Below are 144,179 nucleotides of genomic sequence, written 5' to 3' on the forward strand. Positions count from 1 at the left end.
GGGTGTTTGTAACTTGGAGGAGACATCCTATTCTTAAACAAAAGACTTGTAATTGATCAAAAATTTGACAAAAGACTAGACGCTCTAAAAACATTAATGTCCTGGACAGTTAACTAACTCTCTGCACTCAGAATGAACTATTTTATGAAGCAGAATCCCATTCCAGAGTTTCAACAATTGGTAATTACACCCAATTCACAGCACCTGGAGTGATGCCGCTGCAGCCTCCCTGAGAGACGATGACATCATAGGTGCTCACCTAAAGTAAATTAAAAGGACTTGCCATGCTAAGTGATACTAACTTTGCTTTAACAAAATGCTTTTTTGTTGTAACTGTGCCAACCTGATCTATAGCTTTTGCTTTTTATTTTAAATAAATAAAACGGGGGAGATGTGGAATGTACTAAAAGGCATATGTACCTCACAGGGCCTGGTTTTCCAAAGCCTTGCATTTTCAAATATTGACCTTGCAAGGACAGGAAATTTTCCCCAGGCTAGTGAATCTTTGTTGCAACATAAGAACTGATTGTTATGTAAAGATACTGAGAAATTGCTGTAAGATCCCTTAATTGTCTAATGGACTGTCATCTGGCTTGTTCCACTGAAAGTTACCAGCCTATATTGTTAAACTATAACCCCACCTATATCTCTTCCTGTAACTTCCTGGTCTGGAAATTACATGCAGGAAGAGAACCCTAACTCGGGGTTAATTTCCCAAGGAAGGGATCCCTCTTGCTTGAGGGTTCCAGCAGGAGATTAACCATTTTGGGGCCTCTCACTGCTCGGAAGAGGTGGGCTTTGAGTAATCCTTTGTGTCTCCGTCACCCAGGGGATTTGGGGTGACAAATCCGTGGAGGGCAAAGCAACACAAAGCAACAATATTTTACCAGTTTTCTGCCAGAACTGAGATGTAACAAGGGGCCTTTCACTTCCTAAAGGTATTGTGACTTGTGGGATATGTGATATCCTTTGGGCATGCCTTTGGGTATATTAAAGTAAAAATGGGAAGTATTTTTCTGTGTGAAGCAGGTTCACTGTGCACTGGTTATAAGTACCAACGACTTTTCAGCTCTCAGTTTTATGTTATCTGACACAATCCTTCCTGTCCCAATCTACCATTGATAAAATGAATGAATTAAACTGTGTATTTTTGTGTAATATAATATAGGTTGTAAATATCTAGAAGCATAAACAAAATCACACAAAGAACATGATTCTCTGGTACAGGAAACAACAAGCTGGTTGATAATTTCAGAGGGCTTCTTTAAATAAAGATACATTTTTGAGACCGAATCCTGTGCTAAAGTTTATTTCTGGGGGTGCTTCTTTTGGGCAGGCTAAGAAGGGATGGTTAGAGCTTTTCCAGTATTGTCTAGCCACTAGGGACACTTTGAAGTAAAAAAAACATCTTCAGGGAACCCTAACTCGCACTCTGAAGTAGTAATTTTATTCCAGGACCATCTCTCTGCCAGCCATTTGCAATTGCTACCCAACAACCCAACTTCACCTCCAACCCTTCAAGATCCTTGGAAGTGGCCCAATTTCCAGAATTTTCTTTTTTGTCTGTAGTCTACAAATATCTATTAGGGACACGTTAGATGAAGCACCATGCTGACAAGTTAATGTATGTTAAGATGGGACAGATAACTATGGCCTAATGTGAAGTAGTCTCAGGATGCAAAGCAAATATGCAACTGAAATTAGCCATTTAGTGATGCTGTCAGCCTTATATATGAATATATAGAAGAACCCATCTACTTCATCCATGTTGACTGGAGTGAGCCCAGGCCTGCCGCTTTCTCTGCCTATACTCAGTTAAGTCACTTTACCTCCCACCATTTTGGCATTCCCATCTTTGAGATCATGGGTTCAAGCTTAACAACTTCTAAGGTTGTGTCTTGAACTGTCACTTTACCTCCCACCATTTTGGCATTCCCATCTTTGAGACCATGGGTTCAAGCTTAACAACTTCTAAGGTTGTGTCTTGAACTGACTGATATGTCTTCACAGCACTTCCTACAGTTGAATTTGATGAATTAATTTCATAGTGACACTTTTTCATGTACAGTACGTAGAGACTGCTGTAATCTCTATGAGTCAAGAGTCCATGTGTATTTTCTTCATTGCTATAACCACAGAATTTAGTGCCTGACACATAGTAGGCTTTTAATTAAAATCTGTTGATTGAATAAGTGTCCATATGCATGAAATAAGTGAAGGGAAGTGATTCTGAAGAGGGTGTCCACAAATGTGTCAGGAAAAAGTTGTCATCTCCTTCCTGTGAAATCTGTCAATCTTATTTTATTTTAAAACTTAGGCCTGGAGATGTCATTATAACAATTGACCCACTTTAGTAATTTTCTGTTTTGTTCTCCTTAATATAAGTAGAAATGTTGCCTTTAATATCTTAATTTTAATGCTATCTTACAATTAAAGTCCTAAATCACTTAAATCCATGCTCGGCACATGTAAAAAGACAGTGTTTTTATTCCCAAAAACATACTTCAAATCTGGTGACATGAAAACAGTACTGCCTGATTGGATTTTCCCCTAACGAATAGAGAGCATAAAAAGGACTTATGTTCAGTATCAATTATTCATGCTCCAACAACTTGTGAGTCCACAAGTTACAACTCACCTCTCCGCCAACAATAAACCACAGCTTTGCTCTGAATAGAATGCAGGTTGCAGTCAGGTAGAAATATACCCTGCCTTGCACAATGGATAGTTGCATCCGTCCCTGGGAAGCAGTGACAGGTGGCCGTTACTTTGGTGAAACATAGCTGTCAAAGCAAAACTGCAGTGAGAGAGGCCAAAGCACTATTTGAGGTATTCTTGCTATTTTACCACCAGTCTCTGAGGTTTGAAAACAAGAATTGAGGTGGAACATTTCTTAATACCTTCTTGTTCCTCAGATCAGCACAGTCAGCTGAGCATTCCACTGTTAATGGTATATATTAGGGTCATTAAATATACGGAACATTTCAAAAGTAATGAAACTCAGATAATTATAGATTTTTATCTTTTGCATTGACTCTGAGGTACCTGAGGAAGCAAAATCTTAGGGAAAATGCTGACCCCTGTGGCTTTTGGAGTATGGTGCTTTGTTCTACATGACTGGCTTTTGTGGTACACTATATACCAGTAGCATCTTCCTAGGCATTGTGTCAGCTGAAATGCTACCACCCAGTTCCAAAGATCCCCTGGCTTGGGGTGGTGTTGGTGGTACCATCTTCTATAGTCTGAATGTGTCCCCCAAAAGTTCATGTGTTGGAAAATTGATCCCCATTGTAACAATGTTAACAGGGTGGGAAATCCATATTTGAAAGATGATATTTGAAAGACGGGTCCTTTAAGAGGCAATTGGATCGTGATGACTATGTCCTCATGAATGGATTAATCCATTCATAGAGTAATGGGTCAATGGTTTAGTGGGTTATCATGGATGTAAACTTTTGGCTTTGAGTGCTTGTGAAAGTGCTCTTTTTATTCTGGTCATGTGATATCCTTTGTTGCCATGGGACATGTACAGATCCCCCATCAAAAAGGCCCTCACCAGATATGCCCCATGGACCTTGGACTTCCTAGCCTTGAAAACTATAAGAAATGCATTTCATTTCTTTATAAATTATCCAGTTTTATGTATTATGTTCTGATCAACAGAAAAAGAGCTAATACACCATCCCTCATTGTGACTCATGGCCATTAGGAAAGACAGCATAGAAAAGGAGTAGAAGGGAAGGGAGCTGGCTTCCTGTAATGATCACTTTGCATTAAGAACTTTGGGCTTAAATTCAACTTCGCTCTTATTAGAGCATTTGCACAACTACATTCTATACCCTAATTTGTGGTTCTGTATAACACATTCAATAATTAATTCAATGTAAACTTCTTACAATAGTTTCAGGTAAGTACTACTTTATGACCACTTATTCTTTACTAGGAGAAATGGGTTAGTCATTGAAATCATTGTATTCTATATGTAGTGCAGAAGGCAGGTAGGTGCCCATGCTCAACTTAAACGTTCACTCCCAGCATTCAGGCATGTTCAAAGGACTGAGCAAAGGAACAGGTCCACTAAGATTTTATTTGCATGAGAGAGTAAGAAGGCTCTTGGGTAAAGTTTATTCTAAGGGAGGAAAGAGCCAGAATTATATTTTCATAAAAACGTCTCAGTCTTCAGAGGGGAGTAGTTTCTTTTTCCTTTTATAATAAAAGCATAATATTTATCACTAAAATTTGCTGTAAAGCTGCTCTTTTGTTATAGATCCATGTCTAAATTTGAGGAAGAGGAGAGGATGCTAAGTCTAATCTAGAAGAACTATTTTCAAAAAATAGCACCTGAGATATTGGGCACATGAAGTATTGCTACTTTCAGCCTAATGTCTTCAGTAAAAGAAAAAGAAAAGAGGGATTTCCCTCTTTGCTGCAGAGCGCAACATCTTCTTTGTTTGTTGAGAGATGGAGAGAACACAGGAAACTCCAGCTTACTGGAGACTCAGACCTCCAGGTGTTTGTGTGTCTAATTCTAATGGTACCTGGGACCAATACTTCAACAACAGCCAGAAGCAAACACAGAATGCTGGTCATTCTTCATGACGTTGCTGCCACTGCAAGAGTGGACAGCGACATTGTAACATAGAAGCTCTTGCAGTCATAGCAATACTGGTGGCTGGACACAACAAACCAACTCAAAGATCTTAACAGTGTCCCAGCAGTATGGCAGTGCCAGGTGACCCTCAAGAAATCTAATGGTGGCAAATGTCTAGCCAATAACATCAGTGAAGGAGAATTGGAGAGAAAGAACATGGAAGATGTGCCCTGGCAATTGGAAGGCCCTAAGAAATAGCCTCTGGCAACTGCAAATGTAATTATAGCTGGTACTTTGCAGATGCCCAAGATGGAGAAATATCATTTATTAGATTGCTGTGACCTGGAGAAACACAGTCTTCATAAACACTTTAATTTTGACATTCCTGTGTATACAGCTTTGTGCTGGGCAAAACTATTTTATGTGCTGATTACTATAGAACTCTGCTGTTCATGCAGAATTGTCTGGAAGAATATCATTACCTTTTTCTCATTTGAAAATTCCCCCTAACTATTCTAACATAGTATTTTCTAGTTTAAAATTCTAATGCTTATGTATTATTCTCAAAATTCTACAATGATCTCAAGCTTCTAAAAAAATGTGTCATAGAAAGCCAACAACTAATTCCATAGAATATTTAGATGTGCAAATAGATACCAATTTTAATTGTTCTCAGTCATGCTTACTAACATTCATGAATGTCTCTGCAAAATTAATTAAAATTTCCCATCATTTTGCAGATGTCCCGTTGCCTTATCCTTTTTTCATAAATATTGACTTATCCCTTCATCCTCGTCAAAAGGAAATATAGAGTATCCATGGAAAATTCATGGTGATTTCTAAAGTATAGGTGGAAGTGACCTGGGAGAGCATCAGTGAAGGTATCTGTTGGGACCAGGTGGTGTCTCAGAGACAAAAAGAGTCCTTTCACTCTCTGTCTTGTCCACAGTGCACGTAAAATTGAACTTGCTGGACACTGAAGGATGCATTGCTACAGAAGGGCAAAGTGAAGGATATGAGTCATTAAGTCCATTCAAGCATGTGTAATTATAAACTTGGAACTCAAGCCACGGGAAGGCAGCTTCTGTGATCAACCCCAAGACTAAATATGGATGTATTTCTTTGCAGCTTTAAAAGTTTATTCACATTTACAGTTTCTAAAGCTACAAAATGGGGATAATAATAGTACCTAGATCACAGAGTTTGGGGGGATTAAATGTAATTAAATGTAACGTACTTATAACAGTGGTTGGGACACACACTACTATTATTGCTATTATTTAAGGTAACACATTTCTAGGGATGATTCCATTAAGAATCAATCTTCTTACAGTCGTGTGACTGCTTTTCAGAACTTGTATAAATGCACCATTGCTCTCTAGACATATTAAAGAATGATAGCACAAAAGCTGGTTGCCATTTTATTTACCCGTTTTCAGCTAGCTGTAGTGTTTCTTTTTTCTTTTCAGAATATTCAGCAGTTTTTCAACATACCCTGTAGAATTGGTGATATGAAAACTATGGCATCTTATTTTAGTAAAAATGTCTTTGGACATTGTTTCTGAAGTCTAAATTACATTAGAATTCATTCTATGGAAATATGATTCATGAGGCAATTCTTTTCTCATATTTGGTTGGTATTGCTTTTATGTAAAAACTGAGAAGCTCAATTTTAATTTGAAGAATTATAAAAGTGCCTCTTCCAAACTGGCATGTTGTCTTGTTGCCACTAAATGAGTCATTCAAGATGAGCATGTTCACCTACGTGAATGGACATGTGTTAATTCTGTGCTTAAAGACACAATCCAGTGGTATCTGGATTGACATTATCATCAATTAAAAACTATGAAACTACACCATTTTATACAATTCTCTGACCCACACTAATAATGAACCCCACTTAGAATATGCTTCTCACTATAAACTCACTTTCTCTCAATCTTGAATTCATTTTAACATTCTTTAATGTCAAATACTATTTGCTGACTTAAATTATTTAATCTTTTATTTCATGTTCAAAATATCATGTACTTACCCCCAGGGACTACAAATATCCAAAAAACAGTCCTTGCTCTCAGAGAGCTCATAGTCTCATGGAGAAGAAAGACATTTAAACAGATCTGTGACAAGACTACGAGAGGGGTAAACATGGGTATAAAAAGGGCAGAGGTGGGAAACAATTCTGACTGGAGAAATTACCAAAGTCCTCTCTTCAGAGTATAAGTCCTTCAGCTACATCTAGAAAGATAAGGAGGCTTTCCACAGAGTAAGTGAGAGGCCCATCTACCCCAGGCAAGGAGGTAAGGGAATTTGTGCTGTGTGGTCAGGTGGTATCAAGGGGCTCATGGGGTGGTCTCCAAATGCATGTTCACAGGCCAAGCAGAAGGAGTTGAACTATAAACACTAAATCCTTCTGAACTACTTTCAAGTTGCTTTTTAGTCATTAGGAAAGATACACAAGATGTGTAATAATCGAGACATTAACTGATAAAGATACAAACATAGGAAATCAGATCACCTGGTCCTCTTCGGATTTCAGTCAGAAAAAATTAAATTACCCATCTTTCAGGCTGTGGAAACAATGTGGGATCCCTTATTTATTTATCGCCCATGACCAATGCGATTCAGAAAATGACTTCCCTGCCTCCTTCTCACACTTAGAAATGGCAGGTGTCACACACTCAACAGCCACTCATGACTGGATCAGAAGAGGGGAAGCAGAGCAGAAGTAGAAATCCATGTGTCTGACTGTGAACAATTTTCTAAACCAATTGTTCCTTCATGCATCCAGAGAAAGCAATCATCCCTAACACGTTTCTGCAATTCCGAGAATCGCCTTGGATTTGTTGTTTCTCCATTTCTAGCCAAGGTGTTCAGGATTAGGTTAGGTAGCAACTTGATCCACTGAACACTCATCTGGAAACTTGTCTTGGAATTCTTTTCTTGACGAAGATTATATATCTTGGAACAAAGTTGACACAGAGGTTAGATGTGGGACTACGTTAAGACTTGTCCATAAAGGTATGTGGTATGTGGTGATCCTCATTCCCTGCCAACTGTGCTGTGCTTTAGTACAGCTTGTAAATGATGTTTATGAGAAACACAAACCTTGTGTGCCTCTATTTAATATTCCTGAGGAATATAGCACTTAACCATTTTGCACAGCCCTTGAATGTGGCTGGCTGCATTCGACTCTTGTCAGTTCAATAAAAGTGATTTGATCACAGCCAAGAACAGCCCTGGGATTCTTTCAGTTGCTGAGTTCATATGTTTTTATGAGAGGGAAGGTAAACTCCAAATAATTACCTAACCTCCAAATAATGGACTTAAGGAGAATGAGGCAAGATATCCCTGCTATGGTATGCTGACTACTAGGATGGCCTTGAAAGCTCTCCACCTCTTGCCTTCTGTGCCCCTGAGTCATCCCCTCCCTTTTTGTGTGACTGAACCTTTTGCTAGCCCTCTCTCTCATTCTGTGGCTCTTGCTTGCTCCCTTGCTCTGAGAAAGCAAGCTGACATATTTCACATTGCCCCAGGGAGAGGCCCATATGGCAAGGAATCGAGGGTGGCCTCTGGCCAATAGACAGCAATCAAATGAGGTTCTTAGTGCAAAAGCCTTCAGGAAACTGAATCCTGTCAACAACCACCCATGGGTGTGAATTTGGGAGCGGATCCTTCCTCAGCCGCACATTGAGATAACGTCAGCCCGTGATCCCTGAGCCTGAGGATCAGGGACCTGGCCAAGCCACTGCCAGACTCCTGATCTGTAGAAACTGAGATAATAAATGTTGTTTGAACTTGGTAAGTAAGACAAGTGAACAGATATGATGTAGTTGGGGCAGGGGGAAGGGAAGAGTCTGAGGGGGGGAAAGAAGAGCCGGTAAAGGGACACAAAAATCAACTACAATGTATATTGAGAAGTTAAAATAAAAAAATAAACAAATAAAGAGAAAAGATGCTGGGGGAAAATAAATAAATAAATAAATGTTTCCAGCCACTAAGTTTTGAGGTAATTTGTCACACAGCAATGGATAACTTATACACCTGATATTAGAGGTGGGAAGGCTTGGGAGTGGGGCAGGGGTTGGAAAGAGAATCGGTATATGTATTTGTATCTGTCTGAGTCATCCCCAGATAGGATCTTCGTGACAGATGTTTCAATGTACAGTGTTTATAATCATTCCAACAACATGGCAAGGGCTGTATTATGCACATATTCCAAATGAAACTGAAGTTATGAAAACTCTGTTCCTTGGTTCAGAACATACAGTTAGAAGATGACAGATTTGAGAGAAAAACCAAAGCCTCTCTTACGCTGAAGCCATGGTTCTTTCCTCTGCATCAGAGTGGCATAAGGCAAGGGTATGGTTGAGTAGGGTGGAAATCAGAATCACCTGTGGATCTTTTAAAAGTTAGTATGTTACTTTCCTTTTCTGGAGGTCCTGACATTGTTTGAATTAAACCACACTGTGGAGTTGCACCAGAAGATTATTGAACCTACCTTAGCTCAGCCATATCCCATGCAGAAAATAAAAATTGCACATTTCAAGCAGGTTCTGATTGAGGATTTGGCAGGTCTTAGAAACCTCTGTGGTGGTTAGCAAGGTGATCATGTGACTTTGGCATTCTTGTGCTAGGTTGTTTCAGTTAAGTTATAAATAAAACAATAGTACCCAGAGCTCCGCTGTTTGATGTGTTCAATATATAGTCTGATGTGTGTCAGACCCTACCTCACCTACAACCAAAGGATGGCAAAACGGGTTTGGCTAAAGAAGGACAGTCTGGGAATAGAGTGGATGGGTGGTAAGTGTCCTTTCATTTGGTGGTGGGACTAAGAGAATGAAAAAACAGAAGGGCCTACCACAGTGCTGCACCCTCGGCAGGTGGGGGTAGCCCTAGATGCGCTTGTAGTGGCTTCTAGAGCTGAGCAGGCAACTGCAGAACTGATGAGACTCTGAGAACAGGCTGTGGCTCTGTCTCACCAGCTCCAACACCAGGTCCAAGGTCTCTTTTCTATCATCAGCTCTTCAGCTCTTGCAACAGCTTCTCCACCCCTGGCTCTGGAGAGAGCCGAAGTGAGCCTCTCATGGCTCATGGGTTCTCAGGCTCACACAGCCTTGTGTCCATAGCAATGGCTTCTTCACACACATCAGTGAAGGACATCACAATCAACTGACAAAGTCTATAGTTTCTCATGGAGGAGGTGAGAGGAGTGGTTTCTTCTTCAATGCCTTCCTGATACCTCATTGCATTTTGAATAAAAGATATTTTTAGAATTGTGCATCACCCAGTACGGTAGCCACTAGCCACATGAAGCTATGCAGTGCTTGAAACGGGGTTAGTTAGACCAAAGAACTGAATTATTCATGTAACTTAATTTCAATTTAAATGACATACGTAGCTGGTAACTACTACTGTGTTGGACAGCACTGTTCTAGAGTCTGTTCTCATAGTTTGTTTGTTAATCTATTTTTGGATAATATTTATAGAACATTTTCTATGAGCCAGGCACTATACTTAGAATTTTGCATATATTTATCCAGTTTTTGCAAAACCTGATGAGGCTAATTATATTATTTCTAGAGCAGAAAGTTGAATCTCAGAGAGACGAGTGGCTTGCCTCAAATCACACAGGCAGGAGACAGGACTTAAAATTGTATGGCTTCAGTACTTTGTTTCCTGTACAGAAGAATGAGGCTAAATCAACAGAAATGGAGGGTAAAAAAAAAAAAAAAATGGACAGAAGACAATTAAAATATAACCCTTGTTATAATGGGTTGTTTCATTTTATTGCTTATTGTAAACATTTTGGCCACAGCAAAACATGTTAGTTTTTAAATCACCATAAATTCACAACTTTCACATTATACACTATTTCCCCCCCCAGAAACATCATCTATGAAAACCATCAGTGAACTCCAAAAGTCTATACTGACAATGTGCACATTTATGCTATCATTACACTGAATACAAATAGTAAAAATACTCATTTATTGTAGGTCTATGGGTTTGTGATATGCCTTAAGTGAGGTGATGAACAACTCAAAGAAGAGAGATGGTATGGACTAAAATGGCTCCTATGCGAGTAATATCTGCAGAACACAGGAGGAACGCAATAAATGTTTATTGACAGCAAAGATGATCAGAACTCAGTTTCAACTGGTCTCTCCTCTCCATTTTTCTTAAGGAATATATGGTATATTTGCAACCAACATTTGCAAAATCACAGAGACCCTGGCACTTCAAGCATCGTAGCTGTAGTATATTTGGGTCTGATCACACTTGCCGAAGAGAAATAAATTAAAGCACATGTACTATTAAAATTGTACAAAAACTTCACGTAAGTCAGGGAGCCCCCTCACTAGAATAGGCTGGGACTCTTGAATGCTTTGCATCTCCATAACAACAACAACAAAAAATCATCAGTGCCTAAAAATCAAGCAAGTCATTCAAAACAAATCTAGACTTTAGATGTCACTGGCAGTTAGACTGACTACATTTTAATGAGAAGAAAGTATGTCTAGTAGGTATTTGAAAGTAAAATATGCTACTTACATTAACTACTAAGTTTCCTAACTACAAATACAGATACTATAATTTATACCTTAAGACATTTCTTTTTTTTCCCAGCAAAGTGCTTAGCATAGTTTCGGAATTTCATTAAATTATGACGATGATATTGGATTAAACATTTTAGATTTAATTGTAGAGTAACACAAAAGTCCAATCATCTATTCTCAATGCTCAATATACAATTTTTAAATACACAAAATAATCCACATAAAAATATAAATGTTAAGGTCACTTGCAGCAAAATATGGCATATTAGAATTATTTATTAAATGCTTTTACATCTAAAGGTAGGCACTTCGTAAAGTTCACATTCTGGCAAAAGGCATCAATTTGATGTCAATATCTTAACCTCTTCCATTAACTGCATAATTTTTTCAAGAAAATAGATTATCAAAATTTCACAAAGGAGAAACAAAAATCTGTCTAGGCTACATTTGAATAGAATTCCACAGAAAGGAAACCAACCTAATTCTCCCCTCTTCCTTTTTTTTTTGTAAGCCTGCTGTATATCTTCATGGTAAAGTTCTGAGTTCTCAGACCTAAAATCCCATGGGAATATTTGATATTTCGTCTTTTACTCTCAAGTGAAGTATTTGTTGCTTGTGGAACCTGATATAATATTTATCCCCCACAGTGGAAATAACCTTTGTCCTGATCCACTAAATAAAGCCAGGTGATTTTTAGGTGGCAGTAGCTAGTGTTGAAGAGTTCTTGGCTTCAATCTGCTGTTAAGTCCCTTTGATCCTGTTTTAACTCTCTAATTAAATAAATAAGATTCAACTATTCCTGTTGCTTTCATCCTTGAAGACATAGAAATTCACTTCACACCTACCTAAAACATGAGCAGAATTTTTGGAGCCCAATGGACCTATCCACCCTTTGATTTAGATATCCCTTCTAAAGCATTTCTCTACCAGAGAAGACAGTCAGCCAGGTTCTGTTTGATGTCAGTAACAGGAAGCTTCACAAAGCAATCTAGCCAATAAGAAGGCTCCAATTGCTCTTATGCTAAAACCAAAGTTCCCCTCCTATAACTTCCATCCAGTGTCTCAAATATTGCCAGGCACATAGTCAGCTCTCAGGCACTCAATATAAACTTATTGATGAATGAAAGAATAAACAATCCTAATTCTGACTTTTAAAGCTACCATAAAGTTGTTTTCTTATGCGGGCCAGCCCATCTTTCTATCCTACTCAAATATTCTCTTTTCCAGGGTCAATACTGAAATTTCCTTCATCTAGTTCTTAAACAACATGTTTGCTAGATATTTGTCAATCTTATTACTCTTCTCTGGATGTGCTTAAGTGGATCAGTAGATCTCTTAATTGTGGCACCATAGAACAAAACATGATACTCTAGGTGGGGTCAACTCTGAGCAGGGTAGGAATAATGTATCTCTTAGCATAGACATTCTACCTGAAATATTATTTGACCCCAAAAAAGTATTTTTGAGAGTCATTCTTTCCTACCTGTTTCTGAATAAAGGCATTTTATTCCAGGCAAGATAACTAATTGGCACATGTTCTGTTCTGAGAGAAGGATTATTTCCTCGAATTTCCAGGATAAGGAGGGGGTGGAGAACGCTGTGCTGAAGACTGTGGGGTTGGGGAGTAGGGAGGAGGCAAGTCTGCACAGTACTCCATCTCGTGGTCATAACCGTAAGGGGGTGGTGACACTGGAAAAAAAGAAAAAGAGCATCAGGCATTTTGCAAATATTTGAGCATCTACTGTGTTGAAGCCATTGGGCTCGATAGTTTGGGAGGGGGCATAATTTTTGTCTACAAAAATCTTAGTTCTATCAAGCAAAAAGTACATGGAGAGAAGAAATGAGAGGAGACACTGGAATCTTGCATCATCATCATGGTGGGCTTTGAATGTCATGGAAGCAGTGTGTTACATGGAGTTGTCAAGTTTTTTTTGAATATGCTAGTGAATATGCTTTGAGAAGATGAGTCTCTCAGAAGTATGGATAGAGGTAGACAGAAGAAAAGGTGAAATAAATAGCATACATAAGGGACTATAAGGGACTCATGACAGTGAGGGAAAAAAAAAGAAGAGCCCTTAAACAGCCGAGTGCTTAGGCGATAACTGGGTAGTGGAAAAAGAGTTAAGAAGATGAAAGAAGGGGTGGAGGTACTGGATACCCAGTATGGAATTCCTGTAACTCGGAGGGTGCTGAAGCTGTTACAGAAATAATAAGAAGAAGAAAAGAAGGAGGACAAGGAGGTTTAAGGATGAAGGTAGAGAATTGAATTTTCTAAATTTTATTTGGAAATTTTTCTGAAATTACTTTTTCCTGTAATATATGTGTGTTTTAAAATGATATTTAATTCACTTTATAAGGACTATATATGGCTGTCTATTTTGTAGTGATCTCAATCCCATCTCCAGGGTTGGAAGAGAGGTACTTCTGAGCTGAAATTCACCCACATCTTCATGAACAGAATCATTCTGCAACATCTGAGCAACCCCTCAGCAACCAATCTGATTACTCTCTAGGAGTTGAATTATCATCAGCACCCTGATTCTACTTGGAAATTGACATGCCTTAATTGCTTACAGTAAATACAGCCGAAATCACAAGACCAGTGTCATAATTATGCTAATAAATGGCAAAGCTTTAAGCATTAGAACGGCAGAAAACAACAAGCAACATTTCAACAAACTTATTTCTAAAAATGTCTTCTGAATTGTGCTCTTCTCAATAAGAATTTGATAGTATTCTGATAAACAGGCATATACAAACATAGGGCCTCAACCAGCATGTAGACATGAACTATATTTTCTTCAGGATCTCTTTGCCTCAATATCAGGAGGTTTATGATTTGAACCATTTACTGATCTCCCTACATACTTGGAGGATGTGAGGAAGCAGAATTGAGTCACGCTGGAAACAAGAAAGATGGCGCCACAGAACTGGGTGGGATATTCGCTGAGCACTGCTCTGTTGAACAAAGGCTTTGCAAGTCTCTAGGGGTCTGAGCAGGCTGAGGGCACAGCTCTGTAAAGAAATCAGCAAGGATGCATACAGCTTCTCCCACACCCCGCAGATGCTCAGAAGCTGGATTACTCCAAGCTCTGTTTTCTACAATGAAATGGAATAACTCCTGTGGAGTCTAAACACACATTCTCTATGCATTACACCCACTCCTCGGCTTCATTAAATCTAGGACTGAGACAAAGATTTATGATAAACTTTATCTAAGCCAAGAAAGGAAACACTGCAGCTGCCGTGTAAAATAGGAAGTTCCAGTTAGAAACCTACTGAACTGTTTCTTGTAAGTATGTGGTTCTATGTTGTTTTAATGCTGAAGCTTTGCCCTGCCTCCCACTTGAGGAACACACACTGATTCCACAGATTGCCTCTACATCATTCTCTGTCATGAAGCCATGGTGTGTGGTTATCCATCCATTGCCACAAAGCGTTAATATTCCGCCATCTGCATAAAAACTGCTGGAGGACATTTCAGAGAGAATTCCTATGGTTTATGCAGCTGCATGCTGAACATGAAAACCTAAGATATGAAACAGTGTTCTTTCATTCGTATAACCTTTGAATTTTGATAGTGATAATATAGTGTAGAAGAGTGGTATTTTGAGGACTATCCATCATGAAATAAACACGAAATAATATCAGCCACTGGAAGACATTTTGAAATAATACTTGTATAATTTTGAACTGTGTTATCTTTCTTGCAGATAATAACGTTTCACTAGGAAGTAAACTTTATTTTTTTGGACTGGACTTTTTATTTTTTATTTATTTTTAAAAAATGTTTATTGAATCAAAATTGATTATACATATTTTTTGGGTTCAACATTGAGATACGTTGATCAAATCAATATTACTAGTATATATATTGTTACAAATCGTAATTATTACTTATGCCCTTTGTCCAATCCCTCCCCACACCCCTTTTCCCCCACCCCCCTCTAATCACCCTAGATTTCTTCTCTCCCTCTGAAAGAATAATGGTTACTCTGTTGATTTGCTTCCCAAATGATCTGTCCAATGCTGACAGGTGTGATTAGGTCCCCCCATACTATCATAGAGGAGATGCCTCTTCCGTCACTCTGAAATGGGCTCTGTGGAGACAGACATCCTCCTCCTTTCTTTACCTCTGCTGGTGACTCTCCTTGTGTTAATGCACTCCAGTAGCTGGCGGACCATCTGCATGGTGGTTGTGGTGCCCAGCTGCCTTCGTGGCAGCTATGGTTATCGTGGTGGCTGTGGTGGGCCACCCACATGGAGGAGATGTTTTTGGCATGCTCCTTGGTGCTGGTGGTGTGCCTGGTTATGGAGAGTATCCAATCACCAGCTCTATACCCCAGATCCCCAAGTGGGTCCTGAGGTGCTGGCATGGTGTGCCTGGTTGTGGGGGGTTCTGGTCTCTGGCTCCTTACCCTGGGTCCCTGGGCAGGCCCTGAGGCACTGGCGTGGGTTGCCTGGTTGTGGGAGGGGTGTCCGGTCCCCTTCTCCATGCCCTGGGTTCCCGGATGGACCCCAAGGCGCTGGCACAGGGTGCCTGGTTGTGGGAGAGGGGTCCGGTCCCTTCTCCATGCCCTGGGTCCCTAGATGGGCCCCAAGGTGTTGACGAGGTGTGCCTGGTTGTGGGAAGGGGGTCCGGTCCTCAGCTCCATACCCCAGGTCCCTGGGTGGGCCCTGAGGTGCTGGAAAGGTATGCCTGGTTGTAGGAGGGGGGGTCTGGTCCCCTTCTCCATGTCCCAGGTCCCTAGGAGGGCCCTGAGGCACTGGCACAGGGTGCTTGGTTTTGGGGGGGAGGCCCGGTCCCCTTCTCCATACCCCAGGTCCCTGGGTGGGCCCCAAGGCACTGGCATGGTGAGCCTGGTTGTGTGAGGGGGGTCTGGTCCACTTCTCTATGCCTTGGGCCCCTGGATGGTGCCCTGAGGTGCTGTCATGGTGAGCCTGGTTGTGGGAAGGGGGTTTGGTCCCTGGCTGCTAGCCCTGGGTCCCCAGGTGGGCTCCGAGGCATTGGTGGTGTGCCTGGATGTGGGCGTGGGGTTCAGTCCCCAGCTCCAATCCTCTGGTTCCTGGGTGGGGCCTCAAGGTGCTGGTGATGTGAGTGGGGGTCCAGTCCCTGTCTCCATGCCTCATGTACCCTGGTGGGCCCCAAGGCATTGGTGGTGTGTCTGGGCCAGAACTAATTTTTTGTCCTTTGCTTACTTCTTACATGGGGAACTTCCTGTGGGAACCAGTACTTGAGCTCTGTGGTTGACCTAAATGCTGCTTTGCTGCTGTTTCCCTAGGGAAGACTTTTTGAGCAGCTCAGGGTTTAATGGTTGACGTTATAGGTACTTCCTGCTCTGATACTCGGTGTACCTGGGTTGTGTAGAAACTCTGGGCCTGAGTTTTTTCATTAAACTGTACCCCATGCAATTCTGCATTCCTGACCAGTCTCCTCTGAGTGGTCCTGTGCTGATTGGGGGGCGGATCGGCTGTCCTTGCTGTGTCCCAGTGTTCTCCCAGTGGGCCTGTTTCCCCCACCACCTGTGCTCCAAACACTTCCCATGGGACAGCGCCTGTGCTGATCCCTTGCAATGACTCACCGGTCTCTGAGTGGCTCCCCTTTTTCAGCTGTTCTGGCTCTTTGCTCCTGCATGGGTCCACAGGAAACCTGTTAGTGGTCTTGCTGTCCTGGGGACAGCAAAGTCCTCTTCTCCCCTTCTACCTCCAAGTAACTCCATCTGAAGGGCACAGCTGCAGCTTCTGCTGGCTCCTACTCCATGTGCTTCAGCATTAAAGCAGCCGTGGGCCAAAACACTGAGAGCAGTTTTTTCTTTCTCTCATCATGGTTTCTCCTGCCTTCATGAGTTCCATAGGTCTCTCCTCCTCTTCACCTGAGCTCCAGTGGCCCCAGCTTGGCTGTTGTTACATTTTTATAGTTGTAAATTCATTGATTTGTTGGAGAGAGTGATGCTGGGGACCGTCTATTCTGCCATCTTGAATGGAACTCCTAAAATTTAATGTTTTAACCCACTCAGGCCAATATCTGTAGTAGATGTGGTGGGAAAGCTCATGGTGTTATTAAAACTATTCAACATTATTTTAGAAAATTTGGAAACAAGAAAATTTTCCATAATTTTGTCACTTCAATGTAACATATTATATCTTTATATTCTATTTTCTAGTCATTTGTATGTACTTTGATCTTTGCAGTCATGTAAAATAATATATACTTTTTCACTTTGTATTACAACATGTTTTAGTCTATTTTGTGTTGCTATAACAGAAATACCCAAGACTGGGTAATTTATAAGGGAAAGAGGATTATTTGGCTTATGAGTCTGGGACAGCTGCGTCTGGCATGGGCCTCAGGCTGCTTCTACTCATGGAGGAAAGTGGCAGGCAGCCGGTGGGTACAAACAGATCACATGGCGAGAGAGGAAGCAAGAGAGAGAGAGAGGAGGTGCCAGGGTCCTTTAAACAATCAGGTCTCATGGGAACTAATAGAGCGAGAACTCACTCACTACCTCTCCTCCCCCAGGGAGAGCATTAATCCATTCATGAGGGATCTGCCCCAATGACTCAATCAGTTTCCAACACTGTCACATTGGAGATCAAATTTCCACATGAGTTTTGGAGGGGACAACACATCCAAACTCCATCATTCCGCCCCTGGCCCCCCAAAACTCATGTCACTCTCACATACAAAATACAATCATTCTATCCCAACAGTCCCAAAAGTCTTAGCTTGCTCCAGCACCAACTTAAAAGTCCAAAGTCCAAAGTCTCCTCTGAGACCAAAAGCAAAAGTCCTTCCAGCTTTGAACCTGTAAAAGTCAAAATCAAATTTATCTACTGCTATGATACAATGGTGGAACAGGCATTGGGTACACATTCCCATTCCAAAATGGAGGAATAGGCCAGAAGAAAGGGAAAACAGGCCCCAAACAAGTCTGAAACCCAGCAGGGCAGACATTATGTCTTAAAGCTCCAAAATAATGTTCTTTGACTCCAAGTCCTGCATCCTGGGCACAATTGGGCATCTGGGCCCCCAAAGCATCAGGCAGCCTTCTTCCCACAGCTCTGCCAGGCACAGCCTGGTGGGCCTTGCTGGTGTCCATGGCTTTTCCTAGCCTGTGTTGCACATTACCAGTGGCCCTGAAGTTCTGGGATCCTGGTAGCAGCCCTGCTGCATTGGCTCTACTAGACATTTCCCTGGTGGGGGCTCTCTGTGGGGGCTCTGACCCCACTTTCCTGCTTGGCATTGCTCTAGAAGATAACCTCTTCTTTTTGTAGAGACCTTTCACTTCCGTGGTTAAATTGATTCATAAGGTTTTTTTTTTTTTTGGTGACTATTGGAAATGGGCTTACTTTCTTGATTTCTTTTTCTGCTAGTTCATTATTGGATAATAAAAATGCTATGGATTTTTGCATGTTGACTTTGTGTCCTGCAACATTGCTGAATGTGTAGAATACTGAGAAAGTAGTACTAAGCTTATTGCAATTAATGTTTACATCAAAAGAAAGAGAAAGATTTGAAATAAACAACCTAATGCTACACCTCAAAGAACTAGAAAAACAAGAACAATCCAATCCCAAAGTTAGTAGATGGAAAGAAATAATTAATATCAGAGCAAAATTAAATGAAATGGAGACCCAAAAAATGATACAAAAGATCAATGACACAAAAAGTTGATTTTTTGAGATAATAAGCAAAATAGACAGACCATTAGCTAGGTTAACAACAACAACAAAATAAAAAAAAGAGAGAGAGAGAGAGAGAGAGAACCCAAATAACAAAAATCAGAAATGAAAAGGAGACATGACAACTGATACCACAGAAATATAAAGAATCATTAGAGACTATTACAAACAGCTATATGCCTTCAAATTTGAAAATCTAGAGGAAATGGATAAATTTCTGGACACATACAAACTACTACGACTGAACCAAGAAGAAATATAAAACTTGAACAGACCAATAACAAACAATGAAATTGAAGCAGTAATCAGCAGTCTCCCAACAAAGAAAAGCCCAGGATTGGATGACTTTACTGCTTAATTCTACCAAACCTTTAAAGATGAATTAATACAATTCTCTTCAAATTATTTTAAAAAATTGAAAAAGAGGCCACTCTCCCAAACTCATTCTATGAAGAAGCTTTTGATACAAAAACCAGACAAAGATACAACAACAACAGAAAAAAAACTACAGGCCAATATCTCTGATGAACGTAGATGCAAAAATTCTCAAGAAAGTATTAGCAATCAGAATACAACAGCACATCAAAAAGATTATACACCATGATCAAGTGGAATTCATCACAGGGAGACAAGAATGATTCAACATATGCAAGTCAATAAATATGATACACCACATCAACAAAATCGAGGGCAAAAACCATATGATTATCTCAATAGATGCAGAAAAAGCATTTGATGAAACTCAACATTTCTTCATGATAAAGGCTCTCAGCAAATTTGATATAGAAGGAAAGTATCTCAACACAATAACATTTAAACCTCTTTACTTTCACCATTAGACTTGCCTCTTATTTAACTGAGAAAATAGGCACAAGCAGAAGAGAACATTCTCATACTCTGACCACCAAGTCTACAATTTATTTCATTTGTACTTATGTACTGCATTCCTTCTGCTGTAATTAATGAACTGTTTCTGCTCCCATCTAAGGCTAGCCCCTCTACTTGTCTATTGGATCCCATTCTCCCCATACTCAAGGACACTGATTTTCAGTAATGCCCCCTAGCTTCTGTATTCATCAGTTTCCCCCTTTATAATTCCCATCAGTATACTAGCAAAATACAAGATACTATGATCTGAATTTCTCAGTGGGAAACAAAGTCATCCTTGACTTCATGTCCATACTAGTTTTCTCTACCCATCTTACAGCAAAACTCTTAAAAATTTTGCACCTGCTAGCTCCACTTCACTATATGATAATTCATAAATTTTGTCTGCAGCATTAAATCTGTAAGTATAATTAATATGACATCAAAGAAGGCTTTCTCACTTTATGTTTGAATTCTCTGATTTATACTAAAAAAGATTGCCTGGGTGAAGACTTGACCATATTTGTTGCATCCATTTTGTTTTCCTCCCATATGAGTTGTGTCTTCAAGGTGAAGAGTCTTTCTTTCTTTCTCTTTCTTTCTTTCTTTCTCTCTCTCTATACACACATATATATATGTATGTACATATGTATATATATACACACACACATATATTTTTATTGATTATGAGGCACAGATCTGTCAGCATCTGTGCCCAAGATGTGATGATCAGATCAAGATGAAGACATTTTCATAGTCAGAACGTTATTACAAAGAATCTCTCTAGTATGAATTTTTTATGTGTAAAGAAGTTACACATCAGATGAAGTTTTTTTTCATATTCAGTGCATACATAGGAGTTTTCTTTAGTATAAATATGATTTTATGGTTTCTAAAAAGGTTTGGTGAGTACTCAAAAGTCTTCCCATGTTCAGTACATGTACTAATAAGTCTACTCTCATTTGTGAATTCAATGATGCAAATGCAATACTGACTTCTTAATGAAGTATTTCCAAGAGATTTTAAAGTCTACTGGCTAGTTATTTTATAGGATGTATAACTTGGATTTGTCAGATATTTTCTCATGCTAAGATTCAGGCTGTGAACTTCCAGACAGAACACTACATACATGAAGTTGTGTCATCCTTAGAGAAATACACCCCAAAATGCAAAATGTCTATCTGTCCCTCTTTGGTGCTATTAATTTTGATCACCTGGTCAAGATGTTGTCTGGTTTTTCCACTGTGTAGTTACTATTTTTTCCCTTATAACTGACAAGAAATCTGGTAGACACTTTAAGACCTGCAAACATCCTGCTCCTCAGCAACATTCTCCCCTAGATTTAGCATCTGTTGATGATTTTAATCTAAATCTTTTTCATATGATGTTTTTTAAATGATAATTTTTTCCAATTCCATGGCTCCTTTCCACATTTACCCTTTGACATGCTTCTGTTAGGAAGAGCCCTTAGGCCCAATCGCCATTTTTAATCTATTCTACCCATCTATCTATCTAACTGTCTATCATTTATCTAATCTCTCTGTCTTCGGGGGACTCAAATAATATACTTAGGGGGATTTGAATAATGTACTTCAAATCCTAACTTTTGTGATGGCATTGAAATCCTTTGCTTTCCTTTTGTTGGCATTTGATTTTTATATCTTTGCCAAGCCCTTTGTTACGGTTTTACTATATTATTTTCTTTCATATGTGTAAGTATTATCCAAACCTACTTTTTATAAAAGGGTTAACATGATCACTTTTTGTTTGTTTACACTGAAGTTCTGGAAAATAGTGGAAATGTTAAATCTGACAAATAAGTCTTCCCACTAATGATTTTAAAAATAATTGTAATTAAAGAAACACCTGTTCATTCTACCCCATATGGCAGGAATGAAAAACTTAATTTTGAAAGGTCACTGTCCAACAAAGGGTCAGGTGTGGCAGCTAAATGACATTTTCTTTTCCCAAGTGAAGAGTAACAAGGTTGACTGTAGGGCTCCCCACTGAGCACTTTCACCATGGGATAAGACAACTTTCACTAATTTATGTTTTCTTCATTTATCTGGCCTCTACACTGTAGGATGGGTGATATAATAAGTTGGGTTGTTATCTCAATTATCACAGGGTTAATTAATTGATGTGGGTAAAAACATTTTGTATTTCCACAGATGAAAGATTTTGAAAAGCATTCAATACTATTATGTTCTGTTTCCTGATACTTTAAGTAAAAACTTAATTAGTGACTTTGGGAAGGAAATGAGAAGTAATCAAGCACATTATGTTTTCGAAGACCTATAGTCTTTTTTGCAGTAAAAATGCTTTCAGCATAAGGTTCATTACGTTGCTTGCATTATTCTGTTCCCAGAACAATGCATTTACAGAAAATATGCAACACACCGCTGTGATCTGCCAGTATAAATGATGCCAGTATAAAGTTTTGAAGACATGTTTCCATGAACAAGATAGAAAACTCAAACCCAAGAAAATACATGAACTTACACTGAAATAATGACATTTTGTATATTCCAATTTTATTCAATGTTTGGACTTACAGAAGGGTAAAACAAAATATAAAATAGTTTATAAAAATCTTTTTAAATGTTTTAAAAATTAATTTTTATTACACTTGTTTTTGATCGAGAAATGTGTATCTAGAATGTTATCTATGGAGCACTTCTCTTTGCCTTCTTTCCAATTAATGTCTCTGCTTGACTTTCTTTTGTTCTTCTCTTGGGTTATGGGTTGGCCCAGGGAAAAATGGGGAGATGCGAAGAAAAAAAAAATTCCATTTATTTATTTCTTATGTCCTAGTGCCAACATCTTGACATGAATTCTAACAATACTCTTGGTAAGTTTGGACGATTTGAAATTGCAGATTGCTTTTGTCGTGAGTAAAAGCTACATATTCCAGAATGGAATGTAAGGTCAATTCCTTAGATATTGGTATATTAGAAATCAGGTCTTGACGTGAGTTGTGTTCTCCATTTAGCCATGTTTGCTGATTGCCAGGCCTGGTCTTATATACTTGGGATAGGTGGTGAATAAAATAAACAAAGATCCCTGCCTCATGGAGTTAGTATTCTAGAAGGAGATGGACAATAAACAATCAACATGATGATTAGGTAAACTATATGGTATCTTAGAAGATTAAAAACACCCTGAAAAAAAAGTAGAGTAGTATTAGGAGGGTTGGGCACTGTGAGAAGGGACACATTACAATTTTAAATAGGTGATCAAGGTAGGCTTCATTCAGGAGGTGATCTTTGATCAAAGACTTGAATGAAGTGAGGGAGTCAGTGGTTGAGGCAAAGCCCTAAGATGGAAGTGTGCCCTCTGTGTTTACAGAACCACAAGAAAAGAAATGTGACTGGAGCCAGAGTGGCAAGTGTGGAGAATAGAAGTAAATAAAGCCAGAGAAATAAAAAAAAAGGAGCCAATTCATGTAACATCTTGAAGGTCCCAATAAAGAATTTGCCTTTCACTTTGGATAAGATGAGGAACCACTTTCCCTGGGGGAAGTGGGGAACCATCAGGAGATTCTGAGCACAGGAATGATATGATTTGACATCTTTTTAAAAAGGTTGGCTCTAGCTACTGGGTTGAAAATAAACCCCAGAGGTCAAGAGTGGATGCCAGGAGACCAGGCAGGATGTCATCACAATAAGGGAGGTGAGAGCTGACAGTGTTAGATTAATGGTGTCTACTTCTCACTGTGAGAAGTACAGTCATGAACCCCATAACCACATTTTGGTCAGTGATGGACAACAGAAATTATAATGGAGCTGAAATTCCATAAGATTATAATGGAGCTGAAAAATTCCTATCACCTAGTAACACTGTAGCCATCCTAATGTAGCACAACACATTACTCGTGTAGGAGCAATAGGCTATACCATATAGTCTATGTATGCAGTAGGCTATACCATCTAGTTTGTGTGAGCACATTTTATGATGTTTGCATAATGAAATTGCTTGATGAGGCATTTCTCAGAATGTATCCCTGTCATTAAGAGACACATGACTGAAGTTAGATACTTCACATATTTTGAAGGAAGAGCTGAGAAGTTGTTCTGGAAGATTGCATGTAGGTTCGAGGGAAACAGAAAAATCAAGGATGACTCCAAGGTTTTTGGCCTTAGCAACTGGAAGGTGAGAGATGCTATCAGTTGAAATGGTGAAGGCTGTGGGTGGAGGAGGATTTTTGGGGAAGATGAGAAGTACAGCTTTAGATATTTTGAATTTGGAATATCTGTTAGATATCCAACCAGAAATGTCCAATAGGCACTAGGATAAAATATATCTGAAATTCTGAAAAGAGGTTTGGAACGAAGATACACAAGTATAACTTTGGGAGGAGAGAAAGTACATGAGTGTGCGTGGGAAATTATCTTCCTATGGATGTGTCAAACTTAGAACTTGCCTGCCTTTCATATGTCAAATTGTACATACACAGATTGAGTTAAAAAACACTACTAGAAACATCTAATGCAAAATGCAGTATATTGTTTATGGAATCACGTGTACCCAATATATTTCTATGTGGAACTTCTAGAATATTCTCAACAAATACTTGTCAAATTATTAATTATTACCTTTGCTCTTCGTTGAGAATTTTAATATTATGCTAAAGTTGTTCTCTTTGCATAATGAAGACAAATAAAAACTTTCTTTGATACTTTTTCAGAAGACATATATACCTGTTGAATCAGATGCCACTTTATTGAGACAAATAACTTATACTTTCTCTGTAATTACTTGTCAGAACTCACTGGCAGGAAGGCAGTGGGTGTGAATTGTCTATTTATCTTAATTTTGGCTGACTGGCAATTGTAGTCAATGAGACAACCATTGAAAATGTGAATATCTTCATAGAGTAGATGGATTTTATTACTTGGATCTAAATAATCTCTTTTCAAAGCTAGAACTTCCATCTATATTTACTTAGAAATACTTAACAAATTGGAGATGATTTCAGTGCGAGTCTTTAATGTTTCCTTCTCTCTCTAAGGAGTGCAGTATAACTAACAAACTTGACTCTTCCTTCAGAAGTTAACAGTTTTACTTACCAGGATAGGAGGAGATGGTGTTGATGTGGGTAGTCCTGATAACACCCACCCGGGTCCCACGGTTGTTCTTCATGCACATACAGATGCATATGGCAATCCCAGCAATGACCCCCATGATAAATACGATTCCAAACACAATGCCAGCAATTGCAGTGCCCCTAAAAAGGAAAAAAAGTACATTTATTAAAAAGGCTCATAAATATTCTTCAGTCTTTCAAACACAGCTGCATGCCTTGACAGGGGCTTCTTTATAAATGTTCTTAGGAGAGATAGCAGGAGCATGGGCACCTCAGGAGCTGAGGACAACCTCCACCAATAGACAGCAGGAGTATGGGTACCATTATGTGGGCAGCCCACCATTTTTGCAGACAACACTGCTGGGTGGGTGGTCCACCACAGCCACCACTGTTTCAAGGGTGGCCTATTGCCACAGCTGCAGCCACTGCCACTGTAGCAGTCACCACTGTGCAGGCAGCCTACCAACCACTTGACTGCATTGACACAAGGAGGGTCACCAGCAAAGCCTGGGGAAAGGTGAGTGAGGTGCAGACCCATGACCCAGTAGTCCAACCCACAGGGGGAATTATGCTGCTCCCCTCAGTAGTGCACCTAGGGGTGGGAGTTATGTGCACAGCCAAACAGAGTAAGGAAGAAAATTCCCAACCACCAACAACTCATCCCCCAACTGGGAGAAACAGGACCCAGGAGGAGCCTCTGCCTGCAGGAAAGAAGAAAAGGAAATTATACCCAGAGTTACCCATTCAAACTGAGGAGCTCCAGTATACCCTAGTGCACCCATCAGGGTAACAGGATGATAGCAGGGGTGCCAACAAGCCCAGCCAGGGTCACCCACCCCAGCCAAAGAATGACAGGGCAATGAGGCACTTCTCCCAAGAAATTGTAAGCTTGCTCACATCTTCAAAGACACAAGGTACATTCACTATCCTTAGCAAGAAATCACTAAGTGCCCCAGTGCCTAGGCCATGGAGGCACTCACATACAACTCTGACATTGAATACGGCTGATGTACCCACATGGAAACTACACTGCTGCATCTACCTGGGACCAATACTGAAAACCCACTCAATGGTCAATAAAAAACATATCTATTGAAAGAAGTCTCTTCAAAGCCCACTCCAGAGTAAAAGAAGAAGCAACTGCTCTGCCAGATGACCAGACATAGAGGTAGAGATATTAGAAATATGAAAAAACAAGAAAATAGGACACCACCAAAGGAATACAATAATTCTCAAGTACCAGACCCATAGAGCAGGAAACCCTTGGAATAACTAAAAAAGAATTCTGAGAAACAATCTTAAGGAAACTCAATGAAATACAGGAAGACTCAGTTAGACCACACAATGAAATGGAAAAAAAAAAAAAAAAAACAAAACTATACAGGATATGAAGGAAGTTATTTACAAAGAGATTAATATGCTAAAAAGGAATGAAGCAGAACTCTTAGAACTAAAGATTCATTCAATGAAATAAAAAACAAAACAAAACAAAAAACCACAACCTGTATAAGCAGCAGGTTAGGGCAAGCAGAAGAAAGAATTTCTTATTTTAAAGACAGTCTTTTAGAAATAACCCAGGCAGACCAAAAAAAAAAAAAAAAAAAAAAAAAAAAAAGAATCAATAAAAGTGAAGAAAATCTAAGAGAGTTAGCAGACAACCTTAGCACATGAACATCCAAATCATGAGTGTTCAGGAAGGGGAGGAGAAAGGAAAAGGCATAAAAAACATGTTCAATGAAATAACAGTGGAAAAATACCCAAGTATAGACATGAACTTTCAGATTCACAAGGCTCAAGTATACCCAAACAGATTCAACTCACAAACATCCTCTTTAAGACATATTAATCAAACTGGCAAAACTCAAAGACAAAGAGAGAATCCTAAAAACAGCAACAGAAAAGTGTCCAGTCACCTATGAGGGAGTTCCAATCAGACTAACAATAGACTTCTCAACAGAAACTCCACAGACCAGAAGAAAATGGGATGATATATTCAAAATAATAAAAGAAAAAAACTGCCAGCCAAGAATGCTATACCAAGAAAGACCATCCTTTAGAAATGAGATAAAAATAATAAAACTGGTAGAATAATAACAACAACAACAACAAAATGGTAGAAAAAATAGTAAAATTGCTAGAATAAAAATGCAAATGAGAAAGAGAAAGAAACTATATCTTACCAACTCAAAAAACAAACACCAAAGACAAACAGTGAAAGGGGAAGAAAGGAACAAAAGATATTTAAAACATCAAAACAAAAATTGGTAAATGCCAGGAGTAAGACAATACTTTTCAATAGCAATCCTAAATGTAAATGGATTAAATTCCCCACTCAAAAGACACAAACTAACTGACTGGATTGTAAGCTAGACCCAACTATATGCTGTCTTCAAGAGACTCCCCTCACCTGTAAAGACACACACAGACTAATAGTGAAGGCATGGAAAAAGATATACCATGCAAATGGAAACAAAAATGAGTAGCTATTCTTATAACAGAAAAAATAAACTTTAAGCCAAAAACCATACAAAGAAACAAAGGTGGCCATTATTTAGTGATAAAGGGATTTATCCAGCAAGAAGATCTAACAATCATAAATACATATGCACCCAGCAGTGGAGCACCCAGATACATAAAGCAAACACAAGTAGGCCTAAAGAAAGAGAAGAGATAGACCCCAATATATTAATAGTAGGGTACCTGAACATCCCTCTCTCAACATTGGACAGATCAACTAGGCAACAAATCAAAAGAGAAACAAAGGATTTAAACTACACATTAGATGAATTGGACCTGACAGATTTCTACAGAACATTTCATCCAACTACTATAGAATATACATTCTTCTCATCAGCACAAGGAACACTCTCTAGGATAGACAACATAGTAGGTCACAAATCATCTCAAAGAATTAAAAAAAAATTGAAATCATTCAAAGTATCTTTTCAGACCACAGTGGACTAAAACCAGAAATCAATAACAAGTGAAACTCTGGAAACTATCCAAATACATGGAAATTAAACAACATGCTCCTGAGTGACCTATGGATCCAAGAAGAAATTAAACAGGAAATCAAAAATTTTCTTGAAACTAATGAAAGTAAAGACACATAATATCCGAAACTGTGGTATACTACAAAAGCAGTACTAAGAAGGAAGTTTATTACAATAGACACATACATCAAAAGGACAGAAAGATTCTGAATAAACAACCTAATGGTACACCTCAAAGAACCAGAAAAACAAGAACAATAAAATCCCATAATTAGTATATGAAAAGAAATAATTAAGATCAGAGCAGAACTAAATGAAATAGAGACCCAAAAGTGATACAAAAGACCAATGAAACAGAAAGCTGTTTTTTTTAGAAGATAAACAAAATAGACCATTAGTTTGGCTAACTAAAAAAGAGGAGAGAAGACCCATATAAGAAAAATCAGAAATGTAAAAAGAGACATTACAACTGATATTACAGAAATACAAAGAATCATTAGAGACTATTATAAACAACTAAACAACAACAAATTTAAAAACCTGGAGAAAATAGATAAATTTCTGTACACATACAAACTACCAAGACTGAATCAAAAAGAAATAACACCAAAACAGATCAATAACAAACAAGACTGAAGCAGTAATCAGCAGTCTTCCAGCAAAGAAAAGACCAAGGCCAATTGCTTTACTACTTAATTCTACCAAACCTTTAAAGATGAATTAATACCAATTCTCTTCAAACTATTACAAAAAAGTTGCAACAGAGGCCACTCTCCCAAATTCATTCTATGAGGCCAGCATCACCCTGATACTAAAACCAGAAAAAGATACAACAAAAAAAACTACAGGCTAATAATCTCTGATGAACATATATGCAAAATCCTCAGCAAAATATTAGCTAACATAATACAGCAATACATCAAAAATATTTTACACCATTATCAAGTGGGTCATCCCAGGGATGCAAAGATGGCCCAACATATGCAAGTCAATAAATGTGATAACACATCAACAAAATCAAGGACAAAAACTATATGATTATCTCAATAAACACAGAAAAAGCATTTGACAAAATTCAATATCCCTTCATGGTAAAGACTCTCAGCAGATTAGGTATATAAGGAAAGTATCTCAACCCAATAAAAGTCATATATGACAAATCCACTGCCAATATCATCCTGAATGGGGAAAAGTTGAAAGCTTTTTTTTAAGAACAGGAAAACAAGGATGCCCACTCTCCCACTCCTATTTAACACAGTGTTGTAATTACTAGCCAGACCAATCAGACAAGAGAAGGACAAAAAGGTCATCCAGATTGTAAAAGACAAGGCAAATTGTTCCTGTTTGCAGATCCTATATATAGATAAACCTGAAGACTCTACAAAAAGAAATCTTAGAGCTGATAAATGATTTCAGTAAAGTTGCAGGATACAAAGTCAACCCACAAAAATTAGTAGTGTTTTTACACTCCAATCATTAACTAGCAGAAAATGAAATAAAGAAAGCATGCTTGTTTACAACAGCTATCAAAAAAAAAAAAAAAAAACACCTAGGAATGAATTTAACCAAGGAAGTGTGATGGAGTTTGGATGTGTTGTCCCCTCCAAAACTCATGGGGAAATTTGATCCCCAATGTGGCAGTGTTGGAAACTGATTGAGTCATGGGGACGGATGCCTCATGAATGGATTAATGCTCTCCCTGGGGGTGAGGGGAGTAATGAGTGAGTTCTCACTTTATTAATACTCATGAGAGCTGGTTGTTTAAAAAGACCCTGGCACCTCCTCTCTCTCTCTCGCTTCCTCTCACCATGTGATCTGCTTGTACCTACTGGCTGCCTGTCAGTTTCTGCCATGAGAAGAAGCAGCCTGAGGCCCAAGCCAGATGAAGATGTCCCAGAATCATAAGCCAAATAAACCTCTTTTCCTTATGAATTACCCGGTCTCAGGTAGTTCTGTTATAGCAACAAAAAACAGACTAATACAAGGTGAAGGATCTTTGCAATGAGAACTAAAAATCACTAATGAAAGAAATTAAGGAGACACAAAAAGATGGAAAGACACTCCACAATCTTGGATTGGAAGAATTGACATTATGAAAACTTCCATACTTCCCTAAGCAATCTATAGATTCAATGCAATCGCTGTCAAAATTCCAATGGCATTCTTCACTGAAATAGAAAAAACAACCCTAATGTTCATAGGGAACAGTAGACCCTGAATAGCCAAAGCAATCTTGAACAACAACAACAAAAAAAGCTTGAAGCATTATACTACCTGAAATCAAATTATACTACATAGCTATAGTAACCAAAACAGTCAAAGTGGTCATTGAAAGGAATTTGTGGCAGCTAAGGGAGCTTAGAGACCTTGTCTCAAAGATAGCTTAAAATCACAAGCATTTATAGAGCAAAACCATAAGTGGGGGTCCACAGAACCATGTGGGAAGCTGTTTGGTTCGAGATGAAGTCAGCACAAGTATTGCTGGCATCTTGACTGAAATTTTCCATTGTGCCTTAGGGTCTGGGGTGTACCTGCTTCAAAGCAGTCTTGTAGTTACAGGTGGTCTGCAAAAACAACTTGAGATTGGCAATACAGTATTACCTTAAGCCATAAGGAATTTAAGGAATAAACATCCTGACCTTTAAATCAAGGGTTAGCTTAGGAAGTATGTTTAATCAACTCTACTCTTATCTCTTTATTGACTGAATTTTATCATTACTCTTAGGAATCCCGTCTGTCCCGCTTGGTCAAGCAGATTTTCTTTTGCTACTTCCTCTTCCCCTAGCCAAGGCCTGTTCTGGCTGGGGTTAGGGGAATAGTTTGGGTAAATTCGGGTCTGTCCTTTGGTTTCAGTTCCTCTAAATCTGGAACTGCTCCCCTGTAGACCTGCTTGGTGGTCCTCAGATTTAATTTCTGTACCTTATTCTTGGTCTTTCTTGGTGAACTGCCCTGTTTGCTGAAGCACATTCCTGAATGGCTTCTTAAAGATGGAGTCAAAGGGAAGCAGATTTTTCAAGTTTTTGTATGCTTGAAAGGGAATTAATGCTATACTCTCACTTGATTGATAATTTGGCAACATATGAAATTCTAAGCTTAAAGACTATTTCTCAGAAATTTGAAGGCATTGTTCATTGTGTCCTAGAATCTGGTGTTGCTGTAGAGAAATCCCATGACATTCTCATCACTTTCCTTTGCATGATACTGCTTTTTTCCTTTTCTTTTCTTTCTTTCTGGATGTTCTCAGCATTTTCTTTTTAATCTTGGCATTCTGAAGTTTCATAATATGCCTGGATTTTTTAAAAAAATTATTTTGCCAGATCCTTAGGATTCTTCATGTCTGGAAACTCATGTTCTTCTGTTACTGAAACTGTTCCATAAATCAATAATTTCCTCTCTACCATTTTCTGTGTTTCTCTTCTGGAAAACTATTTTGAAATAAACTTATAAATGTCCTGAATTGCTTCTCTAAGTTTTAAAAATCTCTTTTGGTTTTGTTTTTTAACTTCTTTCTGGGGAATTTCATTGACTTTGTCTTTTGAAGTTTTATTAAACTTTTAAAATTTATTAAAATTTAAATTTTAAATATTATATTTTTAATTTCCACGTGCTCTATCTTACCCTCTGTCACACCCCCTCACCTTTTTAAATAGTGTCCTGTTTTACTTTCATGGATGCAGTCTCTTTCTTTTTTAACTTAAATTTATTTACTTATTTTTAATTGCCACACAATTATACATATGAGGGTACTTCAAAGAGTTCATGGAAGGATTCATATTATCTCTCGTTTTTATTTTTCCATGAATTTTTTTCCCAATATTCAATTGCTTTATTTTTATTTGTTTATTTATTTTAACCTCTCAATATACATTGCATTTGATTTTCGTGACCCTTTACCCTTTCCTCTTCCCATATCTGTTCACTTGTCTTAACAAGTTCAAGGAATTGTTCTATTTTTCCATGAACTTTTTGAAGTATCCTCATATTTATGGGATACAGTGTGGTATTTTGATGCATTGCAGTCTCTTAATTTCTGAAAGTACTAATGACATATTCTTCGAAACTTTCTCTATTCTTTGTATTTCCTGTCTCTTCCAGGTTCCTTTTTATTGATTTTTTTATTTTGATCTCTTTCATGTTTGATGTTTTCCTCCAATGTCTGGTGATCCTCGACTCATTTGCTACTTAAAAAGGGGGACTCTAAATAGATGTCCTTGTCCTGGCGTTGGACAAGTCAGGGTCCAAGGCCAGAAGAATCTGACAGGTGAACACCTTAGGAGAGGACCACCTGGGGTCAGTTCCCATGAATCTTTTCCTTGGGGCTTTTATTTTTCTCCATGAAAGAATTCTCCAGTTTCATACTTGGGGAGCGTAAGCCTGACTCCTGTACCTTGGAGCTTGGAGTTTTACTGGTAAAAATATGAACTTTCATAAAATCCTCATGTTTTCAGCTCAGAGACCCAGTCTCTCTGCTGTAACTGCTGTCTTTCAGGTTTACCCATGGGGTCTCATAGGCTTGAGTCTGCAGAAACAAATCTTTGTGGTCTAAAAGCATGATCTTCAAAGCCAGAGCACCTGTGTTCCAAGTGTGGCTGGAGAACCTTGCACAAGTTGCTCAACCTCTCTGTGCCTCGGTTTTAATTTATAAAATTAAGCTCAGCTTGGTTTTTATCTGTTTATCTGCTGGATAAATAAGTTCTTATTGTCAGGGCTATCTGAACATCTCTCGTATACTTTTCTAGGACAGGCCCATGGTCTCTCATCTCAAACCATTCTAGCCAGATGATTGAGTTTGGATGTGTTTTCCCCTCCAAAACTAATGTGGAAATTTGATGTCCAATGTGGCAGTGTTGGAAACTGAGTCATGGGGGCAGATCCCTCATGAATGGATTAATGCTCTCCCTGGGGGAGGAGAGGTAGTGAGTGAGTTCTCGCTCTATTAGTTCCCGCCAGAGCTGATTGTTTAAAGGACCCTGGCACCTCCTCTCTCTCTCTCTCTCTCTTGCTTCCTCTCGCCATGTGATCTGCTTGTACCTGCCGGCTGCCTGCCACTTTCCTCCATGAGTAGAAGCAGCCTGAGGCCCGTGCCAGACGCAGCTGTCCCAGAATCGTAAGCCAAATAAACCTTTTTCCATTATAAGTTACCCAGTCTCGGGTAATTCTGTTATAGCAACACAAAACGGACTAAAACACCAGACATATCTCATAAGTTCGGAATTTTCAGATTTTGGTAGGGAACTACAGTACATACACTGCATATTGTATGATACTCCCAGGGGCAACTGGAGCAGCATCCTGATAACATTTGTAAAATTGTGAAAATATATTTTGGTCTTCATCATTTCCTACCCCCGAAACCTCCACGCCTCATCCTGGCACACAGCTCCTAAAATTCTTAGCATCTTCAAAGTGCTGTCATTTTGTATGATAATAAGTAGACTGATGGCTGGCAGCTACTAGGTAGCTTCAGGAAGGGGACTAGTCACAGGAAAAACTTAGGCAGAAACTTTCAGTCCCACCCTCCAACCTCCAGGTAGAGAGAGGGGCTGAAGGTTAAGTTGATCAGCAGTGGCGAATGATTTAATCAATCATACCTATGTAATGAATCCTCCATAAAAACCCAGGAGGCCTGGCTTTGGAGAGCTTCCAGATAGCTGAACACGTGGAGGTTCCTGGAGAGTGGGTGCTCTAAAGGGACATGGAAGCTCCACACCCCTTCTCCTATACCTCACCTTATTCCTCTCTTCATCTGTGTCCTTTGTGATATCTCTTATAATAAATGGTAAATGTGTTTCCCTGAGTTCTGTGAGCAGCTCTGCAAATTAACTGAACCCAAGGAGGGTTGTGGGAGCCCCAGTTTATAGCCAATCAGTCAGAAGCACAGGCAAAACAGCGCATAGTTTGTGATTAGCAGCAGAAGTCTGTGGGGCAGAGCAGTCTTGTGACTAAGCCCTCAACCTGTGCCATCTAATGTTACCTCCAGGTAGACAGTGTTGGAATTGAATTGGAGGCCACCCAGCTGGTGCCTGCTACAGAATTAGTTGTTTGCTTGCTGGTGGGAAGAAATCGCCACACTTTTGGTCAGAGAAGTAAGAAGTCTGTCTTCTGTGTTGATTGTTGTGGAGTAAGAATACAGGAAAACCACTCGCTTTGTGTTTTTTGCACATATACTCAACATTGCTACAGTAAAGGTGGGAATATTAACATTTGTGGATTACAAAGAGACTTAAAAAAAAAAGACCCAGGTTCATTCAGGTGTAGTCTTGTCACCAATTGATACTTATTTGCAATTCTGAAATGCTTAAAAAATTCTGAAAAGTGAAAGTGCAGATAAGGGATTGTGAACCTGTATTTGTACTTTCCAGAAGATATTTTCTAAGACTTTTTCACATTCACAAAAATAGAATGCCATTAAGAATTCCAATAAATTTCTTTAAAATATTTCTACAATCATTTTCACTGTTATTAAATTTTGAAGGCAGAATGTAAGACATATTAGGATTTCTGTTATTAGTAATTAAAAAATGACAGAGTCCAGTAGTTTAATAAATACATTTGTTCAAGAAAAAAGATTAATCAAAGGAGATAATTTGAAGTAGGAAAATTAAAAGCAATCTGGAAACTTCTTTTTTTATTGTAATTTTCAGGTCTAAATAAGATTAAATTAGAGGGCTTAATTTATGTTTCAGAAATAATCAATAGCCCAATTACTCAGGCATACTCAGGCATACAGTTTCCAAAGTATGTGTTATAGAAATTGTTAAGATATCGAATTGGGGCATATTTATATTCATTAATTTCTTTTTAAAATAGAAGAAAGTAAAAAATCAGTCACATTTTGTTTCCTTGTTGACAACTCCAGCAAAAGTGCCTGCTCTTGAGGTCAATTATGAGGTTGTAACTAATGTGTTAAATGAGGTTTTTTTAATAAATCAAGATTGTGGTGTCCTTGATCCTTTGATACCCATTAGCAACTGTAAATTAGTTATTTAAGACATGGCAAGCATAAAATTTATAGCATTATTTACTCTGTTACTAATTAAAGGAAACAATACACAAACATTAACCTTCCTGTATATAAATAATTTCATTTAGTCAACTGTTGGAAGGAGAGAAGATATTTTTTGAGAAATTTGGCATTATTAAAACCTTGAAAAAATATTATGGTGGGAAAGTATTTTTTTGAAACAACGCTTTTTGCAGGGTTTGCATATTTTCCCCTTTTTATGCTTTTATTTTGACATAATTTTAAATTGACAAGAAGTTGTAGAAGTGCTACAGAGAGGCCCCATTGCATCCTTCTCCCAGTTTCCCCAATGGTTAGATCTTAGGTAACTAAAGTATAACATCAAAACCAGGAAACTGGCATTCGTATAAAGTATGTATGTCATTTTAACATATGCATAGATTCATAAAACCACTACAGCAAGCACGGTACAAAAATATTCCATCACCACAAAGTATTTCCCTTGTGCTATTACTTTACGGTTAAACCCAGCCCTCCTGCTCTCCACCATCAATAACCCTTGGCACCACTAATCTGTTTTCCATTTCTGTAATTTTGTCATTTCAAGAATGTTATACAAACGGAATCATACAATATGCAGCCTTTTGAGATGATCTTTTTTTCACCCAGCATAATGCCCTTGGAATCCATCCTCGTTTTTGTGTGTATCAACAGTTTATTCCTAGATGAGTAGTATTCCGTGATATGGATATAACACTGTTTAACTATTACTTATTATAGGACATTTTGGTTATTTCAAGTTTTGGCTTTTACAAAAGATGCTGTTATAAACAATCATGTACATGTTTTTATGTGCACATAAGAATTCATTTCTCTGGGATAAATGCCCAGGAGCATGACTGTTGGGATGTATGATGAATGTATGTTTTATTTTTAAAGAAAGTGCCAAACTATTTTCCAGAGTGCCTGTACCATCTTACGTTCCCACCAGTGATGTATGAGAGATCCAGTATCTCTGCACCCTTGCCAGTATTTGGTATTGTATTGTATTGTATTGTATTTATTTATTTAATTTTTTCTGTTTAAATAGATGTGCAGTAATATCTGATCATGGTCTTAATTTGCATTTCCTTAATGGCTAGTGAGATTGAACATCTTTTCATGAACTTATTTGCCATTCATATATCTTCTTCAGTGAAATATCTCTCCACGTCTTTTGCCCATGTTCTAATTGGATTATCAGGTTTTTTTTGTTTTTTTTTTTTGCTATTGAACTTTTGAGGATTCTTAATTAATTCTAGGTACGAATACTTTATTAGGTATGTAGTTTGCAAATATTTTCTCCCAGTCTCTTCCCTGTCTTTTCTTCCTCTCAAAAGGGATTTTCACAGAAAAAAGTCTTTAACAAAAGTCTAATATATCATTTTTTCCTTTTATGAATTATCATTTTGGTGTCATGTTCAAGAACTATTTGCTAAGCCCTAAGTCCTGAAGATTTTCTCTTATGTTTCCCTCTAAAAAATTTAGAGTTCTACATTTGATATTTAAAAGTACGATTTTTTTTTTTTTACCCATGAATACCCAATTACTTCAGTACCATTTATTAAAAACAGTATCCTTTCTCCATTGCATTGCTCTTGCACTTTGTCAAAGATCAGTTGGCCATGCTTGTGTGGGACTATTTCTAGGTTTCGTATATTTTGCTGTTGTTACATAAGGTGTTTATAAATGTTGCTTAGATTCTGTTGGTTGGTGAAGTTGTTCATTTTTTGCATATCCTTGCTGATTCTCTTTCTAGTCCTATCAATTGTTGAGGGAGGAAAGTTGAAGTCTTCAACTATAATTTTGAATTTCTCTATTTCTCCTTTCAGTTCTATCAGTTTTTGCTTCACACATTTTGCAGCTCTTATGTTGACATTTGCCAGTGGCCATTTGGGTGGGGCTGTATTTTTTTCCTGTGGTGTTTGACTGTAGTGAAATGCTTATTGTCTAAAAGTTTTCTGCTTTGCTAGGCTGCCTCCTTCTGGTTCCTTTTGCTAAAAAACAGGCATTTGCTGGGGCTTTTATTGTCTGAGCCCATTGGTGTTTCCAGGTTGCCAGCTTATTTTCTAACAAGTCTGGGATGATTGAGGCAAAAATAAAATCCAGGGAGCTCACAGTTTTGTCAGTCTTCAGGCCAGAAGGTTCCTTAGTTGTTCTGCCTTATTCTCTTCACCTTCAGAATCTTCATATATTTGATATATATATATATAATATATATCATTATAACATATAGGAGTTTTAAATTGTACTTAGAAGGAGGAGTAGGAAAAAGTACATCTACTCTAATAATGTACTTTTGAAAAACAAAATACCGTAAAAAGAAGTATTGTTTAAAAGTGTAAAGTGGTTTTTTAAAAGCAGAAAGAATATATAAACACCTTAATAGAGGAGATAAAAAAGGTGATGCTTTTAATACTGCTTAACTTTTTAGAGCAAAAACAATGTGTCATTGACCTACATATAAGCTATGATTCCACACCTTTTCCTATACTTATTGAAAGTCCCCCCAAAATCTTTAATAAATACCTGAATTAAACTACTTCAACCAAATTTATTAAACTACTATGGGACTATCACTTATGAAACTTTCTCTGTAATAAAAGAAGTGATACCCTTTCTTAATGTACCCATCAGTTCTCAACACAAATTAAACCTGAAATAGCATTTTTCCTGGGAGAAGAAAAAAATATAACTTCTTTCTGATGCTCTTGATTATTTTTATTTTAATTGCTGATTTTCTGTATTACAAAGTATAATTTGGGTGGGTAAATATATATGGGAAGAGAACATTCTGTTTTCACAATACTTTAACACCTTCCATGAATTCTACAAAATTTCAGATATAATTATCTTATAATACCTAATTTTGTGTGAGAACTAAGTACTAAACAAAAATACCTTGATTACATACAATAATCAACAGACAAAAATACCAAGCTGGCATATGCAAATTGTTCTTTTTAATTATTCATTATAATTATTCTTTTAAAATAATGTTTTTTAGGCAATTTAATCTAGGAGCAGGCAAACTAAGGCCATGGGCCAAATGGGGCCCACTAGTTATTTTTGTAAATAAAGTTTTATTAGAACAAAGTCCACCCATTCCCCAGACTGCTTTGGTACTGCAATGTTTAGTAGTTGTGACAGAGACCAGCTGGCAAAAAAAGCTTAAATATTTACTGTCTTTATAGAAAAAGTGTGTTGCCCCCTGACTTAATTTGCTATGAATAAATTAATGTCCCATTGCCTTAGATGACTTCTACAAAGTTATGCCACTGATGATACTGTAACAAAACAAGTGGTAGAATAGGCAGGGTAATTTGTACATTTGTGAGGCTACCTCATCAACACAAAAATCACTCATGCTTCGTGAATAAAAAATAAAGATTTGGTCTTTGTCCTCAGTTCCCACGCACACCTCCTAAAACTCTTGAAATCTCTGTAGTAATGAGTCTTCTGTATGCTAATGAGAGGATTGGGGGTTCGGGGCTGGTCGCTAGAAAGACCAAGACATGATTAGAAGGTTGGAATATTCAACCCCACCACCTGACCTCCAGGAAAGGGAGAGGGGCTGGGGGTTGTTTATCACCAACAACCAGTGATTTTATCAAACATGCCTACATAATGAAACCTCCATAAAAACCCCCTAAATAAGGGGTTTGAAGAATTTCTGGGTTGGTGAACACATCAAGATACTGGGATGGAGGTAAATCTGGAAAGGGCATGGAAGCTCTGGAAGCTTCATGTCTCCCCCCCAGCCCCCACCCCCGTACTTTTCCCTATGCATCTCTTTTATTTGGCTGTTTCTGAGTTGTATCCTTTATCATAAACCAGTAATAGTAAGTAATTTGTTTTCCTGAGTCCTGTGAGTCAGTTTTGCAAATGATCAAATCTAAAAGAAGGGGTTGTGGGAACCTCTGACTTTGTAACTAAGTCGATGGAAGTGTGAGTAACCCGGGAACCCAATAGTCGTGACTGATGTCTGAAGTGAGGCAGTCCTATGGGACTGGGTCCTTAAGCCTGTGGAGCCTGAAGCTAACTCTGGGTAGTTAGTGTCAGAATCAAATTGAATTATAGGACAGACACCCAGTGTCAGATTTGGTTGGTATTAGAAGGAAAAAAACCCCAAAACAAAAAATCTCACATGCTTCCTTCAATGCATATGAGTGTCTATTGTTTAGTTCCATGGGTGGATATTGACCACTTGCTGATTAAAAAAAAAACATTTATTATGGATTGAAAATTTGTAATAAAATGAGATTTTATAATCAAGATATTAAAAGTATTTGTCATGGCTCTAATGATAAACTATCTTTTATATATAATGAAACTATCTTTTATAAGAAGGCTCAGAGATAATATATTTCTTTCCATAAATAGCTTTTCATAAGTCATAAAGATTCTGACAATGTTGTAATCATTACAATAACATTTACAACACACTTTTAGGCTCAGTATTCCTATACAGCAACTTAATACAGATGCCTTGACATGGCTTTATTACTAAATTATATTTAAGAAAAATAGTATAGATATGAAAAGAATGCCAGTGTAACATTTCTCTTCTTCTCTGACATGAAACAATTTACAAGTGCATTTTATAAAACAGCATAAGACAAAAGACTTATGAATACTCTGTATAAAAATTTAATAACATCAGCTCCAATAAGATAGGAAAAATTTAAAAAGCCATAGTGATATTTGATGCCTATATAAGAGTGGGTAGAACTATAGAGTATTTCTGCTAGGAGAAACTTTTCATATGAACATAAGAGTTTTTAAGAAGCACATAAGCAAGAGGTAAAATTTTAGGAGAAAATTTTCTGGGAAAAATGACCATAATTTCAAAAGAATAAACTTAAAATGAGTTAATTACCTATTATAATATAAAAATAAATTATGTGAAACAAAAGCATTTTATCTTTTTATTAAAGAAGGAATTACTACATAGCCCTATTTATTTATGATAATACATATGCAATGAATTGAAACAATAAAATAATCCTATTTCAACTACAGGGCTGAAAATAAAATGCACACATGAGAAGAATAAAACTTGGCAAAATTATCCATCACACTATTCCATTTACTCAATAATTTATTCTTCTGGCCAATGCATTAAAATATTCTAATTCTATTCAAACCAATATTTAATTATAAACTTATTGGCAATTTATAAGGTACATATCTCAGTAAAACCTTTATTACTTAACTTAAAAATAATGCATTTTTATCCGTTGCTTTAATAAGTCATTACAGAATGGTAAGAGTGGAAAAACAAACTCAACGGAACATAGTTTTCAATATTGAGTGTTTATTTCTCTAACTATCACTAATAATTATAGGACCTCAGAACTATCTCAATCTTTATGTCTAGATACATATACATCTATGTATATCAAATAAGAAGACTATAAGTTCAAAAGGTAAAATCATTACTAAATATAGTATTCTATGTGCAAAGTGCTTATAGAGTGTAGGAACACTAATCCATATAATTTTCTCAATAAGTCTACATTATTTGCAAAAAACATCCTGTAAAACCCAAATATGTTTATTTTGCCTTTTTTCTCTCTAGTACCTCCCTTTAATAATGTCACCCATCATGCCCTTTTTCTTTAGGTTTTATTGGTAACTTCTTTCAGTTATCCTCAGAATAACACAAATAGAAACTAATGTCCCTCTGAATGAATAAATTTACCTGATTTACTGACTCATGTCCTGTAGTAGAGACAATTATCTATCTCAATACCCATTCTCCATGGATATTTTTTCCTTGACAAAATAACTCTTTATGGCTAACTGGGTACCTGAAATAAATACTACACCATCCAGATATGCTTAGAGCTAGTCTTTTTTTGTGTGATAAAGTCTTGGAAAATAAGTTGTAAGTAATATATTTTGTGTCATCTCTCAAGAAGCCTCCTTACAATATGGCTGAAATGGGCTTTTTTGTCCCATCTTCTTTATCTTACCCTCCATCCTGCTTTCTGAAACATGGGTGTAATGGCTGAGCTCTGGGCTCCATGTTGGACTATGAGGACCAGGGCCATATCCTAGGGACGGAGGAGGCATGAGTTTGAAGGACTGTGCATTCCTAATAGCTATACGGAGATGCTATATCAGCTCCCATTCCTGTACATTACAGAGAAACAAACTAGTTTTTTTTTTTTTTTAAATTCATTACCTCCTGTTATTTTTGTTTGAGTTATTGTGTGTGTGTGTGTGAGTGTGTGTGTGTTATACTGCCTGACCAGTATAACACACACGCACACACACAACTTCCATTAAATCAGAATCATTCATTTTAGGGTTAAATTTTATGACCTTCAAGAAATCTCTACATTGCTTAGGTGTCAAAGAAATATACAAAATGAGAATAAATAAAGGTCTTGAATGTGTGGTGAATTGTAGGGTGACTTACACATTAACACTTTATCACTGGAGTTCAATGGTAGATACTTTGATGAAGAAAGCAAGGATAATTCAAGCCAAAAAAATACCTTTTTAGAATGGGCTAGTTTGCACTTATCTCCACTGATCAAATATTCTGAAAAAGTGCCCAATACCTACCTGATTTTGTGCCAATATAGATTCAATGAAGATCAACTGCACACGATTAAAAAATAGTAACATGAAATATCAATTAAACATCATTTGCAGTTTTCTAGATAGTTATATAGACATATACGATTGGCCCTCCATATTTGTGGGTTCTGCACCTGAGGATTCAACCAACCACAGATGGAAAATATCTTTTAAAAATTGCATCTGTACTGAATGTGTACAGACTTTGTTTTCTTGTCATTATTCCCTAAACAATACAACAACTATTTACATAGCATTTACATCGTATCAGGTAGTATAAATAATCTAGAGATGACTTAAAGTATACAGGAGGATGTGCATAGGTTACATGCAAATACTACTGCATTTTATATCAGGGACTTGAGCATCCATGGATTTTTATTTTCACAGGTGGTCCTGGAGCCAAACCCCCATGGATTCCAAGGGATGACTGTGTGTCTATATACACATATACATATACGTGTAGAAAGAAAGGGAGGAAGAGAGAGAGAAAGATAGATAATACATAGTTCAGGAAATCTTCACTCAGATTCTTGTTTTCCTAAATAAAATACAAACATCAAATATGTTTCTCATACACACACACACACACACACACACACACACACACACACACACACACACACACGGAGACATATATACATATATAAACTTGATATGTTATTTACACTGTGGGGATACGGAATGTCATTATTTGATTAGCTGTCAGGATAGCTTTGAGATAGCACAACAAAACTGACTATGTCAAAACCTAAATGCAGTAATTCATAGTTACAGAAGTTTCTAGAACATTTTCATGCTGTATATATGAAAGTGATTCATTTAACTGTTTATTTAACAGCAATATTTGGAAAAGAAGTATTGACCCACATGTAAACAGGTTTAATTTTCCAGTTATGCCCTCAAGGTGTGTGATTTATTCCTCAGTCATAATTCTAAACGGTTGCTACTAGTTAGCAACATTCATTACTTCATTCATTAAATATGTATGGAGCATTTAACATGTGCTAGCACTATTCTGGGTACTCGGATACAAAGTTGAACGATACATGACACTTGCCCCTAAGGATTTTAGAGCCATGCACCAGACAGTAAACAAAAGAGAAAGATTTTGAAGGTCAATTATCTCCAGCCACAGAAGACTAAAACAAGAAAACAATGAAAAATTTGATCATATTCAGCAAAAGAGAACTGTTGTTTTTAAATGTAACAAGCTAAAGAGAGTAGTAATAATTTCTTAAGCTTCTTATTTACATATAACAGTTTTTTGACCCAGAGGGTGCTTTTTGTGAAATTGAATTAAACTTACATGTTTTGCAGGCAAGAACACCAAATCTGTGAGAGGCTAAAATAAAATAGTTGCCAAACATCTCCTAGCTAGTTTTGTGGCAGTTAAGAATAGAGTTGAGCAGTCCTAATTTCCACCACTGAACAGTTTAGATCACAATAGACTGCCTTGCTCTCCTTTTCTCATCCACCCAACAAATGTTTATGGAGTTTCTTCACTGTGCCACATAGTCTAGTAAACACTAGGCATGTAAAGATGCTTAGTAGTTGGTAAGCAGAGTAGGAGAGGAGAGAGGGCATTCCCAAAAGGCTTGGGAAATTGAAGCTCTGAGACCTGATGACTGAATGGGGGAGTGAGTGAGAAGCAGGAGTGGAGGATCCCTTCCAGGTGGGGGATTGGCCCCCACCATGCAAAACAGTCCATAAATATGTTTTGAAAAGAAAAATATGAGATATGCAATCATAGACTAGATTTAAGTAGATATAACCACGGCACGCAGGTTCCCCTGCTTTCTGCCTTCTAAACCTAAAAAATTCTCAGTTACTTCTAGATATGACACTCTCATGTATGTGTTGGCACAGTTCACCCTTTTGAGGTAAGCTCTGCTGAAACTTCCCACTCAGCTAACTACCTTAACTTGCTTATGATGATTACTTTAGACAGGACTTATTTTCTTTCTGTACCTTTTTTTTAAATTTTATTTTTTATCATGTTTGAAGTGGAAAAAAATTACAAACCAGTTTTTTAACAGTTGCTATAAGGATTTCTATTCAAAGTCCATTTGTTGAGATTTAAGTCCTGAGAGCATGTAAGGTTTAAGAGATTGAATCTGATTATTAATATACAGAGACCTCAGAGTAATCTGCTTTCTTTTTCATTGACTGCAGGATGGAGTCAAATAAATTTCAAATAAATATGGAGGCTCTCACAGTCATTGACCTGGCAGAATAGCAGCTGCCTTTTGGGCCTAGACATTTAAAGATTTAATAAGGTTCGCATAGAACAATGGTTGATGTTGGAGGTTGTATAAACCTTTTCAAATTACCTTCTGAAGCAGGTAATGGATCTTGATGGTATTATGGGCCCCTGGCAATAAGCCCACGTGTCTAACCAGTGTTTTCTCATGTGGCTCTTCTGACTGTGGAGGATACTAACATTAATAAAGCAAATGTATTTCACAGGGCCTAGCTTCCAAGGCCCTGTAGTTTCAGGTACAGCCTAACTTTTTAAAATTACACATAGAAATGTTAAGCTTGTGAAAAACAGACAACTTACCCCAGGCTAAAGTCTCTGTTGTAGATAAAGAATTGTAACATAGCAAAATTGCTGGCTCTAAGGGCAGATGTCCTTGGTGCAGCTGAACCTAATAGTTGTTGCCATGACTATTATCTTACTGTTCTTTTGTAACCACCTATGTTCCTTTTCTGTAACTTTCTGGCCTGCAGAATAAATACTGAGAGAAGACCCTAGTTCAGTGTTATTTTCCAAGGAGAAATGCCTCTCTCTTGAGGGTTCCTGGAAATTAACCCCTCTGGGGCTTCTCACTGCTCAGAAGAAATGGGCTTTGAGTAATCCTTTGCATCTCTGTCACTCTGGGAGAGGTGACAGCCGACAAACTGGCCGGTCCACCCAAACAACTGTCATTCTCTTCCTGGACTTTAGCAAGTCCCCATCCTCTGCAAGACAAGCTCGTGATTGATTACTGTCTGCTGGGGAGGTCCGTTGTAGCCTGCCAATGATTTACCTGGTTCTGACATTTATTATCTGCATACAACTCTCATGAGCCTGGGGCTGCCCAGACCCAACAACTGCTGCTTTGTCACACCTCTCCAAAGGTCTTGCTCACAACCTTACTTGTGCTAGCCTGATGTGATTGACTGGAGCTGTCACACTTTGGCTTCTTCTTCAGATCTAGCCTCATGCTCATTAAAGTCATTCACAAGCAATCTATTCTCATCATAGCATCAATATTATTCTTTCTAATATAGGTAGCTGCTGCTACACAGCTCCAAGTAGTTTCTGAGTTTCATGTCACACTGTTATCTACTAAAGAAAAACTGATTCCAATTTTGTCTCATCCCAGTAGATACAGTTCTTGAGAAGGCATGTGATTGGCCCAGCTGGGGCCGGGTACCCATCTCTAGATCAACACATGTGCCCAACGTCAGGAATACTGGGAGTACTTGAGGATGGATTCCTGAAGGAGGTAACCCTTTCTGCATCTTAAAGGAAGATTAGAAATTAATCAAAGGGATTGAGGGGATTCAAGTAGAAGCACATTTCAGATCGAAAGAACAACACGTAAATGTCATAAAGAATGAAATAAATGATGTGTTTAAAGGACCATGAAAAGTTGAGAGTTACTAGAATAGAAAAGAGGGAGTAAGGCTGGAGAATAGGCAGGTGTTTTGGGGACAGATTAGGAAGGTCTTCTTCAGTGACACTGTAAAGAACTGATTTTTTACTGGACTTCATGCGAAACAAGTGAAAAGCTCTAGTCATAGATTAGTCTAAGAGTAATGTGGAGAGTGCATTTGATGGGTACCAGACTGTACGCAGGCAGTCATATTAAAAGACTGTTGTAATTATCTGGGCAAAAGAAAGATTCAACTTGACAATGGCAGTGGGACAGGGGAGGTGGGAAGGGACAAGGTAGAGAGGAGAGAGTTCAAGAACAACATAGATGGAAAAGTTTGTGGTGTCTTAAAGTCACCAAGTTCAAACTCCTAAAGGATTACTATAACTCTATGCTATCCCCAGTCACCCAAAGCTTTTGGACACTCCCAGTGTTTAAAAGTCACTAGTCTGGAGGCAGCTTATTCCATTATAAAACATTATCCCATATGTGTGTGACATTTTAGAATGAATTTAGTCTACCAGATCTCTTATCACTTCCAAAGAAGGGACCTCTGCAGAGGGAAAGCTCTGACCCCTTTTAGGGAAGAAGGAAAGGATCAGGCCCCAGAAAGCTCTCATAGAAAGGGCAGGAAATAAACTTTGCTTACTGGTTGCCTACTGGTCTGACTTTGACCAAGGGTATTTTTCAAAGATGAGCATGTTTATAAAATGCGTATCTCCTCTTTAATATTGTATTACATAAACTTTTAGCAAAATGAGCATACATAGATAGGAGATTTTCTTTATTTGTAATAAACTCTGAATTATCCTTCTCTGAAACTAGAGTCCTTAAACCTCTATAAAACGTAAAATAAAAATAATACTCCTTGACCTATTCTTAGACCGCTTCATGCAGTCTGATCTTCCCATCCAGATCTTTGTACAGTTAGAAACTAATTGGATCAGATGATGCACAAGATTCCCCTCAGCTCCCCAGTACCACAACTAATTAGTAGAAATTTTACTTTAATAATACAGTTGCTGCAGGTCAAGAAAGGAAAGCAAAGCAGAGGTGAAAATCTCAGCCTAATGAACACTGGAAAAAGATTAGAAGTAAGTTAAATTTCAGTGTGATAATTACAGTCCAACAAGAACAAAATTCTATAAATATTGACTAGTTGTAATTTAAGCTATATTTATTGACACAATACTGTCCCCCAACATCACCTCCAATTCTGAGGGGGAAAGAGAGTATCGGTTTTCAGTAAATCTTATCTCATTTATTGTCAATATATGCAATAATTTCAAGTCTGTGGAGATAAAATAATCATCAAAGTCGTGTTAAATATTTTATACAACTAATTATAACTGCATATACTCACTCATCTAGCCAGTTCTTAATTATTTCTGTTTTGGAAAGGTATAGTTTTGTTGCAAAGATCTTGGCAAAAAATGGCTATACTATGACACAGTAGTTGGTGTGGAAGATATCTTACATGATTTCTTTTTCTTTAAGAGAATAAAAGATTCAGGATATTTTAGCTAGTCTGATTTGCTCATTCCACTATGTATACACATATTGAAATATCACATTGTACCATATGAATATATAATTATTAGTTGTCAGTTAAAAAAGAGAATAAACTATTAAAAAATCAGGTGAATTCTGTGCAGTTTTAGGAACAGCTGTTACAATGTGTTTGAATGTTTCACTGTATTCTTTGAAAACCTCATGGCCAGGTGATTACTGACTCTTACAGCCATGCAACTTACAGGAAAAGATTTAGGCCAGGTGTGAACCATCAGAGTGGTGGTTCTTACACCATACTTTTGTCTTTTTTTTTTTGTATGTCTCAGAAGTTGGGCAAACTTCATCCTGTTCTATGTATTAGGACAGACAAAAGGGAAAATGGATAGCCTGAGAAATGAATTTTTCTGTGGGAAAAAGAAAATTAGCCAATATGAGCTGTGTAGACTGGCAGAATAAGGCAGACTGTAGTTATTCAAGTAACTTATACTGCCTGTTTAAATAGGCACAATAAGGCAAATTACAGTCTCGGCTAGCACGTGTCAAGTTCTTCTTGTCAAATTAATGCAGATTGGACAGAGAAAGGCAGACCCAACAAGGAGAAACACAGCAATTGGGAATTAAGGGGGTAATATTTTGTAGTCCAGCAGCTCCTTATAAGTCAGGTGAGTGCGGCCGAGACAGTTAAGGCTTGCTAAATATCCACATGTGTCTCTACATTTCCCAGCTTCCCATGCCTCCTGGAAAAGCCCTGTAACTAATTACCCGCAACAGAATGTTAACGGAAGTGATGCGTCACTTCCTGCCAACATCAGACTCGGTGCCTATTTCTCAGCCCCTTGGACTGTCCCAGTCTTTTTGCATAACTGGAAGCAAAGGATTCTGGGATGGCGAGCCCACAGTACGGAAGGAGGCAGAGTCACAGAGTCTTGGCTTGAGGGAGAGCCACACAGGTGAGTTGTCTATGTGACAAGAGAAGAAAGTGTGTCGGGCTAGGCCACTGAGATTTCAGGGTTGGTTTGTTTCTGCAGCATCGGCTTGATGGTTAAGAAAACAAGATGTGGATTTGGCGTACCAGTGTTTAAATCCAATTTCCACTACTAATAAGCTCTGTAACTTGACCCCTCTAAACTTCAGTTTTGGGGGCAAGAATTTGGGGGCAAGTTATCAGAATGGGACATCCTAAGGGTTTCAACTCAGGAAATGAGATAGAAGTTCAGTGGTGAACCTGGAAATACGATATTTTCAAGACAGATGAAAATTCCAAGAACTCAGATGTGACTATTTAGGCTCCCCCAGTTATTTAGCTGAATGGGTCCCACAGCGCACCTGATCTAGTAAAGAATATGAGAGTCAATCCCAATTTGTCTCAGAGTGAAGGCTGTGATCCTCAACTCTGGCTTCGTGTTAAATTTAAACTAAATCACAAAAAATGCTGATGCCTGGGTCCTAACCCAGATCAATTTAATCAGAATCTTTAGGATATTGTTATATTTTTAAAGTTATCTTGGTAGTGCTAATATATAGCCAGAGTTGGAAATCAGTGAGTTGGAATTAACTGGAGGCAGAGATTTCCACACAGAGGTCTAAAGCTGATTAAGAGCTTTCTGTCTCAGTAGAAATTGGTTCAGAAGGTGAACGACAGAGCCCAAAAGAAAGAAACTTCAGGTGGACTGAGATGTGTGGAACTGGAAAAGGAAGTGATTTTAGCAGTAATTTCTCAAAAAAAGCAATAGTAATTTAGTCAAAATACTTCCATTGACAGAGATTACATGGAAGAAATAGTGTTATGAATATTACTATTATTTTCTTCTCAGCCTGCATTCTGTTTCATATTCTCAGTCTACTAGACGCACTTAAAGTAAGGGAGGAAATCATGGGTGTACAAAATGAACATTCAACGTAGAGAATACTTTTATGGTTGGTAAATATATAAAACTAGCAAAAACAACAAAATAGTACAGAAATAGAGATGCTAGACAATCGGTAGCAATCTTTTGTGTTCATATATAGCCATTAAAAGATATATTTCACTATATGAAAGTAGGCAGATCAGTGCCTCCCAAATGGGGAGAAAATTTAGTCCAGCAATCTAGAAATTTCCAGATTGGTTGAAACCCATTATTTATCCAATACCATATTCTATTGCCGACCTAACCCATATTCAGCAAAGTGGATGAATTTCCTATCAGACATCAGTTTATCTTAATGGAAAGGCATATGTTAACTTTTTTTTAGTCATTTATAAGTGTTATTCATATATTTCCACTGTTTTTGGACCACTAAGGTCTAGTGGGATGACAAACTTGAAAGTATCTGCTAGTAATGAAAGATATATATTAAACAGTAATGTATATTGAACAGTATATAATATATATTGAACAGTAATGATTTGGTTTTGATAATTTAGAAAGGTTACCAAAGAGCACATGCTGGTGCCAAAGCCTTTTATTTTTTCTTCACTTGAAATCAAAGGCAACATTCTTAATAATTTTGACTGGTCCTTACAATATTCTCACATTTGGTCATATTTAATTGGCAGAGAAGCCCTTCCCCACCACTGTACCCTCAGCAGGAAATCCAGATCATAAAAATTCCAGGGAACAACACCAATAACTTATTTTATAGAAACAGTTGTGGATTATGCCAATCAATTCATCAGTTCATGATTTAAAAGATTGGTTCATCAATCTTATGTCACTCAAGTCATAGAACATAAAATAAGTCCTTTAACAAGAATTTCGATTTGATTTTATAAGAAAGATAGATCATTTTTCAGAAACAAACCAGCTAGCAAGAGTGCTTTGAGAATCATGCCTGCAAAGAAAAATGGTCATAGAGGCTTCAGCTCTATTCCATAAATCTTGACCTTTATTTTCCCTTCTGATGCCAGCAGATAGTTTGTTTCTTATATGATTCCTTAAGGAAAGGTCTAGTAGTATATGGAGCTAAGAAATATAATTTGGTCTTTTACCATTTTAAATTCAAGCTATTAAAATGCCGTGGACTCAGTGAAGTGTAGCTCATGTCCATATGACCCACCTTAGAAGGAGTCATACACACTGCCTCCTACAGTGATGTCATAGTAATGTAAAACTAAGCATTGGTTTTGGGGGGATGAATCAATTTAGAATCAAGGCCCCTACGTATTATGTTGCCACATGCCTAAGCAATGCACATTCTTTTCTGCTTTGAAAAACAAGTGAATGTCTTCTTTCAGCAGATCCATGTATAAATACTGGTATTGATCTTATATCCTCCATTGAATTAAAAAGTTTGAACTGAGTCTCTAATTGAACCCACATATTTCATTTATATCACATATTCTTATTTGGTTGAAATTTCAAGGAGCTAAATTTGATGTCCACTTTCCAAGATTTCTACCTTTTTACATCTGATAAGTTCTTGAAAAAGAACGAGGAACACATCTCTTCATATTCACCCACTAGAGATGACCTATTCACCTATTCATGTGTATTTCTAGGAGAATTGGATACAATGGTGATTTAGAAAGTGTGCTCTACCAGAAAAGAAAGGATATTTGATCTTTACCAGGGCAGAAAAAAAGCATTTGACCTCTACCAGAGAAGAAAGACAGTTAGAAAACAAACATATTTGATGTTTAAGAAATTATGGTATTAAGGAAGTGGTAACTAAAATGAGATTTGAAAGTTGAGTTAGTCAAGGAAGAAAAGAAACAGTATTCAGGAAAAGGAAACAACCTGTAGGAAGGCAAAAGAGCACAGGCCTCTTTTAAGAGAGTAAAAGTCATTATAGCAAGTACGATATACAGTTTTGATAGTGGGAAGATGTTTAACTAATGGTTGAAGATGAGTTTGGAGAGTTAAATAAAGTCCAGCTCATGAAGGGCCTTGCAAGCCATGGTAAAGTGGAGACTGTAAAGTAAGTATGTCAGTGGTAGGGGGATGTGTTTTAGGAGGATGTCAGTAGGATGAAAAACAGATTACAAGAGGCAAGAATGGAGACGGACACCAATTGGGAGGCTGCTATAGTTACTGAGGTGACGAAAGGCATTGGCGAATCTAGTAGTTGAATTGTGCCCCCCCCCAAAATATATCCATGTCCTAATACCCAGAAACTATGAATGTTACTGTATTTGGAAAGGGTCTTTGCAGATGTGATTAAATTAAGAATCTTGAGGTGTAGAGTTACCCTGGATTATCTGGGTGGTCCCTAAAGCCAATGGCAAGTATCCTTATAAGGACACACAGGTGAGATGTGACAGACAGAAAAGTAGGCAATGTGACAGTGGAGACAGAGGTTTCAGCAGGAGTCAAGGACCAGAAACTGGAAGAGGAAAGGAATGTTTCTCTAGAGACTCCAGAGGGAGCATGTCCCTGCTTTCAGACTTTTGGTCCCCAGAACTTCAAGAGAACAAATTTCTGTTACTTTAAGCTAGAGTTTCAGATAATTTGTTAGAGCAGCCACAGGCAACTAATCCAGCAAGGCAAGAGAAAGACAGAGGAGGAAGGAGAGAAGATGGTACATTTGCGACTATGCACAAGTCTAGTAGAGCAAGTTCTAAGAGTATAAATGAGTGAGGAGCTGGAAACGGAGTTGGGCAGACAAGCAGGAGGTCATGTTCGTGTAAAACTTCTGGGTCTGAATACACATGGAATGCCAAAAGATCAGTAAGTGGATCAGACTGGCTACAGAAGGATCCTGTTTTAGAGCAGTGGAAAAGATAATTGGAAAGGGAGGAAAAAATGCAGAGAACACAATATATTTTTTGGCAGAGGAGGGGTCTACAGCAGTGCAGGGAGAGAGGGGGAAAGGGCTCTGATGGGGAAATTTACACACCACTCAAAATAAGGCAACGTTTAGTCAGCTTAGGTTATTATAATAAAAAGCATGGGCTGGGTGGCTTAAACAATAGACATTTGTTTCTCACAGTTCTGGGGGCTGGGAAGTCCAAAATTAAGGTACTGGCAGATTCAGTTCTTGGTGAGGGGCCTCTTCCTGGCTTGAAGACAGCCACCTTCTTGCTGTATCCTCACATGACACAGAGAGGAAGCTCTGGTGTCTCTTCGTCTTCTCATAAGGGCACTATTCCCATCATGGTGCTCCTCCCTCCTGACCTCATCTAAACCTATTCTTACTCTCAAAGGTCCCACCTTCAAATACCACCCTGATGCCATCACATTAGGTGGTTAGGGCTTCAGTGTATGAATTTTGTGGGGACACAAACATTCGGTCCATAACAGGCAAGGAATTTGACTATCCCTGCACCAGATGTAGGCCACGTGGGATATAATCAGCCTGGAGCTGTTCTAGGTCCTGAGAGAACCACCTGGAAGGGCAATGGAGCTGCAAGAAGAGAGTCTGAGTCTGTGTGGAGTGGATGAAGGAAGGCCTGGAAGTGGTGCAGGGAGGAAGGGACAGTGGCCACTTGTAGTAGATGCCAGCAAGGCCACCAGCAAAGGAGAGGCTCTGTCTGAGTCCTGACACTGCTGTCAGAAGGGCCCAGCAGCTTAGGACAGTACCTATCAGGAACTGAGCAAGAACTTTCTTCTGCCATCCTTTTCTTTCTTCTCTCCCCAGCTCTCACACTAGTGGGTCAGCTCTGGGAGGAGGGGAACTATTGGGTGGGGAAAGAAAGTAACTGGCCACACTCCTCTCCCCAAAGGCAGGTGACCCACTGACTGCTGGCCTCAGCTGGTAGATGGGGAGAAGCCTTGCAAGATGTCTGAAATGTTTGCTGATGTCTTAGATTAGACATTTAGTGTTTTGAGACTTTGAAGATTTAAGGACGAAGAGAGCAGAAAAGTCATAGATCTGCCAAATTTTCAGCTATCAGAGGGGAAAGCTTCCTGTAAAATGATAGTGGGACAGACTTGCATTTTGCACGCTTGTTTCACATACTGTTTAGACATTCAAAGAAAAGAACGGATGTTTCCTCTAAGAAATCCTTAGAATATTTCCTTAGAACAAAATCAATAAGATGGCAAAGGCCTGTTGTGAATAGATGCTTCCCCAGCGCCCTAGTACTATCTTAGGATGCACAAATCATGGTGTGCAATGTGTTTGGTTAATTTTATTACTTCTAATTCTGAAGAGAAAATTTTATACAGAACTTTCTAAAGCATCGCATACAGATTCCATTTGTATTCTCTAGCCAAGAGAGAGGTCTGTAACAAGGTAAATACAAGACCCAGGATTGAGAGCTGGAATTGAAAAGCTTTTTCCACTGTGTTCACATGGACTCTCTCTTTCCCCTTGGTTCACCACTTGATCTTTTGGTCTCATTTTCTTCATCTGTACAGTGCAGATAATGGGTCCCAATTTCATTTCATGTTATCTCGATGGAAGGATTCCCATAGTCAAACTGAATGAAAATCTGACCAGTACTAATACCCAATTATCTACTTCTCTGAAGTGTTGTAAGAATTAATGATAGCCTGCAAGTATACTGAAGATGAAGAGCACACCATGAGAGAGAGAGAGAGCTGATGAGTATTATTAAAAGTGTCAAATGATAAGTATAATTTAATGAATGTGGAAAAAAAAACCAAAACCATACAGCAAAGGGTCTCAGCTTGCTTGCCCTAATGCCTCAATGCCATAGGGTAGAAAGGAATATATATAATATGAGAATAGAAAAATAAAAGAATAACAAAATCTTATATTTGAATTCTAAATATTTCAACCTAAATTTTAAAAATAAGGCAGTGATTCATACACCCAGGATCTAATGAAATCAAGCAATATGTCTTAGACATTTAGAATAGACTATATAGGAAGGCAAAGAACTAAAGAAAGAGATGTTCAGAAATAGAATCAAGGCAAAGAGATCAAAGATACTGTCCTCCCCAATTCAAGATGCAGCATGGGAAGAATTCATTTGCTATGTTTAAACTTGATAATTGCTTTTTTTTTTTGGTCTTGCAAATGAAGATGAAATGGGGATAGGAATGTTGCTTGCTTAGGAGGATAGTCACGGAGTGGGTGAAAATGCATAGCAGATTTGAAAGGAAAGGGTAACTAATAATTACTTTGGTTACTTACATTTATAGAGCAATAAGAGAAGAATAAAGTTAAACCCACTCTCCTTCCTGTACGCTAATTATTTCAGGCTATAAACTCTCCAGCAAATAGAGAATAAATTATTATGACCCTTACAATTTCTCTTGATCTTTATACACATAGATGTCCATAAGTCTAGTCACAATATATTTAACTCCAAATATATTTTCTATTTCATGTTGTTTGTGTTGTAATACACCAGTGAGCTATAGCTGATGTTAAAGAAAAGATTTTACTTAAGTTCTCTTATCTCTAATATCATATGTGGAACAGGTGTTGCTAGTTTATTTTTGCCAAAATGTTGATATTCTTCCCTACACATATGGTTTGAGTATATTTGCTGTACTCAAAAGTATCTGTCTTATACTTGATTCTGGAGGACAAGGAAAATAAAACTGGTTAGAACTCACAGTGGGCTTACTGTTCTTTTTTCTTTTTTTTCATAGGCTCAATTTTACAGTTGCACTGGAGTCCACAAAAAGTCAGTCTCTATGACAATAATTTTAATTTCAGTACAGTAATCTTAACACCATTAAAAGCATTTGGAGATACTATAATAAAGAAGAGACAATGTGGGGACTTCTCTTATCTAGGATATTTGTAAGATAATTTGGAATCTGTTCTTGATTGGGGGACATACTTTCAAATATTTAAGTCCTGCTTTCTTTAACCACTTGTTTCATTCTTTAAAAAAGAAAATAGTAATTTGAGGTATATAATCAAAATTAAATTAAGGTTCTATTTTAAGAATTGAGTATGACATTTTATTACATTACATTTATTTATTACACATTACAGAGTATTACATTTTATTGGTAAATAAAATTATTACATTCTTATTACATGTTATTGAGTATTAAATTTTATTGGTAAAAGTTAAAAATAATATTAAATTCTAAATAAATAACTAAAAATTCCATATTTTAATTTAAGGAATTAATTATACATTGAAAAATTTCCTTTTTAACTCCTCTCTTCAAGACACTAGAACATTAATTCATATTATATATTATATATGTATAACTCTTTTTTTTTTCAAATTTACCATCTCATCTTATTTCTGTTCACTTTTGTGTCCTCAGCAGTATCTGCCTGGAAATGCTATTGCCTGGAGACCATTCTTGAGGATGCTCTTGAAGAGCGTCCACTGCTGTGGCCTCTTAGAGATTTAAGATGTCTAATGAAGACCTGATGAGTAATGGTTCGCTTCTATGTAATGTATTTTTTTAAAGTCACAATAAGGCACTTAACTGAATTTTTCCTATTCAGGAAATCCTAACAACTGAAGTATAGGATGCAAAGGAGAAAAAAAAAAAAAAAAAACCTTTGGAAAATCTAAATTGTACAAATCCATGCAAAGGGAAGATGGGACAAAAAAATAAAATCTGTACTTTCTCTGTGAGACCCTTTCAGGTCTTTTCACCTTACTTATTTATTCTGATTTTTAAAACTATTCTAAAAGTGTCTATTACCTGTATTTTAAACTTTATTATTTGTTTATCATTCTTTTTAGCTCAAAGGAATTTTCAAACAGCAAATCCAATGAAATGGCATAAGGACTACTGTGAAAAAACTTAATAAAGAAGACAAAATGCAGCTGTAAGAATTCCATGTCAACTTGGGGCATTCATAGTAGGGTCCAAGAACCTAGCACATCTTAACCATGTCCAAGTATCTCACTATATTATGGCAGAATATGAACATCAATGAGAGACACCAAGAACAGATTAATACATGGTGGAAGGTATGCTCTGTTTAAGAAGTTAGGGATATATTTGAGCTATATTTTGCATTTTTGAAAGATAGATAAAATATTTTTTAAACGTTTATGCTCAAAGGAAAAAAATATATAAACTAGAAAATTTATGTGAATTGAAACACAACTCAGAGATGAAATTTGTTGCTAAGCTTTTATAGTGTTGATGCTATTAATTACCCTTCATTTTTCATATGGTGCCCCATGGTCACCAAAGTATGGTAAATTATTTAGAATTAATGTTTTCTCCACAAATTTTTATCCACAGGCATGTAAAAAGCAATAAAAGCCTGAATTGTAAGTAAAGAGGATTTAGAGGCTGCTGGGAGGTAGTAATTCCAGAGAGCCTAGACCGAGTTTTAATAACAGACAGACCTAAATTTCTGCCACATTTCACAGTGTGAGCACTCGATGGCTGATCAACCTCACTAAGCTTCAATTTATTTATAAGAAAAATGCACCTATCTATTGTACCTAACTCATAAGGTTGTTAAGAGAATTAAGTAGAGTATGTGTGTAACCAGAGTGCCTGGAGCATTAAGTGCTTAATACACATTAGCTATTATCCTTATTGTTATTATCAAGTTAAATTAAGCCAATATGATCATAAAGTTCTGAGACAGAGTTTATGAGGGCAGTTGCAGAGCCACATAGCTAATCATGAGCTGCTGGTTAAGAAAATGAAAGGAAATTATTGTCTGCATAACATCATATAGAAATGACATTCTGGAGAAAGTAGGTCAATATGAAAAAACAAAAAAGGTTTTTAATGCTTTTCATAGGTATAAGGGAAGAAATTTAGATAAGGCTGCATTAAGGAATTAGTTATTCTTGGGAGATGTATAAAATCAAGGTGCTGTCCCAGTTTTACCCTATCTCTGCTTTCTTTATCCTTTACTGAGTTATAATTTATATTTAATGTATATAAACATTAAATGTGCTGCTTGATGAATTTTATGATTTTATGTATATGCCCATGGAGCCATCACAACACCAGCATGTAGAAAGTATCTATCATCTCAATAGGCCCATTTGTGCCCATTCACTTTCAGGCTACCACTCACTCCCCAAATGCCATCACTCTTCTGTTGATGATATGAGTCTTTATATTGCCTTTCTTTCTTTCTTTTTTTTTTTTTTTTTTTGTCCCTTTTGTGACCGGTAAGGGGATCGCAACCCTTGGCTTGGTGTCGTCCGCACTGTGCTCAGCCAGTGAGCACACCGGCCATCCCTATGTAGGATCCGAACCTGCGCAGTGGGTCGGCCCTTTATATTGCCTTTCTAATCTAGAAAAAGAACCCTTGAGAAATTTGAAGCCCTCATTCTCATCCCTAGCTAGACTTGAATCCTCACTCATTCATTTTACTTTACTTACATCTTAGGTCACCTTGCCTCTAGCCTACAGTCGTCCTATCATCAACATGCCCTCAATTCTAATTTATCTGCACTGTGACATTCTTCTGACATTTAGGGGGCTTTTCCTCAACTGTTATGTTAATGAGATTTCACTGCGTTCTTTGATTCACAAACCCTATAAATGTTGTTGTTATTATTACTTTTGGCCATCATTGTATTGTGTCTTCTAAAGTATCCTGGCCAAGGCTAAGTAAGGAGACAGAGAAAATGAGCTTTAGGAAGATGTGAAGGTGAACTGCAGGGGAAGTTACACTCTCAAATTCAACTTCCTTAAAGAAGGTTTTCTGGTTCCAGTTCCAGAGTTAAATCATAATGCAATAGTGAGCTCAGTATTCTTGGTATGAAGCAGCTCTCCATGTGTTTCCATCATCAGTGTGCCCTTAATTTTACCCAGGATACCTGAACCAGCTGCCTATGCTGTGAATGCTTCCACTGTAGGAAAGAGAAAAGGCTCAAAAAGTACATGGACCTCTCTTGGGTCCCTACTTGTATTGGTCCATTTCTGTTGCTTATAACAAAAACAAATACTTGGAACTGGGTGATTTATAAGGAAACAAAATTTATTGCTTACAGTTTCAGAGGCTAGGAAGTCCAAAGTCCAGGGAACACATCTGGTGAAGGCTTTCTTTGGTGGTGACTTCAGTGACAACAGGGTATCACATTTTAAAAATGGTGGAGCAGAGAGAGAGACAAACTCTCTCTTATTTTGAAGCCCTCAGAACCACACCCCTGACTACCGTTATTAATCCATTCACTACTGCATGGTCCTACAATCTAATCACCTCTTCAAGGCTCCACCTTTCAATTACCATAATAGGACTTCCCACCCTTTTTACACTGTCACAGTGGGGACTAAGTTTTGGGGTTGGGCACTCAGCCCAAGGCACTACCCAATCTTTGGTGCTTGCTAAAATGACCCTGGCCCCTCATTTGACCATTTGACCACTGGTAACTCTGCAAGCAAATGAAGTCCCTAGTGACCAGACGATCAAGGTTTGTGGCTGATCGCAGGAAAACTAGAATCATTCCTAATATCATCCTTTACATAGCAGTACTAATAAGCTTTGAGCTTGGATTTTTCCACTCACTGCATGAAAATACGAAGAGTATAATAATAAAACTTGGAAAAAAAAGCAAATAGCAGCTATGAAAACCCTCAGCCCACAGGTTGCTGTGATCTTCACTTGAGTATGCTCAAGGGTTCATTTTACTTTCGACTTTAAAATTCATGCTCAATTTTGACACATTAGACATATGTCTCAGTTCCTTACAGTACCAATCCTGTAAAAACAGATGACTCAGCCACCAGTTATAAGAACACATTATTGCAGTATTCAACCAAACATGCCTTATGCTGACTAGAGAGGGGTTTCAAGTTGATGAGGCAAATACAGCAATGTCCTATCTCAGAACATATGCTATCCTGCAATAAGAAAAAAGCCAAATATAAATACAAAACAATGTTGTATTGCTGAAATGTAATCTCTTTAAAAAAGTGAGAGTTGCCCATTATTTGATCATTAACTTTAGAATAGCTGCTCTCTTAAATAAAATCTATCCTTACACAAATTTCAGAATTTTCATGTGAACCAAGAAACCAGGAGCTGATTTTTCTCAATTGGTATCTCCTTTATAATCAAAGCATCTAGTGTGCAAGAAAATGAGATCAGCCCTAAGAATGATAATTATTTAATAACAATGGCTGCAAGCCAAAGAAGAATTAGATAAATCAATCTGGGGCAACAAAATACCAAAAAACAAACAAACAAAAAAAACCCCCAAAACCCCCCAAAGCCAAAAAACCAAAAAGACCACCCCAAGCAAGAACAAGTTTAATATTAAAATGCTGTTTATTTTCAAGTTATCCAACAAATTGCTCAAAGAAATTACTACATTTTCCCTCATGAAGGATATGACAATACAATTCTATTTTCTACCCACTGAGCATCACAGGATGGGTGTTGACATACAGATATGACATCCTCTTGAATATGTTAACACCAGACAATGGAGCCAGAATGGTAATTAGTTATTAATTAATTCAACATGGATTGAGCACCTACTATGTGTCTGCCTTTATTTTAGGGGTTTGGCATACAAAGAGTTGTCCTGTGGGGGTGACAGATATAAGCTCAAAGTCACCATTTAAATAAAGTTATCTATGAGGGTCCCTGAAGGTGAGATGAGGGAGGTCTTCACAAATGGTATGACATACGCAGAGACTGAAAGCAATAGGAACTTGCCAGTTAGACAAAGTGAGAAAATATTCCAGCAGAGGTCATGGCATTTGCAAAGTCATAGATGTGTGAAATTGTTTATAATGATTGAAAAACAACAAGCAGCTTTGTGTGGGTGCAGCAAGTGTTGCGATCTAGAAATGGTAAGAGACATGGCTAAAAATGCAGGCAGGAACTTGATAATGAGGAGTCTTTACCACCAATGAGTTTAGCTCATTCATTGCAGGGAGGGGAGTGACACAGCCAGGTTTGTATTTTAGAAAGGTGTTTTCTATAGCAGTATGCTGTGAGAGGATGGGGCCAGAGAGACCCATTAGGGGCTGTTCCAGCAATTTACATGAGGGGAATGAGGGCTTGATATGAGGTGTTGGGTTTTAGGAAAGGCGGATTTGAGAGGTGTGTAGGAGAAAGAACTTTTAGAAATGATTACCAATCTCTAGGGTTCTGACTTGAACTTCTGTAATTATGGGGATTTTCTGAACTGAGAAAAGGAATGTAATAGGCATAAGTTCTGGAGTAGGTCAGATAGGGGTAGAGAATGATTTTATTTTTTGGAGATGCTGAGACAAAGTTGTCTTTTGGCTATTCAGGTGGAAATGACAAAGTAAACAGTTTGTAAGATCAATGCATTCACCCTGTCATTACCTAGGACAATCCAAGTTATGGTTTCATATACTATGAAGTCATATCCAACTATTTTTGATAATTTACAGTGGAGGTTCTAGAGAATAAAGATTCTTGCAAGGATCTCTTTGATAACTTTTTGGCAAATGTTTCAAAGTAGGGGATTGCAGGCCGAGGTATTAGGAAACTTAGATAGAAGACTGATTATCATCAATATAATGTACACTGTGAACTAACACCACCAGCATTGGTTTGGTGGGAATTACTCAAGGATCAAAACAACACATGATCAAAGCCAGCATTATATAGCAACAACACTATCCATTGCAAATAACTGTTCAGTATCATAAATATGCTTTTAGAAAACAATCTTTTAAAATATAAATCAAACCATGTCACTCTACTGCACCACACTTCCCAATGGCTTCCAGTTTCACTCAGAGTAAGAGCCAAAGTCCTTACAATAGCCCACAAGGCCTCCATGATGTGCCTTATTCTCCTTCTCTCTGACCTCGTTGCTCTCTCTTTTTTTTTAATGTCCCCCAAAGGGAGTGCATCGATCCTAGAGGTATTGCAATACCAGGTCGATGCGTGGAGTGTACAGAGAAAGCTCCTATTCCATTTCCTGCTTCCAAAAATCCATTTAATATAGTGTCCTCAGATAGAAGATGTATCAGATACTGAACTGATAAGAACAGATACTACACTTGATTTTAGCCAAAAGGCCAAGAAGCGATCCTCATTGCTCTTTAGTCTCCTCCCTCTCAGTCACTGTATTCCAGCTACACTGGCCTCAAACAGATGCTTGACAATTCACTTTTGCCTAGAATGCATTTCTTGCAGATATCTGCATGGCTTTAAGTTATTGGTCAAATATTACATTTTAAGTGAGTTTTTTCTTGACCACTGATTTCAAATAGTGGCACCTAAACCTTAATCACACCCTGTCACCTTTTTCTGCTTTATTTTCTCCATAGCACCAAAAAAAGCAGTTTTTGTACTTTCTTTAAACATCTTAGCTGGAGATAACAGTGTATTGGGAGATGATAATGGTATAGTGTTGATAGCAGCTGTAGAAAGATCTGGATGAATTATATTAGGCTGAGCTTATGCTGCTATGACAAACCACACCAAATCTCAGTGGCTTAACTGAAAAAGGTTTATTTCTTCCTCAGTCAAAGTCTGTTTAAGTCAGGTGACTCTCCAGGATAGTTCTCCTCCATGTAGTGACTGAGTGATTCAGGATCTTTGCATCTTATGGCTCCATCATCTCAACATATGGCTTCTGTGCTTGCCACCAAAGGGGAAGAAAGAGTATTGAAAGATCTCATAGAGGCTTTTACCAAACTCAGGCCAGAAGTGACACACATCATTCTTGCCCATGGTCTAATGGTCAGAACTAGTTCCATGGTCCCACCTAACTGGAAGAGGGCTTAACAGGAAGTGTAGTCTTCTAGATACCCTGGAGGAGACCTGGCTTTTGTTGAGCACTCCTTAGGTCTACCACAGCAGCCAACTTTGAAATGATTGTCTTAAGATGTAGCATAATGCAATGCAGAGAGCATAGGAGTTGGATTTGGCAGGACTAGGCATTAAGAACTGGTTGAACCAATCACTACCCATATGGCTTTAAGTAAGTCAGGTACCTTCTCTGGGACTCTTTTTCAAACTAACAAAATGAGGCAAAGAATATACATCTTGCTTATATGAGAGGGGTTTGTGAATCTCAAATACATAAGTTTGTAAACAGAATTTACAAGTATAGGCCACCATTCAAATGCCAGTACATGAATAATGCAGTATAAAACATAGAAAACCTGCCCAGATAAGATAAAATAAATTATACTCCTGTTTTACACCAATATTGATGAAAGTTATCCTATTATTAGAGTCATAGAGAATTGTACCATTTCCAGACCTGCTAGCTTAACAGCTGTGGCACCTACACAGTGAAGTGGGGGGCTGTTTATATATCAGCATTGGTTTATTTCTATGTATGGAGCATGAAGAAAATGCCAAGCAAATTCAGATATATATCAAACATTAAGGATTACCCAAAGCAAAATTCATTCAAGAGTGAATGAACCCAATGTTAGCAGCTTGTGCGGTGTCTTATGCTATATTGCTGGAGGGCATCGGCTGTTGTGTGACGATTGTTCTAAGAATTCATGTGTACTCAGCACAAGGTGTGATACTGACTAAATATGACCTATTTGAAAATTCTCATTGGAATGTATTTAAGATATATTAAAATCTTTTAATAACATTCGTTTTTATAAATTTGGATAATTAATGAGTACATTTGTTTTCAGACTTCAAAAAGATACTGAATTTATACCCAATGACTTTGTTAGTCACCTTGAGGTAACTGATGATAAAAAAGTTAATGTTAATAATGATAATAATGATATTTGTCAGTTTTCTTTATTCAAAAAGTCTTTTAAATAGCAAATCTAATCTTTTAAATACATTTAAAGTGAAATAGTCAAATATGTGAGTTCCACTATTAAAATATGCTTTGGGTCCTCTAGAAAACTCAGTGGAATCCTGCAACATTACGGTAGAGGGAATTCAAGTTAACTGTTCCATTTCCATGCCAAATTAGCAAATCATCCCTAACGGGAATTTCTCATTGACTTATGGTAGCATGCCATTTTTTTTTTTTTAAATCTATGAGAAAGTTCATTCCATTTGTTTATATCTATATCTGATACACTCATTATTCTGGATCAGAGGATGCTTCTTGCTGCTAGTGATTGTATTGTACACATGCATACTAAACATTAAGAATATCTTTACAGTCATTTAAAGGTCACAGATTGAGAGCCTAAAGTATTAGAGACCATAAACCAGTCAGTACTAGGGTAACTGTGAAGGTTAGTTCTAGGTGTCAACTTGATTTGATTAAGGAATACTGAGAAACTTGGTAAAGCTATCTTTTTAGGTGTGTTCATGAAGGTGTTTCCAGAAGAGATTACCACGAGATCCTCAGTGGACTGGATGGGAAAGATACACCCTCAATATGGGCAGGAACTCACCAATCCGCTTGGGACCCAACGAGAACAAAAAAATTGAGAAAAAGGCAAATGTTTCTCTCTGTCTGCTGGAGTTAGAACACACTCTTCTGTCCATGGACATCAGAGCTCGAGACTCTTCAGCTTTTGGGTTCTGGAGCTTATGCCAAGGACACCGCTGGCCTCCCTGGTTCTGAGGCTTTGGACTTGGACTGAACCATGCTACCGGCATCCAGTTTGCAGATGGCCTATCGTGGGACTTCTCTTCAAAATTACGTGAGCTAATTCCCCACATAAATCCCCTCTTATGTATTTATAACATATCCTGTTGATTCTGTCTCTCTGGAGAACCCTGCCTAATACCGTAACCAACACACAACAATCCAGATGAGAATCTTCTAATTGAATCTTGCAAAGGCATTTCCTGCCTAGTCATTGAGCCACATAGTTCTACTGAGATGAACAAAAGAAGACACAAACAGATGCCCACAGCCACATGCTGGAATGCAGACAGCATATCAGCAATGACATAAAGCTTTCTGCATCAGTTCACTGGACCAACATTTTGAAATATACCCAGGTGCTGGCTTTTAAAATGGAGGGTAACAGAAAGCACATGAATTTTATAAGATGTTTTATGTGATGTTGTGATAAAATGGACCAAGTTATTACAAAATGAACGCTCCTTTGTTTTCTTTTGCTAACAACTTATACTACAGCCTCCAATCAAAGGTTTAGGTTTCTTTCCTCTGCCCCCACTTCCCTCCAAAGATTATAACCTTGAAAATGATTGCTTTTCTCCTTTTTTTCTCTTAGACACTTCTGCTATTCTCGTTCATGAAAGACACTCAGAGAGCTGGTAACAGTGCCAAGCTGATGATACATTGTGTAGACAATTTGGAGTAAAAAGTATACGACAGCCGTAAAATAGAAAGCTGAGCTCAAATGTCACTTTCTACATGGTAGTTAAGAAATGTGTCAAAAATATTGTACACACACACACACACACACACACACACACACACACATAGTTTGAACATGGCAGTAGTCTCAGAACTGGATTCCTTTCCCACATCTCTTTTCCTAGTAGTTTAGTTCTTATCCAGATTAGTCGGCCTCATGCTTGTCTTTAATAAACACCACCAATGGCTTTTCACCGTGGCCCCTGCATCTTACAACTCCAGGGGTACCATTCACTTGGAGTTTACATCAGGAGTCAGCAAACTATGGCCTGAGGGCCAGATGTGGCCTGCTGCCTGTTTTTGTACATCCTGGTAGCTAAGAACACTTTTGTTTTTTACATTTTTAGGTGGTTGAAAAAAGTCAAAAGAATAATATTTTGGGAAATTTAAATTTCAGTGTCCATAAATAAAATTTTATTGGGACACATCCACACATTTGTTTACAAATTGTCTGTGACTTCTTTTGAGCTACAAAGGCAGAGTCGAGTAGTTGCAACATAGGCCACATGGCCCGTAAAGCCTAAAATATTTATTATTTGGCCAGGTGAACAGAAGGTTTGCCAACCCCTATTGTATAGGAATGAGAACCTTTGGAGTTGGCAGTGTATAACCTATGTGGCTGAATACCACAAACCCGCTCTTGAATACCCATCATATTAAGTGCTTTTTCCTTAGCCAGGCATTTAAGATTTTCCATAATCTGGACTCAGCAGAATTTCTGTGGTGTTCTCACCCACTACTTACTTTCCTCTTGGTACCATTTACCCACTTCTGTGGCTTTGTTCATGTTGTTTCCCTGTTCTAGCTGTGTCTTCTTTATCTGTCCATTGATATCTAACATTGAAAGCTCAGCTCAAATGTCACTTTCAACAGGGCAGTTCAGAAGTGTGTCAGGCTCATGTGATTTCTTGCTCCTATGTGCTTTGTACTTCTCTGACACACTTACCGTACCCTGCTGTGCACCATCCTTGGTCACGCATTTGTCTCGTATCTCCTACTATATCATCCCGTCCTTAAGTAGTAGTTTCTTTCTGACTGATCTTTGTCATCTTTGTACCTTTAAGAATGCTGCAGACGTGGGCAGGCCTGGTACAGATCCCTGCAGACTGAGCAGGAGCAGGACCAGGACCAGGAGCCACGCCAACCCTTAATATATGCACAATCACATATTTCTTAGTTGCAGAGTCCAGGGGAAATTCCAGTGGCATGGCAAAAGATCCAGTTAGTGCTCTAATAAAGCTGCTGTGGGGAGGGGTGGCCCAGTTCCATAAAAAACAAGAGTTTTGAAAGGCACAACCCAGGACCCAATCCAGAAGTAAGCAATACACTGAAGACTAGTCAGGCCCTGAATATCAGTGAGGTCCATTAGTAGTGAGATCCCATTAATCAGATCAGGGTCCAGGGCACCTGGGCCAATAGGAAAGGGGATAAACTGGGAGCTGTGGAGTTTGGAAAGGAGAAGATAGAGGCTTGGTCTTAGAAACACTGAGACTCTAAGGAGGTGACTGGGCAAATGTCCAAAAACAAGAAGCCATGCCCAATCTACTGTGGAGAGGGTGACCTGAGCTGAGTTCCAAATATTGGGTGGGAGCTCCTTAAATTACTCTCGTTTAGGTTTGAATGTAATCCTAGGATCTGCAGAGTAGAGAAATCTATAAAGAAGGGAAAGTGGCCCTTGCTGTGGGTGAAAACAAGACAAGAAGGGACAGAGCAGAGTGTGGAAAGAGCCAGAATGAGAAGGAACTAACTTATCTTGAGCACTAACCACTTGCTAGCTCTGTGAAAAAGCTTTTACTCACAATATCTTATTTAATATGCATAGTAGCTCGCAAGGAAGCCACATTATCCCCCTCTTACAGATCAGGAAATTGAGGCTTACAGAGACTAAGTAATTGGAGGGGCTGAGATCTGAAGTCAGGCCTAAGTGAACCCAAACCAATCCTCCTACAGGTCTCCCACCACTGTATCACACTTCTTCAATAACTATTAAGTGAATATTCAAGGTAGAAAAATTATAAAAGGACAGTTCTTTTACAATTCAGCCTGATATATGTGATAGTACTAATCCTTTCCCCCGTGTTTTCTCTAGTTTTCCTTTGTAAGGTAGATAGCTTGTGTTTCTTCTATGGCTGGCCTGCTGAAGTCATAACTCATGCGTACTCTGTGTCCCTTGTGCCAGTAAGCACGTGAAGTAATCTGAGAACATACTGGTTGTTCTAGGGAATTGCTTTGGACCTCTGGCCTTCAAAGCCTTCCACAAACTAGTCCAAATTTCCTTTCCAGGCTTACTTTTTGTTTAGTTCTCTTGTACTGCTTACTGTTTTCCAATCAACCCTTGTACACCTTGCCCCATCCATTTTAAATGCTACCTCCTCCATAAAACCCACTCTGAACTCTTTATTCAGAAATGATCTCTCTCCCCCACTCTTACAGCATTTTTTTCTATACCATTTGTATGGTTCCATACTTGATCTGAAATAAGACTTGTGTATATACTATAAAATCTAGGAATTATACTATAAATGTCCAAAAGAATTTGTACCCATGTTTTTATCTCCCATAGTGACTTATAATGTCATTCACACAAAAGAGGTGTTTTAAAATACATTATGAGTACTAAAGAATAATGTATACATGGAATTTCACTTTCTCAGTCTCCTCTATACGGGCAATTTTTCCCTCAGAAGTTTGTTTCTGCACACACCCCCTTTTTCTCACTTGGTTCTTTCTAGTTAACACAATTCTTTCTGGTCATTGGAATTCTTTAGAATAAAGCAGTTGTATGAAATAGAAGAAGTTGGCATATTTAAGTAGACTATAGCTCTCTGTTTTATACCACTTGCAAAGCCAATGTGAGGATCTGAGTCTAAAAATACTTTTCACTGCCAATAGTATGTATAGGCTTATTGGCATACAATCTGATTTTCAGTCTTTAATAAAATACACTGTTTTGCATCCTAGGATCATTCATCCTTCCAAGAAGTTCTATTTAAATCACTGCATAATTTCTTTTACTACATAATTTACATCGTTGTGACAGTCTGATAGTTCATAAGGGCTCTTTGAAAGCTAATTTGAACTGGAGGGCAAAACATATTTAGGACATTATTAAAGCATATTAAAAGAGACTTTTCTTCTCATTTGATAAATATTACTGGATTTATTAATGAAATACCAGTGAACACTAAATTATGAAAAAAAATTTGAGTTTTCAGTAATTACAAGAAAATTTATGCTATTAAAACTAAGTATCTGAAATACATTCTTCTGAAAATTGCTTCTTCAAAATATTGATGACAGAATATCAAACTGAAGGATTCTGCTAGATGATAAGTTCTATAATTTTGAAAGGTATATAGAGGCCTCCAAAAATATAATCAATTTTTAATTATCTGTTTATTAGGCAGTAGTAGCTGTATATATTATTTATGATTACGGTCAACTCAAAGTCACCTATATTGGCCTGCAGAACATATTATGTATTTTAAGAGATATTTTCTTCTAAATTCTTTGCTTATCTTGATATTAGAATTTGTCTACAAGGTAGCAAGCAATGAAAGGATCCTAGGGAATAATAAAAACAATGTTTAGCCAGGATTTAGGAATTCACTAGGATAACCTATCAATTATCATTTTAACTGCAATTAATTTTTTAAAAAATGTACCTATCAGTATAGTGAATTACTGTGGAAGAAACAGAATGGCCCTGTACTGGGATTATTTGAGCCTGTTCCTTCTAGGATCCATTTTTCACTTTTTATCTTATAATACAGAGTTTTAATATGGTATTACTTCTAATCTTTCAATTATCCTGTCAGACAAACCTAATTATTTCCCAGAAGTGGCTTGCAACTGAAAGAAAAATACAGCAGAAAACTTATTCATCCATCTAGATTTATTTAGTTTAGTTTGTATAAAAATATTTTCTTCCTTATCCTTTTGTCTAAAAGGAGAAAACTCAGATGGGAAATCACACATGTTAAACCTTCTTGGCAGGGGGAGGGGAATTACAAATTCGAGACAGCCCAGACAATTCTTCATTAACCTGTAAGAGACCCCAGAAGATTTCCACACAGGCACATGCATGTATTTCTTGGGGACCCCAGCACTTGTCTGTGACCTGAAAGCATATTTGTGTTCCTCTCACATGACCCTGAGGTCTTGGCTGACAACATCAATGTACGTTTGTGTCTCAGCACTTACACTGATTAGCTGGCCACAGCCTTGTTAAAGATGTTGGATATTTAATGAGAAAGGATTGATGTCAAACGTTGGTGAGGCTACTCCCTGAGCATTTGGGAAGGCAATGCTCAAACAGTGTCTGGGTTATGAAGTCAGTAGCTATTATCTGCCACTCCCTGAGATTCCAAACTTAGATCCTTGAACCTACTGCCTTAGTCTTATTTGTGAAATGCAGAAAATTTTGCTACTTTGTTCCCGGGAGCTCCATACTTTATGTTGCTCCCAGATGGCTATCCTCCGAAGCTTAGCCTCCTGACACACCAACAAACGGTTCAATTAATTTTGGTCCTAGATAGATCCTCACCAACTGACTACCTTAAGAAAGGGACTGGGCCTAGGATCCAGGTGTCACTTTGAATTCAAAAATTAGGCAGCGATTTACATTTCTGGAGTATCACTGAAGTTCTTACAACAGACGTCTTTTTTTCCCAAAGTACAGTGGCTTTGGCAAACCATCCCTGCTCTTTTACTCGGGCCTGTTTGTAGCCAGTTGCAAACATTATAATATAGTTCCTAAGGTTAGAGGCAAAGTCAGTTTTTCAAAGACAGGACCAAGTCTTATTCAGTTTTGTATCCCCAGAATGAATTGATAAGAAAATTTTAAGCTATACAGCCAATCCATTCATTCAGTTCAACAAATACATATTGAGAGTCTGCTATGTGCCAAGTACTATTTCAGATGTTTGGAATATATTGTTAAGTAAGATGTCTGTAGCTGAAGAAATTACACCCTAGAGGGGGTGAGGGAACAGGCAATAAACATAATACAATAAAGTATAAATACTTGCATTGTCAGAAGTTATCAAATTCAGCTTCCGGTCAAGATGGTGGAGTAGATGGTTCCTAGTGTTGCTCTGTCCCACAGATCAACCAATTTGCAGCTATTATAAAGCAACAACAAGAGGCCAGAGAGCCACACCGGAACAGGAAGGAGCTGCATGCTGTGGGACCCCTAGCCCAGGCCAGTCCCTGTTGCCCAGAGATGACTGAGAGCTGCTGGGCTCACATGCCATGAATCAGCCATGCAAGAACAGGCAGGAACTGCGGGACCCCCAGCCCAGGTCAGTCCCTGCCACCCAAAGAGGCCTGAGAGACACCAGGCCCACACACCCTGAGACAGCTGCACCAGAACAGGCAGGCACTGTGGGATCCCCAGTCCATGCCAGTCCCCACCATCCAGAGAGGCCCAAGAGCCACCGGGGCCACATGCCCTGAATGAGCCATGCCAGAACAGGCAGGCAGTGTGGGAGCCCCAGCCGAAGCCAGTTACTGCCTCCCAGAGAAGCCCAAGAGCCGACAGGCCCATATGCCCTGAGCCAGCCATACCAGAACAGGCAGGTGCTGCAGGACCCCCCAGCCCAGGCTAGTCCCTGCTGCCCAGAATAGGCAGTCCCTTCAGGATCCAGGCCAGACATCAGGGTGGAATGAGCAGACCGTGATACCCCCTGCCACAATGACTAAACACCAAAGGAAAGATACCAGAAATATGAAAAATGAAGAAAGTACATCACCACCAAAAGAAAATAATAACTCTCAAGCTCTAGATCCTATAGAACAGGAAGTCCTTGAAATGACTGACAAGGAATTTTGAGCAATAATTCTAAAGAAACTAAATGAGATACAAGAAAACTCAGTTAGACATAACAATGAAATGAGAAAAAAAAATACAGGACCTGAAAGAAGAAATGTACAAAGAAATCAATGCCCTGAAAAAGAATATAGCAGAACTTGTGGAGCTGAAGGATTCATTCAGCGAAATAAAAAACACAACAGAGAGTCTAACCAGCAGGTTAGAATAAGCAGAAGAGAGAATTTCTGACCTTGAAGATAGGCCGTTTGAATTAACACAGGCAAACCAAAAAAAAAGAAAAAAGAATTTTTAAAAAATTGAAGAAAACCTAAGAGAGATAACAGACAACCTTAAGTGCTCAAATATCCAAATCATGGGTATTCCAGAAGGGGAGGAAAAAGGAAATGTCATTGAAAACATATTCAACTAAATAATAGCAGAAAACTTCCCGGGCATAGGTAAAGTCACAGATCTTCAGATTCAGGAGGCCCAAAGATCCCCAAACATATTCAACCCGAAAAGGTCCTCCCCAAGACATGTTATAGTCAAACTGGAAAAACTCAAAGACAAAGAGATAATCTTAAAAGCTGCAAGAGAGAAATATCAAGTCACCTATAAAGGAGCCCCAATCAGACTAACATCAGACTTTTCATCAGAAACCTTAAAAGCCGGAAAAGAATGGGATGATATATTCAAAATACTAAGGGACAAAAATTGACAGCCAACAATACTTTACCCAGCAATGCTATCCTTCCGAAATGAAGGACAAATAGTATATTTCTCAGACAAACAAAAACTGTGGGAGTACTCTCCCACATGAGCAGCCTTACAAGAAATTCTCAAGGGAGTATTGGGTTTGGTACATGAAAAACAACCATCACTGCCATGAATACTCAAGAAAGATCAAAACCCACCAGTAAAACAGTGCTAACAATAAAGAGAAAAAATAGTTTATCTACCACCCCAAGAAACCAACAAACACAGAAGACAAACAGAAAATCAGAAAGAAAGGAACAAAAGATACTTAAGATATCTAAACAGAAATTGAATATCTAAAGAGAGATTGAAGCTGTTATCAGAAGTCTCCCAACAACAAAAAAAAAAGCCCTGGACTGGGTGGGTTCACTACAGAGTTTTACCAAACCTTCAAAGAGGAATTGATACCAGTTCTCTACAAACTATTTGAAAAGATTGAAACCGAGGCCATTCTCCCAAACTCATTCTGAGACAAATATCACCCTGATACCAAAACCAGACAAAGATACAACAAAAAAAGAAAACTACAGGCCAATATCCTTGATGAATATAGATGCAAAAATCCTCAAAAAAATACTACCTAATAGAATACAGCAACACAGAAACAAAATTATACACCATGATCAAGTGGGATTCATCCCAGAGATGCAAGGTTGGTTCAACATACACAAATCAATAAATGTGATATACCACATCAATAAAATCAAAGACAAAAACCATGATCATCTTTATAGATACTGAAAAAGCATTTGACAAAATTCAACATTTGTTCATGATAAAGACTCTCTAAAAGTTAGGTACAGGTGGAAAGTATCTCAACACAATTAAAGCCATATATGATAAGCCCACTGCCAATATCATCCTAAATGGGATGTTCCTTAAGAACAGGAACTAGGCAAGGATGCTCACTCTCACCACTCCTACTCAACATAGTATTGGAAGTACTAGCCAGAGCAATCAGAGAAGAGAAGGAAATAAAGGCATCCAGATTGGAAAAAATGAAGTCAAACTGTCCTGTTTGCAGATGAGATTATCCTATATATTGAACAGCCTAAAGCCACTACAAAAAACTCTTAGAGTTGACAAATGATTTCAGCAAAGTTGCAGGATACAAAATCAACACACAAAAATCAGTAGCATTTCTATACTCCAACAGTGAACATGCAAAAAAGAAATCAAGAACGCTAGCCCATTTACAATAGCCACCCCAAAATTGAAATACTTAGGAATAAAGTTAAGCAAGGATGTGAAAAATCTTAATGAAGAGAACTACAAACCACTGTTGAGAGAAATTAAAGAGGACTCAAAAGATGGAAAGATATTCCATGCTCTTGGATTGGAAGAATTAACATTGTGAAAATGTCCATATTACCCAAAGTGATCTACAGATTCAATGCAATCCCCATCAAAATTCCAATGACATTTTTCTCAGAAATAGAAAAAACTATCCAGACATTTATATGGAATAACAAAAGACCATGCATAGACAAAGCAATTCTGAGCAAAAAAAAATAAAGCTGGAGGCATAACACTATCTGCCTTTAAACTATACTACAAAACTATAATAACCAAAACAGCATGGTACTGGCATAGAAACAGACACATAGATCACTGGAATAGAATAGAGAACCCACTAATCAACTTATACTCCTACAGCCATCTGATCTTTGACAAAGGCACCAAGTCTACACACTGGGGAAGAGTCTGCCTCTTCTGCAAATGGCACTGGGAAAATTGGATATTCATATATAGGAGAATAAAACTAAACCCGTACCTCTCACCATATACCAAAATCAACTCAAAATGGATTAAAGAATTAAATATACATCCTGAAACATTAAAACTCTTTAAAGAAAACATAAGGGAAACACTCCAGGAAGTAGGAGTGGGTACAGACTTCATGAATATGACCCCAAAAGCATAGGCAACTAAAGGAAAAATAGACAAATGGGATTATATCAAACTAAAAAGCTTTTGCACAGCAAAAGAAACAATCATCAGAGTGAAAAGACAACCAACAGAGTGGCAGAAAATATTTACAAAATATACATCTGACAAAGGATTAATATCCAGAATACACAAGGAACTCAAACAACTTTACAGCAAAAAAACAAATAACCCAGTTAAAAAATGGGCAAAGGAGCTGAATAGGTATTCCTCAAAGGAAGATATATGAATGGCCAACAGACACATGAAAAAATGCTCAACATCACTCAGCATTCTGGAAATGCAAATCAAAACCGCTTTGAGATACCACTTCACTCCAGTTAGGATGGCTAATATCCAAAAAACTGAGAATGATAAATGCTGGTGAGGTTGCAGAGAAAAAGGAACTCTCATACACTGTTTGTGGGACTGCAAAATGGTGCAGGCTTTATGGAAGTTCCTGAAGCAATTACCGGTAGATCTACCATACGACCCAGCTATTTTACTGCTGAGAATACACCCAGAAGAATGGAAATCATCATGCTGAAGGGATACCTATACTCACATGTTTATTGCAGCACTATTTACAATAGCCAAGAGTTGGAATCAGCCCAAATGTCAATCATCAGATGAGTGGATAAGGAAACTGTGGTATATCTACACAAAGGAATACTACTCTGCTATAAAAAAGAATGAAATACTACCATTTGCAACAATATGGACTTAGTGAAAATTATATTAAGTGAAATAACGTGGACTTAGAGAAAATTATATTAAGTGAAACAAGTCAGGCAAAGAAAGAGAAATACCACATTTTCTCACTTATTTGTGGGAGCTAAAAATAAATAAAGAAATATACAAACAAATAAATGGTGGGGGGGGGAAGAAGACACAACAATCACAATTCCTTGAACTTATTAAGACAAGTGAACAGATATGATGTAGTGAGGGGAGAGGGGAGAAAGGGAGGGAGGGAAAGAGGAACGGGTAAAGGGACACAAAAATCAACTACAATGTATATTGAGAAGTTAAAATTTAAAAAAAGAGAAGTTATCAAATTCAACAGGTAATAAAAGAATAGGTCAGCAGGATAAAGAGGATCCGGGGAAAGGGTACAGATGAGCTGAGAAACAGACTTGAAGGTGGTGAAAGAATTGGCCAAGCAGACATCTGGGCAAGAGCATTCCAGGCAGTTGGCACAGTTCGAGCAGGGGCCTGGCGGGTATCCAGCATATTCAAGCAATGAAGTCAATGTGGCTGAAGCAATGTGTATGTGGGAAAAACAGCAGGAGATGAGGTCAGAGGTCAAGGGACCTGGTCATGGAGGAACTTGTAGGACATTTAAGACTCTAGCTCTTCCTCTGTATGGAAATGGTGCGCTACTGAAGGGTTTTGAGCAGCGGAGTGACATGATCAAACCTCAGGTTTTTGAAAGGAATCATTCTGGTTGCTGGGCTGAGAATAGACGCTGGGAGCAAGGGTGAAGTAGGGAGATAAATTAGGAGGCAATTGCAGTAATCTAGGTGAGACATATTTTTAAGAGATTAAATCAGCAATCTTGGTTCTTCCCTCAATTTACCTATCATGCTAACTAGCCAGACAGAAATTGCCTTATCTGTATACTAAAAAAATCTGGTTAAATAGATATAGCACTTCCAATCAGTTTTCACCTGGAGGTATGCTCAGGTATTTTCTTAGTTCTTAAATTTTTAAACAGTGGTACACTACGTGGACACTGAATTCAATTACAAATTCCAACAAAAATCATCACAATTAACTTATGTTAAATGTTCTAAAAAGAACATTCAAATTAACATCAATCAGTAATAGTAAAAAATGCAATCCTTTTACCTTGTTCTGATTTTGACTAAGAAATGGTATTTCCTTCAATTTCTTTTCAAGAATTCCTGACGGACTCTTTCTATTGAACTCTTCAGTATATCTCATTCCAAAGAGAACGATCAACAAAATACTGTTGCACTGCGTCCTGGTGACATGCTATACATTACAATCTACTTACCCATTCCTTATCCATGACACAGCCTCTAGGTAAAGGCAGGATGGCACATTTCAAAAAAGAAAACATTTCAGATAAAATATTTGTTCATGGTTTAGAAAGAAAATCTAATCAAATTCTTTATCATGGAAAGGTAGTATTTATAAGGTTTTTCCTCTTTGATTTGGAGCTACTGTCTCCTTGTTAGTTGTTTTATTCTTCAGGAAAGGCCCTGTGGTGGTATGGATTGAAAAGGTTACACTGTCATCATCGTACAAATGAATTCTACCTAAAGTGAAAATTCACCAACAGTTTTACATTGATGTTGTATTGTTCCATGTGGTATTCTGTCAAAACCATATGCCTTCTAGAACAAAAATTTCTCCTTTATTTTTTTAGTTCATTTAAACAAATCACAGTATTAGACACCTACACCAGGAGGTTAATAACAATTGGCAATATGGGCAATATTCACACTATAAGATTTACCATATATTATTTTTTTAAAAGCTTGCAGAAAATAACTTGGCCTAGTCTTGATCTATTCCATGAGTGGGTTTTAGTGGGCTTGGAAGCCCCTAAAATTATTTGCAAAGTTGTGAATCTCTTAACGGCCTTTGGGCTTCTGGTTTCTGTGATTAGAGTTCCTGAGAAAGACTGTCAGGACAAACCTGCAAATTCACCAAGGGATCTTGAGTTCTGGACTCCTGGCTGGAGCACAGTTCCATCAGTATCCTTATACCCACACCGCTGATGTCCTCCCTCTGCCCCACATACTCCAGTGCCCTAGACTGAGAAAGTGTAACATTGTGCTCACTTTGTAAGAGAAATGCTTAAAGGAATTCCATCTGTTCTCACAGAACATGTATTGAAGGGTAAATCTGGAGCTGAGAGGCAATAAATTGATAACTGGCATGGAAATTTTAGAACATTCCCTCTGTTATCCCCTTTTTGATGCCATGTATGAATTCCCTAAGTACGATCTTCCAACTTACTACAGCTCTCTATAGCTCTTATTTTATGAATTTAAAAAAACCCCAAACAACTCAATGCCACTGTTTTCACTTTCAGGATTTCTAGTTTCTCCTTCTCCTCCTCCTTAACCTTTTTTTTTTTTTTTTTTTTTTTCATTTCTGTCCGTTTTTTTTTTGTTGTGGCTGTTTTGCTTTTTCAAATCTTTTTAATGGACTTCTTTATATCTTTGAGAATATTAAAAACATTTATTTTGAACTAATTTTCAATGGTTCTACCATATTATTTCATTGCAGTCATTTCAGCCTCTTTGACAGGTGGGTGAGCTGTCCTCAGCCCCGTAACAGCCCGCACGTTCAAGCAGTGAGCCAGGTCCCAGGCCCCAGCCTTAAGTACAGGCTTTGGAATCAAACTGCCTGCTTGCTTCCCTCTCCAGAGGCTTCAGCACTGACTGGCACCTGTGTATTTCTATTCTTTTTTTTGGTCCATGGAGATTTTTATGTTATTTTGGGGCCCTACAACTTTTTAATTATGTGTATATGGGATATTTAATGAGTGAATGGAAGTTTTATCTGTTTTCTGAAGGGATCCACTGGTTAATTAAAGGTGTACTAGGCTATCTACCCTCCCCCCACCTTGAACCTTTATAATCATTGCCTACGTACAAATCATTTCACTCTGGTGGTTCCCCTTGATTGAAGAGTTTTTTGCTTGTTTTTGTTTTCTTCAGCTTGCTGAAAGTTAGCTACAGGCCGTCCCTAATTTACTAACGAACTGTTTTACAAAAGTTACATTTTTAAACCTCTTACTTGCAAGGCAGAAGTTACTTCCATGTCAAGATCATGACAGACATTTGAATTATTTGATGAACATGACAATTCCAACTGTCCTGAAGTGTTTCAAATGAAAAAATGAATTCTAATGTCAACTAAAGGATTCCAGAAACACATCTTTCCACCTTGGTATCCTAGTGTAAGACTCAGAAAACCTAAGTTCCAATCTCAGATCAACCATTTACTACCTAAGGGAACATGTAAACTCTGTGTAAGCTGATTCGCTCTTTAAGTCTTGGTCAAAAAAATGTTCTTTCGTTTTTAAAGTTGTATAATAATTTCTGTCCTTCAGGGTTCTGTGTATCAAAGGAAATAAGGAAGGTGAAAGCATTTTAAAATTCAGGAACCCCTCATGCTATGTGTCCTCCAAATACTCTGGCCTTGTTAATTCTCAGTATCTATCTCAGAAGAGGCATTCCTTCCCCTGCATAAAAGAAGCCAAATGCTTAATGTCAATCACTGGTAATGAGTTATAAAATAAAGGAAGTTGACTCCAAAGGTGAAGAGGCTCTGGACTCATATTTCTTTTCTCCAGATATACAAGTGTGTTCACAACATGAGTGATCAGAGTCAGGGAATGGCTGCCCTCACGTCGCTTTCTGCACAGGAAACATATAAAAGGGCATTTGGACATTTGGAGCAAAATAGAGCCAGAGCGAAGGCCAAGAGCACTGCTAGTTTCCCTTCTTTTTTTCCTCCACAAGCCAAAATATTACTGAAATTAAGTAGTCTTGTCGATAAACTAGGGCTTGGAACTTACCATTAAACAAACATCATTTCTAAAGTATTATAGCCTCTTTTTGAGGGGTGGAGGAAGGCATGAAGTTGTATACAGTTGATATATTTTAATTATGTAAAATAACCAATTTACAGAACTGAATAAAATTAAGTCACTTATGTTTTCTCTCAATGAATTTTGTATAAACCTCAAAGGTGAGGAGGCCAACCAAACAAGAATGTCTAATAGGTAGCTTTTTATATTCTCTCTGAATTTAGAAATCTTTTATTATATGAACAATTACTGACTGTTGAATAGATCTGTTTTCATCATCAAGTAAAAATGGCCTATACTGGCATGAATATACTCCATTTCAATGCTGCTTTTGTACATTTCTCTTGTACAAATATGGCCAGATGAATCATATATAAAGAAAGCTCAGCTGCTCCAGAACACTGCTATTTTATAAAGAGTACTGCTGCCAAATTCAAAGCTCAATTCAGGTTTGAGGTATCAGAATCTTTTATAGACCCTAGGAGAATATTTTGTTCAAATAATATAACAGCTCAGTGATCAGAGGCTCTGTTCACCTGTTGTGTCTCTAGAAATATAATATTGTACAATGTCAGAAAGAATGAAGGTTAAGGCATCATTATTTGGACCTTTTTTTTTAAAGTTCAGACAAAGGAGTGAACTGTTTTATAAAAATGTCATATAGAAATTTCAAGAAATAAACTAGCAATTTTGTTAATATAGAGTAAAAGAAAAAAATTCAGCACCACTTAAAATGAGTAAAAATCCAGAGAGATTCTGGTAGAAATCTGGTCCCTGTCATCAAAAAGAAGCAAATCCACTACAGAAAAACTATTTTGACAGGAGTTTTGTTGGTTTAGTATCTATTTCACACAAACATAGTCCATTATGAGCAGCAAATAAAGGATCATAGGTGATGAAAATAATTATTGAGACCTTCCTCTCAATGGCATTTACGTTGATACTTTACATAGAGCACTTATTTCTCACAACAATCCTGTAGATGTGTATTGTCATTGCTAGCTAACATATAAAGAAAATGAGGCTCAAAGAGTTTTATTTTTTTATTTTATTTTTTAAATTTATTTATTTTATTTTTTTAAAGTTTATTTATTTACTTTTTTAAAATTTTATTTTGTCGATATACATTGTGGTTGATTATTGTTGCCCATCACCAAAACCTCCCTCCCTCCTCCCTCTCCTCCCTCCCCCCCCCCACAATGTCCCCTCTGTTTGCTTGTCTTATCAACTTCAAGTAATTGTAGTTGTTATCTCTTCTCCCCGGCCCTGGTTTTTTTTTTGTGTGTGTGTGTGTGTGCGTGTGTGTGTGTGAATTTATATATTAATTTTTAGCTCCAACCAATAAGTGAGAACATGTGGTATTTCTCTTTCTGTGCCTGACTCGTTTCACTTAATATAATTCTCTCAAGGTCCATCCATGTTGTTGCAAATGGCAGTATTTCATTCGTTTTTATATCAAAGAGTTTTAGTAACTTGCCTAGAGTCACTTAGAAAGTGGCAAAGGTGGCAATTTGAAGTATGTCTACTTCAAAGTCCATTCTATGTCTATCACATCAGATAATCTTACATATGTTTTCCTTGTATTTTTAAAGAAAGATATATAGAGTTTTATAAAATAATTGAGTTTCTGATAAACTGAATATAAATTACCTTTTATAAATTGACTACATATTAGCATATATTGGAGGCACTTGCTTATTCAGTGAATGCCATGCATTATATTTAGTGTACAATTCATGAAGAAAATAGGTAATCAAAATTTTTACTTAAATTTTAAATACAAATGATCACCCTTGGCTTTGCCTAAAATGAATTAAATCTGCCCAAAGCATGGTTTTACAGGATCCAGCAGCAGCCATTAGCATAGTTTGGGAATAAGTGCCCTGTTGTAGTTTTGGGGGCCGGCTGGACCAGTAGCATGACACATACAAATGTACATCTTAAAGGCAGAGGCGAGCATGGTTTGCAGCAGCAGGGACAATATCATCAGTCTCTGTTTCATTTAATTTAAAATTTTCAGCTGTGGGTAGTGTTGTTTTTGACAGAGGTCACTGTGGTTCGATGCTATTGGATTTTATCCTATTAAGCACTTGGTTGTTTTCTAGAATGATTGAGGGAGAGGTGTATTTGGAGAGGTTAAAGAGTTGTACCTTAGACCTTTGGTAACAATGAACAGTTGATCTTCAAAAGCCCCTTTCTGGACAATTTTATGTTATTGACACCCATCCTAGCTTTTGTAGTGATAATGATCAACTTTATTGGAACACTAATATATGTCAGCAGGAATATTTACATATGTTGACATATGTAAGTGTTGGTAAGAACTCCACAGCTATGGTAAATAAATGAACCATTCTTCCACCAGAGAATAGAGCAAACCCGGGCTATATGACTTGAGGTGCACTGAAAAGACTAGGTTCGTCAGCCAATTTGCTTGTATTTGTATATTATAAAAGCCATCAGAGTTGAGAAACTGCTTATGCAATTCAGTCTGCTCAAAAGCAGACTAAATGATTGTTTTGCCCATAATAAATTATTTTTTAATGGAGAAATTTTGCTGGCATCTGGAAGTTGACTATCCTGTTATTTTGGCAATATTAACAGGCAGCACATTCAAAAACTGTTTATGAGAAAACAACTAGTGTATTAGTCAGGGTTCTCCGGAGAAACAGAACCAATAAAAGGGTTACTTCAAAAAGTTTGTGAAAAATGGAATTGAAATGTAATGTGAATCTTTCCATGAACTTTCTGAAGTACCCTCATATATATGAGTATATACTTATGGGAACTGGCTCACAGGATTATGGAGGCTGAGACGTCCAACAATATGCCATCTGCAAGCTGGAGAACCATGAATGCTGGTGGTATAATTTGGTCTGAATCCAAAGATCTAAGAACCAGGGGGGCCAGTGTTATAAATTCTGGAGTCCAAAGGCCTGAGAACCAGGAGCACTGAAGTCCAAGGGGAGGAGAGGATGAATGTCCCAGCTTAAGAAGAGAGAAAATAAATTTGCCTTTCCTCTGCCTTTTTGTTCTAGTTGGGCCCTCAGTGGATTGGATGATGCCCACCCACATTGGTAAGGGTGATCTTCTTTACTTAGATTAGATGCAAATGCTAATCTCTTTTGGAAACATCATCACTGACACACCCAGAAATAAAGTTTTACTATCTATCTGGGCATCCCTTTGACCAGTCAAGTTGGCACATAAAATTACCATTACAACTACTGTTGCTATTGATGTTGTTGGTGGTGTTGTTTCTGGTGGTGATGGTGATGTGTGTGTGTATGCATCTTGTGTTTAATACTTGGTATTGGTCTAAGAGTGAAAAGACTATAAAAGTGCATGTTAGCAAACACTAATGTACATAAAAACCAACCAAACCCACTTATTCTTTCATGGCAAAAGGCCTATAATTGTTAAGAATTTAGTACTTGGACATATTTAAGATTGATTCAGATGATATAAAGTTCAATATCAAAGTCTAATTGCACCACAGATATGGAGCTCCAAGCACACGTGGCATGTCCCTCCCCACTATGTCTGGAACTATGTCAGAATTTATTTCAAAACAGTTCAAGGAATTTATCAACCAGAATCTCAAAATATTGACCTTGCAAAAATACTTTGTCAATATTTCACGAATATCTCTATGATGTATTCTCATTTGCCTGTTCACCTGTCTAATTTTTCCATGATAGCACCGAGGACAGAAATGATGTCTTATTTCTTTGTGTCCTCGGGAACTAACAGAGTTTTTTTTATATAATAAGGGCTTAATAAAGAGTTAATGTTAAATGAGTGAATTAATGAATAAGTTGCTGCTTTCTTATTCACTATATTCAGCTTCAGAGGCAGTGGCCACATATTGCATCTCTATTATATGTTCATGTGCTGGATATTTTCCTCTTGCCCCTCCTGATCCATGCTGTACCTTTCTCCACCTTGCTCATTAATTAGGGAGGCTGACCTATAACGAACTGTATCAAGAGACCAACTTGCTCTCTGACTTCTGTTTGGCTATGGCCAATGGAAGCCTGCTGCAGGAGATTGGAGGTTGAGAGAAGAGTGAAAATGAGACCTCTTCTCCCCGCTGGTTAGTTTCTGCCAGTTGGCTGCCTTGCTGAATAGACAACCATAGCTTACATGGACAGCCCTTTTCATACAACTACTTTCTCTGGATTTGGTAACTGCTCCCTTTCCTGGACCCTCTCAGGCTTACGGATAAAAGTTCTCTGCTGTTGATAGCCCAAAATACTGCACCATCTTTTGTTGGTTTTTCTAATCCCTGCCGACACCTTTATAAAAAGTCCTTTTATTAAACTCTCTTCTATTTCCAGTCTGAGTGTGCTATTTGTTTCCTGCCAGGACTAACAGATGTAGCTAGATACCATAATAGTTACTTGCATGGAGCTTATATAATTAATTTTACTTCTTGCACTTGACAGGCAAATATAACTATTCCCATTTTATAGAATGGCTGTGATAACAATATATCCTCTGTGAAACTCTTTTAGAGCATCTCCACTGAACAGAAGAATAAGCCAGTTTAAGATGGCTCTTGGTTGAATGAGGGCAAAAAGGGGGAGGAGGGAAGTTCTAAAAGGAGGAATGGAAAAAGCTCATCTCAGAACATTAGAAAGAACTGTACTACGGAAGTTTTGCTCGTTCTATTCATTTGGATGAAGGGAGGAAGGCTTATGAGATTTTTACTAGTACCTAGCCCAAAGGATAGAGCTAAGTCAATGATTTCTAAACCAGGTTTCATCAACCAGCACCTTCTAAAAACTGGGGATTCTCTAATTTCATTTATTTTATATACAATGTCTGTATTCTGAGAGTTTTTTTCCCTGCCTGTGCTGCCACAGTGAGCCAGTGGCTGCTCTGAGATCCCCATCCTCCAAGGGCTGCCACAGTTCTCCATTAGGCTCAAGAGTGGAGTGAATTCTGAGGCACATCCACTAGAGGATGTTGGTAAACATCCTGTCTAATAGTGATCAGTGAGTTTGTATGTCTCCTTTGCTACTTAACCTCTAAGTTGCCAGAGAAACATGAAAAAGAGTGGATGTAACGTATTGTTGGAAGTCACACAGGTATTAGGTCCTGCTTTTCCATGAGATGCTTTATTACACGTTTAACAAATGAGTATATGCATAGTCTGCATGAATTAAGAAATAGTCTTATTAACAAAGGAAGGCAATGTCAAATTATAACATTTCAAAATTAGGTACAGCAGGAATTAAGACTTTTTTGGAAAGCGTAAGTCACCTTAGTACATTTTAAACACCATTTCCTCAATACTATAGAGATTTTCGTTTTAGAAAATCATGGAAGGAGTCACTCTAATGTGATTATAAAGGGCCTGAAGCTTCGCTTTTAAAGTTCAATACTTAGAAATAAAATGATAACTTTTTCCATTTGATTTTTATTCACTATTTTTATAACACTAGCAGCCCTGAGAAACTGGAATAGAAATAACTATGCTTCTTGATGTTACCTGGGCACTACACCACAGTCCTTTCACTGGCTCAGTTTTCATCTGTGCCTTGATCTTTATTTCTGCATACCCCCTAAACTACATCATTTCTATATTCTCTAGACTTATCCTCAGCTTTCTTGATGCCACATTCACTTGTTCATTCATTCAGTAAATATTTATTGAGCACCTACTGTGTGGCAGGCCCAGAGAGAGATCCTGTGCTCCTGGAGATTCCAGTCAAGCAAAAGAGCCAAGAATGTGCCATTACAAATACTGGCAAGTTCTGGGAAGCAAAAACTCATGTAGGGGCATCAAGGAAGAAACCTTACCTGGTGTATGGGTTCAGGGAAGTTTCCTAGAGAAACAATGTTGGGGGCAAGTTGTGATTGATGAACATACATTAATCAACATAAGTTAATTGAAGGTATAGGAGAAAGTCTGGGGAAGAGTTTAACAGAAATAAAGAATGGCATAGGCAGGGACTCAGAGACTGAGGGGTGCTGAAATCAGGTATGGATATATGCAGTACTTAACCCCTATGCTCCAAGTGACTCATGCATAAGGTCAAGGCTCAGATATTAAGGGGTCCAAGACGGATTTCTTTATCCTTTACTTTTATGTAGTAGTCGTATCTGGTTCACAACTCAGAGCACTTAAAGAGCAGATGCACATAGGTAGATGGTAGGTAGAGATTCTGGTTTTATTGTAACACAAACAACTTCAAACTCTCAGTATCTGGTTCAAGCAAGGTTTACCTATTGCTCAAGCTTTATGTCCAACTTGGGTTGGCAGAAAGGGGGCTTCTGTCCTTTATTGGCACTCAGTGATTCAGGCTGGCAGAGGCTTCATTGTGACAAAGAAGAGAATGTACAAAGTAGTGAACCAGCTCTGAAAGCTTCTTTCCAGAAGTGTTGCATGTTTTGCTGGCTAAAGCAAGTCATAGGCAATGCTTTACTTCAAACTACAGCAGCGTGGAGCAATCCTACCATGAGGCTGCTAAGTAAAAGCTAGAAACATTTGGTGAGTGCTACAGTCTGAATGTTTGTGTCTCCCCCAAAATTCATATGTTGAAACCTAATCACCAATGTGATGGTCTTAGGAGATGAGAGCTTTGGGAGGTGATTGAGTCATGAGGGCAGAGCCCTGAAGAATGGGATTAGTGCCCTTATAAAAGAGGCCCCAGAGAGCTGCCTTGCCTCTTCCACCCTGTGAGGGCACAGTGAGAAGATGCCATCTGTGAGAAAGGGAGACCCTTCTCAGACACCAAATCTGCCAGAGCTTTGATCTTGGGCTTCCCAGCTTCCAGAACTGTGAGAAATAAACTTCTGCTATTTTATAAGCTACTCAGTCTATGGTATTTTGTTATAGCAGCCCAAACAGATTAAGATAGTGAGCAACAGTAGAGATGACCACGGAGATGGACCTTCCTTCATCAGATATTGCAGTCTATGGAAAGAGCAAATTACTGGTGCCCTGCCTGCAGCCAACCTGTTTTCTAAACTTCCCTTATTTCCAGCCATCTGCCACTGGATGGGTGAATGGGCATGGGCAAGGGCATTCTAGTGGAGTGGTAGCAGTGTGCAGAAGTGGAAGTCAAAGTGTTTACTAAGAGGCACAATGTTTTGTAAGTGGAGAATAGCTTTAGCAGATAAAATACCATTTTTACCTCCCTGATTTTTTCCTCTACTAATTTTGTCCTTAATATTATTTTTACCAGTTGTCTGTTGAATTTTTTATTGGAGCTATCTTAATTTAATTTACCGAAAGCTCTTCTTTGTTCTTTGTAACTAGTGTACTGGTCTTGTTTTATGGATGAAATACAGTCTTTTATTTCTCTTACAATGTTAATTATGATGCTTTTTTTGGTGTGTTTATTTTTCTACCACTTTGTTTCTTTCCTCTCTTTGTTCCTTATTTGATTCTGTTTTGTTTTGGTCTGTCTCTACCTTTCATGGTAGAGGATTTCCTCAAATGTCAGGTCTTCCTTAACTGTCAAATTAAAAGTGAGGCTCAAAAGAACTCGATCTGGAAGCATGAATGTGGCTTAGCAATTTGTGAATCTCGCTGTAGGTTTGCTTCAGTGCGATCATTTTTTTTTTTTTGGGTTGGGGAAATCTTCAAATGCCTGTGTCCATCAGTTAAAGGTTCTTAAACTGTTTTGGTGCCATGGCAGTCTGGTGAAGGCTATGGACTCTGTTTCAGAATTACATCTTTAAATGCATGAAACCAATTATACCACAATCTGTTTATGAAAATATTAAAAAAATAAATTTGTGGTAGAGAAATATGTTCTTTTTATTAATGCATCATATAAGCTTTAGAGTTTTGTCAAATAACTGCTGCAATTTTGAAATAATGAGTGTAAATGCTATTTTGAGATATATGCAAAGAATAACATGATAAGAACATAACTATGATTCCCATGACGAAGTCACAGGTATTGATTCCCCTACAATGGTTTGTTGCCTATTTTCAGAAATAACAGAAATACTATCAGAGGTTAGTGAAAATAGAAATGAATTGTTATTTAAGTTCGCAGGTTCTCTGGTTAAAAATTCTTACTGTAGGTCTTTACTTCTTGGTGGATTGATTTCTCTAGAAAGTGGTTCACCAGTCTTCAGCCTTAAGTATGTAAGCCTGGCTGCCAGCCTTTTATGAGCCTTTCAGGGAACAAATCTCTATTCAGTGGAAAGATTTTCCCATAATCCCTCTGATTTCAGCACAGAAACTCATTCTCCAACCTCAAATGTACTTGCTGTCTCCAAATTCAGAGATACAAATGTGTATCTGTACTCCCTCCTGAATCTTCACAAGGTGATGATGGTAAAGGTGATGTCTGATAAAACCTCTTTAAAAATAGACCCTAGGTTTTGTCTTGATACAGTAGGGTTGGAGGAAAAGTATGGGAAGTCTAACTTCTCTTTTAGAGGTGTGCAATCCGTACTCCAGTTCTCAGATCCATTTTCTGCAACATGAGGACTTCTGTAGTTTTGTGTAAAAATGACTTGCTTTTTGGCTTCCTGCTTCAGCATACTCAGATCTCTGCATTCTCTAGTTTAAAAGCAGTTATCAGTGGTTAAACTGTTTTCCAGATTTCAAAATGTTTCTTCTGCTGTCTGCTTTCCTCTTTCTGTCCTTATGAGTCTTTTAAAATTCCTTTACCATCATTACCTTGTGAAGATTCAGGAGGAAGTACAGATACACATTTGTATTCAATCCATGTTATTTAAGCAGAAGCTTTGATGCATTCATAAGTAGCATTTTATTATGTCTGGGCTTCACATTTTTTCTCATCATAATAGCATATCTCCCTCTCTCTGGTTTAATGTAAAAGTAAGTGGAAAAACAAGGTTGATATGCAATGCCACTTTAAGGAAGACATCTATTTTGTGTTTTAAAAGGACTTTTATTAGACTGTTTCTAGATGCTTTCAGCATCTCTGTTTAGGACATTAGACTATGAGTTCTTCAGAGGCAATGACCAGGGATGTGGGTAGTCTCTTCTTCTGCTAGACCAGTAGATGTTGAGTAGCTCCTATTTCCATAACCCTATTACAGATAACAACTATAAACTATTAACAAACTATAAAAACAACTCCATGAAATCACCGGAGAGAAATCAAAAGCAGGAATAAACTATAAGTGAGTCAAAATTGGGAAGAAGGAAATGGAATTGAGTGAGTTTCCCATTGATAAGGCTTTTTGCCTAAGAGCATGCCCCAGTCAGAACATCAAGTTAGCTAAATCTTGGACAGAAAATTCTGTAGTGTATTAGTTTTACAAACCAGAGGACAGAGTTCAGAACCACCAAAGCAGATGAAAAGTGAGAGGGGAAATCAGGGAAAGGAGAAAGTACAGAGGGTGGGGCATCAAATTTTGCACATAAATTCTGTGAAAAATCTCAGGAGGACCTCTAAATCATGCATGCATGGGAAGACTCCCAGCAGCCCATCTCAGGTTAAAAGAACTGAACAGAGATTTTAGGAGCTATCCAGTGCAGGAGTAACAAAAACTGGATTTGAGTCCTGTGAAGTTAACTACTACCTGCTAAATCAAGCTAACAAAAAAAGAAAAAAAAAAAAAATCAACACTTGGAGAAATAACGGAATCCAGTCTCTACTGTGTATTTTTTTACAATGTCCAGGGTGTAATCTCAAACTTCTAAATACATAATCAAGGAGAAAGGCAATTGAGAAAACCGATCCTGAGATGACTCAGCTATTAGAAGTAGCTAACAAGTATTTTAATGTAGTATTATAACTATGATAAAGGATAGAAAGGAAAATATGTTTATGATGAATGGATGAGCAAGAAATCTCACCAGAGAGATGGTAATTACTGAAAGAGAACCAAATAGAAATTACTGAAATGAGAAATAAACTACCTGAAACAAAAAAGCTCACTGGATGGGCTTAACAGCATGCTGGAAATGAAAGAAGAATCGGTGGCATGAAGCTATCTCAATCAAAATTCTATAATTTGATTCTCTCTGGAGGACAGAGAGAATAAAAAGATTTAAAAAATGAGTCTTAGAGATTTGTGGGACTATATCAAAAGGTAAAATACATGTGGAGTTTTAGAAGGAGGTGAGAAACAGAATCAGGTAGAACCCAACATTTGGAGAAAAAATAGATAAAAATTTCCAAACTTTACAAACTCAAAAAAACTCAGGTATCCTACGTAGTATAAATACAGAAAAAAACACACTTTGAAAGTGTTACAATCAAATTGATGAAAACAAAAGACAGAATCTTGAAAGCATCCAGAAGAAAGAGAATACGTATTCAGGAGCAAAAATATGATTTACCACTGGCTTCCCAGCGGAAACAGTGGAGGCCAGAATACAGTAGAATAACATCTTTAATGTGTCTGATGAAAATGGCAAACTGCCAACCAAGAACTCTACATGGACCAAAAATAACTTTCAGGAATAAAGGCATTTTCAGATGAACAAAACAGTGATTATTCTTTTTCAGTAAAACTTCCCTATTTAAGAAAAGCTAATAGAAGTTCTTTAAGCAAGAGAGAAATGATGTCAGATAAAAATGCAGATCTTAATTTCTTTAAAACACTTACAACTGTTTAAAAGAAAAATAACAGCATTGTATTAGTCTGGTTTTTTTGTTGCTTATAACAGAATACCTGAAAATGGATAATTTATGAAGAAAACAAACATTTCTTACAGTTTGGAGGCTGGAAAGTCCAAAGGCAAGGTTGGGTGGGAGGAGCATGTGGCAAGGGCCTTCTTTTTGGCGGTGAGTATGGAGTGTCATGGCAATGCAGGCAATCACATTGCAAGGATGGCAAGAGCACTTTTACATACACACTTGTTCTTCTTATAAAGCCGTTATTGCCACTCCTGTGATAACCATTCACCCATCAACCCATTACTCCATGAATGGATTAATCATTCATGAAAGCATAGTCCTCACAATCCAATCACCTCTTACAGGCCTTACCTTTCATCTCTGCCACACTGGGAATTAAGCTCAGACATGAGCTTTGGAGGGGACAAACATTCAGACCATAGCATGTATAGCATATTATGTAAATAAACATAAAAGATATAGCATAAATTACCGGGGATAAAAGACCTATGAGATTGCACAGTTAGTACATTTTATGAGAAGTGGTACAATGTTAACTTTCAATAGACTGAAAAATTAAGGGCACATATTGTAATCTGTAGAGCCCCACTGAAATAATGATACAAAGAGGTAAGCTAAAAAGCCAATAGATAAATTAAAAGCAATTCAATTAACTCAAAGTGGTAGAAGAGGAGGAACAAGGGAACACAGAATAAACAGGACAAATAGAAAAGAAATAGTAAGCCTACAGTCCTAAATCCAACTACATCAATAATTACATTAACTGGAAATTAAGTACCCTAACTAAAAGGCAGAGATTGTCAGAATAACTTAAAAAGCATGAACTATTTGCCATGAACTTGACAGGTACTTTGAATATAAAAATCCAGTTAGGTGAACTCTGAATGCAAAGACTCACTTAAGGCTGGGAAGACATATTATACCATGCAGCTTATGCAGCATAGGAAGATGGGAGTGAGTGAGTGAGTGAGTGAGTGTGTGTGTGCGCGTGTGTGTGTGCGTGCGATATTAGGAAGGCAAGTGTGGTTTAAAATTTGAAAATCAATCAATATAGTTCATCTCACAAGAGGACTAAATGTGATCATTTCTATAGATACAAAAAATATTCGATGAAACTCAACCTTCATTCATTATGAAACTCTCAGCAAATCAGAAACAGAAAGGAATTTCCTCAATCTGATAAAGAGTATCAATGAAGAAAATTACAGTTAGCATCATACGTAATGGAGCATTTTCCCCTAAGTGCAAAGATGTCTTCCCTAATAACTTCAATTCAATATTTTCAGGAAAATAAGGTTTAAAAAAATAAAAATTAAAAGATCAGAAAGAAGTAAAACTCTACTTGCAGAAAACTTTTTTTTAACATAGACAATCCTAACCAATGTATAAAATAATTACTAGAAGTACTAAGTGAACAAACACCAATTATATTTTTATACTTTAGCAGCAAGCAATTAGAAAACAAAATTAAAAACAATTCTATGTATTAGTGCATTAAGAAATTATTACTTAGGAATAAATTTAACAAAGGCAAAGAATGAATCACATTTACTTTTACTTCCACAATGATTAGCAGAGTGACTGGAAAATAATATATTTAATACATTTTGTTGAAAAACTAAAGAGATGTAAATCATGTATTAAAAAGTACAAAAATTGTTTTCTCCCTCATCTATTTGTCTGTGCACAAGTGCACCAGGATGGCAGTCTCAGGTCAGGGGACTATCCTTCGACCTGAGCTACTTCTGCAGTCCAGCCAGAGAATGTACTGAGGCTGTACAGAACCAGCTCTGCTCACATACCCTCAGTTGAAAGTTAGTCAAACGGTCACCCATAGCTGCAAGGAAGGCTGGGAAATGTAATCTTCATCTTGGAAAGTCACTGCACTCTCTTAAAATCACATTACTATTGAATAGGGGACATTGGATATTAAAAGACATCTAGTCATCTCTGACACACCATTCCTAACTGTCAGACAGATACAGTCAGGAAGAATTTTCGTTGCAATATTTTACTGTTCTTAAACCTAAAACCCTTTGAAATCATCAGAGTTTAGAGATCACTTTTACTGATTCACTGGAATAAAGTTCTCTTCAGCTGCTTTTTAAAATTTAACTGGATTAGGTGCAAATAATCACTTTTAGTCATCAAAATTCTAAACTGTGGACGTATGAGACTCACTGCTAAATGCAGGTTTTTAGAAAACTAAAAACCTACACTGACCATGATTTATGAATCACATGTTAAAACAGAAATCACAGAATAAGAATTATGCCAGATCAAATTATAGATTTTAGAATATTGACACATAAATCAGTCACTTGAATCCCAAGGGCAATAAAAGGATTTATAAATCAAAACTTATTTAGGATTTATTAGTTGAATGTCTATCATAAAAAGGCTATGTTTATAAATCTGTTTTCTGACTTTCAAAAGTAAATTTTGTTTGACCTGTTGGCTCAGTTGGTTAGAGTATAGTCTTGTAACACCAAATAAAAGGATTCAGATCCCTATACTGGCCAGCTGCCAAAAAAAACAAACCCCAAACCCACTAAATTTTATAAACTGCAATCAAAGTCCATTTTTGATGACACTTTTGATTAGTATACATTGTAATGCATGCTGGTGATACTTAGTATACACCGAAAATGAGAATGTCAGAAAGAAAGATAATTTTATTAAAATTATTTAATACAATTTAAATAAATTGTAAAGGGTAACTTTATAATTAAAAACATGTATCTATATATTTTTTATATTATGGAGATAAGAGCTTAAATATTTAAAGAATAAGATAAATTTTTATTTGAGTATAAAATGACATGTAAAGAATAAACACCAAAATCACTTCAGAGCAGGTTAAATGTTTCAGAACACATTAAATGACAAAATTTCTCTGCTATGTATATATTTCTCTCTCTGTCTATCTCTCTCTATATATGCTATATACGCTTTGTGTTTAAATCCTAATTTGGCAAATATATTTACTTTTATATTAAAATGATATATTTTATTACAAATATTAAATATTTATGCTACTTTGAGCTATTTTAGTCTTTGCTTTCTCACTTATCACATCCTGTTTAGAGTCTGCCTTTGCCTTCCACCTGGTTGAATGGTATTCTTCATAATAATCACATGTCTGTCTTTGTCATTCTGTCTCATTCTCTGCTCAAATGTCACTTCCTGGGCCTCTTATGTGCTCATCCTCGACCATACAGCGTGAGGCAGCAACTCCATCACTTTCTGTCCTTTAGGCTGCTTTATTTTCTTTATAGAAAGATACTAATAAGCAGCTTGAAAGATTAATTTCGAGATAGCAAAATTGATGAGCGATAGCATAGGGCAACAGTTACATTACATAATGGGTTCTACTTCTGGTGAATATCTTTATTCCTAAAACATTTAAAGATGGCTTACATTACTCACATCTCAATAATGAAAGAGTAAACAGAGTAAATCTAGTTTAAGCACATAAATTCAATGTTTTCTTAGGTAGCACATAAATAAGCACATAAATTCAATGTTTTCTTAGGTAGCATAGGGGACCTTGCTGTCCAGGCTAGATATCAAGAGATTTCTAAAACAAAATAAACCAGAAAGAAATGGTTTATAACTTTTAAAATAAAATGCAGTTTAGTAAGTTTATCAGGAAAACTATAATATGCTTAGTTTTTAATTTTCAGAAAAAATTGGGGTAATATTTCTGTGAACTTTAATTCTCTTGATATTTTCCTAAAATGCAGTTTTAAAAAAACAAAACGGAATATGTGATCATATTTTTAAAAATCTTTCTATTATTCAATGGTTTGGTTATATATATATATATCCCTTTCTCCTCATCTCAAAGTCCAGTGGTTGTAGTAACGATAATAATAACAGATGATTCTGCTCTAACATGATGTATGTACTCATTCCTGAAACAAAAAAAACCCCCAAACCCCAAGTTCTACAATATCACAAATTAAAAATAACAGGACTTACGGGAGAAACAGGGAGGAGGCAGACCAGTTATCTGTGCGACTTGCTAATCAAAGCCAGCAGTGGATCTGTGTTGCCTCAAGTCAGAACCTTGTAAAATTTTGGGGACCCTTTTTAAGGAAAATAATACACTCGATTAACTGCCTGTCATAACTCAGCAGGGTAAATTCCTACATATTTTACTACATTTTTTGGCTGCAAATTTTTTGAGCTCCTCTTTATGTGTCAACTTTACAGTATCTTTTTCTAAACCAGGGAGAGAACGATAGTATTCCTTTTGCCATAATTGTCATTTGCTTTTGGCTATCCCTGGTTTAAAAATTTTCTTTTAGTCTCACAGCCTGGTAGTGGTAATGTGTAAACATTTAGGATTGTTATCAGATTTGAGAAAACTTTTATTAGGTTTCTTTCATATACAAGTGGTAATACTGTATTTGGAAGAATTTTCCAGATTCTGTTCTGGCTCTTGTATGTCAAACTTTGTTTCTCCAACACTGTGCAGATACTTCTATTCTGCATAGCTGTAGGACACACTCCCACTACACATTCATGTGGCCATATGACCTTTGGCCTTGCCCCTTCCTATCAGAAGGCTGGGTGAGTTGGTGCAGTGGGCTGTTTGATCTTGCTTGGGAGCTATTCCTGGACTGGCATGGCTAGCAACAGCTTAACTACACATGGAAGTGACTATGGCCCATGTGAATATATGCTAAACTCAGGCTCACTGTATCCACAATTCTGCTTCCCCTAACGGTGCAGATATTCCAAAGCCCCTGAGAGAAAGGAAATGCAAGAGGAGTCAGTGGTCTTGTCAGAAATAGTTAAATTTCTTACTTTTGCAGGTGCTACAGAAATACAGACCATGTAAATGCACCCTCTCTGGATGCAAGGAAGGGGCACAGGTAAGATAGGAGCTCTGAAAAGAAAGCCTCATTAACGTCACAATAGGAAATAACTTGCCCAGCTGGGGGGAGTGGGAGGCAGGGAAAGCCCATCGTGGCCTGAGGCTGCATCAGAGGACATTAAAGAGGCATAAAAAACCATTTAATGGAAACGCCAGCTTCCCAGCATGTAGACGATGAAGATGGAACTGGCCTTTGAGCACAGGAGGAAGTGCAACCTGCAGACATCAGGAGCTGAGCGAGGCCGAGGGTACACTTTTCTGGTTAGGGTGCCCAGATGCAAGCATTCATTTCTCTGTTTCTTTAAATAGAGCCAAAATGGGTCCAGTCTGTGCAGCATTCAGGCTACTGTTTTTGTCCTTTACTGCTGAAGGTTGTAGTTCTATTCCCACTTATTTTTTGGCTCCCCTTGCCAAGGAAACATCATGTTTGAACCAAAACAACTTCCCTATTATATACTAAGACCATTCCCTCATTCATCCACCATGTATGAGTTAATTGATTTAATAAAAGCATACAATGGAGAGGAATTGATGATAGGTAATAATTACTGAGTACCAGACACTATTCTAAGTGGTTCCTAAGTCTTAACTCATTTAATTCTTGCAGCAACCTATGGGGCAGATTCTAATGCTCTCACTATTTTACAACCCCACATTCGGTAGAGGCAAAAGGTTTGTAAACTTGACTGTTTGGGGGCTTCCTGAGAATCATTGGTTTCTCCTCTCTATTCTATTACTTAATCAAAGATAAATGAATCTTTATAGTGTTTTATTTTAAGTACTCCTGAATATATTTACCATAGTAATTTGAAATAACCCTTTATGAGGTATAGACCTCATAAAGTGTGAAGAAGTTATACTATAATTATTATATATAACAATTACATGTTATATATAATAACTATATATAATCATTATATATAATTATATATACATAATTATAAGCTATGAAATGGTTTAATTTTATCTCTTAATTTGATAACTAAATAGGACAATAGAAGTCCAAAATAAGTTTTTTTTTGGTATGGTTTATTTAGACCAGTATGGTCCAAGGACCATTTTATTCCAGAATCTGCTAGTAGGGGGTAGTTAGAAATATAAGTTTCCTGCCTCCATTTTGCACTTACTGAATCTGAATTTCTAGATTAGGTCCTGGGAAAATGTATTTTTAGCAAGCACTCAGGTGATTTTCATGCATACTAAACTTTGGGAACCTCTAATTTAAACTAATTTAAATGCTGTGAAATCTCTACTTTCTGCTGAATAGACATAATTAAGGTCTGGTGTTTACAACTGCAAGACATTTCAAAGCTTTAATTTAAGAAATGAATAAATATGATAAATATGTTTTTGTTTCTTGTGTGCAAATAAGGCTTAATAGTGTTATTTGAAACAAATGATGCAGTACAGAAAAAAAAAAAACCCTACAAGGTTTTGCAGATCTTTTAAATCTCACCATCGATTAATTGAAACACCTGGGGGTTATTTTTCCTAATAGCATAATCTGAAAAGTAGAACAGATTTTACTGACTACGGATAAATCACTTCAGGATAAGGTCTCTTCCCTTAGGAACTACTTTCTTCCTGCACCCAGAAAAGGAATGAATTTTTGAGTCTTGCAGTTCTGTGTGAGTGCTCCCTTCTCATAAATATTTAGATTAGAAGAAAAAATCCAGGATCATTCTTTGAAAAAGTTTAATGAATTTTTAAAAATGTATGAACATAGTTGAGAAAGCCTGGCAGTGATTTGAGTCTCGGTTTTAATATTACGTTCATTTCCCTTCCAAAATTCTCTTCCAAATTTCATAGAACAGTATATTTCTCTTAATAAATCTAGGTTGAAATTAATTATTTTTGTCATTTTCATCATAAAATTTAATTATCAACATTCTTAATTTTGTTTCTCATGTCTTTGTCTTTATTTCGTGTCACCTACAGGGCATACTGTCTGTACAGTATGTTAAATTAATATTTCTACCATTGCTGTATTGGGGCCCAGAAAGTGATACCCCAAAGTGAAGGCCTCAGAAGCAGCTCAAAGGCACAGTTTTCCTCTGACCTTCTCCTGCCCTCCTGTTTCTCGGCCTCATTCTCCCCTGAGGAAAGCCACAGAAACTAGAATCCCTCTACCCCAATGTGGGCCATAGATACACTCAAATCTTATTCCTTGCCTCTCTGTCTTGGAGCTGGCCATAAAGAAATTCTCTGACCTACCTTGTCTGAGTGTAGGCCATAAGACCCCCATTCCAGAAAGGGTCCAGCTTCACACCCTGGAGGAATGAATGCTACACAGAGAGGCCAAGAAGAATCTAGACAGACAGGCTTTGCTGGGTTTCCCCACTCAGTCTAGATCATAATCACATTTCTACACGGTTGTGCCTGCTTCTTAGAAACTAAGCATAAATAGTGAAAAATTTTCCTATATCTTTGGGTCTTCATAATTTGTTTTGCCTTTTCTTCATATTAATCTGTGTTTATCAGGTGATTTTTTGGAGAATCTCTAGGGTGTGGAAGGGGATGTCTTCCCTTGGCCCCTACAGCTGCAATGGGTTTTTGGTGCACTACAGAAAAATGTATGGTGTGGGACATCTCCTCAAAGAACTCAATTCCTAATTGAAGTGTTTACACACATACAAAATACCAGGGATTGTCAAGTTTTAGACTTGTCTATAATTATAATACAGTAAATCTAAGCTTCCATGCAATCCACTGATATGACTCAATTAAAATTAAAGAATAAAAAGAGAAAATGCAAATAATTTCATTTAACCCTGCATGTGAGTTAATATGCACATATTGTCCTTTTTCCCTCATAAGATGAGTTTCAACAAATTAGTTTATTTAATGTTTATAAAATCAAATATAAAAATTTTGAATTTCTCCTTTGGATTTGTTCTTTGACTAAACATGTTAGTCATAATTTTATTATTAAGCATTCTTTTCCTAATAACGCACAGATAGAGATTCAGTGTTTATTACTACATTTTGATAGTTTAATACTTCTTTGGCAGTCAGACATTGCTACAGGCTAGACTGTAGTATTTCCTAACCTGTATTTCTGTTCTGCTCTTCAATGAATAGTGGTTATCTGGGCCTTCCATTCTATCTCTTTGGAAAGGTTTAAGATGTTGTAACACGTGTGCCAATGAAATGGATGCACATACTTTCTCTTTTTCTTTCCCTGCCAATTGTTATAGTGCCATCTATTTGTCCCCGTAGTTGTACCAATACAGAATATGTACCTTATGTTTTAAGAGACCATCAGGCACTTCAGTGTAGTCTGAGTGACATTTTGGTCAAGTCCAAGTTAGATATTCTTCATAAATAGATTAAAATTTCTATAAAAGAATTTATAGGATTTGCCCAAATGCCTCCAATAGCAGAGCTAGTTTGAACTTGGAACACTTCCTATTCTACATCAGGATTTCTCAACCCTGGCACTATTGACATTTTGAGCCAGATAATTCTGTATTGTGGAGGACTGTCCTGTGCATCCTAGAATGTTCAGCAGCAACCTTAGCCTCTACCACTAGATGCCAGTAGCAGCCCCCACCCTTAGACATAAAAAAAAGTTAAGACATTGCCAGAAATGCACTGTGGAGAAAGTCACCTCTGGTTGAGAACCACTGTCCTAGATATTTAGACTGTTTGATTCTCTTCAGTCCATGGTGACCTGATAGGATATTTTATTGCTTAAATTTAAAAGACAATTTAAATGGCAGATACATCGTGGTATGTCTTATCCAAAGTGTACTGAATGGACAATTTTCTCCCTTTCTTTTATAATCATTCATCGTATTTTAAAAAACATTTTTGTAGACAACTTCAAAATATGTATATTTATAAATTACACTCATATATTTCTGCATTACTATATTATGTATGTGTATTATAACACACAGAGGTAGTAAATTTTAAATGGTAAGATAAAAACAAATAAAATTCTATTATTTCCTGCCAACACCCCAGTGAATCATTTTTTTTATATTCCCTGGCTGAACACAATTTGGATATCACTCTTCTAAGATGTAGTTCGGTGCTTTTCCACAATGTAAAAATGGCATGGGTAAAGGTGTCTAACAATTACTAAGCATCTGCTCTAAGATAAGCATGGAGTAGGTGCTGTTTTCATTTGGTCTTTGCAAAAATTTTATGAAGTTGATACTATGATCTTCTCTTAAGAAAGCTGAGGATCAGAAGGGTCAATGAATTTGCCCAAATTCACCAGCTAATATGGAGCCAGGATGCAAACCAGTTTTATTGGTCTCCAAAGCTCTTTTTCTTTGGATTATACAACTCACAGTTTATTTCACTTTTTGCTAATATCTACAATATGGATGATCCTTTTTAAGACTTTGAACTTTCATGGGCTTGGTTATAATATAAGGAAAGAGAGATAAAAAAATGAATACAACATACAGTTTTCCCTCAGGAATTTTCAGTCAAGGGAAATGACATATATACAAACATAAAAAAGAAAGGGGTAAGTACTGCAAGAATTGTGAGAATAAATTGCTATAGGAATTCAGAAAAAGGAACTAAGTGATCATTTATTGGCTAGGTGGGCAAAAAATTGATGTGAAGAGGGATTTACATATGCATTCCTAAATTTAAAAATTGATATGCAACTTTATATTTCTCTGTATTTTATGGCTATTGATATCTATCTACCACACTGTAGTGATTGCGTTTTTATGACAGACACTTAACATATTTTAGTCATTCCTAACACTGGTAATTTATGTCTTCTCTCTCTTATTTATCGTTGCCAGTCTTGCTAGAGGTTTGTCAATTTTATTGATATTTTCAAAGAATAAGCTTTTGGCCTCATTATTTTTCTCTATTGTTTTTGTTTCCAGTTTCACTGATTTTTGCTTTAGGTTTATTTTGTCCTTTTTTTAGTTTCTGAAGATGAAAAATTAGATTATTGATTTGAAACCTTTTTTTTAATGTAAGCATTACATGCTATAAATTTCTCTCTAAACACTGCTTTAGTTGCATTCCATATATCTTGTATTTTCGTTTTTGTTCAGTTTAAAGTGTTTCTGAATTTGCCTTGAGACTTCCTGTTGACCCATGGATTATTTTCATGTACTGTTTAATTTTCAAGTGTTTGGAAATTTTTCTCTTAACTTTCTGTTGTTGATTTCTAGTATAATTCCATTATTGTCAAATAACATACTTTGTTAATTTCAATTTTTATTTTGTGACCCAGAATATGGTCTATCTTAAGGAATGGTTCATCAAGGCACTCAGAAAAAAATACCTTCCTTCTAGTTTTGTTGGGTGGAATCTTCTGTATGTTTCAATTAGATCCATTTGATTGATGACACTGTTAGATTCATTTGATGGATGATATTGATGTTGATCTCCTTAGCACTGGTTCCCTGGGGCAACACTTTTTGGTTTTCTGGCCAAGACACAATGGGCTTTGTTTACTCTACTCTTTGCATATCTCCACAAATGGGCTTATCGCCTAGGTTGAACAGTGGGAGGATAAAGAGAAAAAAAGCAATGGGGATTACCTTCCTGGTACTACATCATTCTGATCAGAAAGGAACGTTCCTTGTTTGCAGTTTTAGGTTCCTGTTGGGTCCTATTCCTATCATTATTATTGCTGCTGCTGCAACAACCAAAAGCTCACTTGGGAACTGGAACACAAAAGAACAAAGAAAATATACTGGGTTATTTCCCCCACTGTCTTTGAGCATGGAGACCTTGCTCACTTAGTCAGAGCAAGAAGGCTCCTTCTGCAGCTCTGTCTGTTCATGTCCTGAGGCCCACTTATATGTTTTGGGCTATATTTAGTCCAGAGTGGGGTAAACAGAGAGAAAAAACTGGTAAATTCATGGCTAGTTAGGCAGTACTTCAAATTTTGATCTTGTTCTTCCATCCGCCTTCTCTAATTTACTTTCCATAGTCCTGAAATAGCTACTTCAGGCATTCCGTCTAGATTCTATGGCTGCATTCAGTGGGTGGCGTGTGCTTTCTCCATCTTATCTAGAACTGGAACCAACTCTTACAACTAAAGATAATGAGACCAAAGCTATTTTACCACCAACACTAAGAAAAATGTATAACATAGATAATAAGCTGGCTGTGTAAAGCAAACAGGCTGAATAAAAATCTCATTTTAGAATTGATAGACCTCAGCTGATCCTTGCTATGAACAATGACTTTTTATTTGGCATGCCATCTGGCATTTCATTTGCTACTGCTGAAAATACTTTCAATCTGACAATTCTTGCAAATGTAGGTTATGTACAATATCATCAGAGGCAAGTCGTTGCCCTTTTTATTTTTGTAAGTCTTATAAGGACTGACTTACATTGAGAGAACTGCTGATTAACACAGTTTTTAAAAAAGCCTAATCAGGGCAATTTGAAACTGTTACATGCAGAGGCAACTCAAATCTATAGAGTACTGTGATCACTCTGCTGATATGGTCAGCAGTTACAACACTGGTGTGTGCATTCATTCCTGACATATTATCCATAGAGATGAACTGGACATATGCATAATATATATTTCTGAAAAGTGGTGAAAAAAAATTTTCGAAAAGGGAATTAATTGGAACTCTATATAATGAATCCTTTTGTAAAGCAAATCATCACTGCCTGATTTTTGATATTTGTGTAATTTTTTTTCATAAATCAGGCTTATATATTTTTATTTAGATTTGTTTTCCCTGTTTCAGAGTTGGTTTGTCCCTCTAACTCCCAGGTCAGCCTGGGGCAACATGGCAGATTTGTAAACCTGATGCACATCAAGTTTGGGGCTATACTATGCTTTTAACAACTACTGGGCAGCAGGACACAGTACTTAATTAGCTGCCTTTGCAGTCATCAGACTAAAGTCACATTTGATTAAGAGGGCCATTTATTTCACTCAAGGCTGAGAGTGAGCTCCTAAGGAGAGGCAGGTGGCACTGTCCTGTTGATGAAGTCCAGAGCGCCAGGGACAGAGCCTCTCACCAGAAAGGACACTCAGTCACAGACTTTCCAAAGAAAAGAAGAGAAGTCACTCTGCTCCCCATCTATTTCCTTTCCCCCCCAAATCTGGATGTTTTTAAAGCCCAATGTTTTCATTAATGACAGGAAAATTCTGTACAGCCTTCATAAGTGCTTAAATGTACAAATATATCTTCAGCTCAATTATGAGAGAGAGGCACATTGTTACTATGATTCTCTCTTTACACATTAACTGGGGCTCAGTGATATTAGGGGAACTAACAGTGTAAAGAAAGAGGAACTCAAACCCAATTTTTCTAAATCCAAACATTTATGGTCTTTCTTCTACAACCTCCTATGATTAAAATTACTGTTAACTAAGAATAGAATCACAAAAAATTGTTTCCTGTTTAATTCTACCTGACAAAGGACTGGTATTTTGACTGTACTCTCAAAGTAGAGTTTTCAGCATTTATTTGATAAACTTAGATTCAGATATTTTCCTATGTTTAATACTTCAGAGGCTGATCTTGAACTATTCCTTGTGTTTGTAGAGGGAAAATGTTGTATCAACACTGTAGAGTTGGTTATTTGCAATCACAGGTCGCACTTATTTTTTGCAAAATGCAACATACAGAGATAGAATTCTACCTCACCTTTTGACAGTGAGAATTCATACAGAAATGTTTAAGGTAATTTGTCATAGTTTTTATATTTTTGTCAGGTTTGTGCAAAGGCATAAAAAAATTCTACTTATTACCTGTAAAGCCTCCTTTCTTCCTCCCCTTTCCATAACAATGAATATAAAAACTACTAATTCCATTTGGCTCTGATTTAAATAGCTAAAGCTTTCACCCGTGGCACTTTCCAATGGAATCCTATTACACTTTACGAGGTTATCATTGCCCTCTGAAATTTTCATTAGTTATGGGTGTGTTCCTCCTAACATTTTGCAGTTGGGAAACATTGTGTTCTGGGCTACAGCTGCCTGCCAGAATTCATCCAGTACAATGGTATAAAAATCACTGGATGTGTGTAATTCTTCCCTCCTCAACTTTATCAATAAAAAATTTTCTCTCCAAAAATTATGGAAGTGAATAGAGTTGCATAGGAGCCTGTTGCCTGAAGAGTCATAGGCTGGTAGATCAGATTGCCTCATCGATGGAGCACATTCACCCTGGAAACTTGACAAGAGCTTAAATCCTTATAATCAAATTGGCAGTTCAATTCTAGCCCCTATCATCTGATTATCATTTATCATAAACAGTGAGGTTCGAAAGTGATGACTGACTCCATCCCTCCTTTTACTTTCTAATCATACCTAATCTGTATTCCATGAAAAGATATTCTTGGCAACCAATAACATTATTCAAATTAATATTTGATTTTTCTAAGAACATATTTATCCAGATGATGCATATTAATTTAGAACCCACAAAATGTCAGGTTTTTCATGTTTAAATGCAGGATCGACCTATGTTTAAATGATCCATTATGGATTGTTCATTCTGTTAGGCCCTGTAGCTTGATGGTGAGTTGGCAGACTGGTTTTCTGTGCTCTCAGGTCTGGAGTGTGGGAGAGCAGACAGATAATTCAGGAACTTGAATATACTGATAATAATAGAGTAGAGAATAGATAACACTGTGGCAGCATATAGGAGGGAATTTAATCCAGATATTGAGGGTAAAAAAAAATCTTCCTTGAGAATATGCTCCTAAGGTCTTCATAAGGATTATAATGAATTTTTTCTATTCATTGCATCTTAAAACCTTCTTCAGATCTTCAGCAGCCAGTGGAGAACAGCAAAACAAGGTCAAACGCATCTAGTTTTAGACACTAGCTCAATACATAGCAGCAGCTGGTGAAACTGGACAAATTAATTCTGAGCCTCACTCTCCGCATCTGGATAGACAGGAATAATACCTGGGTCACAAGCGCTATTCTGAAGATCAATAAACTAACATATTTTGAGCATCTAGGACAGAGAATGCATTAAATAAATGGTAGTTCCCTTCACTCTAACAATCCCTGCCTTTTCTTTTACAATACCTAACTGTGATTTCAGTGCAATTAAGGTGGCTCCCCAAGGCATGGAGAAGAGGACCGGACCCCACTCCCACAACCAGGTACACTGCGCCAGTGCCGCAGGGCCCACCCAGGGACCCGAGGCATGGAGCCAGGTACCAGACACTCCTCAGAACTAGGCACATCACCAGCACCAAGGAGTATGCCAAAAACATCACCTCCATGTGGGTGGCCCACCACAGCCACCACGACAACCATGGCTGCTGCAAAAGCGGCTAGACACCACAACCACCAGGCAGATGGTCCACCAGCTGCTGGAGTACACTGACACAAGGAGAGTCACCAACAGAGATAAAGAAGAGGATGTCTCTCTTCACAAAGCCTACTTCAGAGTGACAGAAGAAGCATTTGCTCTATGATAATATTGAGGGACCTGATCACACCTCTCAGCATTGGACAGATCATCTAGGCAACAAATCGACAGAGTAACCATTATTCTTTCAGAAGGAGAGAAGAAATCTAGGGTAATTAGAGGGGAGAGGGGGGAGGGAGAAGAGTATGGGGAGAGATTGGACAAGGGGCATAAAGAATAATTACGATTTGTAACAATATATATGCTAGTAATATTGATTTGATCAACATATGTCAATGTTGAACCCCAAAAATATGTATAATCAATTTTGATTCAATAAAAATAAAAAAATTTAAAAAAGGTAGCTCCTAAAACCTGGAATATATGACCAGATGTGAGTTAGACTGTTCTGGATATAAAGTAAATAAAGATGGTTCCTTACATAAACTGTTTCGTTATGTCAATGAATTCAATTCAGAATGAACTGAAATATCATGAATTCTGTATTTGTATAACATAAACACAAAAAGCAAATAGTAGAAGAAAATAAAGGCATTTATTGTCTCCACCACCAGGGGAGGTGTATCCAGGTGATTAGTGAAGGACAGGTCAGTTTTGATAGAGGTGGAGGAGGCTGAAATAGCATCCACATGCAGAAAGGGGAGAAATCACGGTGTATTCCTGACTTTCCCTGGGGCTCCATCATTGCCTTGCTGCCTTATACCTCTCTTCAGAACATTTCATTCACTCCCACACAGCTTTTCAACTCTAGGCTTCCTACTCTCAAATCTATATGTGATGCTCTGTGTTCTCCACTGAGCTTCAGGTTGGTACATCCCACCAGCTGAAGGTTCCCTGAATTTGGTTTACAGCCTATTGGCCTTCCCCTATTCAACACATTAAAAATGGAATTGATTCCCATCTCTGAACCTTCCTGATTTCTTCCCATTAGCTCCCAGGCATATCATCCACCCAATCATCCAAAGCAGAAACTTCAGAATTAATTGGGACTTGTTCCTCTCATTTTGCACCAATCCCTAGCCCCCACCCATCAGTCCTCAGCATTTCTATCATTTCATCCTGGAGCAAAAGACACTCACAAATAGCGCCGGCCCTTACCACCCAAGTGTGCTTGGAGGATGGTCAGCATCGGCATTGCCTGGGAGTTTGCTAGAAGTGCAGAATTGCAGGCCCCACCCCAGACCTACCAAATCAGAATCTGCACATTAACAAGGTATCCAAGTGATTCCATTACAACCACACCAAACTTTTTCATTGTTTTTTCCTTTTTTTAATTATAAAGATTTTCAAACATAGAAACACCCACATACCCCCCACCCAGGTTTATTACATGTCAGTAATTTAAAACCTCTGCTTCAGATGTTTAATTTTTTATGTTAAAAAATCTTAGAGTTGAAGGCCACCTCCCCACATTCCCCCTAGGGTGAACAACTTATCCCAGTTTGCCTGGGATGATCCAAGTGCAGCACTGAAAGTCCTACACCTCCGGAAACCCCTTAGTTGCGTGCCATACTGAAACTCATGTGTACCTTCTCTCCTTTACATATTTACACATTCACCACATGCACATGTTTTAATAATACATGGAATTATTTTACATGTTTAACTTTAAACAAATAGTAACTTGCACATTCTTTAGTTAGCTCTTCTTCCATAGCATTACCAGTTTTAAGATTTACTATAATGATATACTAAGATGCATTGATTTATTTGCATTGCTGTATCCTATTACATCGTATGAAAATACTCTATCCATTCTCTTCTGGTGGAAATTGAGGTAGCTTCCAATGTTTTGTTATTTTAAATAATGTCAACCAACATCAAAAATGTGTCCTGTGCACATCTGGGAATTTTCTAGGGAATATGTCTTGAAGAGGTATTGCTATATCCTAACATATGCCCATCTTCAGCTTTGCTAAATAGGGTCAAATTGCTTTCCAAGTGTTTATAATAGTTTATGTTCTCACCAGCAATGTAAAGACCTTTTTATCTTGTCCACATTGCTTGGTACTATCAGACAGGGAGTGTGGTGAGTTCGATGGGTGTGAGATGGTATTCATTGCTTTAAATTGATTTTCCTTGCTTTAGTTAGCCAGGTGGAGCACCTTCCATATGTTCATGGCCCTTCCCATTTTCTGCACCATCACTTTCTTTGTGCACACACATTGCCTGTTTTCATACGGAGGCATTCTAGATACTAAGCTTTTGTGAATCATATGAATTGCAAGTATTTTCTCCGAGTGGGGGATTTGCCTTACATTTTTATTTAGGAATTTTATTGCCCTATGTATTTAAAAGATTTTTAAACATTCAGATGTAATTTACATACCATGAAACTGACTATTTTAAAGTGTACAGTTGAGTGGCTTTTAGTATATCTCTTCTTTTACTGTTTAGGCTTTTTCTTTCAGTTTAGAAATCTTTCCTATCCTGATACCATAATGCCATTCTCCACCCCCTTTTATCAGTTGTAAATATTTAGTCTGATAGGAGTGGATTTTTGGATGTGGAGTGATGGATTGATCTAGTTTAATTTCTATCCATATGAATAGCTAATTGTTTTAGCATTATTTATTAAGTAATCTCTCCACCTCCACTGGTTTGTAATGCCATTTCTGTTATCTATCAGGTTCCCATATGTACATGAGTCAGTTTCTAAGCTCTATATTCTTTCGATTTATCTGTGAACCTGTATCACAGAATTTATTTTCCATAACTTCATAATAAATCTTGATGTCTGTAAGGCATGTTTTCTCACCTTGCTCTTTTTCTTGTCTCCTCTTTTCAAGTCCTCTACTGTCCCACATAAACTTTAGGCCCAGTGTGTCAAATTCAACCAAAAACGGTCCTGTGGATTTTGACTGGAAGCACACTGAATTTACAGATAGTTCAAGAAGAATTGACATATCCCAATATTGACATCCTTACAACATTCCCATTCACAACTGAATATATCTCAATTTCCTTAGGTCTCTCTTTCATCACTTGAGATTTTTATGTATTTACATTAGTCCAAAGATGCCATGCATATATTATTATTGGATTTCTTACTAGGTATCTTACAGTTTTTAATGTTGTATTGAGATTTATTTACAGACATACTTCTTGCATTTTCTGATCTGAGTGTTGCTGGTACATATGAATAAACTAATTTTTGTACAGTGACCTTATATCCTGCCATCTTGGTGAACTCCATTAGTTTTTATAGTCTAAGGAGTATTGACAATCATATCATTTATAAATAATAGCAATTGAGTTTCTTCCTTTTCAATTCTTATTACCCCTTATTTATTTGTCTTGATTGCACTGGCCAGGACTTCCAGTACAAGCAGAACAATGCTGAACAGAAGTAGTGACAGACACGAGCTTATCTTCTTGTTGCCTTTAAAGGGAAGGGTTATAACATCATACCATTGCATACAGTGGTTTTGTTTTTTTTTTGGTTTGTTTTGTAAGATATTTATTAGGTTAAAAAAAGGTTCTCTATATTCCTAGTTTGCTAAGTGTTTTAACTCTGAGTAATAAATTTTATCAATTGCTTTTCTTTTTGGGATTGATCTTAAAATTACTCATCTTCAAGAAGCCTTCCCAGCACCCTAAAGTTGGAGTAAAAGCTGCTTCTCCCTGATTGCACTGCATTTTGTGCATTCCACAGCAGTTTAAACTATCTCCAGTAACTTCCAAACAACTCAAGGGCCAGAATCATGTTTAGTTTGTGGCTATATCCCCCAGCACCTGGCGTAATCATTGAATATCTCTGCACATAGTTGTAGAAATAAATTATTGGGAATATGCTCTAAAAACTTCATTTATTCCTTCCTAAAAACAAATTATGTTTCTGACAATTAGGCTTAATTTACAAAGGCAATTAGAATAGAATAGAAATTTGACTGAGAAAAGTTTTACTTACACATTTGTATTTGTTCTGAATAAAATAACCCATAAAATGTAAATACATGTCTTCCGAGAAACACTGACTTTCTTTTTAAGAGCAAATATACATATGCAGATATCTAAAACTCTTCTCAGTCAGATTTATATTTAATAAATCGAGTTTATATTTATTTTAGCATTATATTACTTATCTTTGTGTCATTATTACAACAAAAATAAAACTCCTATGAACTTTGACTTGCTCAGTATGTACTATTCAGAGGTGTTTTTTCATATGTAAGTACTAAGATTTTTAAAGTTAAATGAACTTAAATGATGTTTTTACCAATGCCAAAGGCCTTTTAAAATGCAATATGTTTCTGTCAGGGTTTGAATAGCCTCACAGGTTTAATTCAGAACACTCAGATACTTAATGATCATAGGACCTCAAATGCCTTTTGAAAAAATGAAATCTTTATCTTCTAACTCAGTTTTGCTTTCATGCATAGCCCGGCTCTAAAATCACCACTGTGATATTTATTAACTGTCTTTACAAAACTGTGGGTAATATATCTTTTAAATTTCATTGAGAAGAAAAGAAACTTAATCCCACCAGGATCTCCATTATTAGTTCTTCCTCTTGATTTTTTTCCTGTGGGGATTTTATATTGGCCAGATGGTGCTCTGAAGAATTCTTAGAAAGATCAGCATTTTACAATGGCAAACTGAAAAAGCAAAGATCTATTTTTGAGTTAGAGTATTAAATACTATATCTTGTCATCTGGCTAACTCTGTCCAAACTAGTCAATGGTTCATACTCAACTTATATGTTTAATTATTCTCTTACTCACATAGCAGAGTACCTTCCTTTTTAGTAAAGTCCTGTTTTTAGTTTGTTGCGTTAAATAATTAGCCTACTCAACTGCTCCCTCTATTTCCTTGAGTTCTATCAATTCTAAAGAGTGCAATACAAATCAGATCTTTAAACTGGATCCATTCTGTAAGGAATGTAAATTAAATTCCATCAGCAGCAAAAATTTAAATATCTTTTTCCATATTCATCACAGAATATTTATCTTCCATGGAGAAGAGTTGCTGAATGAAATGTCTGAAAATCAATCTGGTGGGAAATTGTTTATTTCTCTAAGTGACCTAATCCTTATTTTTAAACATTCTGACACTTCTAATCTTCAAGTAGTTGTCCTGATGGCCAAAACTTTCTTAAACGGGGAAATAATTACAAGGTTACATGTTCTATCATAAATAGCTCCAAATAGTGTAACATCCTAAGGTGTGCATTCCAAATCTTTTGTGTGTGGAATAAATAAAAACAACCTTTATTTGGAGCTGTTCCACCTTTGTCCATTGTCTTGGTGGTGTCAAAGAATTTGTCTTTTCTATATAAAACCAAGTATTTTGTTTATATTTATATCCAGAAAAGTACTGAGTTATTTCGTTTTAGTTTTGGTAGGAATGGCCAATAAAAGTATGTTGGTAAGGACCTATATTTTGTCTTATCTGCTTATTCCTACATTATATTCAAAGTTTAACATTCTCCCTCTAGCTACACTGAACAACATGGGTTTTCCCAAACTGATCATTTCCTTTCTTATATGTTCTTCTTTGTATGCGAGAGTCTCTGGAATGCATTTCCCTTTCTTCATTGTCCACATACTTAAATATCTACTCTTCCTTCAAAACTGATCAAATCCCACGTTTATGAGGTTTTCCCAAAACCTCTCATTCTAAACACACACACACACACACACACACACACACACACACACACACACACACACACACACACACAACTTAGTTGTTTTCTCTTTCTGGTCCTCCAATAATACTTCATAGATTAGCTCATTGAATTAAAATAATTTGTCTACACTCTCTTCTCTTAGTAGGTTTTGAGTTCTTGGAAGTCAGGGTACATCATTTATTCATTTTGGATCCCAGGACCTAGTCCAGCTCTGCCATGGTAACAGGCACTCAACGTGCACTTATAAATAACTGACTGATTGAACTGTACCTGCTGACTACTGTGAAAATTATTCTTAAATTTTAGAAGACAGCACTATGATTCTCCTATAATAAAGTCAGTATCTGTGACCATAATGACCAAAAGCGGATGTGCTATGTTTTAAGTTTTTCATGAGACAGAAATAAGTCTTAAAATTCCTAACTAAAATTTTTAAAATGGGAGGAGTTTTAATTTATTTGCCAAAATTAACTCTAATTTAGAATAGAAAACATCTAGAAAGGTGGGGAGACTGAGCAAAATAAGACTTTTCAACTAAAAGATAAATTTAAAGTTAGCTCCTGTGATTTCTTTAAAAATGAATCTGAACAGTTAGTTTGAAAAACAGCAAGGGCGTTATAGTAAACAGAATTAAGGGCAAAACATCTCTCCTCAACTCTGATTATTTTAATGGTGAGTAGCAGGAGGCCTCAACTTCAAGAAAGGTTAAGTGGACCTAACCTTACCAATTTATGAACAGTTTAGAATGACCCGAATTAAATTTTGTACTCTTTTTAGCTCATTTTAAACAGAGCTAACATTTTTGTTTTGAAAACAAACAAAAATATAAACCAAATTATAAGCAAATTGTAGTTATGATTGTGTTTATTGCTTTCTTCCTAACTACTCTTCTGATAACCACAAAGATTGAACTTTCTGTTAAGACAATTAAAATGATTTTACTCAGAATATCCTGGATACTTAAAAGAGAGGGAGCATACATTAAGGAGTTCCAAACAACAATATTTGAAAACATGTACATGAAAGAACTCCTGTAAGTATTCTTGGAACTGATTTTTTCTTCAACTTAAAAAAAAAAACAAAAAAAGTTTTGGGGTGGAGTTAAGAACTCTTTTCAACTGTTAAACAATAACTGGAAATCCTGAAAATGTACTCTTCTTTATCCAGGGGGGGAAACACTTTAAAGTTTTTTTTTTTTTCCTAAGAATTGTTTAGCAAGGGATTTACTCAGTAGTTTCTATTTCTATTTTGAACAGAAAGTTCAGTTTTACTGCCTGAAATATAATACCATCTGTATTTATTTGCTCTTCCAAAACACAATTCTTTTTAAAAAAAAAAAAAAAACATAACAGGCACATGGTCCTAATAAACCAGATAAATGTATTAACTCAACTAATTCTTTAGTTTAACCCAACTAATTCTTTAGTTTAACCAATGGTGAAATTAGTTAAAGATCTAGAATATATACCATACAAATGTGAACTTCATTGCAAATGTAAATCATATAAAGCATATCTATAAATTTAATTTTTAAAAATATCCTGAATAATTAGTAATTATGTGTTCTCTATAAATATACCAGGGTAGAAGTAGCTATGAGGTGAGATATAGGAGCACAATTTACCCCATAATGTAGTTAGTGGTCAGAGAAATGGGCCAGGAGCAGAAGGACCAAAGAATCAAGGAATCACTTTGACCTCATGTTCCCCAAACCCATTCCACCTGCTGGATCCCTCACACATCTACCTGGAACAGCAGCATCTGGCTGTTAAAATTCATATTTATTAATAATGTATTTTAAATGACCTTAAATACTGTCAAGTGATATACAACTGTAAGCATCATTATATGTTTATATTTGAGCTGATACATTCCAGTAAAAAATCATTCTGGTAGTTTTCTAATGTAGGAAGTGAGCTTAATCTCTTTTCCAACAAATCATTCATGAGGAAAAATTTAAACATTTTATTTAGGTTGTTTGTATTTCAAAGAATGCTTAGACTACATACATCATTATTTTATCACAGCCTGACATTTCTTTAATAGCTATAATAGTCTTCTAGAGCATCTCGAAGTATGATTTTTGGGGCTATATTCAGAGAGACATGATTTCTAATATCAGCCCCAACACTAATTCTAGAAAGTTTATGTGGTGCCAGGTTTTCTATTCTCATGAAATGGAGGATGTGTTATAAGCCGTCTCAATGGACACATGTCCCTAAAATAGCCAGGCACGTATGACTTAGAGCTTAATATTTCCTGTTTCCACTTGAGCCTTCATAGGGCACGAGTTAAGCAGAACTGTTTGGGAACAGAACATTTCTCAAATCATCCTGATAGTCACTTGAAGAACAAAAACAGAAGAGGACAGAGGCTAGACTGCTGCCACTCTCTGAACGTCCTGGGGGATTTTGACTCAAGAAATTCTTATGTTCCTAATTCTCTACCTTTTATTTTTCCTCAACAGTGTGTTCCTCTCTGGAGGAACTGACAAGCACTATTTTCCAGACATACAACCCAGAAGGCAGGTCCTGCTTCCACATTTCCCTTTGCCCAGAAGCAGCTCTAAAATAAATTCTTAATTTGTTACAGAGAAATGCTTAACACATTCTAGGTGTATACATTTCTCTCTCTCTCTGTGTGTGTGTGTGTGTTCTGTTATTTATCACTTTACATTATTCATGCCTCGCTTTTCTTGGACTCTAAATGTGTTTCCTGAAGTTGCTTTATATGTGTTATGTAGAGAACTGACATTTCATATCTCGACTGTTCTTTATTCATAGCCTCTCTTTGCCCTGACATCTACCAGATGCGTCAGACAAATTAATACGTAGATGGCAAAATAAACTGGTCATACTTAAATAAATTTTTACTCACAAATCTTTCAACAAAGCAAACAAAAACATATCATTAACAACATTAAAAAATTATCAATAATATGAGTATGGTCTACTTAAAACATTATTTTAGTACACAAAATTAAGCAATACAAGAATACTTTTTCACTAATAAAGGCAATTTATTTTGTATATTAATTTGCATATTTTGTCAAATAATATAACACACTAGAGAGTGATGTGATGAGTATTTAATGTCTCCAGTAAAGATTTTATGTCAAGTACCAATCTTAAAGTCTCTTGCCCACATCCCTTAGTATTTTTTGAAAGCATAAATGGACAAGGGAAATATTGCCAAATTTGACCAATACTTACGAGAGAATATTCCCAATATAGGCATAGTAGGAGCAACAGTAGGGCGTGTTTCCATCGCAGCAATAAGATCTGCAGTCTTTGCCACACTGAGCAAGACAATCATCTACAAAATAAAAGCCACAAAAGAGCAATTACAGTCGTGAAATCACGGCTTCATGAAAAATTATTCTATTTCATATCTTAATTGATCATGTTTCTTTAGTATATCTAGATCTTGTTTTGTACTCAGAATTCGAAAACGTATGTAAGGGTCTAAACTGGCCTGTCTTCCCCATTAGACTCTAAGCTGATAAAAGCAAAGACCATTCTTGAGTCTCCTGCACCAGGCACCTCAGTTGGTAGTCTGCATTGGTTGAATGAGATGATGAAGGGAGGAATGAATGAATGATTCAACTAAGCATCATTCAATTTGTCAGTAGAGTTCCTGTGATAATTTTTAAATTAAAAGTGTTCTGACTTTAAGGTATTATATTCTCAATTAACCCCAATTAATAGAAAGGGTTACTGACATGGATAATATCAAACAGGGATAATTTTAAAATAATGTGCATTTTCCATGACAATGCATTATACACTTTTCTTTTTATACCATTTTTTACCTTCATAATTACAGTATGCATACATATGGTAACATAAATAAGTCTACATCCTGTTAACCCATTTGAGTTGGAAGATAATGAGTTAGTTACAGAAGTAGTTCCTGTAGATAATTAATTTGTGAATAAGAGTTTAATGTCTGATTAAAGAATCAATAAGCTATAAAGTAGCACTATGTGAAGAGGGCAAAGGTACTTTCTAATTAAAAGGATATGTTGGAGCAAACCAAACCAGATTACTATTTTTTTTGGTATATTTTTTCAGTAAAGAAAATTATATCCAAAATGTTCAATGAAAATTACCCTATCTTTTCAAAATTCTTTATTCTGCCTAAATGATTTATGTTTAACAAGTTAAGGTTATCATTGATTTATACAGTAGTATAAATTATGATGGATATGTGAGTTTCAGACATATAACTAGAAAAACATTAAGTTCAATCTGATAATTTAAGTTGTATGCTCAAGAAGCACAAAATTGAGTTATTGCCAACTCAGTTCCTGAAAGTAATATCAACTATTATATAAATTACATAAAATTTTTGCTTTTCTATCAAAGTTATAACTAGAAGTACAAATGTCATATTTATGTCTAGATGTCCATGTAATTGATATATCTAGAAAAGAAAATTTACAGTGCTTTTAAGTCACCCTCTTGCCAAGATGATTCTTTACAAAGAGACATGGTAGCAAAGGTAGCAAAGTTCACTGCCTTCATGGCTTTTGTGGAACTAGTGAAAAAGTTCACATTTTTTCCCCCTCAATTTTATTTCCACATAATAGAGTGATAATCACCAATCTCGAGGTTTTCCTCTGGACTGTGGTAAGAAGTGAGAGGGAAAAATAATTACCTTTGTAAGACTGAATAACTCTAGTTAAATTCACTTTTAAATTTTTAAGACAGAAACACAATCTAATGACTTAAATCCAAAGAGGAAGCTAGTATATTGACATCATATGCTTTTTTGCAGAGCATGTCATACTTTTTAAGGCTACTTATTTTATAGTTTTCTCAATGAAAAAGTTTTCCATAGCTCTCATTATTAGTGCTGTTTAATTTATTCAAATATTTAGACTGGTCTTAGCAGTAATGTTTTGTTTCACATTCTTAAAAGCCATTCAGATGGTGAAAGAACTAATGTCCCCGTATTCTGTCAGAGAAGACAACCAATGTATAAATAATTTCATAGGTTCCTTTTGAACGATGCCCAGGACAGTGACATCTTATTAAACCCTCCATGAATATCTAAGATTCAATTACTACCATTGTACTCCAATTACTACTATTATAAGGACATGGTGTTATCAAAATATTTTGAGCCAATGTTACAGGAAACCAAGCCCAAAATCTTGTAGCCAAGAAGCTGGATTATACCTGTAACAAATACCTGGATCATGTCACACAGCGTTCATCATGTTTTATGGCATTTTCCAGTGCTCTTTTCTACTTCCCGGAATTATGCTACCAAAAAGGGCAGATTTAACAGTACAGCAAATATGTTCACAATCACATTTCCATACTGAGATTTTGACTACACCTCAAAGCTCAATTTGTTGTACTAGTTGCTTTCTCCAGCTTATTTGAGAATAATTCTATGAAGATCAACATTTGAACCATAGAGGAACATCTCACTTGTGAAAGAATGGAACGTTCCAGTTGTCCTCAAAAGATAACTAATACTACTTCTAATATCCAAGTTAATATCCCTGAAAATTATCCAGTTCAAACTTTCTTCAATGGCTTTTTAATGAAAGGCAAGATCTGGAAGACATTTCCCCAACTCCCCCCACTTCCTCCCCCTCCTTTAAGGAATGTGCAGTACAGGAAAATAATATCTGGCTTGAAGCACTTGCTTAGAAATGGCTCTTGCAAGCTAGAGCTAAGGATAAGAGAGGAAGGAAAGGGAGGGGACAGAAGTCACTGGCTGAGGCCCAGAAGGTAAAAACCTTGACCAAATCCTGTCTTTGTAGCCTGCAGTGGGAGTTGGACAATAATATAAACACTTCACTGGGTCTCTTTCCAAAAGTGACTCCACAGTAAAACACAATGGCTCGAGTACAGAAACCTTGCTCTTATTTGTTTAACCAAATGGTATGTAAATTTAATGCATTTTCTTTGGGTAAAATAATTCAGGTTATAGACAGGGCATCTACCTAGGTCTTTGTCCTATGAAATTGGCAATTCATTTAACAGGGTATCTGAACTATTTTTATTTCTGTGGTGCTCTGGCATCTAACCTCAGCCCTCACTTCTAACCAAAAGGTATAATCTGTAGTTGCATATACTCATCTCATAATGTTGGCCTTTGTTTACACTATACCTGTTCACTCCACTTCCTTTTGTCCAAGCCTCCCCTATACTTCAAAGAAATAGTTCCTGCAAGTCTTCCTCAATTCAATTTTCCTGAGCAAATATTTATTGAGCTCCTCTTATGGGCCAGAGTTTTATTAATCTTTGAGGATATTTTGCTGAGGAAAATAGACATCATCCACATGGAGCTTACACTCCTAAATCAGCAATAAGGTCCCCTCTTTTGAATACAAATAGCACATGATCATACCTCTCCTATGACACAGCCTTTCATACGTTAATTTATGGGCACACCTTACCTTCCGGAGAAGACTCAAAGCGTGACCTCTGTTCTATATCACTCAATATATCTCACTCAATAAATGTTAGGTGAATGCATATGGCGAGCATAAAAATGCCTCTGAAATAATAAGTCCAGGAATTAGCACCAAAAAATTTATTAGCTAAACATTTATTATCAAAGACAATAAGTCAACCTAGTACTGGCTTGCAATTACTTCATAGCTTACTAGGGAGGGATAGGAGAGCAATGAATGGAGTGAAACTTTCTAAACTAAACAACCTTGTTGCTGGCCAGCTTTTCTGGTTTCCTGAGCCCTGGGGGTTGGGCACCTAGTCATGGGGGAACTGGAAGAAGGGAGTGCAAAGGAATAGGGTTCAGTTCACCACAGGGAATAAAACAGACAAAAGAAGAAAATTTCTGGTTCAATGGAGTGGCCGAGTAAGGGCAAGGGAGAGCATTAAACAAAGTTATATTTGGTTTTTGCTCTTTTCTTACTTTTGTTTGCTTTTTAATAAGTAGATACATGGAAAGATCATCATTGCTTCAAAATAACCAATAGAGAAAATTTTTTATAAAACTAATATTAATGCAATTGATTCTGTTAGTCCCTCAAATTTTTATATTTAAGTAAAATAAATAAATGTTATGAACAGATTAGAATATGGATTGTCCTTATTAAATAGGAGGAACTTGTCCTACTTTTATGAATATCTGTATTAGAAAGTCAGCATTTTACCTATCATAAAATATGTTTAAAATGATAACTTCTAGACAGCCACTAATTTGCATTTCAACAAACAGATTGAAAATTTCTATAGAAGTTATGGTGATTCCTTTCTGACAAGCATCTTTTGATGCTCAGGTAACAACATTTAAGAATGTCTTCACTTCAGTTGCAGTATCTTTGTGAGTATCAAAAAGTAAATTTAAGTGCTATACACACATTCAGTACTGCAGGGTCATGGGTAAGCCTGTGATTTTGTCATAAGAATAGAGAGACATAACATTTTACAAATACCTTTGCTTTTTGCTCGCGCTGCTCTGTGAATTTGAACAGATACAAAGACCACATGTGTAATTAACTTTATACTTGAATAATTAACGAAAGGCCATTTAGGGCCCCATATTAATCACAAAACAAGAAAACTCTTTGCTTCATCAATTATCAGTAATTCTCACCAAGAATAATTGGAGGGAGAGAAATAAGATGCCTTTCACCTGTAAACAAGTGTTTACCCAAATTCACGAAAACAGATTAGACTCTGGATGAATTCGTGTCTCTCAGAAACCTTATAATTGAACTCAGCGCATCCAATCGCCCTGTACCACACTTGTGAATCTTCTAAAGAACGAAAACAAAGGTATAAAGCTTTTATTTCTAACAGGGAAGACCGTAATATTCAGAAAGCGGGAGGTGGAGGGTAGCCTATAGTAAAACAGAAAAGTCACCAGATTATTTTTAAACTTCAGCAATACCTCTAAACTTCACGTGCTTTGAAAAAAGCTTTGCTCCCACCCCTCAGCTCTCTCCTCCCCCTCTGAATCTTCTTGAGCCTCGGATACAACTGGATGCATTTTACGCCATCCAGAGAGTAAAATCCCCTAAAGGTGGGGTTGCAGTTTCCAATTTGCTTTGCCAAGACAGAGAAAAGGGAAAAGAAAAGCAAAAAAGGAAAAGTTAAAGGAAAGGAATAAAACAACAAAACCGCGTGAAGCTCGAGACGCGGATTCCAGCGCGCCGTTTCGGTTGTCGCCTGGAGGGGACCGTCCCCTCTTCGCCCTCCCGCAGAGGTCGCGGTCCGTCCCGCCCAACCGCGTTAGCTCAGGCCGTGACCCCAGCGCAGCCCCGAGCCCCCGCCGCTGTCCCGCCGCCCTCTGCCACTGACCTGCGTAGATAAAGAGCAGGACCAACTTCGGAAGCAAGACCCCTGGACGCTCGGGCAGCCTCGGCGCGTCCATCCAAGCCGAGGTTGCGCGCCAGGACAGACGGACAGACGGACAGACAGACTGGGGAGAGGCTGGGAGCGAACGGAGTGCCCGGAACCGGGAGGAGATGGGGAGGGTGGAAGACGATCAGATGGAGAGAGCAGCGCTGCCGAGAGCGGGGCCGAGCGGAGACCTGGCCATTGCCCCGGGAGCCTTCGGTGGGAGCCGGGCCGGGCGTGTCCCGGGACCGGCTGTGCTGGGGGCGAGGGCTCTTTGTCTCAGCCCACGGCGCTCGGGCACCGGACACGGCTGCTCTGGCGTCCTCGGTCACCCGGGATCACATTTCATCTCCGCGGGTGGCACCGACGCGGGGCAGGGGGCGGGGGTGCCCCCGACTCCTCCCTACGCTCCTGCTCTTCCTTCCATAGAGTGACTGGGGAGCGTAGCCCTCTCCTGAAGGAACTTTTTCCAACCCTTGGCTTCAGCTATCGCTGTGGTTTAGCCAGCTCCTTTTTCGTCCTGTCCTCTACTACCATTTTTCCTTTCTAAGCAATGGACGAAGAAGAACTTTGCTTTTTATCTTTAAACAAATGGAGGGAATTTTCAGGATTGAAGGTATTGGACAAAGAATGACCGCGAAGAAAACCCAGGAGAATTGAGAAGTACAGAAACAGTGTAAGCTATCTCTTCTGAAAGCTGATAAAATGTTTATTATTCTTGAATACCTGAAGCATTTTCAGTAAAGTCAGGGAAAACAAAACAAAGCAAGAATGCACACAGTCATTCCTACTGTTTGCACTTTCTGCAGTTATTAGCCTATGCAATCAGACAAGAGAAAAAAATGATTTGTAAAAATTGGAAGCAAAATTATTATTAGCAAATGAAATGCTTGTATATGTGTAAAGTCAAAGAGAACCAACTATAAAGCTCTTTTCTAAAGAATTATGTTTTCTTTCTTGTAAATAAAAATCAGAAAGTTCTCAATGTTATGCATGAAGGGAAAAAAAGACATGAATAGGTAAATCAAGATACTTCTCTTGACTAAGAAAATTCAGCATCATAAAGATAACAAGGTTTCCTAAGTTATTCTATAAGTTTGGGAACGAAACTGATCTCAATAATAACACCAACATGAATTTTTTCAAATTAATCTGATTCTAAAGTTTATGTGGAAAATTAGCATAAGGGTGTCTTCCTAAAAATGAGAGTAATGAATGGGATTAGCCTCAACAGATGTTAAATATATTATAACATCACAGTAATTAAAACAGTTTAGGTTAACACTGGAATAGATAGGTTCAGTGGAAGAGAATACAAAACTCAAAAGTAGACATAAATATGTGTAGCAATTTAATGTACAGTTAAAAAAATACTTTTAAAGGTAACAGAAGAAATGATGAGTTACTCAATGAATTATATTGGGACCATGAGTAGCCTGCTGTGGAGCCTTGTCTTCTTTCATCAAAATTAATTCCATATTAATTAAGTATTTAAACTGAAAGATGTAATTATGAAAATATTAGATAAAAAAGAGAGGATAACATTCAAATAATTATGGAACAGGGAAGACTTTTCTAAGCACAACCAAAAACTCAGAAACAGTAAAAGAAAGTATTCGCCAATTTGACTACATAAGAATTAAAACATTCTGTATATAACAGGTCAAGCACTTAACTGGCAAAGATATGTGCAATGTGTAGGTTAGACAAAGAAAGACCTAATACCTTTACTGAATGAGAAGCTTAAAAAAATCAGTTAGAAAAAGAAAAACAACCAATAAAAAACTGAGCAAAAATATTAACAGGAACTTCATAAAAATATGTATATAGCTACTCAGCCATTAAAAACGAATGAAATTCTGCCACTTGCAGCAACATAAAGGAGCTTGGAGAAAATTATGTTAAGTGAAACAAGCTGGGCACAGAAAAAAAAATACTACATGTTCTCACTTGTACATGGAAGGTAAAAAAGTTGATCTCATAGAAGTAGAGAGTAGAGTAGGGATTACTAGAGACTGGTAAGGGAAAAGGGATGATGGAGAGAGGGTGGTCAATGGATACAAAATCGTAGAAAGATAGGAAGAATAAGGATTAGTGTTCTGTAGCAATATAGACTACAGCTGAACAAAAAATTACTGTATAACTTCAAGTAGCTAGTCTAGAGAATGTTGAATGTTTCCAACACAAAGAGGTGACAAATGTTTGAGGTGATAGATATGCTAAATACTCTGATATGATCATTGCATATAATAAAAATGTACCCAAGTATATTGTACTCCATAAACATATACAATTATTATGGGTCAATTAAGAAAAAAGAAAAAGAAAAAAATTCCAGGAGAAGTAAATTAGAGTTTACCAGTAATGGGGGAAGGAGGGTGGAAATAATGAGAAGTTATTGCTTAAGAGATACAGAGTTTATGTTGACCGTGACGAAAAAGTTTTGCAAATAGATACAGGTAGTGGTTACACAGCATTATGAATGTAATTAATTCCACACAATTATATGTTTAAAAAAGCTTAAAATGGAAATTCTTATGTTATATATGTTTTACCACAATAACAACATTTTTAAAAAATAAAAAATTGATGTTTGGAAACTTAAAAAAAAAAAAAGGTCATTCTTTCTTCCAAAAAGAAAAGAAAAAAGTAAAAATCAGATTGGCATTGAGATATCACTTTTCATGTATCAAACCAACCACTTGAGAAAAAAAATTAACTTTTAATGAAAGTAATGTGGCCACAGGTACCAAAATTCAGGATACACATGCACTTTAATTTAGTCAGTCCTCCTCTAGGAATTTTTCCCTATAAATTCACTGATCTGAGAGCATAACAGGATGGGAGGATAACCTGGAAAATAAACATAACCTGAGCTCCCTACTGTGTTTTATGCCTTGATGAAGGCTCAACCATCTACCTGGTCCAAAAGAAACCTGATCAACTTCTCTTTCTCTTTCATCCTCAACAGGCCATCTATCACCCAGTTCTACTGACTGTATACCTAAACACCACTTGAATGTATTCTAATTTTATCCTGTATTTCTGCCCTAATCTAGACTCTTATAGTCTCCATTATAACCAGTTTCCCTGCATCCAGGGATATTTGCCAACATACTGAAGCTAGAATATTTCTTCTTAAACTACAGATTAAATCATGTCCACTCACCTAGTTAAAACTCAATGGTTTCCTGTTATCCTTAGGCTAAAATCTGAACATTTAATCCATGCTCTTCAAGAAACTTCATCACTAGGTCCAGTCACTCTCTTTGCCTGATCACAATACTCTGCTGGGAAGCCCCATTTCTAAGTAACTTGGAGGATAGTTGGAGTCTGGAGAAAATCCCAGATATGCAAGAACTTCAAGTCTTAAAAGAAGAAGATACAGGTGTAAGCCAGTGTTCACAGGGCTGGAGAATGGTATCAAGGGTCCTTGGAATGAAAAGATGATTACCTGTGTGGGCAAGACTATACAAACACCTGAGATGAGGACAGCCAGCTGGTGATGGAAGAGAAGATGACTCCTGCCCACTTGCTGCACACTGTTGTGGAACAGGCTGGCTGTTGCCATTGATGCTGGTAGGAAGGCACAGTGTTGGTCAGTACCTCCCCCAGTTTGCTTTTAAGAACAGAGAGACTTCTCTGTGTATGTTTTAACAGATAGGCCAAGCAAGCTTGCCTGCTGGTTCACCATTGCCCTGGAGATTCTACCTTGAAGTAATCAGACACTCAGGAAACTTGACTGACATACAAAGGCAAAGAAAGATGTCAAGCCACTTGTTTTAGTCTGCTTCTGTTGCTTATAACAGAAATACCTGAAACTGGGTAACTTATAAGAAAACAAAATTCATTGCTTACAGTTTTGGAGGCCGGGAAGTCCAAAGTCCATGGAACACATCTGGTGAGGGATTTCTTCGGTGATGACTTCAGCAACACAGGGTATCACATTATGAGAAAAGCAGGAGAGAGAGAGAGAGAGAGAGAGAGAGAGAGAGAGAGAGAGAGAGAGAGAAGCACGCTTCTCACATGCTCTCCTTTTAAACCCCTCAGAACTACACCCACTGCCACCAGTAAACCATCAATGGATTAATCCATTCACGAGGGCATGGTCCTCACAATTCAATCACCTCTTCAACGTCTCAACTTTCTATTACCATAATAGGATTCCCACCCTCCCAACAGTCACAATAAGCTTCAGAGGGACAACCAATCTACAGCACCATTTAAGGAAATGTGGTAGTTTAAAGGAAGAACTTGAGGAAAAATTGAAAGAAAAAAATGTGTATATATGTATATACATGTACAGTCGTCTCTTGGTATCTGTGAGGGATTGGTTTCAGACACCTACAGGTACCAAAATTATGCTCAAGTCCTTTATATAATTACCTAATATTTGCATGTAACCTATGCACATCTTCCTGTATGCTTTATCATCTTTAGATTACTTATACCTAATATAATGTAAATGCTATGTACATAGTTGTTATACTATATTGTTTTTTAATTTGCATTATTTTTATTGTTGTATTGATACTTTTTATTGGTTTTTTCCCAAATATTTTTGATCCTTGATTGGTTGGATCAGTGGATACAGAACCCACAAATATGGAGGGCTGACTGCATACACAAACGTACATGAAATAAGAAACCTTAAGAACACAGATTAAGAGAGTTTCTGGAAATTAAAATAAAAATTATTTGAAATTTTGAAGTTCACAGAAAAAATTGTAAAATGGTCACATTAATAAAAAGCTTAGACTGTTAGATCAAATAGAGAATATATTAAATTCAAAGAAATAGAAACTATGAATAAAAATATGAAAACACAAAGACACATGGAGGAAACCTAATATGGGAAAATATGTGGGAATAGAAGCAATTTTAGAAGAAACAAAAAGTGAAGAAGCAAACATCAAAAAAAAAAATTTTTAAATTCTAAGCTATAATAAAATTTCAATTTTCAGATTTAAAATGGTGTGTGAGCTCCAAGAAAGATTTTTTGAAAAGAGACATGTATATACACATATCTTAGAGATCGGTTTAAACAAGTACAAATTTAAAATCATATAAATTTTTATATGTAATAAAAAAGTTTTCTTGAAAAGAAAGAAAATCAGATAAGCATCAAACTTATCATTTGCAGCCCTGGAATTTAAAATAAAGTGAAACTATTTCTAAACCACTGAAAGGCAAAGACTACAGTTCAAGAATTTTATTCCCAAATTAAATTTTATTAACAATTGAATCCATTAAGATGTTTAGAAAAGTGTTTATTATAATTTTAAAATATGAAAAATATTATAATTTTAAAATATATATCCAGCAGAGATAGAACAATTAAGTAAATTAGGATACATGCATGTTACAGATTAATATCCAGTACTTTAAAATGATGGGAAAAATCTCTATGATACACAGTTAAAAGGAAAAAAGAAATGCAAAATGATCTCAACAATGGAAAACTGTACTAATATAAACACAAGCAAAAAAACCCAGAAGAAAACAAGAGCAATAAAGAAAAAGGGAGAGGATATAAGTGTAGCATTCATGGTGTAGAAAGAATATTGAATGCTTATTATTCACCAAGACTGTTTCTAAGTTCTTTAAATTTATTGGCTAATGCTGTCAACTTCCCAATGAGGTGGACACAACATGTGTTATTATTCTGACTATTGTATGAGTAAAGGCATTGAAACTCAGAGTGGTTAAGAAACTTTGCTCAAGGTCACACAGCTAATGAAGGAGCCGTGGCAGTGTTTTTTCAGAACAGAGTTTCCACCCTTAACCATGGAATCTCAACTTCAAAACTAATAGCATGTTTGGTTTTGATAAAATTTAAGATTATCAGTTTGGCTATATCAAAAATAGAAGATAAAACACTTCCTGGTAACCTTTTGCAGCAGTAATTATTTCAGGTAGCATCAATAATGCTTTACTGAGGCACCTCCTCTGTGCAAGACCTAGTATCAAGTGTGGGAAGATTTAAGACAATAACCTTTAAAATTTCTTGGAAGATTAGCTTGATAAAAGCACAAAGTACTATTGAGATTACGATTCTCCTCCCACAATAATAATCTACCATAACAAGGATTTTTTATTACAATTTAGAAAATCATCTTCACATGTGTAATATCTCATTTAATCATCGTAAAAATCCTAAAATGTGTTCTAATACTACTAATATTACATTATAGTTTGAAAGTATGGGCCTGAAAATTTTGTGTGCCTCAGAACTACATTTAGGGTGTGTTAAATTACAGATTACCAGCCCCTGCCCCCGATTCAGTAGGTCTGGGTGGCACCTGAGAATTGGCATTTCCAACAAGTTCCTAGTTGTTGCAGGTGCTGTTGCCCAGATACCACAATCAGAACTACCGGTTTAGAAAATTCCGACTTAAAGGCTATTGCCCTTTGTCTGTAGCTACTTGTAAGAAGAAGAAGCAAGTTTCTAATCCAGGTTTCTGTGTATCGATCTCATGCTTATTTTACCATACCAAGTTTCTCACCTTTCCCTTTCTCTATGGTTTGACTATTAACAGCCCCCAAAATCACTCTCTAAGTATCTTCATTTTTTATATCTCACAAGGATTTCTGATAGGCATCTTATAATTAAAAGTGGGCTTTGAGTTTGTGAGGTTTTGACTCCCCTTAGTAAGGTCATATTGGCTTTTCAAAGGAAATTTGGGAGAGAGTTCATGGTCAATCCATATGCTTTGAAATATTAATTAAGTTTTAAAAGTCTGTAAGGAAGTAATTTTGTTTTTGTAATTCATGTTATGTGGCATTAAGGCAGTTTAAGAACTTCATATTTTTGAGAAAATACACTACTGTTACTGCTAAGGTATGTGATGTAACCTATTTTATTTAATTGGTTTAATCAGATGCTTCATCATTTCTTTAAGCTTGTGGAAAACACCCAAAAATCTGTCCCTAATTTAAAGAAAGACAAAGCACAAGATGGAAACTTTACTGTTTGAGTTTTTTTCTTTTTTCTGTTTGTTCCATCAGCTATGACACTTGGATTCATGCAGAGCATTGTGAATAAATGGCCTTTTATTTGGAAATAATCTCAAACAGAAAATTAACATTTTGTCCCATGTATTTTATCACTTGTTTTTTCTATATGTGCACATATTGTTTTTCTGAACCATTCAAGACTAAGTTGCACACATGTAGTCCTTTTCCCCTAAATACTTCAGTGTGTATGATAATTTGTTTGAAATTTTCAATGTATAGTTGCTAATTTGTTACTTATTTTTTTTCTTTCCTACCACTATGAAATCTATGCGGATACATTAAACCATGCAAATATCCTGCTCTTCAGCAGATTTTCCTTCTTTAGATTTAACACATATTGACAATTTTTGCTTGAAGCAATCTTTACTGTGATGGTTGCAGAATGATAACTTTTTGAACTCCAAATCTCTGTGTTCACAAGTTGACACTTGGCATTCAAAATAAGAATACCTCCCACCTCACTGATTGATTGGTTCATTATCAATATGGACTTATGAATTCCTATTTTTTCAAGGGTTTATAACTTATTAATCTCAAAACGTCCTGTATTTACCCAGTAGAGCCCCTTCGAACTAGCTACTATGTCCTTGTGACACAATCCCACAATTATTTTGGGCACTTCCTAACTTTCTGACATAAAAGATGTTCCAGGCTTATAGTGAACCTTCCCCATCCCAGCCCTGGAATCAGTCATTTCTCTGATGAGTCCTGGTTTCTTTTAATGTTTAATGATATTAGAATTCAAGATCCCATCACTAGATGTGCTTGTTGCTACTGGAGTGCCTTTGCTACTTGTCGCTTTCAGTGGATAGAGCTAAGAAACATGCGTGTTTCTACACACGTGCGCGCACACACACACATATACACATACAGATACACATCTTAGAAATCACGAGTTCACACTGATACCTCTAATTCCAATTCAACAGAAGGATCTTCCTTAATTCCTCTCATTCCGTATCTGTAACCCATTTTACATTTACTTATTTGTTCACTCCTATAACACATCTAAAATAATTTCAGAATTGCTTTGTCTGTACCATTACCCAAAATAACACTACAGAAAAAAATACTAAAAAAGAATTTGGGATGTGCTTTCATGCCATTCCCCACCCCACTACACCCAAAGCAGAGGATATATAGTCAATTACTGAGTTCACAATTTCCATGCATTAGCTCCCCCGCATCCACAGCTTTAATTCAATTGAAATGCAGTCGGATTCATTTATTTCAGTTTGTTTTCAGTTTAACTTCTTTGAGGTTGTTGCTGTTGCTGTTTATTATATTTTCCCTTCCTATCCTTGTTGATTTAATTTTGCTTTTTGAATATGTAGAACATTAGGAAGCTTCTAAAAGTCAAAAACATATAGAAAGATATATTCAGAGAAGTGTCAATCCTTCCAGTCTCCCCATCCCTTGAATGCTATCACCTTCATGATTTTCTAGTTTCTCGCTCATGTGTTTCTTTTTAAATAAAGTTAAGCAGATTTTTAGCAATTTCTTTTTTATTTTTTGCAGTGATAGAGGCAAAACAATTCATTTTAGATGAATTATAGGATTGTGGAATTGGGAACAGCAAGGAAGAAATTCGTGGTGATGGAGGTGGAAATTGGAGTAATTGGTATAGACTTTGTTTTTTCCCTTTTTTTCTTACACAAAAGGTAGCATACTTTTGCACTCTGTTCTTTCTTCACTGAACAATACATCCTGGAAATTACTCCATATCAGTTCATAGAGATTATCCTCATTCATTTTTTATTTCTCTGTAGTATTATATTGGATGTGTACTGTTGTTTTCCCACATGTACAGATGTTTAGATAGTTTCCAATATTTGCAATTATAAGTAAAGTTGCAATGAATTACCTTGAGAATATGTATTTTCTTATTGTTGGAACTACATCCTCAGGGTAAATTTGCAGACGTAAGATTGCTGGGTTGAGGGGTAAATGCATAGGTGGTTTTGTTAAATATTGCCAAATTCCCCTTTAGAGGGATCGTGACATTTTGCATTCCCACCAGAAATGTCTGCCCCATGGCTTTGCCTACACAATATATTGCCAAGCTTTTGATTTTTTCTTTTTTGCCAATTTCATGGGAGAGGTGGTATTCTTTGCATTTGTCATATTATAAGTAAAATTGAACACGTTTTCAGAGAGCTATTATTTTTAATCTTTTTGTGAGTTATTAATTCAAATCTTTGCGCATTTTTCTTTATAATTTTGGTGTTTTTTCTTCAATTAAAAACTTACTTGTGTATTAGGGATATTAGATCTTTTAAAGTGATATATGCTGTCATTACTTTCTCCCAGTTCGTCTTTTGTCTTTACTTATGGTGTTTATGACATACAAATAATTTTAAGAGGTCAAATTTATTATTTTTTTGTGTGTCTGTATTTTAAAATAATGATTTAAAAGTCTTTTTTTACTCTCAGGTTATAGAGGAATTTACCCTCAATAGTAATACTTGCAGTTTTATTTTATGCATTTAGGTCTCTGTGTTACTAGGCGCATAATTCAGTGGGGCAGATGGATACAAAATTAGCACAAAATAGCATTTAAGTACCCAAATCATAAGTAGTTAGAAGATATTATGCTTGTTTTGTTGGAGAGAGTTTAAATGAAGAGATTTGAAATCAGATGGCCACCATCATTTTCCAGTTGGAGGCCTGATGCATTAATTTTAATGTAATTAGAAATTCAAGTGAATGGCATCTTATTTGTGCTTGTAGCACAGAGAATTATATGAAAAAAACTAATGGAATGCATCATTGTGTTTTTAAAAACCCTGAAATTCAGTCTGCAGTGATAAACACAAATATAAATGATGTTCATATTGTAACAATTTTATCTTCTTGGCTGATAAAAAGATTTTATCCTACTAAGAGGAACGTTGAGAGAAATCTTTAATTTAATTAGAGCAAGCATACAAATCTATGTTGTTGTAAAATAATGCTACATTAATTTAATTCTGAAAAAGGAAAAACATCATTCATATTCCCACTACTTTTTTCTTCTTTGAGGAAGGTAGGTCATATTCTCGTGTAGTATTTATATGTAATTGCACTCCACATAATTGAAGCATAATATCTGTACAACTTTCTTTTCTTTTTTTAGTTAACATTGTATCCTATGTATTTCCCATATTTGTATAGACTTCATAATCATTATTTTCAATAGCTGCTTGGTCTTTCATCAAGTTGTTTTAGCAAATTTTATTTAGCCCTGTCTTTATTGCTGCAATTGCCTTCTTACTTGTCTGTCAGTTTCCACTCTTGCTCATAGCCGGATATCAGCTTTGTAATCTTTTAAAAATGAAAACATGTCTCAGTCCTTCACAGATTAAAGCTTTCACGTATTCTCCTTACACTTTGAATAAAATTCAAACTCCTTACACAGACCTGAAGAGTCATGCACAATGTGGTTCCCATCTGCCTCTCTGACTTCTTTCCCTATTAGATCTGACCACTAAAGCCTCCTTGGAGTTTCTCAGAAGTACTGATCATTTCCTTGCCACAGGCTATTCCATTTCTCTGTAGTAGTCCTCTCCTCAAATCTTTACCTTCAAACCTCACCTAAATTATCCCCTTCTCAGAGATCACTTCCTTACTTACTGTCCCTTATTCTCAATCAAAACACTGCATTGGTTTAACATGCCTTCCAGCTAACTCTGTTGCATATTAAAATTTGAGAACCATTGGTCTAGAAAATTGCTGTCCAATAAAAATATATAAGCCACACATGTAATATAAAATTTTCCATAGTTGTGTTAAAAAAAAAGTAAAATGAAAGAAGTGACATTTAATTATATCTTTTATTTACCTTGATTAATACAAAATATTATTTCAACATGTAATTAATATAAACAATTATTAATGGGATATATAACATGTTTTAAATGCAAAGTCTTCAAAACCCCGTGTGCCTTTTACACGGACAACCCATTTCGATTTGGACACTAAATTTTTATAAGAAATACCTGATCTATATTTAGATTCTGTAAAATGTACAGTTGAAAAAGTAGATTTATATATCAAAGTTGCTCTAAACATGCTTAAAAGTTTTCCAATAACTGAAGGAAGTGTATATTTTTAAATTAAAATTTAAATTAATTAGAATGAAATAAAATGGAAAATTTAGTTCATCAGTTGCACTAGCCACATTTTAAGTGCTCAATAGATGCACACAGCTAGTGGCGACCATACTGGATGGCGCAAATCTAGGAATTACCCAAATGATACCATGGGGCTGCTCACTTGAGGACTCTACATCTTGGGCACCAAGTGTCATTACAGGAATCTCTATCACTGTTCCCTCTCTGGCCTAGATGACTTTTTGAAATTCCACAAAGTATATTCTGCGTGTTCTTCCATTTTCATGGCACTTTCTTCTGTATTTAATGTCCTAACAATGCATCTGGTAGGAAAAGCCAAAATCATATTGACGGAGCTCTAGTTGCAAGAGAGGCCGAGACATCGAGTTTCTGGCATCGTCCTTAGAGAGGCAGTTCTCCTTAGGAGGAAAATCTGCAAAACACAAGAAAAAATTCAAAAAGTGCTGGGTAGTCAGAGACGTTTGGCAAATGTCTACTGCCTGTGCCCACTACAATGTAAACTCTCAAAGGCAGGAACTGGATCTATTCTGTTCTTGGCTGTTTTATTGAGAGCTTTAAACATGGTTCGGCTCATATGGATGTGCAATAATTTTTGATTTAATAAATGAATTTATGATTCACACCAGGGAAAGTGAACGAAGAAATATAAAACTATGTTCGTTTCAGTTTCCGGGGAAAATCGGTTTCAATCTTAACACTGTTGTGAGGAAGACATACACTTATCTATTTGTTTTTAACCTCTGCTACCGCCGGACTATTTTTTTCTGATATCTTCCAGGGATTTCTGTGGAAGAATTAAAAATGGAACATGAATGATAGCAGAGCTGTAGGGTAAAACGACCTTGACTACATAGCAGAGGATGATTCACCTGATGATCTCAGATGTCAATCAGGAAGCTTGCTTACCCACGCTCTTAAAGGGACACTGATCTGACTGCAGTCATACTCAAGAAAAACTGCAGGCTAGTAGCAAATGAACTTTCTCTCTCATAGCCTTGTTGATTACATTAGAAAAGGGCATCTGATACAAGAGTAGTCAGTCCTTAGACTGGCAAGCCATTTACAGCATTACTTGGATTGTTCCGGGGAAACAATCCAAAACTCAAAACGTGAGTTTTGCCCATCAGATTACAATAGTTGGAAATTCAAATTAGGAGGTATCAAAATAATGAGGCAGGCAACAGTTTGAGCTGAACATGCGGGAGTGTGGTATTAGGTGAGCTGGCAGCTGTAATGAGCCTTCTGCTGTTCTAAGTTAATGAGGGAGGAGAAACTATGAATAAACAGAAGCAAGGAAGTAGGGAAAAAGTTAATTTAAATGTGTATATGTACACATGCATACATACATTTACACACACACACACACAGAGCACTGGATGTTTCTTTCTGTTGGAGTCCTCTCTCTAGATTTTCATATGGGAAACCTTTAATTATTCCTCTTACTGTCTTCTGGGTTTTGAGTCAGATGTTGCCTTTTTAGGGGATCTTCCTTGACTTCCCAGTCTAATCTTGCCTTCTCTGCCTCTTGCCCCACCACCCTCCTTTCTAACACACTCACTCTTCTATGTAGCACTCACCACTGTCTGAGTTAACTTACGTACGCATTGGTTTACTATTTATTTTCAATTGCTCCCACTTTAATAAAAACGCTGTGAAGTTAGGAGCCTACACATGACCTACACTGCTGTATGTGCAGTGCCCCCAGTGGTGCCAGATGTACCGTGGGTAGGAACTGTTTGTTAAAAGAATATGTGACAAATATAAATTTTTCTGTGTCATATGTAATGGAATGTCGGTAGATAGAAAAAAAAAATGCTGAGAACTGCAGAGCTGCTGAATTCTGTAAGTGGTAACAGAAATGTAAATGAAAATGGTGTGAAGATCAAAGGATACTGTTGCTGAGTTCCTTACAGCCACCTGGCTCCTCCACTTCCCGCATGTCCTGGGGTGTGATTTCTGTTTCCTGGGATCATGTAGTAATTCAGGGTAAACCATGATCTTGCTGCAAAGTTTTCTACATTATACGAGGGTACTGTAAAAAGTTGATGTTAAGATTTGTATTATCTTTTAATAATATTTTCCCATGAACTTTCTGAAGTACCCTTGTATTTGTGCTGATTAAATCAAGGATTAGATGATCTCTCTTGTGTTTGCCACCCTCTCTTTCTTACTCTGGTAACAGTACTCCAATTTCTCTCTAAATCAATGGTTCTCAACCAGGGGAAGTTTCCCCTCAGGAGACCTTTGGCAATGTCTGGAAATATTTTGGTTGTCATGACTCTAGCAGGGGAGGGGAGATGGTAACCAGGGATGCTGCTAAATATCCTATGATGGCTTGGACAGCTCCCCACAACAAAGAGTGTTGCAGTCCCAAATGCCAATAGTGCTAAGGTTGAGAAACCCTGCTCTAAAGTATCATACTATTTAAAATGTCTAAATTATCACTGTTCTTATACAGATGATATGGTATAAAATATAGGACTTGTTATAGAATTTGCCCCAAATTGAAAGGTTTTCTGCAACTTAGAAGAGTTGGGAGAAATCAAGTTAATGTTAGGGATATACTATGGTTTGAATTTTTGTGTTCCCTCCAAAATTAATGTTGAAACTTAATACCCCAATGCAGCAATATGAAGAGATGGGGCCTTCAGGAGGTGATTAGAGAGTTCTCATGGATGGGTTAGTGTCTTATAAGAGGACTGGAGAGAACTAGCTTGGTGCTTTTGCCCTTATCTCTTACACTATGTAAGGACACAGTGTCTGTCCCCTCTGGAGGAAGCAGCGTTCAAGGTGCCATCCTGGAAGCAGAGACCAGGTCCTCACTGGACACCAAACCTACCAGAACCTTTATTTTGGACTTTCCTTCCTCCAGAACTGTAAGAAATAAATTTCTATTCTTTATAAATTACCCAGTCTTAGGTCTTTTTTTATAGCAGCATGAATTAACTAAGACAGGATATTTCCTATTAACTGGGCTGATTGTATGGATGTAGCTACTCTCTCTCTCAAACTTCACTAAAAAAGAATTAAAAATGAGAAATGTATCAACTCATAAGGTCGAAGAGGATAGAAGAGAAAACATGTGATGGCAAGAGATTGCTGTGAATTTTGGAAGCTAGAAAGTCAGTTGAGAAGTATCTGACCTAGCAGAAAGAAAAGATACCTCAATCTAAGTACCTGCAAAAGGTGTTCCAATTGCAATGTTTAGACCTTGGAGGTACCAGGTAAAATGGAAAGCAGTAGTCGAAGCAGGGCTGAAAAGAGATTGATTTAAAGTTAGTGTATAAATGTGGGTAGACTCCGTATCGCCTCCACAACCATGAGATGGCAGTTGTTATGCTTTCTTCTCTTGTCTCTCCTCCATTGCTAATTCCCCCTCACCCCCATGAACACCTCCTCTTTAGACTCTGGAAAATCTGAACAAGAGAGTTTCTGGAATCAGCGACCCCAAGCATGACTGCACTAATATAAGCAAGTGGGTAGTGATATGAGATGGTGGTGTTGGACTCAAGTCTTGTTAGTTCTGGTAGACCATGGTAAGAAGTTCAAAATTCAATCTAAATATAGCAGAAAGACTTTGGAGGTTTAAAAAAGAAAAATGTCATGATTTGATTAATATTTTTTAAAAAATAACTCTAATCATTGTATGGAAAATGGGTTACAGAGAGACAATGATATAAGCAAGGAGATAATTTGGGAGGCTATTTTTGTATTCTATGTGTAGTAGCAGAATTAATGAGCGAAATGAATGATTCAGCTTCCACTATGGAGGGTAGAAAACAGGAAGAAGCTGTTGATGGAATATATGCAGGAAATGAGAATAAGTGAGGAACAACAGAAAACTTTTAGATTTTTAAATTGAACCATGATGTGGATGTGCAGATGTTAGCCCTCTTTACTGAGATGAAGGCTGAGAAAGAAATGGTTTGGAGGTAAGGGGTTGGGATAATTGATAAGTTTTGCACATGTTGAGATGCCTATTTAGATAGTCAAGTGGGGATGCCAAGTAGGCAATTGGGAGATCTCTCAGGATCAGTACTAGAGATATAAATTCGGGAGTTGTAATGGATTGAATTATATCCCCCCAAAACTCCCTGAAGCTTGAATTGTGTCCCCCAAGTTTTATGTGTTGGAAAGTTAGCTCCCACTGCGACTGTTGAGAGGGTGGGAATCCTATTATTGCAATTGAAAGGTGGAGCCTTGAAGAGGATTGTAGGTCTGTGCAGTAGTGAATGGATTAAAAATGGTGGTCAGGGGCATGGTTCTAAGGGCTTTAAAAGAAGAGGTGAGTCTGTCTTTCTCTCTCTCTGCTCTCTCTGCTTCCACCATCTTGCAATGTGAGACCCTTGAGTCACTGTTGCCACCACCAGATGGACTTTGGACTTCCCAGTCTCAGAAACTGTAAGCAATAAATGTCGTTTTTCTTTATAAATCACCCAGTCTCAGGTATTTTGTTATAAGCAACAAAAATGGACGAATACAGGAGTCATCAGTATATACATGGTGTTATGGGTTAGATTGTATCTGCCCGAAAAGTATGTTGAAGTCCTAATCCCCAGAATATCAGAATGTAATCTTATTTGAAATATCGTCATTACAAATGAAATTAGTTAAATTGAGAGTTATACCAGAGTTGGGTGGACCCTTAATCCAATATGACTGGTGTCATTATAAGAAGAGGTGAAGAGATGCAGAGACACAGACACACTAGGGCAGAATTCCGTGTGACAGTGGAAGCAGAGATTGAAGTGCTGCAAGTACAACCCAAGGAACTCCAAGGATTGCTGGCAAACCTGCAGAAGCTAGGAAGAGGTGAGGAAAGATACTCCCATACAGGCTTCAGTGGGAACGTGGCCCTGACAACAAGTTGAGTTCAGACATCTAGTCTCCAGAACTGTGAGACAATAAAATTCTGTTATTTTAAGACACCTGGCTTGAGGTACTAGGCTATGGTTGCCCTAAGAAACTAACATAGATGGTATTTAAGGGCAAAGACCTAGATGAAAACATTCGAGGAGAGAAAGAGGGCCAAGGCCTGAGCCATGAGATACTCCAACCGGGAGGTTCTATGGTATTGCCCCGGTTTCTGACTGGGTTCTGATTCCAGTGGTCTGAAGTACTTCCTTCCACACAGACAAACTTAGACTCTCCAGGCATTTTGACCTTGGTTCCCCCTGGCATTATCTTTGTGCTTATGTCTTTTACAACGATTCATAGCAGTGCCGCCTCACTAAGAGGAGAGACAGGACAGCAACAATGTGGAGAACTGATTGTATTACCATCTTGTTAAAGGGGTTTACAGACTTGCCTAGTAGCTGATAAGCAATGGAGCCAGAAGATCAGAGGACTTTAAAACTCATTCTTTTTATACTGCAAACTATTCTACCAATTTTGAGATGTGGCAGTCTTTATACATTTACAGATGGTGATATTCTGCTTTAGTGGATGAATAGCCTGTCCTTTATAACATCTGATACAATCCATGTTTCAGATCACAGGTTTAATGATTAATCTACTTTCGATATGGGATATTCAATCTGACAAGGTGGAAATCTTGCCTTCCATATACTGAAATTATGCCTCTGGTCCATAGTTGTCAAGCAAACATACAAAACTTATCTTATATATTTCTTATTGATTATGAACGTTACGATATACTTTAATTCAGGTTTGCCATTTTTCTCTCTGATGGCACATTTTCTATTTCTGTATCCTAAAGTAAGAAGCAAGCAGGCGTTCAATAAAACTTCCGTTTTATAAAGTTAATTCAAACTTAGGAAGGTAAAGAGACTTATTTACTAATTACCTAGGAGTTAATTGTAGAACTGAATTAAATTTAATGTTTCATCCTGATTATTCCCCATATCTTATTAGAGATTTCAGTTTTAGTTTAGAATCTTTTCCCAGATCTCTACTCCCAAGCCAAAATCAGCTTTTCCTCCTATCCAAGTTTAATCTATCCACTTGAATCTTGGCTTTTATCTCCTTCTATCTCCTAATTATTGTCCTCATAAGAGATCTTTATTTTTTTCTGCATGTATCTGTTATCCTGCATTTTAGCATATGTTTCTTTCTTCTCTGGCTCTTTTCTTCAGTATGTAAACATGACTGCAGATGTTACAAACTGAGGAGCTGTGTAGTCTCCAGTAATTTTAACTGTTGTACATAAGTTTTTGGCAAAGCCGTATCTCTACAGATTTTGTTGCTTCTTTAAGAGATGTGTTACTGTTTTATGAATGTATTATGATGTAGTCTGCTTATATACTGTAATTTATTCTTTGAGATTGTATGTATTCTTGCTTGAGCAGCTGTTTTCTGGAATGAGAATCTCAGAGAGGATTTCAAGAAAGAGATACAGGCACAATTTTAAACTTATACTGGAAAACAAGTAGAAAAATAGGGACATTTGTTTTTGTGTATGAACATTATGGGGGACTCTTGGATTCCTAGAAATGATGTTGCCTAAGACTGAGTGACCTAGATGCTGGGAAATGACTTCATTCAGGGCTACTGCATTCAGATATGTTTGTCCCTGTTGGGGTCACAGAAAAAGGCCGCATCTTTGTGCAGGTAAGGTCTCTCCTTAAGGGAGAAGATATTTCTTCAGTTAATCAACTTGGAAAAATGGAGATCTTGTGACAAGAAGACAAACCTCATGGTAGGGTCAAAGGGAGGCTTTTTTTTCAGTTGGGGTTTTGGGGCAGTGGAGACTATACTCAGAGTTAAGATGATAGAACACTCTATAGAGGTATGAGTTGGCACCACCATGTCCCATACTGAAGATAGGTTAGTCATGAATGTGGATCATATCAGATGTTGTGAAGAAGAGGCTCTAAGTCCATGTATTCCATACAGCTGGAAATACTGTATGGACCCTGACAATGGGCTGGCACCAGGGGACTCTGTCATCTATATACAGCAGAGGTGGATAGTTACTTGCTGTGTTGTAATTTCTTCGAATCTACAGTAAGGCATTAAAAGATTCAGTCTGGTCTTGGCTCTCTGGCTTAGAATGTAGTCAGACACACTTAATATGGTGACAGCAGTGGCGGGTGCCAGTCCAGGATGGCTGGGCCTGGCAGAGTGGTAATCTTATGCCAAAGCAATAATGGTCAACTCCATGAGGTGGCCAGCGCATTTGAGAAAGGCTCCTGGGAAACTATATATATATAAAACTGGAAGATTATTAAGTCTCTAGAAGGGTATATATATAGTCCCAGAGTCCCAGAGTTGTGGAACTTTGGGGAAATCTCAAACATGTGACCTTTGAACTTAGTGAATGCAATACTAACTTCAGCAGTCTTCATTTTCCATCCTGTCTCAAGACAAAATGTCACTTACCTTTAACCCTGAGACCTGCAATGACAAAATAATGGTTATATTCTTTGTGATCTGTGAAGAATGAGGAATTTGCCAGAGAAATTTCAGGGAAAATGTAGAGCACCTAACTAAAAAATAAATCCCAGAACTTTAAATGGTAAGTTGGATGTCGATATTTGACTGCATTTGAGAAAGTAATTTTCAGGTACATTTTTGATTAGAAATAAAACAGAGTAAATTGTAAGTCAGTACGGGGTAATGAGAAGAGCAGAAGAGCAGGCATCAAAAGATCAGGATGGCAGTTGTGACTAATGCTTACTAATAGTGGGTTCTTCTAACTAGAGTTTTACTACTCTGAGCCTCCATTCCCTATGCAGTGCAATGGAAACACTCATATAAGTGCTTGTATCATAGTAAAATGCAATTAAATAAAATATGCAAAAGATAATGTACACAAACGTTATTATTTCTATCATCCAATGATCTCATATCCCTTTAAATCATGATGCCCTGTCTCTGTGAAAGTTAGACATACATATATAAATATTTAAAACTATTAATAGTAATTGGTATACCATTTTCCATATTATATTGAGAGACTGGAAAACAATATTTTCAACCGTACATTTGGTTTATAAAATTCAGAGTGAAAACTTCATGTAATCAATAATATCCTGAAGAGTATAAGCGCAATAATAGCAAGCATTGCCATCCACCAAAAAAAGCATTTTCTGTTTGTGAATTGCGGCAACTTCATATTTCTTTATTTGATTTTTTTAGCCACATTAGAATAAAATATATATAAAAATAATATGTCCCCCAAAGGTAAAACATCAGAGGAAAGTATTTTTGTTTTGGAAGTGGTTACAAAGACATAAAATTAGCCATCTGTATTAGCCTGCTAGGGCTGCTATAACAAAATGCCACAGGCTGAGTGGCTTCAACAACAGAAATTTATTTTCTTACAGTGCTGAAAGCTGTAAGTACAAGACTGAGGCGTTGGCAGGTTTGGTCTCTCTTCAGGACTCTCTCCCTGGCTTGCAGATGGCCACCTTCTTGCTGTGTCCTCACATGTCCTTTCCTCACATGTCCTTTTCTCTTCCTCTACTTATAAGGACACCAGTCATATTGAATTAGGGCCCCAAACTCATCCTCTGCTTTAACCTCAATTACCTCTTTATAGGCCCTGTCTCCATATATAGTCATGCTGGGAGGTTAGAGTTTCAACATATGAATTTGGGGGACACACAATTCAGTCCAGAACAACCTAAAACATTTTCCTAAAAGTAAAGAATTTAGCAAAATCTAAAGCATATTAACAATGTACAGTGACAAATCAAAAACCCAATGCTAGCTAATGGCAACAAAAAGAATAATTAGCTTTCTCCTTAATCGTCCTTCTAGGTGTGATTTAATTAAAGAAAATTATTGACTTATAAAAATCCTTTAGGCTTCAATTCCAGGTAGGAACATGTTGACTATGGTTGATTTCCTCATATAAAAACATAATTTATAACATTAAAATATGGGATATTAAAAACATTGTTCCATTATAATCAAGGTCCAAGATTTTATATGATCTGCCATAAATAGAGGACAATTTAGGAGTTTTCCAACTGCAATACAAAGCCCAATAAATGACTACCTGTGTGTAATAAGTAAAGGTTACAGTGGCAGGAAATACCTGTATAACCTGGAGGAGGTCCCTTAATATCTTTCACCCTCAGTATCCTTAGTGTCAAAACTAAGGAGTTACATTAGTGAAGACCAAATTCCTTTTCATCTCAAAAGCACGAAGATTCTCTGCTGGGTGCCGGCAGTGGGTGAGAAGGTAAGGAATTCCTTGAGGGTGAAGGTGGTGGTCATGGAATGCAGAGAAAGCTCTCAAAGAATCTCTCCTTCCTTGTCCAAGGATGATGGACTACTAATCTGCATGGTCAGATTATATGAGCTTAATTGGGGCACTTTTGCAAGTAGGCAGGTGACCTTGTGTTTAAAGGGTGCACAAATGGATCTGGCTTCTCTTCTGTTCCTTATCCCCAGCAGTAGAAGGGGTGTGCTGACTTACATTCAGACCCGCAGGAGGAGTGACGTCACTCAGTTCTGTCCTTTTCTTCTCCCCTTGCGATATATTGGGAAAGTCAGTCGGGGCCTTCTCTACTGAGGGACGTGACTGCCCCTCTCCATGGAGCTCTGGCACTGTTGTCTCTTGGGTCTCCTTTTCTTCTATGTGACCAGTGGTAAGATTCAGGTTTGGGACTTATGAAATATGATCTGGCCTATCAGTCATCTCTTCACTGGAGTTTCTGACACAAATCCAGTCATCAAATAGCAAATAGGAACTCTAACAAGGAAAGAAAATTGAAACTAATAACACATATGAATATAACAAGAAAAATAATGTCTAAGTCATTGGAATGTGGAACATTAAAATGTCAAGAAAAGTGTATTAATTTCATTTTATTTGAAAAATTTTATAACATTTTTCTCCATAAAATACTCTATTTCTTCACTAATTTACGTAAAATGTGAAGAATTAGGTTTGGAAAGAAAATATTTGAGAGAAGGATGTACAGTAAAACTCTGGGTTGAAGGAATCTTTATCTATTTCCATGCTAGTTATATCTATTTCTATGGTAGCATAAACATCTCACCAACTGGTGTAAAAGGCCCCCGAAAATAAAAAAAATAAAAAAATGAAAAGAAAAATAGAGAGAAAGAGAGAAAAGTGATTTTTTTTTACTGGACATAAGCTGGTTTGGGCTAAAACGTTTTTATGTATGAAAGCGTACATTTTCAAAATCTTTGTGAGAATGTGAGACTATATAGCTCTTGGAAAATACAGACGGCCAACCTCTTCCAGCAATTTACAAGGACCTGATGACGATCCATTCGGGGCAAATGACCATTATTACTAATTCAGTAAAATTTTGTAAACTGCTTTTTTGTCTGTTTCTTTTTTAGTAAGGAAGATTCACATGAAACCTATCGTACAATATTAATGTGAGGGGAAGTGCATTGTTAATCTGTCAAGTGACAAGACAGGGATAAAGTGTTTTGCATGTATTGCTGACTACACTCTTAATTTTTACCACTATTTTAGAAATAGAGCTGGTTTAGATGATGTCATTCTTTGCATTTAAATTTTTCTGTGACTCTATTGCTGTGGATTCAAGTTATGGCCTTTTGTATAGCAAATGTACTTGCAATAAATATTCCCTGAATGATCATCTTGATTCCTGTCATCATTACTGATTGTTATTGATTCTCAAGATGGCTAGATTTTATTAACTCATGTTAGAGGTCCAGTATAAATTTAATTGGCATTTTATGCAGGTGTGTGTTTACCAGGTATCCATCTTTGTGGCTACTACATTTTTAAGCACTCACTCCACTTTTAGATTGCTTTTCCCACTCTTCATCAGAAAGTGAACAGGGAATTAAAACTAATTTTAATATTACATAAAGCAAAATGTAATTAAGAAAATGTGTAAAAAAATAAAAAGCAAAAATCCTCACAATGCAGTTCAAAGCTGAATAGAAAATGATTTTTAAATTATATGTTCATTTGATTTATGTGCCACTGCTTCCCAAAAGAAATGCCTGTTTAAATCCAAGTACTGACCTCAGTACTTCATTATTACACTGTGGGGTGGTATAAAAGGAAATAAATCACTTTTCTCTCTTCCGCCTTCTTTCTTCTTTTCTGGGCCTGGGGAAAAAGTATGAATATGACCCCTGCTGTTCTCAACTCAGCATTCGCTGCTCTTCTCAAAGATATGCTCAGTCCTGGGGCATTGGGTTGGGGAATGATCTATTATTGAACTGCTTCTCATAGGGAATCTCAAGCATCCCTCCTGTTTTGAGCTCAAACTGCCCACTACATTTATTTCTTCAGCCTTATTGTGGTTCTGCAGGGCCAGCAGATTTTCTTTCTGGGCAGGCAGGTAGCTTTCAGGTTCTCTGGCCAGCTAAATCCATTATCATTCATCTGTCTCTTCTCCAGCTTATACAAGTTTGTTGCCCTGTCTGTTCTTGTCTTTTCTACTGCTTCTCTTTATCCTTGTGGGATTATGACTCTTACCTTTTTTATTTCTTTGCTGTCATTTTGGTTAGATTCCTGAAGGCGGCATGGGAAAATATGTCTGTGCAATCTGCCGTTCATAAACAGATGTCCCTGAGATTCTATTTTGAACGAGGTGGAAATATGTTTTTGCTCTTTGCCTTTCTCTCTACAGTCTTCCTCCTTTACATCCATCTCACTTATGCCTTGAAAAGTCCTATAAGTTTCTCAACCAGCTGTCAATCCATTTCTATCAAGGCATTAGTTGATAGCAGCTTAAAGAATTAGTCTGTGTAGGAACATATATACACACACACACACACACACACATACACATAAATATACATATATTTATACTCTGAAAGGAATCATTTTCTTTGCAGCAAGCAAAATGATACAGAAGGGTACAAAGAACTAGTGAAATTTATTTTCAGGAGACTGTAAAAGACTGAAAAGACTGCAAGACTTCTGAGGAATGAATAAATCTTGATTGAAATTTCAGGCTGAGCCTATAGCTTAGAGATGGAATTAACCCAGGTCAATTCAGGCAAATAACCTGCTCCTCTCTGAGGTGCAAGCAGCTGATGTGATATTAACAAAAATTTCCCATTGTAGATAAATAACTGAGTGAATAAAAAAAAAAGCTCATATAAAGGAGCATATCTTTTCCCAAAAAGTCAGTAGTTTTACACAGGGGATACTTTTTAATTGACTTACTTAGGTGATATTTCTAAATAGTATCTATACTCCAAAAGATTAGGAGGGAAAGTCCCCTTTTAAAAAATTTCTGACATCAGTTTACACTTGTGAAAAAACACATTTTAAAAAAGCACCTCAGATGAAGGCATAAAGACGGGTTAAATAAATAACGTGTGTAGGAAAAGCAAAGCAAAATGGTCAGGGCTCCTCAGATGTTCAGAATCTTGCTGAGCATTTGCTGTAAATAACCACATGCACCCAGTTGTTCCTTGATTATTATCTAACATAATTGGATATGGATGGGCACCCATGTGTCCTGGGTTATAGACTTAAGTATAAAGGACTAAGGGTTCTAATACCTGCCACTGCTCCTGCATCTCAGGATGCTCCAGGAGGCCACTAGGGTGGCTGCTCCTAGCGCTGAATAAAGCTTATTAAATTTTTACCCACAGTTCCCAGAATCTTTTTCTGTTACCTACCTCATGGACTTGAACTTGAAGGGTTTGTGACCCATTCTATACAATGGGCTTGAGGGGTCTGTGAGTCCTAGCTCTAGCTTGACAATGTGATAGTTGATTGTATATCTCTGAGAAAAATTACTGAAGTAGCTCTGTTTTGAATTACTGTTTGTGTTAAACATGCCTTGGCTATGTTTAGTCTTGGCAACTGGGGAGATGTGGAGTATACTTACATTCATAAAGCAAATATATTTCACAGAGGCTTTTTCCCTGTCATTTCAGGTTTAGCCTAACTTCTTAAAAGTATATATAAAATGTTAACCTTGCAAAGGACAGGAAACTTTCCCCAGGCTAAAAGTCTCTGTTGTAAGACAAAGAATTGTAACACAGCAAGGTTGCTGGCTCAAGGACAGACAAGTTACTGATTGATACGTAAAGATACTGGGAAATTGCTGTAGGAAAAACAGTGTTTGCTAAGATCAAGCTTTTGTTGTTGGATCGACCTAACCTTTTGCAAATTGCATTATGGAATGTCACTTTGCTTGTTACCAGCCTCTATTGTTAAACTATTACCCCACCTATGTTCTTTTTCTGTAACTTCCTGGTATGGAAAACAAATATGGGGAGAGAACCACAATTCAAGGTTAATTTCCCAAGGAGAGAATGCCTTGCTCTTGAGGGTCAGGAGATTAACTCCTTCAGGGTCTCTCACTGCTCGGAAGAGGTGGTCTTTGAGTAGTCCTTTTGTGGCTCCGTCACCCTAGGGAAGAGAAGAGATAAATCCACATGAGACAAAGCAATAGGGAGATCCTGGAACCAACATAAGAAACAAGTTCTTAGGGGCCAGCCCATGGCTCACTTGGAAGAGCGTGGTGCCAACAACACCAAGTCAAGGGTTAAGATCTGCTCATGGGTCATCTTTTAAAAAAAACAAAACAGAAACAAGTTCTTAAGTGTGTTCATAAATCCCTTAAAAAATTCTTGAGTATGTTATTTCTATGTAAATTTGAAAATGAAATGAATCCCCAAATCCCAAGAAAAAAAATAAGCAGTAATTAAAAACCTATTATTAAACAGTGAGAGCAGCAAAATTTATTTTTATGTCTCTTTGGCAGTAATGGAAATGTTTTTTAAAGCTATGTATGTAACAATATTTACTATTAGCCAGCTCAGTGTACAGACCATTCCCAAATGAAAATTTTAGAAATTTTATCTGATACTAAATCTGTAACAAAGAAGCTGACATAGTAATATTCTTAAGATCCCCTTGCAAAACCACACTGTTCAGGTTTTTATCCTGTTTTACCTTAAAAATGAAATGTCCTAGGTTAGATCCTCTTTCTAGGTTTGAGCTGGGGTTAAAGAAAAAGTCTGCACATTGAATACCATCATTTAATGACTATAGGTGGCTGTGGTGCTGAGCCAAAGGTAGTCAGGCACAAAACAAAAATTCTGATTTAATCATGGAATTTCCCACATTGTTCGAAATTTTAATCTTATCACAAAGTGTTCCTTAATTTGCTTCCAGGAGCAAATCTTAAGCAGGTCTGAAGCCTGGATGGGCTTAGAGAAAAGCCTGGAATATTGACCCCTGCTCTAAGTAAATGCATCGAAACTTCTCTCACCTGATTGTAACCTCTGTTCTCACAGATGGAATCATGTACGGCTGTGCATCCCTAGACTGTTCTATATTTCTCATGTCTGAGAAACTGTACCTCTGTGTAATCTTCTCTTTATGTCACTAAGCCAATGCATTTCCTTATCTTTTGCTGTCAGCTTAGCTCTTTTAACTGTGTTTGTTGACTTCATTTTATCAAGGACATCACCATTTCATTGTTATCACAATGCACTACCACTGATTTAAGGCATTAAAGCCTATTACTAGAAATAGATCTGCTTTCCAGAAGGGCAAAGACTTAGCCTATGAAATGCAGGAAAAATTTCAAACTTTTACTCTTAGGTCAACATGAGAAATACTATTGTTTTTCTATTAAGGTCCTGTTCTTCTATCCTTTTGAATCACTATGTATTAGTTTGAGCACTGGGAAAATCCCAGTGTCATCTTCATCTTGAGTAGTGGGTGACTTCCATAGTCTCAGACCTCTCTAGTCTCTAGAAGAAGTCTTCTGTGACACTCTCAGCTCTGCCACAGTGAACTGCTAAGATGGTTTGTGCCAGCCCATTATGTGCATCTCTTCCCAACTTTGCATTCATCAAAGGCAAGTTGGTAGCATAAATCAACCATGGTGGGAGTGTCCACACCATCAGAATTGACCAACCATGGTTGGAATGTCTACACCATTGGAATTGACCATTACTACAAATCAGCACTTTTATTGCCCTTTATTCTCTAAGCAGGTTAAACATTTACCAACATACCACTGTCTCAATTTATCTATATGTTCATGTACATTCTGATCTATGTGATAGCATACATAGTAAAAGAGATCAAAACGTCTTTCAAAGCAACTTCTCCAGTCTTGAAAGAAGTCGCACATACTCTTCAATTGCTTCCCAGTCTTCGCACATCACGTTCAGCTGTTTGCAGTTAGGGATTCACAGAATAAAGACTCAGGAAGTTCAGCTGCTTCAGTGTCTCACAACATTCTAGCTCAAACTCTTTTTACTCCACTATATGAGTATTTTCTAAAGGGTCCTCCTAAGAACATTTTGAATCATGTGTTCACTTCTGTAGTTTAGCACTATGAAAAAAATATTATTATTGTAAAATATTTCATACATAATAGAAGACACAAGGGGTACTATAATGACTTCTCATGTATTTGCAGCCCAGCTTAAAGAAAATTATCTGAACCTTTCTGTCTCTTATCCCCCTTTCATTTCTGCAGAGGTAACTATTATCCTCTATATGATTCTATCACTTCTGTATGAGGGAACTTCAAAATGTTCTTGGAAAAGTAGAATTAAAAGATAATATGAATCTTTCCATGAACTTTTTGAAGTACCCTCATATAGTTCTTGATATGTTTTGTACAAATGTGCTATTCTTTTATTGTTTTAGATATTTGAGTAAATGGTATAATATTATTCTTTTAAACTTGCTTCTCCCCCCATATTATATTTGTTGGAATTATCTAAATAGATACAAGTAGCCCATGTTTAGTTATTTTTATTGCTGAATAGTGTTCAATTTAGGATATATTACAACTTATCCATTCTTCTGTTGACAGGACATTTATTGTTTTGACTTTTTGCTTTTACAGAAAACGCTGCTATGAACATTTTTGTAGATGTCTCCTTATCCACATATCTGAGAATTTCTTTAAAACATATAACTAGAGGCGGAATTACTGGATAGTGGAGAATGAATTTCTACAACTTTCTTCCATATTGCCAAATGGCTCTCCAATGTGATTATAATAATTTACATTCCATCCAGTAGGATATGAGTTCTGGTTGCTCTATAATCTGCCTAACATATGGTCCTGTTAGACTTAAATTTTGGCTGGTATGATAGATGTGAAATTAACAAAGTGGTTTTAAGTAAAAACATATTAGATCAGCATATTACTAAACACAAAGTAGCGTGTGCACACAAAAACTGGAAAAACCCAAATGTACCTCAGCAAGGGAATGAATAAACAAAACAGTGGTATATGCATAAACTAGAATGCATATAAAAAAGAATAAAGTACTGATGCATGAGAAATGTGCATAAATTGTAAAATGGTGATAAAAACTATTACACTGATCAGATCCATTAGTTTTGGGGAACTGTAGGGCAAGGGTGCAAAGGAATGTTCTGGGTTAATGCAAATATTCTACATAGTTTGAACACTGGACGTGGATTACACAGGTATATATATTTGTCAAAACTCATTAAACTGTACATTTTAAGATTTGTACATTTTATAAACTATAAATTATACATCATTTTTTTTTAAAAAAAGAGTATCGGAAGGGAATGAAATTACAGGGATCAAAGAAAAAACATTAAATATGAATAGCCACAGTCTTTCTGCCACTTCCACATTAAAAGAAAAACTCCTTTTATGCTTTAGCAGCTCCCAGGATTGCCTTTTTATTTATTATTATTTTAAAAACATACGTTCATCAGCAAAATGGAAACAATTGCAAAGATTTAGAGGGAAAGAATTTGGGATAGCTGAGTGGAAAGAGAAGGAAGATTGGTAGCAACTATCTTGCCATGTTGTATAAGATGTTGAAAGATAGTCTCAAATAAAGAAATTTTTAACACATTTGGCTCAGAGTTTAAAATACAGTTCCTCTTTAATACTTTCCAAAAGCAGCAGTAAAAATTTAAATTGCCTTCCATTCTCTCTTGAATACTGCACTGGGGTTTCACCTAAATGTATTCTCTCTGCTGAAGTAGACCAGGAAATAGTGTCTCCTGAAACACACTGGTAACATATGTTAAATCCTAATATGTTTTTATTACTATTCCTAAGACACATCAGACAAATTTTACCTTTTTTCAAATAATAAGTGACATCCACTGGTTACTTTATTTAAAATTAATTATACAAGAAAAGTGTGATTTAAAAATAAATAATAAAGATGACTTTTGTTTTGAAAGTCAAATGTATATAGAATATTAAATACTGTGGTATTAAAAACATGCAAAAGCAGCTTTCATTACCTGCTAATGGGAAACTTGCAATTTCTCTTTTTTTTCATAATTTTGTGTTTTGTTTTTTGATTGAACAAATAGAGGGGCCATTTAAAGTTGTTATTTCAGTCATACTTTGTAAATACACTTTGTGAGTTCAGGTAATCATTATTTCCAAAGGCGGTGTCAAAATAGAGGTATTTCATTGCCATGTTTTGTCTTTTTCACATTGATTTTTAAACTTGAAGAACCATTTAAAAATGCCAGTTAAGAATTTTGATCAGCTGGTTCTAGTAAAGATTATCCTGAAACAAAATTTCAGATTTTTGTTCTTTGTGTGCCTCTTTATCTTTAGTTCAAAATTATTGTTCCTTACACTTCCCACTTCTAATGAGTCGTTCAATATGGGTATATATATTATACAAGACATGACTAAAATTAAAAGTAGTTAAAAAAAAATAAAACTTTATACCTCCCAGAACTCCCATGGTGT

General features: G+C 37.0%; 1 protein-coding gene and 1 non-coding gene across 2 annotated transcripts; both read right to left on the reverse strand.

Annotated features, from left to right (window-relative positions):
• Nucleotides 1-12,170: 12,170 nt before the first annotated feature.
• On the reverse strand, nt 12,171-115,726 carry CYYR1 (cysteine and tyrosine rich 1). Its single transcript, XM_063077064.1, has 4 exons — nt 115,388-115,726; nt 110,312-110,414; nt 24,771-24,928; nt 12,171-12,840 (listed from the first exon to the last, which is right to left on the reverse strand). Exons 1-4 carry the CDS (start codon nt 115,458-115,460, stop codon nt 12,707-12,709), a joined length of 468 nt encoding a protein of 155 aa, XP_062933134.1. The 5' UTR covers nt 115,461-115,726; the 3' UTR covers nt 12,171-12,706.
• On the reverse strand, nt 60,151-60,341 carry LOC134366060 (U2 spliceosomal RNA). The gene has a single exon (XR_010022238.1). It is a non-coding gene; the product is annotated as a U2 spliceosomal RNA (small nuclear RNA).
• Nucleotides 115,727-144,179: the final 28,453 nt, after the last annotated feature.

The sequence above is a fragment of the Cynocephalus volans genome, chromosome 1 (genome assembly GCF_027409185.1).
Source record: "Cynocephalus volans isolate mCynVol1 chromosome 1, mCynVol1.pri, whole genome shotgun sequence".
Lineage (NCBI taxonomy): Eukaryota > Metazoa > Chordata > Mammalia > Dermoptera > Cynocephalidae > Cynocephalus > Cynocephalus volans.

Coding starts and splice junctions, on each gene's coding strand:
- CYYR1 (XM_063077064.1), bottom strand. CDS start 115,460: ATGGACGCGCCGAGGCTGCCCGAGCGTCCAGGGGTCTTGCTTCCGAAG. Junction 24,929..110,311: donor TATATTGGGAATATTCTCTC/GTAAGTATTGGT, acceptor TTTCCTTTTTAG/GGGCACTGCAATTGCTGGCA. Junction 12,841..24,770: donor CACCATCTCCTCCTATCCTG/GTAAGTAAAACT, acceptor CTTTTTTTCCAG/TGTCACCACCCCCTTACGGT.